The 120,695-nt window shown below is 39.4% G+C and overlaps 4 protein-coding genes across 7 annotated transcripts; 1 reads left to right on the top strand and 3 right to left on the bottom strand.

Moving 5' to 3' along the window:
• Positions 1 to 1,793: 1,793 nt before the first annotated feature.
• Positions 1,794 to 38,690, bottom strand: LOC135462644 (cholinesterase 2-like). Of its 4 annotated transcripts, none has more exons than XM_064739867.1 (6): positions 38,493 to 38,690; positions 15,557 to 15,665; positions 15,234 to 15,432; positions 7,820 to 9,031; positions 6,639 to 6,805; positions 1,794 to 4,669 (listed from the first exon to the last, which is right to left on the bottom strand). In XM_064739867.1, the coding sequence occupies exons 2-6, from the start codon at positions 15,657 to 15,659 to the stop codon at positions 4,557 to 4,559; spliced, it is 1,794 nt and encodes a 597-aa protein (XP_064595937.1). In that variant the 5' UTR covers positions 15,660 to 15,665; positions 38,493 to 38,690; the 3' UTR covers positions 1,794 to 4,556. The 4 variants fall into 4 exon arrangements, with proteins under 4 accessions (XP_064595937.1, XP_064595938.1, XP_064595940.1 ...); XM_064739868.1 differs by lacking the exon at positions 38,493 to 38,690 and adding an exon at positions 34,898 to 35,043; XM_064739870.1 differs by lacking the exon at positions 38,493 to 38,690 and adding an exon at positions 34,940 to 35,036.
• Positions 38,691 to 53,014: 14,324 nt separating this feature from the next.
• LOC135463041 (glutamyl aminopeptidase-like) lies at positions 53,015 to 88,164 on the bottom strand. The gene is given in 19 exon segments (XM_064740361.1): positions 53,015 to 54,442; positions 56,177 to 56,258; positions 57,227 to 57,367; positions 59,156 to 59,323; positions 59,760 to 59,864; positions 61,089 to 61,162; positions 64,075 to 64,222; positions 66,190 to 66,245; positions 66,879 to 67,006; positions 68,953 to 69,035; positions 69,867 to 70,020; positions 71,821 to 71,965; positions 73,156 to 73,290; positions 73,884 to 73,997; positions 74,327 to 74,481; positions 75,501 to 75,621; positions 77,239 to 77,518; positions 78,815 to 79,469; positions 88,080 to 88,164. Coding segments are annotated over 19 exon segments (2,958 nt in total). The 5' UTR covers positions 88,144 to 88,164; the 3' UTR covers positions 53,015 to 54,292.
• Positions 88,165 to 90,952: 2,788 nt separating this feature from the next.
• Positions 90,953 to 97,388, bottom strand: LOC135462889 (biogenesis of lysosome-related organelles complex 1 subunit 6-like). Its single transcript, XM_064740186.1, has 6 exons — positions 97,334 to 97,388; positions 96,874 to 97,074; positions 96,226 to 96,322; positions 94,106 to 94,193; positions 93,800 to 93,886; positions 90,953 to 92,519 (listed from the first exon to the last, which is right to left on the bottom strand). The coding sequence occupies exons 1-6, from the start codon at positions 97,344 to 97,346 to the stop codon at positions 92,352 to 92,354; spliced, it is 654 nt and encodes a 217-aa protein (XP_064596256.1). The 5' UTR covers positions 97,347 to 97,388; the 3' UTR covers positions 90,953 to 92,351.
• An 848-nt stretch (positions 97,389 to 98,236) lies between these two features.
• Positions 98,237 to 113,217, top strand: LOC135462884 (proteasome subunit beta type-4-like). Its single transcript, XM_064740180.1, has 7 exons — positions 98,237 to 98,367; positions 100,960 to 101,166; positions 101,872 to 102,018; positions 104,146 to 104,227; positions 106,008 to 106,124; positions 109,587 to 109,675; positions 112,972 to 113,217. The coding sequence occupies exons 1-7, from the start codon at positions 98,249 to 98,251 to the stop codon at positions 112,982 to 112,984; spliced, it is 774 nt and encodes a 257-aa protein (XP_064596250.1). The 5' UTR covers positions 98,237 to 98,248; the 3' UTR covers positions 112,985 to 113,217.
• Positions 113,218 to 120,695: the final 7,478 nt, after the last annotated feature.

Raw genomic sequence — 120,695 nt, 5'->3', positions numbered from 1 at the left:
AACTGATCGAAAAAATAACTTACGCCGCTTATACACCGAAATTGTAAGCTGGTTGCAGTTTTTTTTAGAGTTACGATCGTACGCCAATTTTCACTTGTATATAATAGCAATGTGTACAAATGGGAAATATACCAGTCAATAATTTTTTTTGCCTTCATTTTCAGAAGAGTTCTACTTCGTAATGATTAAGCCAATAGATTGATTATTGGATGTATTATGTTAAACCTTCTGTTTGCGCGCATGTCATTTTACTACTTTATAACCATTTACATGAACAAATAGAATAAAACCTTAACTGAAGTAAATTGACTGGAGGCCGTATTTCACTCGTTACGTGTTACCATTTGCCAGTTTTCAAACTGTCGTCGCTGCTCTGGTTTTATTTTCTGTGCTATGAGTCTTCTACTGTACTCTATCTGTTTTGAACGAGAATCCAAAAAGTTTGATGGAATTCTATCTTCGGTTCTTATAATCTCACTGGGCAAGTTGAATTGACTAAGCATCCCCGAGACCTGGTCCCTTTGTATTGTTTTAATGTAATTGTATGTTAAATGTGATGACAGCCTAGCATTTTGAGTGATTCTAGACCAGTCACGTCAAATAAACTGCAATTAACAATACCCACATTTTGCTACTATTTATGGATTCACATGAACAGTGAGAATAAAACCCTGACTGAGGTAACCTGACAAGAAGCCGTATTTCACCAGTTACGTGTGACCATTTGCCAGTTATCACGCTGTCGTTGCTGCTCTGGTTTTACTCGCTATGTTGTACGTCTTTAATTCTATTGTATGTCTCTTTTGTCCAGATCTCCTAATATAAAATATCGTCCGTCTGAAAAAGCCTCCAGATCTTTCGGCGAAAACATTGAGTTAGCTTTGTCATAGTACCGTTGTTTACAATAGCATATAACATTTCTTCTATTTTTAAAGATATTCATCCCAAGACTGTACTGTTTAAGCCTCCTAATTATGCAACTGTCTGTGTTAAGGGTGTATCATGTAAGTCACGTGGTCATGAAGCTGTTCGTCTCAAGGGTCTGTCGTGTTAGTCACCTGGTCATGAAGCTGTTCATGTCAAGGGTCTGTCGTGTTAGTCACCTGGTCATGAGGCTGTTCATGTCAAGGGTGTATCGTGTTAGTCACCTGGTAATGAAGCTGTTCATCTCAAGGGTTTATCGTGTTAGTCACCTGGTCATGAAGCTGTTCATCTCAAGGGTCTATCGTGTTAGTCACCTTGTCATGAGGCTGTTCATGTCAAGGGTATATCGTGTTAGTCACCTTGTCATGAAGCTCTTCATCTCAGGGGTTTATCGTGTTAGTTACCTGGTCATGAAGCTGTTCATCTCAAGGGTTTATCGTGTTAGTCACCTAGTAATGAAGCTGTCCATCTTAACGTGAACATAAGTGCCACTCTATATACATAGAAAAAGGATATAGGACACAGTTTTAACAGAAAAATATGTATAGAAATTGTACATTGTCTTTATATTTCTTTTTTTTATGTTTTCTCCACCTTTGATACCGACGGTACGGGAGAGTTCCTAAGTTTTGTGACGTTAGCCTAGATAGCTATAACATGGCAAAATGGCGTCACCAAATGAATGGCTAAGTACTGACGATCATTTGCTATTTATTTGGTTGATAAGTGATGTAGAATTTTTAAAAATATTTTTAGATCATTTCTTGACATGACTTTAAGTTCACTTTTAGGGTGTATCGTATAAATCAAAGGTATAAAGCTGATCACCTCAATGGTACATAGTATAAGCTACCTAGTTATGAAGCATTGATTGCTTAGTTGTTGGTGAAGCGCTATCTTCAAAGATTTTTCGCTTAATCCCTGGCGGATAAACCACCGACGTTTGGATAGTTATTGATCAACTTTTCCGCATGTGACGTACATATATGCTCCTAATATTGAAGGTAAGTGGTCTGCACTTAGCGTCTTGTGGAAAAAGTGGATGGGATGTTTGGTATGTGGGCTCAAATGCGATTATGATTGTTACAAATAGAACACAAGAACGGTTTATTTCAATGATTTTTATTAAAAACGTCTGAATATTTTAATATGTAAATATTTGGCACTTTTATCAATGTATCATTCACAGGAAATAACATATCTCTATAGAATTCATATAACATAATATGCGAAACATATTTTGGGGAATAATCTTCTGTACAGTGATAGATTATCTTAACTACAAAGTTACATCTAAAACACCGCATTCATTTTCGATTTGCAAATATCTTTCGACCAAAGATCTACTAAGTAAGATGAAATCACTTGTAACACGCAGGGAATAAACTCCGTATATTATATAGCGATATAACACCAACAAATGACTGGCACTATAACTGTCCACAGAATTACCAGGAAGACATATCTACATTAAGATGTGAAGAGCAATAAAACTCGGTCGGTGTAATCTACTTGGCCGCATACTGAACAGTTATCCACCATACTACATGAACTGTCAACTTAAGATGTTCGTGTTACACTTTTATCTTAATAGAAACTAAGATGACCTTACTTATTTCGGAAGACGAATGAAAACAGACCTAAATAACCACGGCCATTTTGCTCGGACGTCGATAAATCAACTTTTCATGTAGTTAAAAGGCGGAAACAGTGCTCGTGTGTGACAAAGGCGGTAAAAAGAGGCTTCTCGGGTTATAGAAATAACTCGCGCCTGATAGGTAAAAATCAGATGGCAGCGGTTTCCGCAATGTGCGTGATGTTGCTTACGTCGATATCTTTGACACCGTATCGTTGCCAATTGGTTATTGTGTGCTAAGCAAACCTAGGTTGGGCTCGATGGCAGGGGCTGTTCAATTATTTGGTGTTCACTCAAGTGTAACCACTGTCATGCCGTTTTACCCATTAAATCCTATCTGTAGTGTCGGCCAATGAACTGCGAGTCGGTATACCGGCGGTACATGGTCACGTTTAGTTACCTTTATTAAGTTGGAGCTCATGCGCAGTAAAACGTCACTAATGGGCTGAAAATGATAACGTTCAATTGTAATGGTGCTAGTTAGGGTGATAAAGTGTCCATATACAGGGGCCAGTTGGACAAAGCTGTTGCAACGCTGTAAAAAGCGAATTTAACATGATGGCGTATATATCTTCAATAAGTGTTGTGATGGAAGTTAGGCCAGACGCATTTTGCGCATGTTTCGTAAAAAATGTAACCGATTCGTTGAGACTTGAACGTTTGTTTTCACAGAGATCGTATCGCTGTCACACGTTGGTATTCATTTGCATTCCGCAATTTTTTATTCCGCAATTTTGCCATAATTAACGTTATTTCCAGAGTTACCGTAACATGCAAATGAAATAAATTTGGAAAACAAAGACAAAAATAAAAATATTACTTAATAGCACCAGAAATTCGCTGTCCCTTCAAGTATGTCACGATCACCTAGGTGCATGCGTTACAGTATTAAACGGATATAAATATACTCTTCTTTCAGAGGCATTTAAGAATTGGGATGGTATAGATTGACAGAGGCATTACTTGTGGATAATTCAAGTATGTCACAATAAATCCAGGAGTTGTTATCCATAAGTAATGCCTCTGTCAAGGATATAAAGGTATATGTTTATTTATTTATTTCATTGATGTTTTACGTCGTATTGAATAATATTTCACTTGCACGACGGCGTATATAAGTATATAGATTCACAAAATATTTCTTACGTCAGGCGATCGGGATATTTGATTGCATAAGTCACGAGATTACACATATATGTATGTATATTATAGTCTAAAATGATAAAAGATCTGGATATGTACCACTGGATTAACGGAGTATTTTATCAAAACCAAATCACTTGCTATCTATCATTATAAGCTAAGTGTCATCATTAGCAAAACTTAAATCCCTGAAGCTGTAACCGGATTGTGATCAGATTTATTTATTTATTTGAGTCATGGTTTACGCCGTACTCAAGAATATTTCACTTATGCGACGACGGCATTATCGTGGGAAGAACCTAACAGAGCACGAATTAAACCCACGACCATCCACAGGATGCTGCCAAATCTCTGCACGTACGGCTTGTAGAGGAAGCCAGCATAAGCTGGACTCACAGCGAAAGCTTTGGTGAGATGCCCCTCGGTCGTTGTGTCTTCCACCCATATTACTCCATAGTGTAAATGAAAAAAAAACTTCAGTATGACCTTAAACAAAAATAAAAACAAAAGCCTTGAAGTTTTCGCGTGATAAAGATTCGAACGATAAAGAGGTCTCAAACGCGCCGCACAACAATGTTGTCGATGAAAACAGACTTTGAATCCTTTGTGGCAAAGTCTTGTACATCTTTCACATTGTCTGTTTTGGTTTGTATCCAGTTTTACATATATTTTAAAAACAACAACAACAAGGGCAATGTCCAATGAGGCGAATTTTTAACAGGTTAAAAAGATGGAAGTTAAAGGATGGGAAAAAGATGGAAGTTAAAGGATGGGAAAAAGATGGAAGTTAAAGGAAGTTAAAGGATGGGAAAAAGATGGAAGTTAAAGGAAGTTAAAGGATGGGAAGCCTTTTCTATTCATGTTTTGATGCTATCAAAACAGAAAATGCTGCTAATATCATAACACTGAGAAAAGTCGCTCCATCCCGACTTCCGGTACACCGTGCGATAGCCAGAGCCGTTGATTCTGAAACCGTAAACAAACCATTCGTGTAAAACTAAGGCCCATTTCATTCTTTAATCAATTACAATGTAACGCACATGCAATATAATTAAAGACGTACAGCATAGAGGGGGAAAACCAGTGCACTGACGACAGTGTGCTAGCCGGCAAATGATCACACATAACCCTTGAAATGTGGCCTCTCGTCTATTTACCTCAGACAGGGTTTTATTATATCTGTTGATGTAAGTGCATAAACAGAAACAATTTACACCTAGCACCATAAATTAGGTAAAAAAATGAAATAATATTAATTGTAACGTATTAGACGTCACTGATCTAGAATGGCTCAAAATGCCTCGTTGTCATCACATTTAACATGCAATAACATTGAAACGAAACTGAATGGTTTAAAATGAACTGTTTGTGCAATGTTTTCCCTCAGACATTCGCTACATATTCTCTATTGTATTATAATGATATCATGATATGGGACAACCAACGTGAGCATTATTACAACCAATGGTGCAGAACAGATAAAGTTTTAACTACGAGTTGGTTCACTTCAAACTTTTTTCCTGAAGGCGCGTAAGTTACTACTATATTTACGCAAGTAGATGAACACTTAACAGAACCCTAGCTGAGATAAATTGTCAAGAGGCCGTATCTCACCATGTTCCTGTGACCATTTGCCGGCTATCACACTGTCGGCAGTGCTCTGGGTTTACTCTCTGTGCTGTAGCCGTATTTCACCGGTTACGTGTGACCATTTGCCAGCTATCACACTGTCGGCACTGCTCTGGGTTTACTCTCTGTGCTGTAGCCGTATTTCACCGGTTACGTGTGACCATTTGCCGGTTATCACACTGTGGGCAGTGCTCTGGTTTTACTGTCTGTGCTGTAGCCGTATTTCAACGGTTACGTGTGACCATTTGCCGGCTATCACACTGTCGGCACTGCTCTGGTTTTACTCCCTGTGCTGTAACCGTATTTCACCGGTTACGTGTGACCATTTGCCGGTTATCACACTGTCGGCAGTGCTCTGGTTTTACTGTCTGTGCTGTAGCCGTATTTCACCGGTTACGTGTGACTATTTGCCAGCTATCACACTGTCGGCACTGCTCTGGGTTTACTCCCTGTGCTGTAACCGTATTTCTCCGGTTACGTGCGACCATTTGCTGGTTATCACACTGTCGGCAGTGCTCTGGTTTTACTCTCAGTGTTGTAAAGATTTTATTATAGTTTATCAACTGTCCAAACCTATATCTGTCGATGAGTGTTTTCAACAAGAACGGTAACTCGTCTTGTATATATAACATAAATTCAGACTCACGTCTTGCCTAAAAGTATTGGGATATAACAGCAGCATCGGCCCTCCTGGAGCGCATTAAGGCCAGTTAAGTCGAGCTAATGGTACATTACATAAAGTTAGTTTTGTGGTTAGATAACCCTCCCTACCGACGCAATACATGTTATCGATAATGCTTTTAGTAACACGGTTATATAGAAACGCAATGGAATACCAGGGTGCAGCGCCAAATGTAGGAAGCCATCTTAGCGCTACAAACACGGAGTTATGACGGCAATCAACATTGACTATGTTTGGCGCAGTAGACTATTTTAAAGTTAAGAATAAGTTTGACTTGAGCCTAAGGCTCGTTCATGAACGTTTAGAAGTACATTGTAATAAAAGGCTTACAGTATAGAGAGTAATTCCAAAGCACAGACAACAGTGTGCTAGTTGGCAAATGGCCACACGTAACCGGTGAGATACGGTCTCTTGTCAATTTACCTCAGTTAGGGTTTTATTCTAACTGTTCGTGTAAATGCTTACTAAGTAGCAAATTGCACGTCCCCCACCCTCACCCCGCCCCCGCCCATAACACCATGGCTTAAATTACAACATCTTCGTAAAAGCCAAAGGTCGATTCAGACCACTACATATCACGGATAGCAGACCACGATACATCAGTCTTCTTAACCACTGACTCACCAGACTGCTTCTCTAAGACAGGTAAGAAGTCCTCCCAAAACGAACACTGCGCATATCTGGGGTACTGTTTTGTTTCTAACAAACCAGATTGAATGATTTTGTAACTCTCGTCAGATTCTGTAAAATTCGGCCACATTCTTTCTCCGAAGGTCTGACTGTTCGGGTTCCTGTGAGCAAAAATAAAAATTAACAGTTTGATATGTTTATATATTTATTTATTTATTTATTTGATTGGCGTTTCACTTATTTGACGGCAATCAGGTTTATGGGTGGAGGAAATCAAAGTTCACATAGAAAACCTTCGGCCTCCGTCAGGTACCTAACAAACCTTTTCACTTAAAGCCGCAGTGGAAACAGCGATAGCAGAATTCGAAGTCGCGACCTCACTGTTCGCATTCAGCCATCTGACCCAGCGAGTTCCCAGTGCCTGTCAGTACGGCATAACTGTAGCAAACTGTATACACCAAGAAAATTTATTCCCGAAAGGGTAAGAAGAACCGATGTCGTTTTCGCACTTTGACGTAAGCAATAAAACACATTTACACCAGCCCCTAAAGGCCCATTCCCAAAGCTTTCAGCGCAGAAAGCAATTTTTGTTTTTAGTGACTTTTCACAAATTTCACACGACTTTCGCTGCGTACAAACGGAAATACTGTTTCGAGAAAATATACGTATTTATTTATTTACTTCATTGTTGATTAACGCCATACTCAAAATTTTTCATACTATCGAGGGGCTGTTTTATGGGTAGAGAAATCCGGAATGTCCGGTGTAAACCACCGACCTTTTGCAACTTACAGACGAACTTTTGATGTAAGACAATTGATGTAAGACAAGTAGTCAACGAACATTTGACCGCAAAATCGGACACAATAGTGTCGTCGATCGCTTATTGTCACCAAGGATTTTAAAGCTGTCAAACCCGGGTTGGATCATACCAACGACTTTAAAAATTGAACTTGTTGCTGTCTTGCTGAGCCACGAAACATGATTGATTGGTCCGATATCAGTATAATGTGGCTAGTGTCTTCGACATGATCCATAAGTGGCGGCAGCCCATTGGCGGAATAGATTCGCCCTGTCACAAGAAGACGTAGTATATTTACATATACCCAACGATCTTCTCATCCTCATATGACTGAAAAGTTGCACAACATAGAAAAACAAAAACAGTTACGTACCCAGTGGACGCAAAGGTCACCAAGTAGGACATGAGCACATCGCTGATCCGCTTGTCCTCCACAGAGTAACCGCCGCTTGCATTGTACGGCATTCCGAAGGCGAATTCGATTTCGTAACCATGGATCACCCCCATCCATTGTGGCCAGGGATTGTTAGGAGATCGGTGATGGAAATGGTATAAATACACACCTAGGTCTTCTGTGGCGTACGCTCTGGCGAATCGAATTACAGGGCATTTAAAATCGTGGTCACCAACGATATTGTCAACCACCTTGACGTTGGTGCCGCGTATCTTTTTTGGAACGCCGTTGACGTAAACTTGCAACAGATGTTCAAACGCTAGGCTTGTGTTGGGAAAAATCGGGGACGTAGAGAGTGTCACTCTGTTAATGATGTTTTTAATTTCTGGCAGAGTCACAGAAGGTTCTGCCGAATTTCTGTAGTCGAACTTTTTGCTGTCGAAAAGTTGCATGAAATACGTTTGTTCGTCCGTTGTGAAGCCCAACAGAATATTACAGCGCTTGAAATCTTTGTTCCTTATCAGCTCCTCCGGAGACTTGGTGATGAAGCTGCCGTCAACGGTGGGTTTAAAATGCCAAGGATTCATCTGAAAAGACGCTAGTTCATGTGCCGATTTTTTCCGCAGGCACTCGACCACTTCCTGTGCGTTATCCCTATCGCAACCGAGTTCCTTTGCGTACATATCAGAATACTTGACACTTTCCCTCGGCTTTTGGAACGCCCAATCACATAGCGCAGTAGAACTCATCATGATGGCGTTGGAAAAGTAGTCCCACGACGGCTGAGCCAGCAAATGGTAGCTCACGCTAGCGGATCCGGCACTTTCTCCAAATAGCGTTATTTTGTTACGGTCCCCCCCGAAAGCCTCGATATTTTGATAAGTCCATTTTAGAGCCAAAGACTGATCCATGAGACCTACGTTTCCGCTTGCCTCCGGAACCCCTAAATTGAGGAAACCAAAGGGACCTACACGATAGTTCATGGATACAATGATCGCGTTGTGAGTGGCCGCCATGAAGGATCCGTCGTACACCTGAAGATCTGACGACCCAGATATAAATCCCCCTCCGTATACCCATACCAGGGTGGTCAGCTTTCTCATGGGTCTCTGGATGTTTCTGGGGACCCAGATGTTCAGATACAGACAATCCTCGCTGACAGGAACCGTGGGGATCCACATGTCATCCCCTCTGAAATAGACGTCAAAAATCTTATTTATTACTTTATTGGTGTGTAGCGCTGAAGATAAGAAACCTTTAGTTATAGCACGGCGGCTTGGTTCATGGGTGGTGAAAAATGTGAGTCCTCAGTAAAACAATGCTGTAGCTAAGTGCCTTGATCAAGGATAACTCGATTGAAACGTGATCCTTGCTTTAGAGGATACATGAATCGTTTGGATTTTATTTCTTAATATGTAATTTATGATTTGTCCTACAATATTAAAGTTCAATAAAGCTTCTCCGCTTTACTTGGTGGGAGCTCGGGTGGGAGGTGGTTATGGATTCCTTTAAACCACAGTTTTCCTTAAGTCCCAGCATGTTTCATATTTTAAAATTTAAAGATGAAACATGTATAAAACGGAGTGTGTTATTTAAAGATATCAAATATGCCTCAGTTTTGATTTTTGGCATAACTTTCTACATTTCCCTTCATAGGTAATCTGCGTTTTATATTTTCTTTTCATGTACCCTTTAAACCAAAACAAAATTTGATTAATGTAATAAATCTGACATGACTTGAATATCGGTATCATGATATTCTGAGGAACAGACTGAAAACAAAATGTTTTGAAACATACAACAAAAACAAACAAGAAAGACTCACAGACAAAGGCAATACAATAATAGGATGTGGCTTCCGAACCTGTGCGCAGGACACGATCAGAGATTAATTCTGATAGTGTGAATGTTATGTGAGAATGTGTTACTCCTAACAGTACAACTGATCTATAACTACTGAAGTAACACCATACGTGAAACCATTCATGACATTGTAATTTGATTGCCTTTGACACCGTACTTCACATGCTCATCTTGCTTCCCCCATCAACAAATCCCAAAGAAAATTGATTGACAGAAATAAAGTATGTTCCAAGTCAAATAGCACAGTCCCGCATTTGCCTGGACAGCTGGGAGCTGGATTCTGTAAACCTTTTTCGGTTTATATTGAATTTTTCTCAATCCATGCTTAAAATATATTGAATCGTTAGCGCAGGAATCAGAACAAATCAGTCTGCATACATTAAAGAACATGAAGAGTTTCTACCACCATAGATGTTACCAAGTTGTAAAGAAAAAGAGAACAAACATAACGTTGTCTAAAAGTATGCGAAACTGCGCGCATTGCAATCAAATGATGAATGTATGCACCAGGTATACACCTTCTGCTTAGTTCTGAACTGAATTAACTGATTTAAAACAAAATCGTGCATAAAGTTAGCATGAAATTTGCAATCCCAAACAAAATATATCAATAGAAATAAACCACATTCAAATTCAAAGGGGCAGCCATAATATGGTTAGGTTATCGCCCATGGGCTCGAGATCTCCGGGTTGTATAGAAGAGTTAAGTCCTCATACTCAAAACAAGGAGATTGAAAGCGTACATATAGTAATTAATTAGTGCAACATAATTAATCAACTGGCATGTGGTCCTTTAGACGCCCTTGTCGAGTACATATATATATATATATATATATATATATATATATATATATATATATATATATATATATATGTGATCACTTTCATTTTTTTAAGGAAATCTAGTGATCTCTTCTGTAAAATTTTGAACACTCCGTATGTGATAAGAAGCATACAGAGTGTAAGTTTTGAATAACATTATATATAGGTATAACGAGTAATCCCCCTTTTTCCTGAAAGGATAGTTTCCGTTGGCTGATCAACGCCAACCCGCATATGTGGTATCACGCATTGTCTGATGAGGTGTACTAGTTAAAACTGTGATAATTTGATCAAACGAATCGACCCGGAGCACTTCGCGCCGTATGCACTAAATCAATCTGGCCATACAGACACAAATGTATGCTTGCAACATATATGTCCTCGCACAAGATAGCAAACTTTTCTCATTCTCTATTTGTCAAAGATAACCAGTAAAATATACCTAGAAATAGACAAAGGCCGGGAATGATTTCCACCCCTTAAGCCATGGCGCTTGAGGACGAGTAATTTACTACTATTACAGCATTGTCATTAACAGCTAAAATAAAATAAGATACATTGACCAGAGGCCAAAAATTTCACCGGTAATACGTGTGACCATTTGCCAGCTATCACACTGCCTTCGTTGCTCTTGTTTTGTTCTCTACACCATACGTCTTTTTATATTGTATTCCTGTATAAACCAAGATTCTGCTGTTGGACTAAGAATCCTCGAGGTCTGGTCCCTTTGTATTGTTGTCATGTAATTGTATATAACTTATTTATTAAATTCTATTAAAATATGATAATCAGTACAGATAATCAGTACTGAGTAACGCTCCTATCGTCAGTGTGAAGACATGCGTCATCCAAACGTGCTACAACAAGGCAAGCGTGAAATAAGAGTTAAAGAGCAAATCTGCGCCAAGTCAGGAACAGAACTGTAGGCATCGTGCATTGCATTTAGCACTAAGAGACGGATGCAAAATGTGAAAACCGTTGCAAATACTTACAAGTGTTTACAAAATCATGTGCAATAAGCCCATCTTCAGTAAGTAGACAACCCCCGTGATCATTTACAGGTCACCTGGAAAACGCCCTACAAATCCAACAACCGAGGACGCGGGGAAAACAAAACATCCGGGTTCTTACGTCTTGTTTTACACATGCTACCCACGGTTTGGGGAAAATAATACCAATATGGGCGTACAGCCATAATCATCCATCCATTCATTCATTCCTGTTTGCTGAACTGTTAAAGCGGGGTTCTTTGTATAACTATTTCATCTTCTTGAAGTAAGCTTCTTAAGAATTAACATCATTTAACAATCAAAGAACCACAGAAAGGAAGACCAGAAAACCCTAGTCATACAAACACATATGCTTATTTTCTCTCACCACAAATAAATATACTCGCATTGGCATCCCATCGTTTTTCATTACTATAATCAAAATTTAATTTCACATGCCTGAATATATGTAACTTGAATTACATCCATAATCATGTAGCCATGGGGTTATATTTATCTAAGTGAAAAAAGGAAGAGGTGCCATTGTGCTTTACACTACTAACATGGAGCATCAGATTCAACAAAAGACTGGCAAATCTGATTACATTTATGTGGTCCATTTAACAAAATGGGATAGAGGTGTTTTTCAGAGGTAATGTCTACTGATTTTGTCTGATTGTCTTGATTTTGTGCTGTCCTCTTTCTCTAAAGAATGTTGGGAGTGATACGAGAGTAATGCTGATTACGTTTGGAATTCAGACTGGTTTTTCTTTTTAATAGTAGATTCGACTTTAAAGTGAACACGTTGGACGAAAAGCATAAAAATCTGCAAACATTTCATTAGTGAATGTTATTATCACTAGAATTGTTTTAAAAGTATCTTGGAAGAGATTCAAATATAGATCTGGTAAGGCAGATTGTGGTGACTAAGTAACTGCATTTATAAGATTCATGATTCAGAACAGTATCCGGTAGACGGTATAGATCAATTAGATTATGCGTTTGTCAAATTACAAACGGAGTTTTTCTTGTACAGCAAGTTCACGTTATATTCATAGACTTTCCTGACTAAGCTATATATGTGTATTTCTTCCTACCTTATATAAACGATCCAATAATGTGCCGCTGTTTGGCAATACTTTTTCATCAACTCCTGGTGCATTGCAGTCGTGTTTGTTGTCTAAGAAGGATCAAGAAAAGAAACTATCCCACGCATGATCACGTCCGCGGATAAATGGGAGACGAAAATGGTTTTCAATAGGTCACAGTTAAATTACGGCTATAAGTTATTCAAAACGTTCAACCCTTTGCTAAAATTCCTCAGGGTAAAATATGGGACAGACAATTGAAAACTACATACTTTTCTCTTAACGAGAGAATTAACACTCCACACCTCTCAACCATCCATTAACCACTACGTTTCAACTACTGTAACAGTGCGGGGCTTTGACATCCACACTCCAAATGGCTTCTATATCAATGGACGGACATCGCACAAACGCATGCAGTTGTCTTTTCATTGGGTTTGGCAAATTTGATATAAGAGGTGTAAATAAATATAATAAAGGTGAAAAACACAGATGATGGTATTGGTTAGAGTGCATGTGCGGAGCTATTGACAGTCTGCGTATACTGCAGGATTATGATATGATTTTGCTCTAGCAAAATGTTAAAATGTGAACCGTCCAGATTTAATTTTCAGTATTGTGCAATGTGGTCAAATGAGAACGATCCATGGCAGCTAACAATAAGATCGTTTGTTACTGACCATCAGAGTGTTATATACATAAAATATATGTTTACATTAGATGGCTAGTTAAATACGTCACAGGGAAACAGTACGGCAATGTGACACTCTTACAGTCCATGTTTGGTGTAGTGATCTTCAGGGGAATTAAACATGGTTGTGCAGCTATTGTTTAACTACGACAAACACGTGACGGCATGCATCAGCCTAAGAACAACAGGTTGGGAAAAGATTATATATTGCAGAATGCATGCAAGTGAATACGTTTATATTTGTCATATTTTCGAATTCAAATGAAAATCGATTAAATTAAAGTCCTCAATTACATGTATGTTCTTTGATTGGTTTGGGTGTCAAATATTTGCAAAAATAACGATAACATGCCGCTACCTTTGTGTATTCGTGAATATCTATGGCAACAGACAGTCAAGCGGCCCTACCATGCCGTAAAGCGACGAGTTTTTGCTCTGGAACGTCACATTGTTGTCGTAATTACGTAACACGTTAACATCTTGTTCGCACTCAAAATGTCGGAAAGCGAAAGGAAACAAGAACAACAAACTGAACCTTACTTTTAACTAAAGTAGTAAAACAATACATACTGATATTTTGTAGGCAAAACTTTTAATGTATTATTCATACAATGCAACAAAACGTTATCTCTGGTCGATACAGCTTGGACCAGAGTGGATATAACGCTGGAATAGGTGCCTTATCAGCACGGCTTTCTTCCTGGCCAAGTAAGCTTGAGCGTTGCTTGACAGTTGCTATCATTGCTGTTGCCATTAGGTTTTTCACCTACTCTTTTAACCCAGCTTAGATTTACAAACGGCTTAGCTTGCTCACTGGTTTTGGGGAAAGAATACTTTGGTTTATTATATTCTATAAAGAATATATTTTATCAAAGAAAGAGCATGAATATGAAGAAAATGCCTGCTGTGTTAATCGATCTAGATGTGTGGATATACAATTGCGTATGGAAGTTAGTTACTATGGATGTATTGAATACAGTAAGTGAAACTTATCTGTCTCTCATTTTCTTTACAAAACATGGGTTCTTACATATCCAAAGACTGCTTTACAAGACAGACAAACAGATACTAACGGGTGTAACACAGAGAACAGAAGATATAAAACACAGATTGTAAATACACAAATATATAAAAAAAAGATTGTAATCATATCTCACTTCCAGGGAAAAGGAAAAACACTTTACTAAACATTTCACGTGAAGTAATTTCCCTTAAAACAAAACAGAAAATATCTTTTTGTTCATCTTTGATTTAAACTACTGAAGATGTGAGACATATGAAGGTATGCATACATCAATCCAGAATCCGGCTCTGCATTATCTAAAAGGAAAAAAATATCATGGAGAAATTTTCTCCACGTTTATCACTTTGGGAATAAAGCTGGATTGGCTAACTACGATCAGATGAATTATTATTATTATTATTATTATTAAGGTAACAGATAAATGCTGTTTTGTTATCAGATTCCATAGCAAAAAATAATCAGTTAAATGTAAAAGAAAGTTTACTGTTTGACTCATGGTATTCTGTTATTGCTGCAATTCACTCTATTAAATGTAGCACAGATATTTTAAATGGTATATTTCGAGTTGAATATGACACAGTATTACATTATAATGGTAGAATACATTCTAGCATCACTCGGACAACAGACTCTCTCTTAACATTAATAAATTACTTTTGGAGTGTGGTAAATAAGCTGTCGAAATGGGCGTCAGTTTTGAGGCTATTTTTTACGGCTTGGCAAAATTGTGTTCATTTACCAAAGGAAAAACTATCTGTATCTGTGTTTTATTCAAATATTTTTTCAAGGGTTTTTTTTAGCAGGAAAATACACGGGTGTCTTTTGATTTTTACGCTGTAAAGTGTGAGCTGCAAGTCATTGTGTTATGATGTGTTGTAATGTGTTATGCAGCATTCCAAGAACTCTAAGGACTCACCTGAAGCCGGTGTACTTAAAGGTTTGGAAACAAGCTGATGAATATTGGGTGGCGTCTCTGATATTGGTCCAAGGCTGGGCCTCCAGGGGTCGCCTGAATCGGCCCTGTCCCACTGGAGGTTGGGCGTACGGGATCCCCAGGAACCTGTCCACAGGGATCTGCTGATTTGTAATGAAGGTTCTGGAACCCTGCACTTCACCTATGGGTATGGAAAAAATTATACCTCAGTAATCTATGTGAGACTGGGTTACAATGTGAAATAAAACAGAATGAGAAAATAAGATAATTGAACAAACTAACTAAAACTTATGTAATAAACCGACCTTTAGATGTTCTGATCACTGGACGAAGGGTGTCTTCCTGGGTCAAGGTCATACTTATAAATCCAGACAAGAGAAGAAAGGTCAAGGTCGTCGGCCAGTACATGGTGACCTGTGTAGGTAAAACATAGAGATTTGATGTAATGTGTAAAGTATACATAGTGGAAACGCGTTCAAATCTGTCTATTTATGCCGCGATTGTATGTGAGATAAAGGGTTAAAGTTTTATATTAATAGCTCTACGTTGGTGATGTGCTTTTGACAAAAGTAACACTTTACTATAAATTTAAAAACAATACTTCATTGATCACCCAATAAACATACTTACGGTAAACAATCTTAGTGCACTGGGAATATCAGTTAAACACCGTGATGGCAGCTCTAAACCTTGCCTACTGATGGATTTAGGCAAACACAAAAACGAACCAAATGAAAGAGTTTTATTATTCGGAAACGTGTTGTGGAACATTTTCTATACTCTGTCTTATCCAATTATACAAACACAGAGTAGAAAACCTTTGTGTTGCAGGCATTTGGTATAAAACGTGGATTAGATAAATTCAATTTGGAAATGTTGGCGAGTAAAGTGTAAACTGCTTTTGGTGGTAAGAAATTTACTTCCTGAGTGAAGAGTGAAGGAGCACTGACTGGATAATACTGCCAAAGAGGCATTTTAGGTTGTTGATAAATTCCGGTATAAATTCCTGCACTGTTCTTTTATATCTAGTTAAAATTTATCACAATTTTGTTTGTTTTGGATAGAACTGAAAACTTTTTGACCACTGTTATTACTTCACTCGCTGGGAGTTAGCAAGGTAACAAAATGTCATGACTTCGCATCCAGCAACAACAGCTCAAAAATGGTGGTCATGCCACGTTAATTTTCTGATGTGTTGTAAAGAGACGTGCAAAATATATGTGGAGGTATGGCATTGTACTACACAAAATTTACAGTATGTATATTTTATAGGTTGAGGTTGACAAATTTACTACCTAAACAGTAAGGAAAATAAATGCGTTCGTGTCGCCTTAATCTTGACGTGTGTTTAAACCGTCGGATTTTCCCTTCATAGTAGCAGACTTCTGATCGCAAGAGCAATAACCCAGTCTGACTCTCGCATATCGCTCATGATGCAGCTAAGAGCGTTGTCCGTATTTTTATGCAGGGCGACTAGCCTGGTTCCCCATAATCTCGGTTATCTAAACACAGCCTGCAAGCGAACACGACAGGCAGATGTCTTTGTAATTGAGCATGTAGAGCTACAGGCAACAAGGGTAATCCACACGGTAATGGGAACCACAAGTGAGAAGGCTTCACTTTTATTTCTTCAGCTCAGTGTTTATTTACACTGTAGATGAGATTATTTGGAGAGGCACCCATTTCGGCGTCCATGGCCTCTCGTTTTAAGGCTATATCTGTTTCCGTGGATTTACGGATCTGCGAGATAAAAGCCGTGCTAGCAAATCAAAATGGTGTTGAGTAAAGACTGTGTTACCTGGGAAAATCCAAACGCGGATTACTCTGAAGGCGAATGATGAGTAGAAATGAGATACTTATCTCAATTTTTGATACCTATAATAAGACGGACAAAGGTTCAGCAGAACATGACCTTCTCTTACGCTAAGTGTGAACAAATGTTTGCTAACACGACAATCAAGGAGGGCACAGGCTCAAATCTCCAGCTCCCACTGCTGTTGCAAAGTAGAGTGAGTGAGTGCTTGGGGTTCACCGTCGTAAATGGGGTTTTATCTAGTGCTGCTTCACTGAGACGACTCACCGAAGGCAAGTAAGCCGCCCCGCCTAAGCCATATTACGGGTTAACCAGTCGTTGCACTATCCCCTTCATGCAGAGCGCCAAGCGTTTTAAAGTCTTAGGTGTGACTTAGGAGCGGGTAGACCCAGGCTCCCGAATCGGACGCTCTACCAACTGTGCTATCCGGGCGGGTTTGAAGCGTAGTAGAAGCGCTGCGAGTAAAAGAGGAATTTGCAGCATATCTACACTAGATGTGTTATGCTGTTTGTGGTTTTATGTTGTTTGTTGCGACATATATATATACCTTAAGGATATTTAGCATCTATGCGTGTACGATTACGTTTACTGTTAAAGTATACGTGAAAAGGCACATTATAAAGACGATTATATGGTTATGGTTCCTTCCAGTTCTTTAACTTTTATTTTTATATTTATAATATAATAAAAAAACAAACTTACCGAAATCCCAGTAAACTTTACTAGTGTATAATCTTGCACATTGAATGAGACGGTCTAACACGTATAAACAGCAGTGGAGAGATTGAAGCTCTCATGATGTCATCTACACTATCAAAATGGTCCATAAACCCAACCGTGGAATTCGAACAATTCCCTTCCACATTTAAGTCAATGAGTATAGATACAGCTTTGGTGGTTTTAACCATTAACGTCTTCTTAAAAATAAAATAAAAAATACGGATTGCTAAAGGGGTGTTTCACTCATAATGCATTGTGTATGCGGTTGAAAAGTTTTCACACATATATATTGTTCGCTGAAGTTAGGTCATTTCTGGGCGAGCCGGTATTGTTTCCGTACAATGGAGCCCCTGTGGATTATAGAGATGTGCATCATATCTGCCTATGGCGGCCGGAAGTTTTGCGCAACTGAATGATCAACCCTTGTGTAAACTCAGGGATGAGGTACAAAAACAACGCGCAGCGCCGGAAGGTTGGTGAACCATATTACCACCAGGTTGGAACATCCGCTTGAAGGAAAGTACCTCGATAAGCACACAGCAGGACGTGAGATCGCGATGATGGACTGATGGATTAAGCCATTTCTGTAAAATAGGTGAATTTTTTTCTATTGTTTCTTCGCTTTTGTATTATTGCAAAGAAGCCACATAAATGATTGGCGGACAGGCTGACTGTTCTATAAGTGCATAAATCGAATATAGTTTTTTTTTCTTTAAGCGAGTCGCCTATATTCAGCTGTCTTCGAAATCAGTCATACATGCTAACAAAATTACCTTTGGTAAGTGACACGTAACAATACAAGGTCTGTATGTGGATATGTTAAAAGTTCATATTCTTGCAAGGAAAGTAAAGTTAGAGCACTTTTTAAAAATCATAATGTTAAAGTCCATAAGCTGAGTTTCGGTGGCAAATATCCATTACTCAAAGTATTCAGAAGCCAGTAGCATGCTGGATATTGGGCGGACTTCGACATGCTTTTGCGGAGGACGACACCAGTTACCTAAACTTCTATCGACTTAACTGTAAACCTTGCTACTGACACTGCCATATTTGAAATTTTTTACTATAATATAACCTTAATAAATGAATTGTATTTTATCTGTTGTAGTGAATGACCTCACTGCAGCATAGATTCAGTGATAGGTGTTAAGAAATTAAAGTGATGTAGCCTATTCGCAGAGACAGTAGTGTAGGCCGTGTTACTGCGCGGAGTTTCTTCCAACCGCTTGTTGGTGCAGGCATTGTAAAACAACTTACGCTCCACACCCATTCTCCAGCACGCAACTTGCGTTTGAATAATTATGACGTCGCCCGATTCAGTGAGTTCTTGTTGTCGAAACTAAGCTTATGGAGTTTAACATTATGAATTAGAAAAGTATTTTAGCCGCATTTTCTTTGTAATAATAAGGATGTTCAACATGCGAATGTGTAGAGCTTGTGTGGTTATGTGCCGCTGGTTAAATGCAATTTTTGTAGCGAGTATGACCATAGTTCCTTGGGGCTGGGTACAACTGTTTCTCGTTTTTTTATTTGTTGCTTTTTTCATTAGAAGAAATGTACTTTTTCTTGTAATATTTTAAGGTACAGAGGGTTTACAGACTATGCCATATTCGCAAACGACATGTCTAGCGAGAGTGTGACAGTTGGAAAATGGTCGCACGTAACCGGTGAAATCCCGCCTCTTGTCAGTTTACGTCAGCATGGGTTTTATTCTAACTGTTCGTGCAAATGCTTAAGTATTGACAAATTACACGCTCTCTAGCAGCGTGACTTAAGCAGAATTTGATATAACAGTACAGTGTCAATTGTAATATTACAGTGAGTGAGTGAATGCGTGGGGTTTAACGTCGTACTTAACAATTTTATAGTCATATGACGACGGTAATATTACAGAGGTTATCGGTCTAGAGCCGGTCCCGGTAGCACGTGGTAGAGCGTAGATCCAGGGTCAACACCTAAGACCTTAAAAACAGAGGAAGTTGTAACCTCGCTTGGCATTCAGCATTAAGGGAACCGTATTAGTATAATGACTCGGGCGCGGCGCCTTACTTGACTTCAGTAAGCCGTCTCGGTGAAGCAGCACTAGATGAAAGAGCGGTGGAAATCGTCCTGCAACAAGGAGGCACATTACATACACTCTAAGGACTCCTTCGTCGTATGACTGAAATATTGTTAAGTACGACGTTAAACCCAAAGCACTCACTCACTGGTCTAGAATGATGTACTGTGATCGCATTTATTAAACAAGAGAATACGGGTAGCTCGCCCGATTGAGCAGTTTGTAAAAAATGTTCAAGTCATGTGAGGCCTTCAGATATTGAATTCTAAACCAAAATCAAGTAGAATGATTGCGACCGTCATACAGGATATTATCCTGTAATTACATAGTGCTGAGATCTTGCCATTAAACCAGCAAAAAAGACCAAAATTATTGTTCTGTCACAACAATGACTGTTTCTTGTATGCGTAAGCATTGCGAAGCTGTGACTTTATATGTACTGGAGCTGTAAATCATTGCGATGCCAGAAGACACTGTGGAGAGTGCACAACTTTACCACAGAGGTGTTTGATTTGCAACTCGTGAACAGCATTTTGAAATCTATGTGCCATGAGAGGCAATTGCAACTGTGAATAGCTGAGCCAAATGGTGAGCTATGAGGTAAGATCTCCTTGGTCTTTGATATGCAAATTCCCACCGATTGTTAGCTAAATGTGTAATATGTAATATCGATATTACACATATGTAATATCGATGGCCTTATGCAACCTTATGACTGGACAAAATCTTTAACCAAACTCGACACCGACACCACCACCGACCGCACGTGATCCACCCTCTAACAATACCTCTCCTTACTTTGTAAGGCGAGCTAACAATAACATGACAAGACATAAGAAAGACGAGGCCCAAAGACAAAGCACCAAAGAAGATAGGACACTAAAACAAAACACCCATGGGGAGCAACGACCTAGGACAAAGCACCCATTGCAGATATGATTTGTATGGCAAATACCAGAGACATAAATACCAACATATATTACACTACTTACTTAAATAGTAAATTCAAAATCGTGCTTGTTTAATAATAATATTGTTGTTTCATTTTCCAGGAAAAACATATGGACTGTAATATCTCTAAACGTTAGGTGTTATACCCGTGTTATTTTATGTCTCAAAGTTTCGTGCCTTTTGTCTCTGGTGTCTCTCGCTGGTGTTCCTAACCAGTCAGACTTTCTGCGTTACCATATACCGATTTAAAACCGTACATACATTCTCACAGTGACATTAGCCCAGTCACCAACCGACACACCCAGTCTCTACAGCCAAAAGTAGGACAATTGAAGAAAACAATGCCCCAGAACATTTCCTGTGAAAACAAACGGCTTCCCGGAGCGACCTTTTTCACTTTACACAGCGCAACTTCCGTATTATTCCGGAAACTTCCGTACGAAAACGGAAACACCCAAGCGTTCAGAAATTCGGCCATTTTCCCCCCTCCATATGTTGTTTATGAGACAACAGCGAGTGAATCTATTTTGTGAGGTATAGGTGCGTGACTTTTATTGAAGTCAACCTTTTGTTGAATGCACACGACTTCACTGTTTACTTAGTGGAAATGTCAAGCTCAGCTATTGAAATTTACAATGTTTTTGCTGGAAACTGCGATTTTGAATTTGGCAGGCAGCTAATAATTTTGACGACGTGGAGTAAACTTTCGAAGTTGCTTTTCGTTATGTTTAATACGGGAGTTAGCGGAAATACAGGAATCACGTGATGATGCAATCTAGTGCGATTCAGATCATCTACATGTATTATACTTCTATTGTGTTAACAGTTACGAGTCTGAAACAAGAGCAGTATTTAGGCTGAAAATGGAGGCGTTTGGTAGAAGTTACAAAAACTGCCAGATAACAATAGAAATTCAAACTTTTATTTTTTCCTGACATTAATTTTTTTCTCTAGGACATTTTAAGAGTTCTTCCTCTCCCCACTTTCGCTTCCCATGGAAGTGTATTATTCTTAAATAGTCAGTAGTTAGTTGCTATATTAATGATACTAATGCTGATACCTGTGTATGACAGAATGTATACAGTTACAAACAAATTAACCTGATCTTTGCCTACTTTGTTATTTACAACTTATCATTAGTTTATTTTCATTTTCAACTTAACAGGAGTTATTTCCATTTCCAATTTCAACTTAACAGGAGTTATTTCCATTCTCAACTTATCAGGAGTTCATTTCCAATTTCAACTTATCAGGAGTTCATTTTCATTTTCAACTTAACAGGAGCTCATTTCCATTTTCAACTTAACAGGAGCTCATTTCCATTTTCAACTTATCAGGAGTTCATTTCCAATTTTCACTTATCAGGAGTTCATTTCCATTCTCAACTTAACAGGAGTTATTTCCATTTCCAATTTCAACTTAACAGGAGTTCATTTCCATTCTCAACTTAACAGGAGCTCATTTCCATTCTCATCTTATCAGGAGCTCATTTCCATTCTCAACTTAACAGGAGCTCATTTCCATTCTCATCTTATCAGGAGCTCATTTCCATTCTCAACTTATCAGGAGTTCATTTCCATTCTCAACTTATCAGGAGTTCATTTCCATTCTCAACTTAACAGGAGCTCATTTCCATTCTCATCTTATCAGGAGCTCATTTCCATTCTCAACTTAACAGGAGTTCATTTCCATTCTCAACTTAACAGGAGCTCATTTCCATTCTCATCTTATCAGGAGCTCATGTCCATTCTCAACTTAACAGGAGTTCATTTCCATTCTCAACTTATCAGGAGTTCATTTCCATTCTCAACTTATCAGGAGTTCATTTCCAATTTCAACTTAACAGGAGCTCATTTCCATTCTCAACTTATCAGGAGTTCATTTCCATTCTCAACTTAACAGGAGCTCATTTCCATTCTCATCTTATCAGGAGCTCATTTCCATTCTCAACTTATCAGGAGTTCATTTCCATTCTCAACTTATCAGGAGCTCATTTCCATTCTCATCTTATCAGGAGCTCATTTCCAATTTCAACTTATCAGGAGTTCATTTCCATTCTCAACTTATCAGGAGTTCATTTCCATTCTCAACTTAACAGGAGCTCATTTCCATTCTCAACTTATCAGGAGTTCATTTCCATTCTCAACTTAACAGGAGTTCATTTCCATTCTCAACTTAACAGGAGTTCATTTCCAATTTCAACTTATCAGGAGTTCATTTCCATTCTCAACTTAACAGGAGTTCATTTCCAATTTCAACTTAACAGGAGTTCATTTCCATTCTCAACTTATCAGGAGTTCATTTCCATTCTCAACTTAACAGGAGCTCATTTCCAATTTCAACTTAACAGGAGCTCATTTCCATTCTCAACATAACAGGAGTTCATTTTCAATTTCAACTTAACAGGAGTTCATTTCCATAAAGCTCTCCTGAAGGAGTCATGGAGATAATTATATGAGCAGCAAGCAGTAGCGGTGATAGTTTAGTTTGTTGTAACGCGATCTTTCATATGGAAATTCGCATACATTCAAGCGCATTTTGGAGTACATAGCAACTTCGTTAACGTAGTCATCGCGTCGTTTGTTCACTGATCATTTCCTTTTTATCGCTGTCGTGACAAATCCCATACAAGCTTCTAATCAGAAGATGGATCCAGGTTCTTGTGTGAAGTAAACATGGCGGATTTCTTCGCCCAAGACTGAAGGTTTGAATCATTTCAGGTAAACCTATGTAAGTTTTGGAAATGTTCTCGCAAGACACTTACGAGTAGATTATCAAAGAGCATATACATGTATATGTTTACACATTTCCTCCTGTATATGGAGTTTTCTTTTATATGTACAATTTTTTTTTATCTTCAAATTGTTGGGTGCTTAGAAACGTATGAATGGGAACTTTTATCCGACGTCAAATAATACCTTTTTAGAGTGAGCGGTCGCAAAAATATATGCGTGTTCAGTTGTTTTATACGCACGATACACCTTTCCATGGCTCCATTGTTGCGTGGGGTCAGTGAATGAGGATGTCTATAGATAGAGTACGTGGGTCTGTAGAACATATCGAAGCTAAGAAGCATAAATCCTCAACCTGCCAAAACAGCACCGACATGTGGCGTATACATAACGGGTAATAATCTGCATCTGCTATGTATACAGCTGTACGTGTGCGTAACCGAAATGTTTGCACAGGTGGTGCTTTATTAGCCAACATTTTCCGCCCGTTAGCTTCTACACCGTAAAAAAAATATGTAATCTTAATTTTAGAGGGGCTCACGCTGGTTTCGTCTACTGGGGCTTGGTTTCGCCGGCTTCCATTTTTTCGTAGCGTCAGTCAACTAAAAAAATAAGTAAGCAAGTATTTGTCACATATATGCACACTTGGTTCATAGCTACCCAATAATGACACGTGAGAATTGTTTTGTGTTTAATTTTTTCATATCATTATAGTGTTAACATTATCTTGCTCAACTTAATGCCTGCCCAAGCTGAACGGTTTGACATCTATATCTTTCCATCGGTTTTCAAGTTGTATAGTTTTATACGGAAGAATAAAAAAAAAAACCATGGCAGTTAGTAGGATTGCATATTTGCGATGTGTGTCAAAAATGTGAACCACGGTTCAAATGGTCAGCTTAGAATGAAAAGAAACAGGCAGCTGAAAAAACAAGATATTTGCCATCTGGAATATATCTATGTGGCGAAGAAGCCTCGGCTGTTACATATGTAATGTGCACCATACTTAGTGTTGATGGATTAGATGCTCCAGGATTCCTAACGAGACCCATCCGACCCGAGTTCCCCAGCTGCCTAAGTTCAGAAGTCGACAAAAACGAAGTCTAACGTTTTTATGGTCACCTCCCCCACTGCCTAAATTTAGAAATCTCCAAAAACGAAGTCTGACGTTTTTATGGTCACCTCCCCAACTGCCTAAGTTTAGAATTCACTAAAACGAATTTAAACGTTTTTATGGTCATCTCGTTTTTTCCGAATTATAGAACAAAACGATCCTACATATGATTGGCGTATTGCAGACTTATATAAAGACAGCTTAACCAGTCAAATGATTGTCCCATTTCTTTTCTATCATTGTGGGTTTCTCTAATAATGAACAATTTCTCTAGTTTTCTCTAGTTAAAGACAAAAACATGTATGTGAACACGTTGCCGCGAATTCTGATTTACCTGTATTGACTCAAGGGCTTGATAGTTCTCAGCACCAAAAATGTGTGGTTCTTTCTCTGTTTTTTCTACTTGTTGGTACGCCAGTGTGACCGCTTGCGCAGTCGCGCACAGTCTTCCAATACGGCGTGCAATTGTGTACACCACACATCCAGATCTGGTATTTTTCTTTTTTGACCACGTAATGTTAATTGGTTATTTATCAAGTGCGTTTTTAATGGTGCTTGTTCGGGCGTTAATGGACCAATTCCTGATATAACGTTGATAACTTTTCAATACACAGAAGTCTTTTCTATGAATACACATACACAGAATAAAATTTATCTGACTGATGTTTTACGCCGTACTCAAGAATACACTTATACAACGGCGGCCAGCATTATTGTGGGAGAAAACCGGGCAGAGCCCGGGAAATCACATGACCTTCCCACGCACGGACAGGGAGGAAGTCAGTATGAGCTGGACTTGAACTCACAGTGACCGCATTGGTGAGAGGCTCCTGGATTACCGTTAACCGTTAACCGTTAACCACCCCGGCCTCGGAGAAATCCTGCGGTAAACTGACAAAAGGCCGTAATTCACCGGTTACGTGTGACCATTTTTCCAAGTATTACACCGCCCTCACTGTTTTGGTTTTACTCTGTATGCTGTACGCCCATAATACAGTTGTCACTGTTCTGGTTTTTACTCTCTCTGCTGTATGTCTATCACACTGTTGTTGCTGTTCTGGCTTTACTCTCCATGCAGTACTTCTAACATACTGTCATCACTGTTCTGGTTTGACTCTCTATGCCGTACGTCTATTACGCTCTCGTCGCTGCTCTGGTTTTACTCGCTATGCTGTATGTCTATTACACTGTTGTCTTTCTGATTTTACTCTGTATACTGTGCATCTATCACACTGTCGTCACTGTTCTGGTTTTACTCTCTATGCTGTATGTCTATCACACTGTCGTCGCTGCTCTAGTTTTACTCTCTATGCTGTACGTCTATCACACAGTTGCCACTACTTTCTATGCTGTACGTCTACCACACTGTTGTCGTTCTGGTTTTACCCTCTATGCCCCACGTCCATCACACTGTCGCTACTGTTCTGGTCTTACTTTCAATGATGTACGTCTATCACACTGTCGCTACTGTTCTGGTCTTACTTTCAATGCTGTATGTCCATCACACTGTTGTCACTGTTCTGGTTTTACTCTATATGCTGCAAGTCTTTCACATGTTTCTCTTCTAACTACAGTTTACACAATTTCCTCCAAGCACTACGGTATTCTGTCCACCCACAAACCGGACCGCCCATGGACACTGAAAATATCTTCAGTATAAACACTAATGAAATACATGAATAAGTAACCAAGAACACAAGGTGGCTATTATCATCATCAGTCAGCTTATGGTTTAGCACCTGCTTAGTATTAGCTGACAACAAGCTGTTAGTAATAAGGGGTGTGTCTTCAAAGGCGGGTAGTCGAACATCAGACGTGCCTAGTTAACGATCCCGACTTGCGTCATCTTACAGTCAAATTATCGCGTTAAGCTCAGCTGAGAAAATGTTTCCAACATTGCGCAGGATGCGTGATCATTTTAGTCCGCCCTTTCTACTTCCCTCGAAACTGTGTGTGCTGATAATGAAAAATATCAGTAACTGGTGTACTGAACTAATTCAAACCCAGGCCTTCGTATTAACTGATTGGCACTTGACCATTGAGGTCGCGTAAAATGTCTCTTCCAGTTTGCGCTCCATCCGATGGGGTAGTATCAGGTGAAAGGGAATGGTTTTCCCCATAATTATGATAGGTAATAAAATAAGAATATTTCTGATTATTGCTTTCAATAAGTAAATAAATTGATTAATTTATAAATTATTTATTTATTTATTTGAATAGTGTTTTACGCCGTACTCAAGAATATTTCACTTATACGAAGGCGGCTAGCATTATAGTGGGAGGAAACGGGGCAGAGCTCGGGAAAAAACCACGACCATCTCTAGGTTGCTGACAGACCTTCCCACTTACGGCTGGAGAGGAAGCCAGCATGAGCTGGACGAACTCACAACAACCGCATTGGTGAGAGGCTCCTGGATCATTACGGTGCGCTATATATTTAATATATAAATATTTTATTTATTTCTCGTTGGCGTTTTACGGCATACTTTATCACTATGTCACTTATACGACGGCGGCCAAAATTATGGTGTGACGAAACCATCCACTGGTTGCTGAAAGACCTTTCCACGTATGACCGAAGAGGAAACTAGGATGGGGTGGAGTTGCACTAGCACGCTATCCAATATGCCACGAAGGTACCCAAATAAACAAGTGCGTATACAGAGCAGCGACATCTGTGTTCTTATAAACGAAGAAGCCCGCTAATTTCTTGCCGCCAAACTGGCTGTACGTTGGTAAATTATCTAAGTAGTGGAATACGCTTTAAGATGGTTTGTGTAACGCATATACTGACAACGAAGTAAAAGTCGTCATTTTGTGTTTTAAAACATACGTGTTTTTATGTGTACTACGACAATTGTGCAAATGCTCATTTATCAATGTCTGATTACCCCAAGCTTAAGAACTATTAATCAAAATCAAAAAATGTGTCACTTTTCACCGAGCACGTGTTTGCGTGGGCGTATGAATGTACACTACGCAGCTGCGAGGCTTCTCAGCGACGAAATACAATGGCATATACGTTGGTGGGCACACAACCCAGACACGCCCACTTCACAGTCAACTTTCTCGACTTCCCGCCGTGTAAAGGAGATATACCATTCTACAAGAGCTGCCAGATAACTCAACATTTTCTTTGATTGTTTTCTGATTTCCCGGTTACAATTACACCATATATACCACTCGGTGACGTCTTGAACCGACGCATACTTAGAATCAGCACTTGGCGCGTGATAACCTAGACTTTGATGTCTTTATCGGTGGGGAATATCACGTGGTGCTCGAGAGGAAGCCAAAGATGGAATGTGTTTCTAGTTTCGGAATTGTGATAAATGCTTGTCAGAACTAGACGATAAAAAGATTTATAAATCCACATATGAGAAAGATCTGTACATGTATACGACATTGCCTACAAGAAGTAAAACCAAATTCATGACTCCGTTTGCTTGGTGTTCAGGCACTGATATTTACGTATGCCTATTGTGACAATGACTTTTAAGATAGAAAGTTATTAATTTAAGGTGTCGGCCTCCGTTTCATTACCAGCCAAACTGTACAAACATATATTTATTTAATCAGTATTTTACTATGGTGGGAGGAAAATAGGGAGACCCCTCGGGAAACCTCCGATCATGCGCAGGTTGCTACAGACCACATACGTACAAATATATAGATAACTGTCGTTTTTCCGTTTAGTATATATGAAAGAAAGTCACAGCAAAACGAAATATGTGACCATGAGTAGAAATCCTATAACAATAGAAAATACAACAGAGCACATAAAATTAGGGAATACCAAACATGAGCCAAATTTACATATCTGTAAACACATTTAGATGTGTATATATTTTTTCTACTATGCATAGAGAAAATTAAGGACCATAAATAAGCATTAATGCATCGTACCTTGTAGTAAAGTGATACATATTTTCGTTCCAATTTATCAATTGTGACATTTCTTCGTGGCTCAGCAAATATAGCGTTTTCCTGATTTAACACATTTTGCAACATGAAGCATTCCCCAGAATAACTCACTGTTGATATTCATCTAAGATAGGTAGTTGTTGATAAGTAAATCAGGGAAACTGTCCAAACAGTTTTACAGCGTAGGGATTTCATCATTCATCGGGCCGTACAAATATGGCAGAAACGGAAGTAAGAAATATTAGCTATATCTAAAGATTCTATCAACTGTTTTTCAGAGAGCGTTCATTGCTGTTATATACTAAACCGTTCTACTGAGAAATTTGGAAATGTATTTTTATTTAATGCACCAAATTATACCTACTTTACTTATAATCCCATGAAAACTAAGCGCTGGAATCACAGCGGATGCAAACAAAGGCCAATCTTCTATTTTCAGTTCTAGGTGAAAGGCTCGCCGATAAATTAAATATGGATACCAATTTTATGTTACACATGCTACCACCAAAACATTATCTTTTTAAAAATCACGGTAAAATAATGTAACCATGTATATCGAGAACTGCCTACATAAATAAACCTAACAAGCAAAATGTGTCATGAATATTTGTCTGTAAGTCCGTGACCAGAATGGAGATACTGGAAGTCAGTATAATAATTTTGCATAATGTAGATTTTCAGTTTCTTTAAGGTTTCATATTTGGATGTTTCAGTCTCACACGTCGATCCTTACTAAAGTATATGTTTGTGATAACACAGAGATATATAGCCCATACTCATCCACTCATTCATTCATTCATTCATATAAACTATGACTGGAAATGGTGGCTGACTCTTTAAATGTTGGACGGAGAATAACAATCATTGTCATTCGAACTATAAAAATTCGACAGTGCGCCAAAAGAGTTTGAACTGAAATGAACCCATTACAGTGATTCAATGCATACTTTAACCATCAGATTAACAGCTTCAGTGTCACAGTAGGCCTACACTAATATGACATGTCCCTTTCCCACTGTAATCAGCATAGTTCACATTAGAAAGTGTTCTTCTCATACAGAATATAAGCACTAACCAAATCGTTATTCTTGAGTACGGCATAAAACACCAATCAAATAAACACATACAGAGATAGAGATAAAATGTCTTTCTGGGCGGCTGACTGCTTGATCCACAAATATATACGTGTCATAAAGATACCCGAATACGTTTTTATAAGTTCAAACTTCTAATGAGATTACATGTTTATACACGTCTCGTCTAACGAATGTTTTGAAAAAAAATAGCGTGGAAATTGTTTGGTGAGTCTGACATTTTGTTTCAGGGTTATGGATTTTAGTAATGCTATTAAGTAAAGTTCTATACACCTTCAATACTAAGGTATAGATCATGGGTTAGACAGTTGTTTCATAATTAGAATTTCGAAAATTTGAATCCTTTGGCTGCACTCAAAAAAATTAATCTGTTAATATTAAGAGAGAGTCTGTTGTATGAGTGATGCTAGAATGTATTCAGTTATTATAACATAATACTGTGCCATATCAAACATAATATTCTGTTAATCTAATAGAATCTTTATGTTGATTAATAGAATATGTGTGTTATGTTAAACAGAATAATCTGTTCCAACAGAAGAATACAATCTTGTATCACTCAGACAACGGACTTTCTGTTATAATTAACAAATTAATTTTGAGCGTAATGTTTGTCATATTCAAAGAATTACATCATGGGCACTCACTGGCAGATATTGGGGATAGGATCTCCTAAGTTAAAGCCTCCCGTCCTTGTCACAATTGAATAAATCTGCCACATATCTAAAATTCAGCTTATTCTAGCAGGCATAGTCTGCATTTGTCTATCTATTACACTATCAAATCAGCCACGATTCTGTATCCCTGAAAATATTAGAAGAACTAGGTCAACAGTCAGCGCTATCTCTCCTCATTCCAGAGAGAACCGATACAGGAACCAGAAGAAACGGTTGGGTGTATTTTCTGGAATGTCAAAAGTTCCGAAGACGGAAATATCACCGTGTCATAACAGAGGAAGCGTCCATGGGTGATAAACTCGACATCTGGCCGCCATCTTGACCATTTTTTAGCACAGTGCTCAGCGAGCCTGGCTAATATAGTCATTCAATGCTTTTTACAAGGTCAGACACTCGCCATATCGCATAAACAACGGTCAGCGCACATTCGACACGAAAACGAGGCCGACCTCAAAACGAGGATATATAGCCTCGAAATTCCGCGCGTTTTCGACATAGCACGCGCGATGGGAGTTATAACTAGCTTTCTGATGGAGAGTGTGACTGCAAAGAAATGCACCTAGTTTCTGGCAAAACAACTTATCATTTGACATCTTCGCGTAGAGACTGCGGTTAGAGATGTTTTTCACCTGGCTATGTACGTGAGCGGATGAAAAAAATAGAAACATAACAAGATAGAAATCAGGAGTTTGCGTGCATATTTTAACAGTCATGCGGGTAAATCTCCTCAGACATGGGAAGATAGTTGATATGCATATACAAGATGACCTACTAATGTAACATTTTTCTTTGAAGTTCAGGAAACTCGAGTTCGCCGATGTACAACGAAGCTGAGGTAAAACCACCAGCGTCTCAGCTGCTACTTTAGAAGAGTGTTCACGTGGTTATGTACATTCATAAACTTAATTTTAAAGCAGATCTTCACATCACAATTGTGAAAAACCGTACTGAAAGTTAATATAAAAATGATTTCTTAGAGATCACAAGACCTGTGTATACAAAAAATAACAAAAAGTATTAAAATCAGATCAGCAAATCTACTTACTCAATCTTGTAGGCCGCCATTACAGTCAAAGTTAAAGAACACAACAGAATTCTGCGATAACCTGTTGAAAGCTACTGTAGAAATGATGTCTGAGATCATAATTATATGCATAAAGCCCGTGTGTATCCTAAGAAAAGAATATTGAAATCAGATCACTTAAGTACACTTAGAAAACAATGTTACTTTTAACAGAAAGATTGTGATGCTGGAATGTATTCTGCTATTAACCGTAACATAATACTCTGCCACATTCAATATGATATCCTATCAGCTAAATACAGCCTTTGTGTTGAATATGGCATTGAGATAGGCTCTTAATCCCAGACTGAATAGAATTTGTGGGCTATATTTAACAGAATAATTTTTTGCAATAACAGAATACATTCTGGGATCATCCAATGGAATTTCTGTTAAATTTAACAGGTTATTGTTTTTAGAGTAGGCCACCATTATAGATCCAAAATGATGACGTCATGCTGTCACTTCGTGCTTCTTTCAAATGTCCAAATGTTGTGTGGCCACTGTTCACAAAGAACTGTTTTGTCTGATGAAACGTTTATTAATTTTACCTCCAGCGTTTGAACACTGTCAACTTAGCACTCAGACATTTTTTCAAGCACTCCTAGCTATAAGTTTTGCAGGGTATCATTATGTCTGCATCTTGTCAATAATGTTGATCAGCTATATATTGTCTGTCAGCAACCTGCTGAAATAAAAATACTGTTTTAGAAAAATCAGAAAAAGATAATTCTTTACAACGGACTAAAACTAATGTCCAGAAAAGGTTTGATTTTAAAACATATGATTAAGTCCGTGGGACTACAGACGCTCATGTTGAATATTTAGTGGAGCAAAGACAAAAAACCTCGAACTCCTGTTTGGATGCAGTAGATTTTTGAAAAACATCGTGGCCGTTTAAAATAGGATTGGGAAATAAATTCCTCAGTTAGTTTTCCTTTACTATAGTTTAGTTTCGTATATGACTGTGCTATGGTAAGCCATTCTGCAGAGGGAACCGGGCCAATGTTAACTGTAGGAAAGTTTTACTTCTACGCCACATGCCTTGTACATCTCTTAGAGTTACACATACGTTACTGAATCATCATGCGTTAACATCTCTTTGAAGTGCTTGGATAGAAACAGAAGCATAAAACATGTGTGTATGGGTACATACCAGTGGGTTTTGGTTCGCGCTCGTTGAGCGTCGGAAGCACAAGCGTGTTGGAGTATGTGGTTGAAAGGTTCTAGTGGGAGACAGGAGGGGCGGACTGAGCGATCCCAGGCGCCTTAAACGTCAACCAAATATAACAAAATACGTATTTTGGCATCGAGAAACGTTGTTTTAAAAGCAGTCGTCAGTAACAAAGGATTTCATCGGTTACGTGGGACCTTTTGTTAACTATGTCATGCTGTCGCTGTTGTGGTTTTACTCTTAGCCTAAATGTCAATCAAATATATTCACTTTATACCGGTTACATGTGACCATTTGCCAACTGCCACATGTAGTCGCTGTTCTTCTTTCACTCTTTAACCTCAATCAAATATCCCCACTTGAACATGCAAGCATTCCATGTTCTACACACACATTTATTTTGGTATCTAGAAACGTTTTCTAAACATTCGTCAGTAACAAACAGTACCAAACGTTTACACGGTCATATCCGTACTTTTAGACCGGATTTCACCGGTTATGCGTGACTATTTGCCAACTGTCACATTTTGTGACTGTTCTGGTTTTACTCTTAAATATCATTCAAAGTACCATCTCCGTCTCTTACAAGTGTATTACGCTTCATACAAAATATTTTGGCATGTAGCAACGTCTTTTTAAAGCATTCGTTTGACCGAACGGTACTAAAAGCGTTCAGATTGTTAATGATTAGGCTGAATTTGACCGGTTACATGTGAACATTTCCCAACTATATCGCACTGTCGTCACTGCTTTTAGCTGGTAGAGCGTCCACTTCGGGGACGGTAGATCCAGGGTCAATCCTGTGTCGGGTCACACCTAAGACCTTAAAAGAGGAAGTTGTTAGCTTGGCGTTAAGAGTTACGGGGATAGTGCAACGACTAGCTGTCCCGTATCAGGTGGAGTGGCTTACTTGCCTTCCGTAAGTCGTCTGAGTGAAGCAGCACTAGATAAACGAGCGGTGGAAATCCGTCCTGCAACAAGGACCGTCCTGCACTCTAAGGTCTCCCTTGTCATCATATGAATAAAAAATTGTTAAGTGCGACGTTAAACCCCAAGCACTTAGTCACTCGTCACTGCTTTTGTATTACCGACAGGAAATGCTCAGCAGAGTTACCATTTAATCGAGAAAAATGTTGATACGATTAGAGTAATTGCTCTTGTATTTGACAGGTCAACACCCTGTTGAATGAACGTCACATATTAGCTTGTGGCATGTGTGTATGTGTATACGGCTAAAAGCGTATGATACAACAGACTACAGCATGGAAAGTAAAACTAGGGCAGCGACGATCAGTGAGTGAACACGATGTCAGTATATTGAGCATTCACTGGATAAACGTTTTCAGCGTAATAAAGGTTTGAGCATGAAATTAAGTACCTAACAGTGTCTCTTGTAGAGACTTAGATAATAGGGCATAACCGGGGTCATTGTATGTGGCATTTAGTTAAACACGATGTACGAGGAGTGCTTATCTAGGATTGCCCCGGGGGTTCTTGTTTGGGATATTCAGTAAACATCACCTCTCGTTTGAAGTGCGCGGGTCAGGAATGCTGAATGCTCTGGGGGAGAGGGTGTAGAAGTGGGGTAAGTGATGTCAAACACAATGCCACTTAAATACTTGCACAGAATCGCCGAGATATAAGCAAGTTAAAGTTATGCTTAGACTAAACTGAAGATTAGGGATACAACATTCGATCAAGCGTTACGAAAGTTAAAGGACTTAACCTAGGAAATCCTATATCACCACAGGCCGCCTATCAGTGACTATTCTCTAGACTCTTAATCGACAAAACGGTTTATCTGTAACCGCTATGCACTCTTTCCCCTTCTTTCTGTGCAGTGTAGCTTATTTCGGGGTGTTCTTTTTCACAAAGCGCATCTGTTCTATAAGTGGAAAGTTTGAAGTACTGTGGTGAGAGTGCAGAATGTAATAAACCAAGAATGATGTGTTTATTTTGATGTCAAGGAGATCGCATTCAAATGCTACTTTCAACGGCAGTTCACACTAAGCTGTAAACATTTATGTATATATTTATGTTCACATGCAAACAAACTAAAGATGCAAAGGAATAAATTTTGATTTAAGAGGTGGAATAAATGGTTAGCCATGAACAAAAAATTATAAAACATCTTAAGAAAACAGATTAAAATCTTAGTTTTTCGGCTTGCGCAGGGCCAATCCTGCGAGAGCTGTGGTCAACAAAGCACAACTTTACGAAGGAATGCTTGAACACTTTGAATTGGCATTATTTTAATAGAAACCCATTTGCACAATCTGTCTATCGATTAAGCCAATTTGTTTTCCACCGCGATGGTGTGCTTACTTGCACGTCACAAGTATGTGGGAAAGTTCGTCAGTAACTTGCCAATGGTCTGTGGTTGATATCTGCAACTCCGGTTTCTCCAATCCATAAGACAGATCGCCATCGTAAAAAGTCAAAGTTAAAAAATTCTTGGGTATTGAGTATCTTGATTCCTAAACAATGTTCAAAGAAAATAAATAAATTTTGACAGGCTGTACTACATCGTAAAAGCGGTTCTTAGAGGTTCATAAAGGTGGTTCTTACAGGTTCATAAAGGTGGTTCTTAGAGGTTCTTAAAGGTGGATCTTACAGGCTCATAAATGTGGTTCTTAGAGGTTCATAAAGGTGGTTCTTACAGGTTCATAAAGGTGGTTCTTAGAGGTTCTTAAAGGTGGATCTTACAGGTTCATAAATGTGGTTCTTAGAGGTTCATAACGGTGGTTCTTAGAGGTTCATAAATGTGGTTCTTAGAGGTTCTTAAAGGTGGGTCTTACATGTTCATAAATGTGGTTCTTAGAGGTTCATAAAGGTGGTTCTTAGAAAACACGCTAAAGTTTTATTACGTATCCCAGATCATGTATTCAGATTAAAATGAACCGCCAACTTCCGAGTCAGCGAATGGACAAACACTGGTGGAATGATTTCTTTTTACAGCCTACCAAGTTTACACCTGCTCGTATCTGGTTGTATTTGTTTACCCCTGTTTACATCTGTTTACACCTGTTTACCCACCTTTATCACCTGCGCGTGCTAGCAATAGACGCGTCGGGCATGCTTCCAAAGAAAAGTTCATTTCTCAAGACTGAGGAAAAAACTTCCCTAAGAACAAGAAACACTGCTTAATTCTTGAAATATTGCCAGGCGGAACTGTAATTTCTGATTATATAAAGCCTGATACAGACACGTTTACCAAGTTCTGAGGCGTGGCCATTTACAACTGAGTGTGAAAATGTTTACGATTTACGATTATTATCTGCAACTCTGCCCATTCGTAGTTTTGGTATTGGTAGATATTTCGGTGATTCTTCAACCCATTCGTGAATGAATTTACCCAGACATGTATTCCATTTGATGCAGCAACAAAGATACTTCAGTATAGAAAGTTCTCAAATGTGTTCTCTAATTTAGCACGTAGACAATTTACCATTGTTATGACAACGTCACACGCTCTGGTATATGATATAACATGCAAAGCAACGGGAGGGCATAGGGAGGAAAATGAAAGCGCAGCGTCACACACCTATGTTTACAATTGTACAAGGGTTCTCAGGGTCATAAGGTCACCTGTTTAGGTTTCTCAGGGTCATATAGTCACCTGTTCAGATTTCTCAGGGTCAAAAGGTCACCTGTTCAGGTTTCTCAGGGTCAAAAGGTCACCTGTTCAGGTTTCTCAGCGGCTTCAATATAAAATGATATTGACCTATGTATGTAACGTATATACTACCTGAGAAAGGAAAAATTATCCCCTTAATTATGGACGTCTACTGTTTTCACGCTTTTCCTTTATAAGTGCGAAAGGACCTAGCTGCTCCTATTGAAAAATCTTTTTGGAAACGAGCATAATCTATCAAACCGTTTGCTCATAAGAGACGAATACAGTTAGAAGTGGAGTAATACATGTAAGTAACTTTTTTCGGCTGTCAAACTTACCTGAGGCGACTTCTAATGTGTCCCCGATTTTTGCCGTTTATGTCATCGACGTCATCGCACCACACAACAGGTGAGTCAGAAAAAAAAAAACATTCGGTCGTCAAATTTACCCTGGAAACTTGTGTGTCGGTAGACTTTAAACCCGAGTATATGCAGAGTGCAGAGATTTGTCGAGGAGATACAGAGGCTATATTTGAATAGTAAGTGTCTATAGAAAACTTGTACGAGATCCCCTAGATAGATGGCACAGATTTGGTCTGTTTATGTATTTTAGTCCTTACTTTTGAGATTGTACATGCTTACAGTGTGAAGTGTTTATTGAACAGAGGCATCCAAATGCAACGCAAACGAAATGAGGTGTGCCAGTGTGAGGAGCAAAAAGACATGTTCAGAAATACACTCAAGAGAGTATCCATCCAAAGAGTGGAGGTCATAATTTGGGACGTGAGAGTATCATGGCATTGACATACATTTAGCAGGTCGTTTGAACAAATGAAAAGACTTTTCAACTGAAAACTGCTGTTTGACGATCTATCCGATTTCAACTCAAAGCTGTTTTGTCAGGGAGTAATCTTCTAATCCCCTTAATCCTACGGATCTGGGGACTCCGTGGCCGAGATGACTGGAGTGCCAGCTCGGCGCAATGACCTATGAACCTCTGGCCAATGCGTCCATCTTGTGTTGGCTTCCTGTCTGGCCGTAATTTTCCAAATGAAAACCACTTGCAGCAACCTGCGGATGGTCATGGGTTTTCCCTCAACTCTGCCCGGTTTCCTCCCACTTTTATGCTGGTTACTGTCATGTAAGTGAAATATTCTTGTGTACTCCTAGTAAATAAATCTATAAATTCGTTAGGTGGGAATATATTAAGATATATATGGATCATTCAGCCATCTACGCCCACAACGACAGACAACATCTGTTTTGATCTGTCTGTAGCAGCATAACAAATTGGTGTAATATTATATATTTGTTTTAAAATTTTATTAATAACAGGCAATGGACCTTGCTAGGGGCAATGCAACAACGGAAACCCTATTATCTGCGGTTTATACGTTTAAAAAACAAAAAGTATATTTTGAGCTTAAATATTTGATTTGAAATTCTTAAGAATGATAAAGTATTTCCAAATGTAACTTTCTCTACAATGTCGACACAGTGAAATGCAAAAATTGTAGACTTTATTATATAAGCTTTCTGGTATAACGATTGTAAGTTTAAAAATGTTATAACGTATAAACGCCCAAAACATACTCCTCCTCCAGGCCAATGGTAAAACAAAGGAACGTGTCGCCTTTAATGACGTCAGATGTACTGGTAGTAATGGATCCAGTCGAATGAGAAAACACAGCGTTTCAAGGGTAGGCTTTAGCCTAGAATTTACGCATCGCCGCGTTTATTATCTGAGTGAAGACGCTGTATTGTAACTGTTTTGATTTGTATGAAAGCACGTTGTCTCATTAATAGCACGAGCTCTTACATAAATGGGGATATTCGTATTCCATGCTTCAGTGAACAGTTACCTCAGGTGATAGCGCAGGATTAGGTGGAAAAAGAATAACATCGTACAATGTCTTGTTTAAGTCACGTAACTTACGTTCTTCAAACATTTACAGATTTGATTATGCCACAAATCTACTGTGCGTCAGATTTTCGTAAGTCCATTATCATTGGCTATTCTGGAAATACTTTCATTCCGAGTAAAATAATTACTACATTTATTAATTACTTGAGACTGAGGCACACAGAACTTTCGCCGAAGACTTCACTGACTGGACGTATTTTTAAACAACTGCAGTAGTTAAACAAATGCACGTGGGACTCCATGCTCATCTCTTTTTCCGACTCTAAGTCATTTTTGTTAATGCTTAAAACACAAACATTATGCTACCATGTGACCATACACTTATTTTCGACCGAATGGCATAACTACTAATTTTTTTAAAAAAGTTAAAAACACGCTTACCTGTGTGATGGGAACTTCCACGACGTTTAAAAATGCCTGTAAAACCGACTATTTTCCCGGGTAGACTTTTTTGTATGGTATTTGTTTACTGACTTAAATTTCTAACTCGTCCCTGGAGTAGCTGTCAGGGTTAACCGACAACCTAGAATCCGGGGGCCTCACTTGACTGTGTTACTAAAGTAACACTGCTGTGGTCTACGGACACAGGTTCATTTCGCTGCGGTGCTTCACCCCAAACTCCTAACAGAGACGGCTTTCATCCGTCTTTTAGCTAGCTTTAACCCTGCCGCTATTCAAAATTGAGAGTGTTGATAATTACAGCTGACTGAGCGGATGCATAAGCCAACGTTGCTCAGGGTGAAGGACGTCAGCGTCAGAGGCTACAGAACTAACAGTACTACTAGCACTCTCTGTGCAGAATTTCCAGCAGGGTTATGGCAGGCGTACTGGTACATGTCACTTAGAAAATGATGTTAAGTCACATTGTTATACTTATTACGAGGTCCCTGGTTCGACGGTAGGAGTGGCCTCAGTCAACCTTCAGGACTAGTACCTGAGTTATTCTGTCAAGGTGTTTTCGCCCTAATGACGACAACAGTATTAGGGAAAGAAAGCCGTATTTGTTCATCATCTCATGTTAACCAGATTTAATCAGTTGTTTTCAATTTTCATACAACGTTAAACCCCAAGCACTCACTCACTAACTCAATTTTCATATGCAAGTTGACAATTTCTAAGCTTTCGGCACCCACCCACCCCCCTTCAAGAGTAATCCCAGTAAGATTTGTCTCAGTTTACCTATATCTGATTTTGGCCTTATCTCTTTCATGTTAATGAATTCGAGATAATATGTTTGATGAAACAGCCAATTTATCGTGAACATAAATTTTGAACTTTTTGTACCAGAGCCATGAGTGCGTGACTCATTGCATTATATATACGGGTTCTAGGCAATGCAGTACAGTATGTAAGTAATCTGCGTACGTATTACGTCTCTGTGAAACTCAGTCTGAAATAATTGACAGGAAAACGGATGTTTGAACAAATTATTCACTGACTGGTTTATTATGGAGATGTGTTAAACTGTTAAACTTCCCGTCCTGTATGACAAATGATTGACGGGAATGTTGGTCAGGTAAGATCTTGGCTGTGTACTTACCAAATTGAAGAAGAGCGGTCATGACAGTTGCTGTTATGTCGTATGTGGTAATATGAGGTATTCAGTCAGAGAAACAGGATACTTACAGGCAGAACAGTGCATCTTTTGTACTTTCTCTCCATTCTGTTTTTTATTTATTTGTTTGATTGGTGTTTTACGCCGTACTCAAGAATATTTCACTTATGCGACGGCGGCCATCATTATGGTGTGAGAAAACCGGACAGAGCCCGGGGGAAATCCACGACCATCCTCAGGTTGCTGGCAGACCTTCCCACTTACGGCCGTAGAGGAAGCCAGCATGAGCTGGACTTGAACTCACAGCGACCACATTGGTGAGAGGCTCCTGGGTCATTACGCTGCGCTGGCGCGCTAACCAACTGGGCCACGGAGGCCTCCCTCTCTATTCTATGTGACACATCAAATGTTAAAGTTGATCAACATGTCACTGAATTTTATTTAGAGACGGAAACTAAATATTTTGTGCGTAGTCTTCCCTCTTAGATTCCCCGTCTAATTACATGTCACCTGTTAACGATTTAAGAAATCTGAAGTGAATGTATCAAGTTAGAGAATCCTTTAAAATCATATTTTAAATATATTATATTTTTGTATTTAAGAAGGCATGTTATTGCACATGTAAAGAAAATGTTTAAAGCAAAAAGCCAAAAAAATGAGACATTCGTTTATTTTTAGAGATACGCAGAAGTTTTTAATGCAGCGCATGTTAGTTTTCAAGCAAGGGATTTTGGGCCTATCTCACATACGACAAAGCTGAGTATGGAGTAACGCACTAATCAAGTACATGTACGAAAAAGTTGGAGGGTTATTTTGTGGTGCAGTATAACAAACATAAAGTGATAACGCATGCACCCAGAAATGTACGTCATTAGTGCTCAGAGCAACACTGCATGTTCTTGGCGGCTAAGTCTCACCGTAAATTCTGATACGTTACAGTAAGTTCGAATATCATGCACCGTCTCCAGCAAATTGGGGCGGGGGTGGGGGTGGGGGGGACGGGCAATGTCACGAGCCTTAACTATCAGCACCTAATGCGCACATGTAAGCAGTTTGCACGCTCACCCGCTGACGTGTAGCTGTTTAGCAGATGCTAGGTGGTGATTTGAATGTAGAGAACTTGTTCTCGGCTTGAATCCTGGCCTGTAAGAAAGCAACACCCAGGAAGATTTCCCATTACTCAGCCTCACCCCCACACCGCCGTGTCTAGCTGACACAGTTTGACTTCTGTTCTGAGTCAGTTCTCTGGGGTACATGAGATTGACAATACCGAAACATAGCTGGATCTTTCATCTACTACACACGAAAAGCATGGCCAAGTTTGTTATTACTACAGATAATTAATATTATAGCTTTTGGTTGCCATGGTAACAAAATTTTCATGTTTTCAGTGAGCATGATGACTATATATGAGGTAGCAGTGTTTGGAATAGGCTACTTAGAATAGCTCACATTATTACCTTTCACAGAATATCACCTTCGTTTTTGCATGCGTTATTGTTCAAAATCGGTAATATAAGGCGTAAAATATTTAATTTTTTATTTATTAATTTGGTTTTCAAATTTTTGTAATGATTTTAACACCATAAATAATGCAGGTGCACGGGTCTGTTATTTTTTTAAAAGCATTCATTTGAACTATTAAGCCGATTTTTTTTTGGAGAAATTTTCTGTGCATATGGACATTTGGCCAAAATCTCCAGCATTGTTCCTTTAAAGGAAATCTGAAATAAGCATTGGTAGAAATACTATTAAAACTGTGTCTAAAAATATCTTCGTAGTTATACGGTTTTTCCCAAAATTAAATCCAGTTAAATTAATGTTTGACTACATTGATAATACGTATCGCCAATGACCCCAAAACTGATTCTTTAATCTGACATTTCATTTTATTGCACAGGAACATATAGCATAGTCATTTTTTTACCTAAATCTGCCTAAAGGAAAAGAAAACATAAAAACATAAAAAACTTATTTTCCTATTTTTTCTTTATTATTTTTTTTATCAAGAGAAAAGTGTATTTAAAAATATTTTTGTATGGTGGGTATTTTGGACCAACGTTTGGTATTTATCATTATTGCATAATAATGTTCTAAATAAGGATGTGATGCTTGTCAGATAAATTTATTTGATTGTAGATTTGTTGTTTATATCGAAACATATGCATTTAATCTAAATTATGATAATATTTATGAACATATTAAAAATATAAATATGATCCAAACTGAGGTTTAATAGAGATGAAAGAACCAATTCTAGTGCAAAAATATTTATTAAACCAACACCCTCATTTATGACATTATTAAACAAAGACTATAAATAACAAAAAGGTGGTCCCAAATTCCCACCATACAAAATTATTCTCAAGTGTCTTTTTCTTTTACGGAAAAATCGGAAAAAATATTTAGGAATAACTGTTCGCAATCTTTCATCTGAACTTTATGCCATTTTTATGTTTTATCCACCTTTAAGCCATGATGTTACAGGGCTTGTAATTAGCTTCTACTGACGCATTTACCCATCTGCAGGTTTCTGGCAGACCTTCCCACGTACGGCCGGAGAGGAAGCCAACCTGAGCTGGACTTGAACTCACATCGACGGCATTGGTGAGAGGCTTCTGGGTCATTGTGCCGCAGAGGCATGCTAACCATCTCGACCACGGAGGCCCTCTCAAACTAGAAAAAGTAAACTAATTGTAGTTTGAAGTTCAAGGTTAGAAGTTATAATTTTCAACTTCTAACTAAAGGTCTCTATAAAAGGGTACCTGAAGGGTACGTGTATAGCGGAGTCTGGCCGTGAATGGACAGGAGTCTTCATGGGGCCGGGGGGGGGGGGGTAGGGGAGCCCAGGATGACAACAGCTTTTCAAGGCGAAGAAGAAGACCCCATTAAGCATTTCAACAAGTGGTTCTCCTTTTATTGACAGAATGTGGAGGTTTTATGTCAGATTTTTATGATTTTGTCCTGGCAGGGACTTGTTAAAGTCTTTATCACTAAAATACTGAGAAGGATATATGAAGAGGTGGACATAATGCGTCTGAAGTAAACTATTTTAATTATGTAATGAAAAATCGATTAACATTTCTTTATTTATTTATTTGAGTGGCGTTTTACACCGTACTCAAGAGTACTTCACTCGGGCGGCCAGCGTTATGATAGGAGGAAACCGGGCAGAAAACCCATGACCATCCGGAAGTGGAAGCCAGCATGAACTAGACTTGAACTCACAGCGACTGCACTGGTGAGAGGCTCCGGAAGTGGAAGCCATCCGGATTCGAGTACAGTGTTCTATACACCAAATGTAGTAAGAACTTCTCACGTTTTTTAATCACCTTATCATTATAAATACTAGCACAATATTCATTTATTTATTTTTCCTCTCCGGCCGTAAGTGGGAAGGTCTTCTAGCAACCTGGGGATGGTCGTTGGTTTCCCCCGGCCTTAGCCCGGTTTCCTCCCACCATAATGCTGGCCGCGGTCATGTAAGTGAAATATTCTTGAGTACGGCGTAAAACACCAATCAAATAAATAAATAAATAAATAAATAAAAATATAAATAAATAAATAAATAAATAAATAAATTAAGAAATAAATAAATAAATAAATATTTATTTATTTATTTGATTGGTGTTTTACGCCGTTTATCTCCAACTTCTTTGCAATTTGTAGAAAAGAATGAAGATTTCATTTATCCTGCATTTATTGACGTAAATACAAATATGTTGAGCTTTGTGACATTGTTAATTATCGCCTTGAAATGGCTGCTAGCCCACGTTTATGTTTTCATTTGCTCTTGTTTCTGCATTTCAAAGATCAATTGGCAGTGCTTTTCTACTCCTGTATCCACCACACATAAAAGTAATCGACTTCGTGTAAGGTAAAGAAAGTTGCGGATGGTCGTGTGTTTCTCTTGGACCCTGTCATGCTTCCTCGCACCATAAATTTAGTGAAATATGTAGCGTATGGCGTATAACAACATAGGGAGGCATACTGGCTCAGAAGAATAAATGACCGGCCTGATATCAGTACGTTGACTAATGCAGTAATGTGTTCAAACGCATGCACATCTCGGGGTTTGAGTCAAGAGGTGTGTCAAACACATTACCAAGGGCGGGGTTTTATTCCTCCGTCTCTAATCTGGTCGCCTTATGAAAAGGGCAGATATTCCTGAATACGGCCTTAAAATCAAATCAGATAAATAAATAACTTCACTTTTATTCACACGCGAAACAAGAGAAATACTCTTGTATAAACAGAAGCAGCGATAAGAAGTGTTACTGTCGTCTTCAGATAGATTTGTAATAAAGGTGCAAATGCTCTCAAATCTAGACAAACAATCCAGCACATCAAGAAGAGAATTGTGAGCTAAAGAATGCAGAAGAATGTGTTGGTCAGGCAATACGGTTGAAGGGTACTTCTGGTGCTTGAAGCTTGTGAACCATAAAACAAGAGGGCAGCACGGAGATGAAGAAGAGACCCGCGCTTGTGCAGGCGACAGGAAATGCCCAGCTCAGCTTCGCTGATAGTACGAACCCGAACAGCTGAAGATCTGAAGTTACCACATTACTCGCCATCAAGCCCAGACAGATAACATTGCCAATGACTGCAAAGAAAAATAAAATGAAATTATATCATTAGAAACATGTAGGGTATATTCAAGTTCGAGTAGATATTTCTGGAAAATACACGTGAAACAATAAGGGTGTTCACGATGAGTTGTCATAATCGTCAGAACACATCAATACTACGCATGCGCTTTGCATGATACGCACGTTGAAAGAAAAGACAACGGATAATTTAACCTTAGTTATTTTGGAAGAGCGGTGGAAAAAGAACTTTGTTCTGACTTAGTAACTCTGCAAATGAACTTTTGATCTGGAATTCTTCCAAAGTACATGGAAGGCACTATGTTAGAGAAACCGCAAATACATGTATCATGTCGCGTCACCCGGTACCCCAGGTCCATATGACTAAAATGTAACACAGGATTCGGGTGACGTCAGCAGGAACAAGTACATTGTCGGGCAATAGTAATATCTCTCGCCTGATTCGTTAAAAGTGATAACATGCCGGCGTTATCCAGTTTCTCAATGTGCACAATTTTGCTCACTTTGAACTGCGATATCTCGGTTATGCAACATCACAAAATTATAGAAGGTTTTCCTTATTAAATATGACGTGTGGTACTTTGTGGTACTCCATATGTATGTATGGTCTAGCACAGTCTTTTCTTTTAATCTGGGATACATTTCGAAATTTGTATTTAAACTCATTTTGCATATATTTCACTTATTAAATACCGACTAAGACCTGGTCATATATTATTTCCTTCATTATAAGTCTCAATGTTGTTGATGAGCTATTTAACTAATTAAATATATCGATTATCAAGAGTGATAGGTAATTCATACAGAATGTACTTTAGGAGTGTTCTGTTGGTATAATGGGTCTATAAAACAAAGCATATTCATCTAGAATGAATATTGAATATCATAGATGCCGCTTATTTATATAGAATATGCTTTACGTTTTTGGAATAGTAGGCTTGTAAAATAAATATATTCATTCACCTGGAGGCATATTATTATACTTATTTATGTATTTAATTGGTGTTTTACGCCGTACTCAAGAATATTTCACTTATACGACGGCGGCCACCATTATGGTGGGTGGAAACCGGACAGAGCCCGGGGGAAACCCACAACCATCCGCAAGTTGCTGGCAGACCTTCCCACGTACTCCCGGAGAGTAAGCCAGCATGAGCTGGACTTGAACTGGCAGCGACCGCATTGGTGAGAGACTCCTGGGCCATTACGCTGCGCCAGCGCGCTAACCAACTGAGCCACGGAGGCCCCGTATATTATCATAGTATTATTTGCCCGTGTCATTCAGAAAATGTGGCTACACAAGTCTGACTTATCCTCTCATCTTTGGGGAACGTAAAATCGTTCCAAGTATAGATAAAGTCATATAAATTCAGTCTGAACTATCAACTGTCTTACAGGCTCCTGTACAAGACACTGTGAGCAGAGTGGTTGTTCTTTTCGTCCTGTACGCCTTGGATGCTATGAACGCAGAGATGACTAACAGCCCCGTGAAAGCTAGGGCATTGCTGGTTGCCATGACACCTTGAGCTCCGCCCATGAAAGCACCTGCAATATGAAATTCCAATATCCTATCATATAAAAATAACAAGGTATATGGTTTCCCCACCCATTAAAGTTACCTCCGTCTCATAAGTTAAAAGTCCTTGTGTATATTGGGTTCAACAAAGCAATCAACAATCAAATATAATTGAAAACGTATAGCTTAGAGAGGAAAACCAGAGCAGCGACGACAGTGTAATAGGTAACAAGTAGATTCCCACACTCAGGAAACACGTAGAGTCACACATTCATGTAACACGTGGATTCACACACTCAGGCAATACGTACGTTCCCACATTCAGGCTACACGTACGTTCAACACACTCAGGTAACACATAAATTCCCACAGCCAGGTAGCACACAGATTCACACACTCAGGTAACACGTAGAGTCACACACTCAGGTAACACACAGATTCACACACTCAAGTAACACATAAATTCACACACTCAGGTAACACGTAGGTTCACACACTCAGCTAACATACAGATTCACACACTCAAATAGCAAATAGGTTCTCACATACTCAGGTAACACGTAGGTTCACACACTCAGCTAACATACAGATTCACACACTCAAATAGCAAATAGGTTCTCACATACTCAGGTAACACACAGATTCACACACAGAGGTAACACGTGGATTTGCACACTCAGGTAACACACATATTCACACACTCAAGTAACACATAGGTCCACACATTCAGGTAACACACAGATTCACACACTCAAGTAACACATAGATTCACACACTCAGGTAACACGTACGTTCACACACTCAGGTAACATATAGATTCACATTTAGGTAACACGCAGATTCACACACTCAGATAGCAAATAGGTTCTCACATACTGAGATAACACCTAGATTCACACACTCAGGTAACACGTAGATTCACACACTCAGGTAACACACAGATTCACACACTCAAGAAACACACAGATTCATTTTAATCATTTACTTGAACAGTCAGAATAAAACCTGGCTGAAGTAACACATAGATTCTCACACACTCAGGTAACAGGTAGATTCCCACACTCAGGTAACACATAGATTCCCACACTCAGGTAACACATAGATTCCCAAACTCAGATAATGCGTAGACACACACACTCACGTTACACGTAGATTCTCACACACTCAGGTAACACGTATTTTTCAACACCCAGGTAACACATAGGTCCACACACTCAGGAAACACGTAAATTCCCACACTCAGGCAACATTTACGTTCCCACACACTGGTAACACGTAGATTTTCACACTCAGGTAACGCATAAATGGAAACAACTAAGGTTGTTCTACTTAAGCCCTGGTGTTAGGAGCGTGTAATTTTAAGCGTATACCTGATCAGTCAGAATAAAAACCTAGCTGAGGTAAAGTGACAAGAGGCGGTACTCCAAGGGCTACAAGTGATCATTTACCAACTGACAGATTGTTTTTGCTCAAGTAAGACATAGATTCCCACACACTCAGGTAACAGGTAGATTCCCACACTCAGGTAACACACAGATTCAAAACACCCAGGTAACACACAGATTCCCACACTCAGGTCACACATAGATTCACACACTCAGGTACACATAGATTCACACACACTCAGGTAAGACGTATGTTCCCACACCCTGGTAAGACGTAGATTCACACACTCAGGTAACACATAGATTCCCACACTCAGGTAACATATAGATGCCAACAACTAAGGTTGTTCCACTTAAGCCAAGGATTAGGAGCGTGTATTCTAAGCATTTACCTGAACAGTCAGAAAAAAAATCTGGCTGAGGTAAAGTGACAAGAGGCCGTACTCCACTGGCTACAAGTGATCATTTATCAACTGTCAGACTGTTTTCGCTGCTCTGCGTTTACTCTCCCTGCTTTGACAATGGTTGATTCCGGTCTCACCCCCATTCTCCACCCATAAATCTAACCGACGACTTATTCAAGGGGAAAAAATCTTCAGTACGGCGCCAGTCAATGATAAAACAATAATAAAAAAAGGTTAAGGGATTAGTGTCTTACCTGCGCCGCTTGGAATGCCTACACATGTGTTAATGTCTACATCATTAATAGAGGGTGTAAAGCACACGCGCCATAGACCCATAACCATGGTCATGTTGAAACCCTCCATAGTCATCATTACGTCCATCCAGCTTACGCTTACTAAGGAAGTCAGATTCAGGGTCAGGCCTGCGAGGAGAATAGCCCAGATGAAAAACGACAGCTTGGGAGCCCCAGCGATTTCTTTGAAGATCGACATTGATGAGAAATTGTGTTTTTTTTTGTTGCCGAGAATAAGTGACACAAATTGGAATCTGAATGTCTGAAAAAATGAGCACTGTGAAGGTGTGAAGAAATGTGTGGTGTATATATATATATATATATATATATATATATATATATATATATATATATATATATATATATAAACTTAAGAAAGCAAGTTTAGGTATATTTAGACTAACGTCCGAGACCACTGCTAAAGTCCAACACCAATGCTAAAGTCTGACACGAATGGACTACATCTTTAGACTCCTACACTTCAGATGTCGTCAAGCACTTCAGGGGTGATCAAAGTCTACCGCGTGCATGCGGTGATATGTACACAATGCGTGACGTGGAGACTTTCTCCAATTTTGCATCTGGACCCTTCTTACCTGCCCTGATCCGATAGTTATATATTGGGTCCACACCAATCATCTTAACCCCCTTGTTCTACAGCCACCTTTTCATCGAGTGGGGTATTCTAAAAAACAGAGGCCCCAGCGAACTCCTCACAGCGCATGTGTCGCTCTGTACACTCGATTTAAATGAGTGCCGCGACAAGAAAAGCTTGACCTTTGTAGCACGTGCAATGCACGTAGTCTTGTTCAGGCTTAGCCTCACCAATGATGTCCTGGCACGGAACTATGAAATAACCATTCAGCTGTAAAATCGTTGTATGTGTTGGTTAGAATCATGTTGTACACACTTTCGATGGAGAGTATGGATGAGTATCAAGTACAAACAGAAAGACTGTTTTTGTGTGCCTCGTCACCATGACTTTAGTGACCTTGACGTTGTTCAATATTTGTGTACAAATTTTGCTAGTGGTGGCAGTGATGTAAGGCGAACGGCGACGCCTGTACTGTTAGGAGTATTAAGGTCCCTGTGCAAAGCTGTGCTCTGCTAAGGACGAGCGAATACTCCTGTCAGAAAAAAATAGCAATAGTATTATGCTTGGAGACCTATGCTTGGAGGGTGTGACTCGCTTTCGCAAGGTGGGAAATGTTTTCTGTTTGGTTAGTTTCTTAATTTATACGTGCATGCATTCCGAAGATACAGACAGATCTAGAGTGGTTCCTTATACCGTTCATGTACAAATACCTGGTATGACTGCGAAAGATAGATTTATTGTCGGCTTTTTAATACAGCAGCTAGAATGCCTGTGCGGCACAATGATCCAGAGCCTCTCATCAATGCGGTCGTTGTGAGTTCAAGTCCAGATCCTGCTGCCTTCCTCTCCGGTCGTACGTGAGAAGGTCTGTTATCAACTTGCAGATGGTCGCGAGTATCATCCCGGGCTGTGTTTGGTTTCCTCCTACCATAATGCTGGCCGGCGTCGTATAAATAAAATATTCTTAAGTACGGCTTAAAATACTAAAGAAATAAGCAAGTCTCGGCCTCAGTACGCCGTAATGGGGGTAATTTAGACTGGACCCTTTGTGATAACCGGGTGAAGCATCTGAACTAACGGTAGCGCTACCTTTGCTGATGTTGGCATGGGAATGTAAATCATTCCTTATAAGTAGAGTTATACTTCTGCTGTCAAAGAGAGGTATCCATTATAATGAGGTTCAGGGTTCATTGGGACAAATCTGGAGAACAAAAATGTTTTTACTTAAACAACGAATTACAACATATGTGTGTATGTATGAATGTATGTATGTATGTATGTATGTGTGTATATATGAATCTATGAATGTATATATGTGTGTACGGGCTTATTGTTTGACAAAGTTTTCTTCTTTTTTCTCATTGGCTATTCACTACGTGCAGGTTGATGAAGGAATCTGTATATTACCCCAGGTCTCAGAGCTCGGGGTCGCTTTGTTGACAGTAAGCCGTCGACGATGAGCCTATGACCGATTTAAGTGTTGTTTATGATCAAAATGGTGTGCTTATCTATACGTCACACAACATAACAACGCAAACAGCGCTTTCGACTGCGCATGACAGACTGCGCATGACAGCTCCGGGTCTGAGAGGGTATAAACAACTTCGCCGTTTCCTACGTTTAAGCATTTTAACCTTCTACGGTCACACTATTCACTATGTACGGCTGTATTCCTAAGGTTTTACGTCGTAGTTCGTAATTTTTCGGTCATTTGATTGAGTCATTAGATGTTTGCGCAAGCATGTCTTCTTGTGGCAGGGTGAGTCCATGCCGCCAAAGTGCTGCCGCCACTGAAGTACCATGCCAAAGACAACCACCATGACACCTGGCTCATTATACTGACAATGAGCTAACACGTCCTATTTCCTTGATTGAGGTTTTACGTCGCACTTCGCAATTTTTCGGGACGAGGACGAGGCGTCATTAGATGTTTGTAGGGGGTTACGGTGGCAGTAAGTGGTTGACAGCGCTCCCTGGCATAGTGTTTTAAGTTCGCAGAAGACCAATTGCTTTCCACCAATAACGCATATGTTTCACACGGGAAAGTTTACCAGTAATTTGCCAAAGATTGTTCGTTTTCACCGGTCAGTCCGCCTGCCATGGAACCGATAGAACCTTTAGAACTAAGAGCAACCTTATAAGAGGAAAAAATATGAATATTGGGTTAATCAATATAGATATCAAATAAATATACTAGAAACCACACCATGAACGCAAAACTCACAGCCGCAGGTACCAATTCTCGCAGTACAGCGCTCCCGCCGTCGCCCTCTTGATGCGTTCCAACACAGAAATAATATTCTGCTAGGCACTATTACAAGCTAAAGGAATTATGGTAATATCGACAAATTTGTTAAATATCCCTGGATCCAGTGTTTATCCTGATCCCTGCCACCAAAATTTAATTGATTGGTACTCGTGTCAAGGTCGACAAGTTTCAAACGTTGTAGATTGGTGCTTGTGCCAACCCCAGGCTGTGCACACATTTTCATTACATTTGGTAGATGTCTTTTCCACATCTGCAAATGGCGAAGAGTCGTTTTTTTATTTTTAAACTTTATCTTTACAAACTTATAAATTTTATATAAGTTTTAAACAAACTTTTACTTAAATTTTAAAAATAAGCGTGTGCGTAAATTTTTAAAATAAACTTGTACTTAAATTTTAAATACATTTTTATTTCAATATGAATAAATTTTTATTTCAATTTCAAATGAATTTTTGGATCCGAATCCAGATCGACATCACGACTATAATGTAGTGCGCCTTGCTTCTATCAGCGCCAAGCGATACAGAAAATTCAGTTGTAACTACATCGTGCGACGGGCTATAGAAGGACTCAGCAGCCTCACGCCAGTCGAGTTAAATTATCAGTGGAACACTGACTAACTATAGAAGTCAGTACATTTTTGTATTTCAGCCTGTCAAACATAAAATACTTTCTCTGAAAATAACCGCTGATGAACAGTCACATAACCTCAGTTAACCGCCACGTAACTGCCTATGTGCAAATAACGGCTAATGCCTGATGTAGGGTCACATAAGCCCTGTTGTTCAGTGACTAAGGGCTGATGTGCTGTCACATAACCATTGATGTGCGATCACAATACCGCTGATCTAAGATCACATAACCCCTGATGTGAGATCACAGAACCACTGATGTAAGATCACATAACCGCTGATGTAAGATCACATAACCGCTGATATGCGATCCTTATTAGCACTTGTGTAAGGACACATAATAGCTAATGTGCGATCTCATTAGCCCTGATTTAGGGTCACATGTAAGATCACATAACGGCTGATGTAAGATAACTTGACATCTTCACCCTTGCCATGGGTTTAATCTCACTGCTCATAAAATTTCTGAACTTCCGATATTTCGTTCTTTGACCAGTATGGTAATCTAACCCTTACATTACATAATACTTATCTATTTATTTGATATGTTTAACGCCACATGCAAGACCTATTATTAAGTTATATTACGGCGGGATGAAGCAATTCTGTTGTTCACTAATTTGTTCACGAAGCCGTTAGGTAAGGCACGTTTATAGGATGATGAAGTAATATAGCCTAGATTCTATAGTTCTCTATTTTGCTGATGAAGTTGATTGTAACATTGTATAACATTTGTAATAAGGAAACTATAGATTCTACATTATGTAGCTATTGTGGCTAAGAAAACGCGATTCTGGATTCTGCAGGTAACTATTGTGCTGACGATTTTGCAGTCCATTGATAACTGTTGTAATGATGGAACTGTTGGTTCTAGATTCTGTTGTTTGTTTAGCTGATAGAACTGTTGGTTCTAGATTCGAATACTTCGCAAATGAAGCTATTAGTTCTAGGTTCTGTTGACTGTTTTGTATATGAAGTAGTTGGTTCTAGATTCTACTGTTTTACTGATGAAGGTGCAAACTTTATATTCTGTTGATTGATTGCAGATGAAGCAGTTGGTTCTTCATTCGACTGTTTTACAGATGAAGCAGTTGGTTCTAGATTATGTTGACTGTTTTACAGATGAAGCAGTTGGCTCTATATTCGACTGTTTAGCTGATGAAGCTGTCATTCCTAGATTCTGTTGATTGTTATGTAGATGAAGCAAATGGCTCTATATTCTGTTGACTGTTTTACAGATGAAGCAGTTGGCTCCATATTCCGTAGACTGTTTTACAGATGAAGCAGTTGGCTCCATATTCCGTAGACTGTTTTACAGATGAAGCAGTTGGCTCTATATTCGACTGTTTATCTGATGGTGTCCGCATCCAGGAACATGTGCAAGCAGCTGGACTTGGACTGGATACTATCACCCCCATACGCATCCAGGAAGATCCACCGTGGTTATGTCCTGAGCCTCAGGTTGATACCTCGCTCTCCTCCCTGAAGAAATGTTCCACCAACCCTTTAGTATACCAGCAGGAGTTTAGTAATATGTGTTCAAAGTATCACCGCATATTCACTGACGGTTCCAAGAATGATGATGGCGTGGCCTCTGCCGCTGTCCTTGGACCCAGAACCGTTTCAACTCGGTTTCCAAATTCCTGTTCTGTATTTACTGCGGAAGCCAAGGCAATTTTGTGCGCACTTCGGTCCATTCCAGAGCTAGGAGGTAGCAGATTTCTCATCTGCTCTGACTCCCTTTCCTGCCTCCAGGCAATTCGGGCTAGTTCGCCTGTACATCCAGACATTCTGTCTATCAGGGAGATGTTTAAACGACTTAATGAAGATTTTATCATTGTCTTTTGTTGGGTGCCCGGGCATATGGGTATCCCTGGGAATACTGCTGCAGATGAAGCCGCGAAGGCGGCTTTGCATTCCGTTACTACCCAAACTGACGTTCCATATTCGGACATGCGTTCACATATTTGCTCCTATATCAAGCGCTTGTTTCAGGCTCAATGGGATGGCCAGACAACCAACAAACTGCATGATATTCGTCAGTTTGTTGGTCCAGCGCCTTCCCTTTCACGGCATCGTCTCCGCTTGCATTTTGAGGAGGTGTCGTATCGGTCACACACGTGCTACGCATGGGTATTTGTTAAAAGGAGAAGATGCTCCTCATTGCTTTGCTTGTGATCAACGGTTCACAGTCAAGCACATATTGCTTGACTGTGGCGACTTTGCTCCTGTACGAGATTCCTTTTATCACGTGAGCTCTCTTTCAGAACTTTTCAATACTGTAGAAAGTGATACTATTTTTGACTTTCTCTCTGCCATTGGTATGGCAGGAAAGCTGTAATTTTAAACTACCGTCTGTGTTTGTTATGTGACTTCTGGTGCCCTTTTTGACTGAATAGTAAATGAATTATCCGTAGTAGATCGACTATTTGAGGTTTTATTGTCGCGATAAAACTGAAATATTGTTGAAAGCGACGTTAAAACTTTCACTCACTCACTCACTCCTGTTTATCTGATGAAGCTGTCGTCTCTAGATTCTGTTGATTGTTATGTAGATGGAGCAAATGGCTCTATATTCTGTTGACTGTTTTACAGATGAAGCAGTTAGCTCTAGATTCTGTTGACTGTTTTACAGTTGAAGCAGTTGGCTCCATATTCCGTAGACTGTTTTACAGATGAAGCAGTTGGCTGTATATTCCGTAGACTGTTTTACAGATGAAGCAGTTGGGTCTATATTCGACTGTTTAGCTGATGAAGCTGCCGTTTCTAGATTCTGTTGATTGTTATGTAGATGAAGCAATTGGCTATATATTCTGTTGACTGTTTTACAGATGAAGCAGTTGACTCTATATTCCGTAGACTGTTTTATAGATGAAGCAGTTGGCTCTATATTTGTTGTGTTCTTGAAGATAAAGACTCTTGTATCTACGGTTGACTGCTATTCTTATGAAGCCACTCTGAGACAGTTTTCTCGTGAGACTCCAGCCACTCCATGTTCATCTTGATCCTCTCCAGCGCCTGTTTGACGGCTCTCGTACCTGACCCCACATCACGGTCAGCGAAAAATGCCTCTACCTAGGAATAGAAAACACGATATATGATGTTGTGATTATTAATGTTTGGTACTCTCTCCTGCAATCAAACTGCCAGGGACGTATTTTATCCTAGTCAAACTGTCAGGGACTTACATTATAATTAAAGACGTACAACACAGAACGTAAGACCAGAGCACCGACTACAGTTTGATAGTTGGCAAATGGTCACATACAACCGGTGAAATACAGCTTCTTGCCAATTTACCTCAGTCAGGGTTTTATTCTAACTGTTCATGTAATGTATAAGTCGCAGCGATTTACACGCCTCCTAAAACCATGACTTAAGTCATGCACTTCATTATAATTCAACCTCTCAGGGACTTACGACATCATGATCAAACTCCCTAGAATCTACCTCATTATAGTAAAGCTCTGCGGAAGTTATTTCATGATGATCAAACTCCCTGGGAATTACATCATCATAATCAAACTCCCCAGGATCTACTTCATCATCGTAAAGCTCTCTGGAAGTTATTTCATGATGATCAAACTCTCTGGGACTTACATCATTATAATCAAACTCCACAGGATCTACCTCATTATAACAAAGCTCTCCGGAAGTTATTTCATGATGATCAAACTCCCTGGGACTTACATCATCATAATCAAACTCCCCAGGATCTACCTCATCATAGCAAAGCTCTGCAGAAGTTATTTCATGATGATCAAACTCCCTGGGACTTACATCATCATAATCAAACTCCCCAGGATCTACCTCATTATAGTAAAGCTCTCCGGAAGTTCTTTCACGTTGATCAAACTCTCCCAGGATTTAACGTCATCATAATCAAACTCCCCAGGATCTACCTCATTATAGTAAAGCTCTCCGGAAGTTATTTCATGATAATCAAACTCCCTGGGACTTACATCATCATAATCAAACTCCCGAGGATCTACCTCATTATAGTAAAGCTTTCCGGAAGTTATTTCATGATCATCAAACTCTCTGGGACTTACATCATAATCAAACTCCCCAAGATCTACCTCATCATAGTAAAGCTCTCCGGAAGTTATTTCATGATGACCAAACTCCCTGGGACTTACATCATCATAATCAAACTCCCCAGGATCTACCTCATCATAGTAAGGCTCTCCGAGGGTTTTTTTCATGTTGATCAAACTCTCCCAGGACTTAACGTTATCACAATCAAACTCCCCAGGATTTACCTCATTATAGTAAAGCTCTGCGGAAGTTATTTCATGATGATCAAACTCCCTGGGACTTACATCATCATAATCAAACTCCCCAGGATCTACTTCATCATAGTAAGGCTCTCCGGAAGTTATTTCATGTTGATCAAACTCTCCCAGGACTTAACGTTATCACAATCAAACTCCCCAGGATTTACCTCATTATAGTAAAACTCTGCGGAAGTTATTTCATGATGATCAAACTCCCTGGGACTTACATCATCATAATCAAACTCCCCAGGATCTACCTCATCATAGTAAAGCTCTCCAGAAGTTATTTCATAGTCAAACTCCCACACGGCTTACTTCACCATAATCAAAGCGTCATTGACATAATCAAGGTGCCCGGGACGTATTTCTCCATAAACAGCTCTGGCCTTACCTTATGATAATAAACTGTCCTGCACTGACCTTACAGTTAACCTCACTCGAGACAAAGTCACCTCGCATATGATCCAATAAACTTAAAAAAATACCTAACTTTGCAGAACCCGCCGTACAATAATCAAACGGTCTGACTTACCTCATCATAATCAAACTGGGTGGAGAATGTGGACAGTGTCTTCTTTATCAGCCTGCTGATTGAGAACGCCCCGTATCCTATCCTGAAGTACAAGGTGAAAAGTACAAAGAGGTTTATATACAAATAAGTCTTCGATAAACAAATTGTTTTGACTGTTATTTAAGCCAAACGATTCATTAAAAGATGGTTTCGTTGCCTCTGACCACTGAGTTTGCAGTTTCAAACCTAGCTCTGATTGTTGTTTGGCTGTACAGTTCATTTTTATTTGACTTGGTATAAAACACCGTACGCATCAAATTTTCACTTAGTGACAGAGGACAGATTTCTGGGTGAAGGAGAGAGTGTGGTAAGTAAACCACCGACCATCGACCATCGACAGGTACCTGACGAGGCTATTGACCTAAAGCCATAGTCGCCGCAACGAGGTACCTGACGAAGCTATTGATCTAAAGCCATAGTCGCCGCAACGAGTTACCTGACGAAGCTATTGATCTAAAGCCATAGTCGTCGCAACCAGGTACCTATTGCAGCTATTGACCTAAAGTAATAGTCGCCGCAACGAGTTACCTGACGAAGCTATTGACCTAAGACGATAGTCGTCGCAACGAGTTACCTGACGAGGCTATTGACCTAAAGTCATAGTCGCCGCAACGAGGTACCTGATGAAGCCATTGACCTAAAGTAATAGTCGCCGCAACGAGTTACCTGACGAAGCTATTGACCTAAAGCCATAGTCGCCGCAAAGAGTAACTTATTCTTGGTAAATAAATACAAAAAACTGAATACGCAAGTAAGCATGATTGATTGGTTGGTATTCGGTTCAGTGAAATTTTTTGTCAAAAAAAAACAAAGAAAACCCAATACAATCTTCAATGACCAATGAATTATTCTGGAAGGAAGAGGGTCTAAACGAGACTGTTTTATTTCTAACAGATATTAAGAGACGATAACGTATCTGTTTATAGATCTGACCTAAGTGAGACTGTCATTCTCTACGACAAATCAGTAGCAGCGACTTCTAGACCTGACTTACGTGACATTTACACGCACCTGTCACGGACCTGGGCCCAGTTCTGCCGCACGAACCTCCAGGCCAGTAGCCTGCCCGCCGGGTTCTCCGCCACGCCCCCTATGCTGTTCACGCTGTCCTGAGCACGGATCTTATCCGGGTCCAACGAGTAGTGGAGAAAACTGCAGTTAGAAACGTGACAATGAACAAAACATTTATTTATTTATTTATTTGATTGGTGTTTTACGCGTACTCAAGAATATTTCACTTATACGACGGTGGCCAGCATTATGGTGTGAGGAAACCAGGCAGAGCCCCACGAAAACATGATAATACGGACGGATGTGGATGAAGTTTGCGGGTAAATAATGATGAGCAAAAGAAACAATACACGTTGAAAGGCTACAACATACAGTGCTAAAGCAGAGCAGTAACAACATGTTAGATGCGATCAACTAATCATGTATTGGGCATGCGTCACTTGAATTGGAAGTATTACACTAAATCATAAATAGCAAATAAACACGATTATTTTTCCCACAAAAAGCCTGTATAGTTAGAGAAACATTGTCATGTCATTGAGCATGAAGTATATACTCAGTATAGGAAAATAAAACTCAAGTAATATATTTCTTTTGCTCTGTCGTTTGTCATGTGGTAATCTTTACTGACATCAGTGAATTTCTCTGAGTATTCATATGTTTCTCTTAATTTCCAATAGGTTGGGTCTAGCAATTGCATAAGGGTATAACGCTACACTGGATAAGACGGTATTTATTTATTGACTTATTTGTTTGTTTACTTATTTATTTATTTAATTGGTATTTAACACTGTACTGAAGAATTTTTTTCTTAAAAGACGGCAATCAAGTTTACGGTGAAGGAGATCGTAGAGCCCGGGTTAAACCACCACCCTTTGTCAGGTCCCCAAGAAACTTGCTGCCGCAGCCGAAGAAAACAAATACGTTGAAGAGTTGGATGAGTGAGTCTAGACACACGCACATGCACACGAACACCCACGCACGCACGCACGCAAGCACGCACACACACACACACACACACACACACACACACATATATATATATATATATAGTTATTTTTATGTCTATGCTATGTCTATAATAATGTCTATTACTCATATATATATATATATATATATATATATATATATATATATATATATATATATATATATATATATGAGTAATAGACATTATAGACATAGCATAGACATTAAAATATATATATATATATATATATATATATATATATATATATATATATATATAATATATATATATATATATATATATATATATATATATATATATATATATATATATATATATATATATATGAGTAATAGACATTATAGACATAGCATAGACATTAAAATAACTGGTGGGGACTCTGATATTCTTGCCCTGTATTATTCATTACTCAGTATCAATTAACAGTTTCTAACAATTATTTTCAGACAGTGGCATCAACGGCTACTCTGGACATTTTTGCCATGACCTTTTTTATGAAAGTAATGATTATGGCTTAAAATCACGTCAGCAATATTTCAGCCATATTGCTTCTTTGGCTAAACCCCGCGACTTGTGTCCTCATACAGAACTACTTAATCAGCATTTATCAATAAGATTGTTTTGGTTAGAATCATGTTCTACATTCTCTAGATAAAGGGAATGCATGTGTATAAAGTATTATTACAAACAAAGGTTGAGACTGGTTGCGTCTAGATAAAGGGAATGCATGTGTATAAAGTATTATTACAAACAAAGGTTGAGACTCGTTGCGCTTTCTGACATCACTTCCTACCTCATCGCCGTGACACCAGGACCTCGGCGTTGTTCAAGATTTCTGTAAAATTTTGTAGTTGTGGCATTCATGCGCTGTGAGGAGTATGAGTGTAGATCCTCGTTTTATGACTGGTGATTGTCGCGCGCGTTAACGTCAACCTTACCGTGTTAGCAGCTGTGTATCTCGAGTTTTCCTAAGAGCTATCAACAAAAGTTTCCGTTCAGATGCAATGTTCGTTTCCAGATATCGCCTCCAGCAGAATTCCCATTCTCTCTCCCCTCCATATTGAATGCCAGCTTTGTACACTATGTCCTTCAGGTCTGCGTCTAAACTGAAGGAAATGTAGAGAGATAACGATAGAATGAATTCTTGGTTTCCCTTCCTCAACAGACAGTTACGGGGTATTCTGAAAAGCGGTAATCTATCCAAGCAAACCAACATCGCGCTAAGTGTTATATTCAATCTGTAAGGTCTGAAACGTAGTTTTCGTTTTTATATTAAAATTTTTTAGTACATTTAAGCAAAAAAGGCTCTCCACCAGTGAACGTCACTTGCCTCTAGCTGACAATTCCTGATGTCACCTAGGTCCCGCAAGCAATGAAAAAAAAAACAAAACAGAACAACTACAACCGTGTGATAGTTGACAAATGGTCACGCGTAACCGGTGAAATACAGCCTCTTGTAAATTTACCTCATTTAGGATTTTATTCTATTTTATTTTTAAACGCTTAAATGCAATTATTTATTTGATTGTCTGAGTTACCTACCTTTGATTTCCACTCATCCACGCGGCGAATCTTGTCTTAGCCTCTAAGATTGTACTCTCGTCACCGAGGTTAATAGCTTCTTTGAATACAATGTTGCGTAGAAACCTGTTTAAAAATAATAAGCGAAATAATAGTGAAGGCACATTACCTCTTGAGCATGCTATATTTACACAATCATTGTGTCAGTATAAATTTAAACACTCAGACAAATCATACTAGTTTAGATTACTGAACAAAGGAGGCTTAATGGTTTAAGAAAATATTCCCTTGTTCAAAAGTAACAAGTAAAGCGAACAAAGCGTTGCCACATTTAAGCCTATGCAATGAGTGAAAAGGGGCAAAGATTTCCAACTTCGTATCCAGTTCAAATTGGACACGTATAAATTTACAATACATAACACAACAAAAGACATAAGGGTGGAGAAAAGATCAAAAATTATGTAAAGAACAAGAGTTCAGGTGAACACAAAATAGGCCATAACAAATGCATTTCTTTGAAATGTATAAAGAATGCCAGCAGCACTGTGGTGAGTATAACTCTTGAGGGGAATCTTCATGGGTGTTGATGATAAGCATGTGGTTACCATGACAACCGCTGAAGTGGCAAAATGTTTCCACAACACATGAAAACTTTATGCGGAAAACAGTTGGAGTTGTAGCCCGGGCACGAAATCATATCTATTTACATAGTATATGTACGGAAAATGGCAACCTGGTTACCATGACAACTGCGGAAATGGACAAATGTGAGTCGAGGCACATCATCATTTGCGTATTTATGAATCCGCCAAAAATGAAAACTCTACGCGGAAAACACTTGGAGTTATAGCCCGGACACGAAATCTTATCTATTTATATAGTATATATGGGGAAATTGGCGATCTGATAACCACGGCAACAAAGGAAATGGACAAATGTGACTCGTAACACATCGTCATCTGTGTAGGTATCCACCAAAAATTAAAACTCTATGTGGAAAACTGTTGGAGTTATAGCTCGGACACGAATAAGGACGCACAAACGGGCAAAATCTCTATAATATAATACTTTCCGTCTAATTGTGGGGCGTATAAAACAAAATACAACATATTGAAGACCACATTTACAACTAACTTTTCATATACTTTCATCTGATTTTGGCATCATTTTTATGTTCTCCTCTCCCTTAAAACCGCTGTTTGCTAGAGCTTGGACTCGAACCGGAGACCACCCGATTTTAAGCCCAACAAGTTAATTACAGCTAAAGCAAAGCTTTAACTGAAGGATCCAGCGAGGGCAACCGAAGATGGCCATGGCGGTGAATGGTCGGGGTGGAATTTGGTCACTTACTTGTCCAAATGAGAAATCGTGTTGTTCCAGCTGAGACTACCTAGCACAGGCCGCACTAAATGTAGGTAGTATTTCTGAAAGTGAAAGTAATATGCACAGTCTGTTGATGACTATACAATTATAAACTGTACTGGCATTTCGTCAATCAATTTGGCACATGACTTATGATATGGCCTAGCTTTTCGTTAACCTAAATCCTCACAGGCGTCATGGGCATGAACTACTGTCTGTTCTTGTAAAACTGCTAACAGAGCAAAAGCATAACTGAGTTTTCAGTGGACGATTTTTGAGGATTTAACTGACATATTTTTCAATGACATTCCTGGAAATCACATATTAAACATATCGGCAAGCACAATAATATCGCGATGAGGCTGAGTTAAACGACAAGGCTTCCTCGCATTCAAAAATTTGTAAAACTGAAGCTGGACAGAGATCTGTGGCCGACTGTGTAACAGGGGCCTACGTGGTCTAACGTTACCGTTCTAGCGCAGGACAAAGACCAGGGGCCTGTCACCAATACGGTAGCTGTGAGTTCAAGTCCAGCTCATGCTGGTTTCCTCTCTGGTCGTACGTTGGATGGTTGTAAGTATACACTGTTAGTGTTGTTGAATAAGGCAAAGTCTTCCAGGTTTCCTCCCCCCATAGCGCTGGCCATCGTCGTATATTTATTTATTTATTTATTTATTTTTTATTTATTTCATTGGTCTTTTACGCCGTAATCAAGAATATTTCACTTGCAACACGGAGGCCAGCATTATGGTCGGAGGAAACCAAGCAAAGCTCGGAGAAAAACCAACCACCATCCGCAGGTTGCTGCAGAGCATCCCATGTCCGGCCGGAGAGGAAGCCTGCATGAGCTGGACTTGAACTCACAGCAACCGCATATGTGAACGTCATCGTCGTAGAAGTGAAATATTTTTCAGCAACTTGTAAAATGCCAATCAAATATATAATTAAATATATCTTATTCTGATACAACAGCAGCTGGATTTTGATCTGGACTTAAGTTACCACTAATGTAAGATGCACGTTCAATGCAGGCCTGGGATGTGTGATTTTGGTGGAATTCCAAGATTCCAGTGTTGAACGGACCTTGGTGATAATAAGCGGATGACAACATCTAACAGTTACCGCAGTCTAACGTTCGTTAGACCAGTTGTATTCCACTAATACGATGTGCAAGCATGTACCTCTCACGTGTGAAAATTCTTTAGCAAGTTGCCAAAATTCGGTGGTTTACCTCTTTGTCTCCGGTTTCTTCCACAAAGACCGTCATCGTATAAGAAAAAAAATTTTGTGTCTGTCGTTAAACAACAATAAATAAATAAATAACAATATATAATTAAAGCTTTTACTTTCCTTACAGCGATACCAGTGGCCAAGCATCCAGGCCCATTTGAATTTCAAATAAAAAAAACACTATGAAAGTAATGCACTGAACTAATTTGTCATCATCGCAAAAATTAAGCTTTGGAAAACATCTGTTTACGAAGAGATGCTAACACACATAACGACGAGTAGCTATATTCAACTTCCGAAGTTCACAGACAATGGAGAATTCAACACAAGAATGTACATTTCAGGTTGGTCGACACATGGTGTGTAATCACCCCATTCTAGTATCCGATCTGGTTTGCCAGGGCTCAGTTCAGTTTTGAGAGAGTGCGAGGACAGAGTAGCATGTAGGTGACAGGAAATCTTAGGAGACTATAAAAATATGAAATTTTAGTGTAAATAGTTAGAGGGAATAAGCGGTGTTGTGTGTTGTTTTCTTTAAAAAAGATCCTCAGTCCAAAGCCATGACGTAAGTTTTCGTGGTTACTTTTGTATCCGGCTTCCTAAGACCAGTCTCTTCCTTACGGGCATGTAAGGTCTAGACCTGAATAGAAGCTGGAAACCCCGATATTTCTTTAAGGGTTGAATTTGGCCTAATAAGAGTAAAATGCTTCGGGCTCGTCACGGGGTACAGGTGTGGATAGACACTTTTCGTATATTTGGCCACGGCTTTGGACTTATATTCCTGATTGCACGGGAATATGGGGGAATGACGTCGGGATTGTTGAGAATTACCCATGATGCATTGCGAACAGGGCTGGCTTTACCTGTAAACATTGAAAACTGTCCGTTCATAGCTATGGGGAGGAGGGAGAGTTGTTCATTTCTCGGAATGAGTGGCAGACGGCCGATCAATTGGGCATGTTACCCGCAGCACAGGTATAGTAATACACAGTCACCTTCAAAGTCTATGTTAAATGCACAGGCTTACATTTCTATTTCTGAACTAGAGATGTTATACAAATACTTCCAGCGAGAAAACTATAGATCGTAGCTCAAATCCGTTGACAGGTACCTGAAATTACATGTCTTGGTGTACTATCTGGTACAAGTCTCAGATTCGTGGCCTTCGTAGTTCTCGACTAACAGGCCATGGAAATTACGTGACTGAAAAAAGTTTTTGACCATATCCCAAAAAAGTTATGAAGATAGGCAAAATGCGAAAACACATTCGGAAGCAGCGTTGCCAAATGAACCAGAATAAATGAAAACATGACCAAACTTAAGACACTTTTTATGACGTCATAAGATCGACCAATGTCGAGCTTCCAAAGTTTTCAAGGTTTTTCAAAGTTCTAACTGGGATCACTCTACAAGTATATCAACTTCCAAAAGAATCCATTCGTTGGTTCTTGAATAGAAAAGTTGTCACTAGATGCCCGCCATGTCAGGTGACCAAAGTTAACAAAAAACAGCCAAAACTGCCTCGTAACGTTGTGTCTAAAATCACCAATTCTCAACAAGATCCAATAAAAACTTTATCCAGCTCTTAAAGCTTTCAAAAAGCAACAAAAAACAAAGAGAAATGATAAAAACTCGAATGATTTCAAGAGGTGTTCCAGCACAGAGTGCAGGACCACCTAAATACTGCTAATACACCCAAGAAATGCGCCCTAGAAAACCATGAATTTGCCTTTGGTACATTCACCTTGAAGTGAGCATGCGCTGGTCTGTCCTGCAGGCGATGTCTTATGTAGCTGAGATGACCGATCGCCTTTATCCAGGGCGTATAATCTCTCTCGCGTAGCAAGTAGGGGCTGAGGTTCAAGGCTACGGAGAGGTTGAGAAGGCCAGCACTAAAAAAAAAAAACAGAGAAATAATGTACAATGTATAAGAATAAGGTATGATGAGGGAAACCAGAGCAGCGACGACAGTGTGATAGTTGGTACGGATATACGTTTGCTGTGTCCATCAGTGCGCATGCACAGAACGGTTCATATTGGTGGTAAAAAAAAAAAGTACGTTTCGGTTTACGCTTATATTGAGGGAAAAACAAAAAGTGGTGTCAGTGTTAAGACCAGTGGATTTGACTATATCTATATCTACAATATTTATGTATATGATTCTTGTTTTACGCCGTACTCAAGAATATTTTGCTTATACGACGGCGGCCAGCGTTATGGGAGGAAACCGGGCAGAGCCCAGGGGAAATCCACAGCAGTCCATAGGCTGCTGACAGACCTTCCACGAAGAGGAGAGGAAGATAGCATGAGCTGGACTTGAACTCAAGGCGACAGCATTTTGATGAGAGGCTCAAGGGGTACTGCGCCGCGCTCGTATGCTAGCCACCTCGGCAACAGAGGCCCCTTTTTGTACAGTAGCTAACAGCGTAAATTAAATATATAGCAAATAAATTGGCATAACTCAGCACTTTATATATTGTGTAAGATGGTTTGCGGGTTTTTACTCACTAGATGTGATGTCAGTATACTAAAGAAGATATAGAGAAATCACCAGGCGTAACACCAATGCTGTTGTTGCAACACAGAAGTCACTGGATGTGACATCAAAGCCAAATGGGGACCTCAGCAAATTCAACACCAATGTTTAGATGGCAACAGTGAACTCACCAGATGCAATACCAATGCTAACAATTGGCGGGAAGCTCACCACATGCCATGTTAATACTAATGTGTTAATGAGGAATGTACCGGTAAATGCTACTTTTGCTAATTTTACTATTTTTCTACTTGTTTGTAACTGGCAAGGGAAAACTCAGTAGATGCGATATATATGCTAAAGTAACAATGATCTCACCATATGTTAGGCCTATATCATTGCTAAAGTAATAATGAACTCGTGAGATACGATACCAATGCTAAAGCGGCAACGGAGGATTCACCAAAAGTGATGTCAATACCAAAATGAGCGCGTAGAACTTACGAGTGGGATAATAATGCTAAACTGGTGACGTAGGACTAAACTGAACCGACACCAATGCATAGAGACTATCATGGCAGTGCGTGATGCCCGATGCAGTATCAACATCGAGTTATTAAAGTCGAGCTGTCCTTCCAGGCGAGGCTGATAAAACAGCCCGACTTCAGATAACGGGATGTTGATACAACTTCTCGGAACACGCACAGTCTTGATGATCTGTTTATCATATACCTCTTTATTCATCGAACTCAACGAGAATAATTTGGCAAATTTACAAATTCAACCATGTATGGCGCCGAAGTGCCTGATCACGTGACTCGCACACCCGCAAAGTTCAGAATAATTATTAAATTGCTCAACCGAAAGTGAATGCAGATATTATAACTGATTGGAACTTATAATTTTCCAGTTAATGATGCCTGGCGAATAACCATAGTTTTAAACAATACGACCTAATTTTCATTCGGTAACTCTACGCCCCAGGAAGAGTGTTGACGTTACCGTGGAGGTAACGTCAAAATGTTACAACAACAACACAAACAACTCAAATATCAAAATGGAACATAAGTGAACTAACTTGAAAAAACTTTTTATTGCAGTGTCAGCCTTAAAAGAATTCACAGGATCGCCGATGACACTGCTTGTATGTTTGTCAGCGTTGTACATCTCAAATATAGTTCAGGTTTTTCCCGCTAGAGTGCGTGGGCAAGGTTAAGGAGTTCAAAGTAGCCCCCAAAAGAGTGCTGACGTCATCATCTGATACAAAACTTTGTATCACATGGGTTGTATCGGATGCAGTAGAAGGATAGGTATATGATAAACAGTGACAACAAAAACTTATAAGATGTGATACCAATACTAAAATGTCAGCCGAAAACTCACCGAGACAACGTAAACGCATCGTCTATCAACCCGGCTCTGTCGCTTGGAGACAAGATCTGAAGGAAAGAAGAGATAGACTCACATCCCAAATGAATACGGAGGGACTCCGTGGCGAAAGTGATTAGCGTGTCAGCGCGTCGCAAGAGACTCACACCAGTAGCCTCACACCAATGCGGTCGATGTGAGTTCGCTTCCTCTCCGGAAGTTTCTCCCAGGCTTCGCCCGGTTTCCTCCCACTATAAAGCTGGTCTCCGTCGTAAAAAATATTCTCAAATCAAATGAATATGAATGTTTGTCGTCCTCATACCTTTTAAGTCTGAGCGACATGCGCGCAATTGGCAATAAAGACACAAGTCTACGGAAAAGTCCACTGTGAAGATTAGCATAGCTATAATTGAAATCGGGCGTTACGCTAATATATGGCTTCCGTAAACAAAGCTTTCGCCGGAGAATTACTGGCCCTGAGCCTTGAGAATGCTGGTTCAAATCCTGCCCTGGCTGGGACATTAGCCACTTTTATGTCTGGAGATCTGTCGGGTTGATTACCTGGAGAAAGCTGATGGTGTACTCCCTGTGCTTTGGCTTTCTTCCTCTATAAACCTCATCGGAGCCATTTATGCGAAAATTCTTCAAAACGGCGTTTAAAAAATAAATGAATACAGTAGCAGAGATAAAAGCAGACTACTAACCGTATGGTTTATCAGCATTAAATCTGTGAGTTGCTTCCACATTGATTTCTCGTAGTTCACACGGTATAGACCGTACGTACCAGCATTTGCTTTGATCCACGTTGTTTGTGGAGAAACATCAAATGTAACTGTAGTTAAAAAACGAGACGTCAGAATTTGTTTATAAACTGCTAAGAATCTACGGTAGACATGATTTCTAGTCATGGTGGGGTAAGGGGAAAGTTGTAAATGGTGCATATAGAAAAGCTCATGGTATTGTCCTGTTCTGAGCCATCTACGGTGCCTCTTTGTCCTGGTGGTCAGCGTTCTAGTGCAGCACAGTGACCGAGGAGACCTCTCATAAATGCGCTCGCTGTGAGTTCACGTCCAGCTCATGTTGGCTTCCACTCCGGTAGAAGATCTGTCAGAAACATACGGATGGCCTTTGGTTTCCTCTCTCTATTATGCTGACAGCCCTCGAATAAGTTAAATATTCTTGAGTACGGCGTTAAACACCAATCAAATAAATAACCAAGCTCAACCCACATGTCTTTACAAAGTCTAAACACTTGATCTCAACATTGATGACATATACATGTATAGTCTTAAAGGGCAAAAATACTACCAAAAATATGTGGTGAAATAAAAACAAACTGAACAAAACAAAAACTGACAAGTTCTACAGGCAAATGACAGTTTAGCAATGGTAACTGAATAAAGCCCCGGCTGTACGTGGGAAGGTATTGCAGCAACCTGCAGATGGCCGTGGGTTTCCCCCCGGGCTCTGCCTTGTTTCCTTCCACCATAATGCTGGCCGCCGTGGTATAAGTGAAATACTCTTGAGTACGGCGTAAAACGCCAATCAAATTAATAAATGAATAAAGCCCTTTTGTAGGTGTCAATGTCTATTGCAATTGCAACGTCAACGATGCTTCCCAGTTGTAACAAATAAAACAGTAATCAACAAGACAACATATAAAGCTGGACATTAAAATATGAAGGAATTTTAAGCCGAACTGAATTATTTCTGTACAGCAGAATTTGAAATTTGACTCGGTATTCAGGTGAGCCAATGAACATAACCAATCCCATGATTGTCATACTCAGTAACCACACACACATAACCAAGGACCACGATGTACATGAATTTCGACGATCAGACTGCAGGAGAATTCTCACATTCCGATTGCACATGGATTCACACACACAATTAACACGTAAATTCACACACTCAGGAAAAACGTACATTCCCATATTCAGGTAACACGTAGATTCACACCCTGAGGTAGCACGTATATTCCAACAACTTAAGTAGCACATAAATTCTCACACTGAAGTGACTCGTAGATTCACTCATTTAGGTAACACGTAACTTCCCAAATCCACGTAACTGATAGACTCTCTCACTCAAGTAACACATAGATTCATATACTCAGGCAACTCATAGACTCTCTCATTCAGATAACACATAGATTAACAGACTCAGGTAACACATGGATTCACACACAGAGGTAACACATGAATTCACACACTCAGGTTACACATAGATTCACACATAGAGGTAACAGATAGATTTTCTCACTCACGTAACACGTAGATTCACACACTCAGGTAACACATGGATTCACATACAGAGGTAACAGATAGATTTTCTCACTCACGTAACACATAGATTCACACACTGAGATAACACATAGATTCACACACTCAGGTAATACATAGATTCACACACAGAGGTAACAGATAGATTTTCTCACTCACGTAACACGTAGATTCACACACTCAGGTAACAGATGGATTCACACACTCAGGTAATACATGGATTCACACACTCAGGTAACACATAGATTCACACACTCAGGTAACAGATAGATTTTCTTACTCAGGTGACACATAGATTCACACACTCAGGTAACATATGGATTCACACACAGAGGTAACACATAGATTCACACACTCAGGAAACACATGGATTCATTTTACAGAGGTAACAGAAAGATTTTCTCACTCAGGTAACACGTAAATGCCCACAGCCAGATCACACACTCAGGTTTGTATGGATTCACACGGAGAGAAGACGGTACGGACAACTAACCTGATGACAAGTTCATCATTGCTTCACTCGAGATGTTCATCGTCTGCGAGGATACATACTTAAGGGGAATGCACCATTTGTATCTGCGAAAAGTGTGTAACATAAGATAGGTATAACAGTTAGAGAGTTTTTCCAATTCCCAAATACGTAACGGATTAAAAGTGTCAACATAACCTGGAGAGCTAAAAACCAGTGAACAAGTTCTTGTTTTTCACGACTTTGACTCTTTACAATATCGAACCCCAAAAAAAAAAAATATTTACTAGATGAACAATTCTAGAATATGGCATTAATCAACAATCAAATAAATAAATAAATGAATAAATAAATAAATAAATAAAACAGGCACCGCAATCAATGCTGGGAATTTTGGATAACTCCCAAATCAAGTCAGTAGACTGCCTAGCTGTACAAGAGCAAATCAGATTGCGAGGTTATATTGCTGATCTAAATGACTACAGCGTTGTGAGTAAAATCAGAGCGTTGATGACCTTGCGATAGGTGACAGATGGTCACGCGCATTACTGATGAAATGCAGTCTCTCACAAGAAAACATGCGCGTAAAGTGTCACGTGTCATAGTGAAGGAAAAAGGGTAGAAAGTTTGGAAGTGTTAGTTTTGTGTTTAAGCAGGAAGATCTCCCCATTCAAAATAGTACATTTTTATTATTATGTATAAAGTATGACCTGACGGCCTCCCACAAATGCGGTCGCCGTTAGTTCAAGTCCAGCTCAAGCTAGCTTCCTCTCAGGACGTACGTGGGAAGGTCTGTCAGCAGCGTGCGGATGGTTGTGGGTTTCCCTGGGCTCTGCCCGGTTTCCTCCCACGATATTGCTGGTCGCGGTCTTAGAAGTGAAATATTTTTGACTACGGCATCAAACACCAGTCAAATAAATAAATAAAGTCTCACCCACCCAAACTGAGTTTGAGTTTCATTGGTAGTCTCCCCTGAGTTGAGCAAGAACCTCTCCTGTGTTGCCTCTATGGTATTATCAGTCCTGGAAAGCGTCACGACGGGGTAACCCATCTGTCCAATCCACGTGTCCATCATCGCCTTGACATCGACATCTTTGGAGAACTGTATAAGAATCACGCGATCATTTTCATACACAAGTTAGCACAAACATTATATCGTAGGAAATTGTTTACTCTTAGATCCTAATGGGAACCTTTTTCGCTTAATGCAATTTTGGCCTACAATATGGGCTAAACAGTGTTCATTGCTGCCTATTTTGTGAAGGTTTGTGAGCAAAATGGTAAGATTTTATTCATTCATTTCGGGAAAACAATGGTCAATTCAAATGTATTAATGGCTTTGATTTCAAACTCTTTTATCGATAAAGATAAAAAAAGTCCCACTGTATCACGTTACGTGTCAGAAGTGTTTAATATATATTAAATGGATGTCTGAAAAAAAGTTCGACAAAAGCAATCCAGAGCAAACGAACGATGGAGAAACTTGTGAACTTGGTGGGTCATTTGTGTTTCTGGAAGACGGTCAGACAGGTCATTGGTAAATTAATGTCAACAAAGATTGCCAAATATATGTCACGAGGCACAGTACACGGTAGGATTGTTCACACGTTTTCTGACAAAAGACTCTACTGACGTTTAAACGCTGTAAGCAAGACGTTTTCATCTACATGACGGTGGGTCAGCTTTTGTGTGATGGAAACCGAAATTAAGCAGAGTACAGCACCGACCTTTGCCAGGCTCGTAGCAATATCTGGACTTGAAGGAGAAGAAAACGTAAAATGATTGCAAAATCAGATGAAAGAGCGTGAAATATTATTTGCAGAAATGATCTTTTATATTTTTTTTCAACTTTTTTCTTTCAGAAGAAAATGATTACATGCATGTCATTGTATATGAACAACAAGTTTACATTCTAATAAATGCTTTAGCCATGGATCACATCCTTGTTCAGAACACTATTTTGCAAAGACGACATAAACCAAATTGTGGTCCAAAAAAAACCGACCATGCAAAATTATTTTCAAGCGTCTATTTCTTTTCAAAGAAAAATCGAAAAAAATGTAGAAAACCACCTTGGAAATAGCTTTTCGCGCTTAACCATCTGAACATGTATTTTTCAAGTTTTCTCCACCTTTAAAGTTCCATGCAGTTGAAGTCTCGAAAGCTGGATCCGAATACCTGACGTCATTGGTCAGTAGTCTCAGTAGTCTCACGGTCTCAAGACTTCCAAGAGTGCCTCGACTGTCAAAATAGGCGTCTTGACCGTCCGCTTGAACATTTGCGTAGGAAAATGTACACCCATCGTAATAACATTTGTGACAGCTGGTATAATAGTAAGACAGCCATCCAACTAGTGTTGTATCAAGCTGCTTTAAATATTCAGTTCATGTTACAAACCCTTGACCAATGCGTTCAGGCGTTCAAAACACCTCCTGTAGGCTTGACTGTGGTTTTTACATCAGGAGGTTTGTCACTTGGCAACTTTCGGTGATTGTCTTTCAGATCTAGTTTGTTTTTCTCAAAAACAAACCGGACCATTCTGATACATGTAAACCATCCAAGACTCAGGTGGAAAAAACAATTTAAGTCAATGTGAAAGTAGCTGAGGTCTAAGCTGAATCTTTTGTCGTTAGAATAACAGAATTATTGTATTCAGAATTCAGTTTGTATGTAGACAAATGCATTGTATAGCATCTAACACGCTCTAGTGGCGAAGTGGTTTAGAGACTTCGCCTTCATTCACAAGGCTAGGGCGTGTTTGACGAATCCCAACCTCGGATGAAGAATTCCCCAGATTACTCCTGGATCATACTGTCGACCGTTCTAGTGAGCATGGTGTAGCATCAAATGCCAATCAAAGACATCAGTAATGAAAACAGACGTAACAGAGACTTTATTTTCTCACCTCTGACAAGGAGTCCCAGAGATTAGCCGTTTCCGAGTTACTAAACATGTATTTCTTCAGGTATGCTTGCAAGCCTTTCTTAAAATTGTCCTCACCAAGGAAATTTTGCAACATCCTTATAAGACTGGAACCCTGAGAACGGTAAGGTAACACTTTACAACCATGTATGATAAAAGAAAAACCAAACAGTCAAGCTATTAGTAGATTATTAGATAATGTTGTAGTCACATGGAAAAGACATGGCAAGCAATGGTATATTAAACGTCCTGTATAACACCCAGGAACCAACGCCCTCCATATAGCTCATTTATTGATTAATTGATGAACTGACTGATTTATTTGATTGTTGCATGCCTAACGTCAATAATTTGTCATTTATACGATGTCGTAAGTTGGTTTTGTCGGAAGAGAAAGTCAGTGCCTGGTGTAAACAAGCTAACTTTGGCAAGATATTAAGGACCTTTCCTAGGTAGGCACACCACATTTGTGGAAGATCAGTGGTTTTGAACCAACGTTAGACTTGCGCAGACGGCAACATGACCGTCGCCAACCGCTTATTATCGTCAAAGCCACAAAAGCAGTAAGAGCGCGGCAATGCACAAATCCCCATGTACTGGAAAAACTGTACACGTCAAAATTTATGCCAACATGTGACACACGTAAACTATTCAGGGAAGCCCTATTCTATATGTATTTGCATCAGTCCCTCCGCAAATAGAGGATATACATTGAAGAATAAACCACTGATTAGTTTGTGCGTTAGAAATTAGTCAATTAAAAAGCATCACAAATGTGAAAAATATACAACACTGAACATATATTTTCCTCTGTATACATACCTATTAAAATATTTACAGACTGTTCATCAGTAACAAGCTAAAGTTTAATGGTTTAGCTCGGAAAAACATTGACCGCCATCGTATAAGTGATAAATTCTTGAGTATGACGTTAAACAACTATTTGACAAATAAATAAATAAGTTAACTTAATTTCAATTTTGGTTAAATAAGTGCTACCTGAAGTTATCTAAAACAAATGACTACATTGTGATGGGTAAAACCAGAACAGTAAATAGACTGACATAGTTGTTAAATTATCACAAGTAACCTGTGAAATACAGCCTCATGTCACCTCAGTTAGTGTCTTATTCTAACCGTTCACGAAAATGGGCAGAAAACAACAATTCATCTAACCTGATTTGTGACACGCTCAACCCAAGAAGGGTCCATGTTCAACCCAAAGGTTCACAGAAAAGCAGATTTTTGCAAATGTGGTCCACAACGTATTCTATAAGTGTATACCTAATCCATATTAAGACTTACCTTGTAATAAGAAATGGAATCGAATATCTCGTTGATCTGGTTCGGGTTCTCTACGGGGATCTGAATCGCGTGGGAAGTGGCTAGAGCATCGAGACTCAGGGCGTCCTCAAAGTCTTCAGTGATAAACTGCTCCAGCTGAGAGTAAAAACACAAGGTTTATAAGACTTACAACACAGCGAGTAAAACCAGAGCGGCGACGCCAGTGTGATAATTGGCAAATGGTGAAATAAGGCCTCTTGTCAATTTACCTGACATAGGCTTTCTTTCTAACTGTTCATGTAAATGGATAACACTGTAATGTTTCACTTATATTACAGCGGCCCGGTTTATGATTAGAAGATCCGGTTTTATGGTTGGAAGGTCCGATTTATGATTGGAAGATCCGGTTTATGATTGGAAGGTCCGGTTTATGCGTGGAGAAGACCAAGACCAAAGTAAACCACTGATTTTAGCTTTTGACACCAAAAGTGGTTCAAAAAGCTCACAAGAGAATCAAAAACTAAAACTGAATTTGATTCAGTAAAAAATAGCAGTTTCAGATCTTTGTGGTTTCCAGTGGTTCATCCGCTTAATCTTACTTTATTTTTATCATTCATTTTAACAAAAAGCGCTACCTGAAACTAAATGATATTAGAAGTCGACAGCCATGCACTGCATCACTAACACCTATACCGAGCAGATGCACAGCACCTCTACATATCTTGGTTGGATTCACCGTTCAAACTTACCATTTTCCACTGAGGCTTCACAACATTTGTCCCTATGTACTCCATGTAGCTGGCAAAGCCCTCATTCAACCAGAGGTCGTCCCACCATTTCATGGTGACCAGATTTCCAAACCACTGCCAAAAAGAAAGATGGAAACAAACCGTCAGACATTCATTGTAGATTTTGCATGTACAATCCTATACCTGTTCGGAGACTGAAGGGTTATATAAAGAATTCTGCGCACTGGTTATTAGATTATTTGGAAGAAAATAACAATCAAAAGGCGATTATAGCATGATTATGGATTAATTTTGGGGGATAAGAGCAGACACTGAATATATCACTGCACTGCACGTACTCTTATTTTAAGAGGTGTTTATGCGAAAAGTTGAGAGTGTGAAAATGTCGTAATTGTGCTCTTGTTAGCAACATACAGCGATGTGAGTAAAGTAGCACTGTTTACCTGGTGGGCGAGCTCGTGAGCCACAGTGCTGGCCACGTACTGCTGTGATGTGAATGGCGTAGCTTCCGGGTCGTACAGGATTGACGTCGTCCTGTAAGTTATCAGGCCCCAGTTTTCCATAGCACCGGAGTTAAAATCGGGAATGGCGATTAAGTCTGGAAACGCCAAAGAAAATCAAAAAGACATTCACTGTAAGCATTGTAATGATATAAGAAGTTTATTTTGTACATGAAGGACAATCAACACTTCCTTTGGCCAGTTGCTGACTTTAGAACAATTCCTCTGATTGGCTTCTTCAAACACTTTCACCACACGTGCTGACTAGTCAACCAGCAAGGACAGTGGTCACGTGAACAAGGATTCTGGCCAATGAGTGTGAAGAATGACCCTAATGACTGCATGACCAGGCCAACTGATCTTACTAGAGTAGGCCAAGGTTCACGCCATGGTACATCCATAGCGACTGTCGCCATGGTATATTCATAGCGACTGTCGCCATGGTATATTCATAGCAACTGTCGCCATGGTATATTCACAGCAACTGTCGCCATGGTATATTCATAAGCAACTGTCGCCATGGTATATTCATAGCAACTGTCGCACGATCTCTCTGAACTCTTACGTATGCTTTGCGTCTTTGCGTCGCTCTTAACAATTGTTCAAACATATGACGACGAGGAGTCATTATTGCGTCATTAGGTGGCAGGGCAAGTCCATGTGCCCCAAGTGCTGTCGCAATTTAAGTATCACGCCGAAGACACCAGACATGACACGGCCTCAGCCAGTCAAATTATACTGAAACCTGGCTAACCAGTCCTTGCAAATGCACGCAAATTCTCAACGAATCTTGTATTGGCGTTTACTTATTTGATTCATGGTTGTCGCCGGAATCAAAATTGTTTTTTTTTCTTCTACTGATGGCAGTCAGATTTATCGATGGAAGAAGCCCAAATAAACAGCTGCCGTCCCTTGCCTGACATAACTTCTGACTTAACGCAGCAGTCGAAAGAGCGAGAACTAGATTCGTACATCTCATAAATGTAGGCATTTGACAGTCGCAGCGAGCCAGCGATTGAACCGCCTGAGCCAGCGAAGCGCGGTCTTATACATATATAATACACGGAGAGAAAGAAAGGATGAAATCTGCAGTGTTCGCTTAACAACGAAATTCTACCTTGTTTGGGTAATGGGTACGGGATTCCGAAGAACTCTTCGTAGAAAGGTAAAACTTTGACGGCTACATCCAGAGCGAATTGCCCTTCATGAATATTGTCGGGTGGGGCAAAAACACGGACCTGGAAATAGGAGCATTACGGATGTGTTTTAATTCACAAATAACAACATGTAACATGCAAATATATTTATAAATGAATAAATGTATTAAGACATGCATTTGTAGAAAATATGTAGATCAGTGGTAAGAATCTGATAGTTCAGTCCTGGTCTAATATTCTTGAGTAGGGTGTAAATCAATCAATCAATCAATCAATCAATCGATCGATCGATCGATCGATCGATCGATCGATCAATCAATCAATCAATCAATCAATCAATCAATCAATCAATCAATCAATCAATCAATCAATCAATCAATCAATCAATCAATCAATCAATCAATCAATCAATCAATCAATCAATCAATCAATCAATCAATCAATCAATCAATCAATCAATCAATCAATCAATCAATCAATCAATCAATCAATCAATCAATCAATCAATCAATCAATCAATCAATCAATCAATCAATCAATCAATCAATCAATCAATCAATCAATCAATCAATCAATCAATCAATCAATCAATCAATCAATCAATCAATCAATCAATCAATCAATCAATCAATCAATCAATCAATCAATCAATCAATCAATCAATCAATCAATCAATCAATCAATCAATCAATCAATCAATCAATCAATCAATCAATCAATCAATCAATCAATCAATCAATCAATCAATCAATCAATAAACCCCGGCCTTGAACAGGGGATATCTGGACTCACCTACTTTCACTATTCGTGTATGCGAATTGTGAGGGGGGATACGGGTTGTTCTACCCTCGTTAATGACCACGTGTTACAATGATTACGGCGTACAAATCTGTACGCATCACGCGGGAGGATGCGTTAGTAATTTGCCAAAGATCAGTGGTTTACTCCGGGTACTGCGGTTTCTTGCACTATACAACAGACCGCTATCGCACATGCCAGGTGGAAATTTGTGAGTATGACATTAAATATCTATTACATAGATTGATTAAACCATACAGCAGATTTCTGATAAGCGTGCATTGGTACACTCAAAAAATCTGATAATTTTAACACAAAGCTTGTTGTATGAGTGATGCTAGAATGTGTTCTGTTATTGTTATTCTGTTAATTCACAATAAAGATTCTATGAGACTAGGTTGAATATAACAGAATATTGTATTATAATAACAGAATACATTCTTGCATCACTCAGACAACAGACTTTCTGTTAAAATTATCTGATTAGTTTTTTGAGTGTAGACCCTGCCTTTTCTTCCATCAGGTATTTTTTTGTTCATGACCATGGTCTTACGGCAATCGTCCACTCTGTTGAACTTACAAAATTGTTAGCATGCACAGAACATTGCTAAAATATTTTGTATAATGTCCTGTAAGTTATTTTTACACTAACGGTATCTCGTTTCATGTTTTCCAATGATCTTACATTGAAACTCTTGCATAGATTTTGTCCTGAGTAGACCTACGTTATATATGAATGTGAATAGACATTGTCAAATTAAAAAGCAAACTGATATGGTTAAATGAATAAGTGACTCCATACTAGCTACTGATGTAGGCCTATTCTTTTTTTCTGGTTAACAAAAACGGCATGTTGCAACTAGAACCTGCAAACCATATCCCAACCACCACGTAACTCACCATTACACCTGAGTTTGTGTGACTCGTCAGATTGGCGAAGTCACAGACCACAAATGCCACCAAATAAGTACTCATTTTCACGCTGGCCTCAAACGTGTCTTCCACTAGTAGTGAGTTCCCTTGGTAGGGGGCGCTGCTCGCCAGAGGCATGTTGAACAGGGAGATGTGGTGTGTGTCCCTCACCATGGACAAACTGAAATTGGCTTTAATGTCAGGCTCATCAAAACACGGAAAGGCCGTCCTGGCGTCCGTCGGCTCGAAATCCGTCGTAGCTATTTCTCTGAGGAAAATAAAAGGGAGTGGGAATTATTTGTTTGGTGGGATTATATTACAATTCTTGTCAAATCAAATCAGGCAAGAAATTGGCTAATCGCTTGCTGAAGCCACTATGTGTAGGTCTACAACCAGTATACGGACTATAATCTCACCTAACCGTCCTATCTTCTTCCAAAATATATTTGAAGACAAATGGAGTAGCAGCTACAAATTACTCAATGAACTGCCAAATGTATTACAATACGAGTGGAAGTGGGGAGGGGTGGGTGGGTGGTGGTGGGGGTATGAAAGTGTGGGTGGTGGTGGGGGTATGAAAGTGTGGCTGTTTCATATAGATGTTAATGTTCTGATTGGTGGGGGAAATTCTTCTTATCTAGTGTATAAGATGGTGGATTGTCAGTGAAATACTTTTTTTAACCACTTGTCAAAATATCCGTAACATATTAAAGTTGTTTGCTGGTAGATTTTTCTTTCCTGGAAGCTTCAATATTATACAACACTTTTGAAGGGAGATTTCACGAATTCATAAAAAAAACCTGTTTTAGGAAGTTGAAGACAGAGAGAAATCAACAGTAACAGAAATCAACATGGCGTATATTTGTTTTTTATCATACGGAGTTTGTCAATTTGAACCTGACCAATGAAATGCGTGCTTTTCCAAGTTGGATTTGAAAGTGCTGCAGCATGTGATATGGTTCTTCACCGAAACTACATATTCGGAAAAAAACTTACCAATATAAAATATTAGAGACGCTGGTTTTGCCTTTTATGCTTTTATATTAATATTTAAACCCAGTATATTAACTTCATTAAAGTCACATTTTGTATGTATTAGAAGCAGACCAGTATTGACACTTATGACTTTCAATACAGTTTGAACAAACGTGCCGTGAATTGTATACATGTGCCTATGGGCCTATATAGGTTGCGCCGGTTACATGAAACCATTTGCTACGAATCACACTGTCGTCGCTGTTCTAGTTTTACTCTCTATGCTGTACGTCTTTAACAATGTATTCTGCTGGTGGGCTAAGTGGATAAGCATTCTCGAGGCATTGTCATCATGTTATTGTCTCTTTGCATGTGATGACAATACAGCAATTCCCCGTAAGCCATGGCGCTTTGTACGTGGGGTGTAAATGGCTAGTATGTATGCATTTACATGGACGGAGGTAAATTGGCAAGAGGCCGTACTCACAGGTTACATGTGACCATCAGGCAGCAATCACACTGTGGTCACTGCTCTGGTTTTACTCTCTGTGTTGTAAGTCTTTTATATTGTACAGTACATTCTACTCACCTTGTCTCGTTTGCCTTTGTTTTGTAACTACTCTTGTAGAAGCCAGTCAACTTCCGCACTAGGGCGCCCTTGAATTCCAAGGTCAACATAACCCTGTCATTTTTGAGCAACGTACGATTTAGTTTCAGATAGTACTGCTCAAACGGTTTATACTCCATTGCTTCCACAATATCAACTTTCCTTTTTCCCGGACTGTCGTATATCAAAACGTGACTAGTGATGTTAATATTTTTGGCGTGGAATATGATACAGTTCGTCTCCTTCTCCACCCGCAGGTGAATTTCAACCGTGCCCCTGAACCAAGACTCTGTTATATTAGGATGCATGTGAATGTGATATGAGTCCGGTAAGATATCTCGTGGTAATCGAATGTCTTTCCAAGGATAAGGCTTCCCACTGGAAGACGGTTCTTGAGTTGTAGTTTCCGATGCTGGGGAGAAAGTCGTTGATTGACTCGTGGACGGGAAATTATCCGGACATGATGGGAGTACTACTGGACGTAAGATTACACCAATCAGAGCCGAGATAACAACGATGACTAATGTCAAAAGGCAACCAGTGAGCCTTTTCTGTCCACATCGTCCACAATGGTATGCGCCTAACACAGGTGGCTCATACCCTGTCTTCTTGTGAGAGCTTGGGCTGTTGTCTGAAACTGCACAAAATATTTATTTTTTAAAATCCTTGACAAGTTTTCTTTACGTTACGAAACACACAGTAGCCAGTAACTACTAAAATTCGTTTTCACATCGCTACATGCTTTGTAATATTTCAATATTTATGACTTTTGGTAAACTTTTGTCTGTAACTGGATCAACTGATATTTGTAATATATTTCCGTCTATATATACAAGTGTTTTTGAGGAAAAGTAGGTACACGAATGGCATTGTGTGCGCGAGCAGCGTGAGACTGGACTTGTTCAACTTGGGAGGTGTGTCAGGAAACGCTGACATAAAACCCCAAGTCGGAAGTGCATTGACAATGCCAGAGTAGTTAAGACAAGAGGTGTGGGTTCAAGTCTGGCCCTGAACAGGAAATTTCTGAACTTTTGTAACCATAAGTACTCGAATGAATGAATGAATGCTTCAGGTTTAACGTCGCACTTAATAACAATAAGTGCACGATGACGCTATTGTGCAGCCATTTGCGCAATATATACCCTCGTTGAAGACTAATTGTTTCCACCGATACGGTGGCCATATCCCCCCATAATCCATATCCACCCATAATCCGTATCACCCATAATCCATATCCACTTATAATCCGTATCACCCATTATCTCATAATCCATATCCACCCAATATCCATATCCACACATAATCCATATCAACCCATAATCCATACCCCCCATAATCCATACCCATCCATAATCCGTATCACCCATAATCCGTATCAACCCATAATCCATATCCCCCATAATCCATATCCACCCATAATCCATATTACCTATAATACATGTCAACCCATAATCCATATCCACTCATAATCCATATCCCCCATAATCCATATCCACCCACAATCCATATCACCCATAATCCATATTACCCATAATACATGTCAACTCATAATCCATATCGCCCATAATCCATATCCACTCATAATCCATATCACCCATAATCCATATTACCCATAATCCATGTTACCCATAATCCATATCACCCATAATCCATATTACCCATAATCCATATCCACCCATTATCCATATCCACTCATAATTCATATCACCCATAATCCATATTACCCATAATCCATATTACCCATAATCCATACTACCCATAATCTATATCAACCCATAATCCATATCACCCATAATCCATATCCACTCATAATCCATATCACCCATAATCCATGTTACCCATAATCCGTATCCACCCATAATCCATATTACCCATAATCCATATTACCCATAATCCATATCACCCATAATCCATATCACCCATAATCCATATTACCCATAATCTATATTACCCATAATCCATATCCACTCACAATCCATATCAACCCATAATCCATATTACCCATTATCCATATCACCCATAATCCATACTACCCATAATCTATATCAACCCATAATCCATATCACCCATAATCCATATTACCCATAATCCATATCCACTCATAATCCATATCACCCATAATCCATATTACCCATAATCCATATCACCCATAATCCATATTACCCATAATCCATATTACCCATAATCTATATTACCCATAATCCATATCCACTCACAATCCATATCACCCATAATCCCTATTACCCATAATCCATATTATCCATAATCCATATCCACTCATAATCCATATCACCCATAATCCATATTACCCATAATCCATATCACCCATAATCCATATTACCCATAATCCATATCCACTCACAATCCATATCACCCATAATCCATATTACCCATAATCCATATCCACTCACAATCCATATCACCCATAATCCATATTACCCATAATCCATATCACCCATAATCCATATTACCCATAATCCATATTACCCATAATCTATATTACCCATAATCCATATCCACTCACAATCCATATCACCCATAATCCCTATTACCCATAATCCATATTATCCATAATCCATATTACCCATAATCCATATCAACCCATAATCCATATTACCTATAATCCATATTACCCATAATCCATATCCACATAATCCATATCACCCATAATCCATATTACCCATAATCCATATCCACCCATATTCCATATCCACTCACAATCGATATCACCCATAATCCATATTACCCATAATCCATATTACCCATAATCCATATCAACCCATAATCCATATTACCCATAATCCATATTACCCATAATCCATATCACCCATAATCCATATTACCCATAATCCATATCAACCCATAATCCATATCAACCCATAATCCATATTAACCCATAATCCATATCCACTCATAATCCATATCACCCATAATCCATATTACCTATAATCCATATCAACCCATAATCCATATTACCTATTATCCATATCAAGCCATAATCCATATTACCTATAATCCATATCAACCCATAATCCATATTACCTATAATCCATATCACCCATAATCCATATTACCTATAATCTATATCACCCATAATCCATATTACCTATAATCGATATCACCCATAATCCATATTACCTATAATCCATATCACCCATAATCCATATCACCCTTAATCCATATTACCTATAATCCATATCACTCATAATCCATATTACCTTTAATCCATATCACCTATAATCCATATTACCTATAATCCATATCACCCATAATCCATATTACCTATAATCCATATCAACCCATAATCCATATTACCTATAATCCATATCAACCCATAATCCATATCGACCCATAATCCATGTTAACCCATAATCCATATTCACTCATAATCCATATCACCCATAATCCATATTACCTATAATCCATATCAACCCATAATCTATATTACCTATAATCCATATCAACCCATAATCCATATTACCTATAATCCATATCACCCATAATCCATATCACCCATAATCCATATCACCCATAATCCATATTACCCATAATCTATATTACCCATAGTCCATATCCACTCACAATCCATATCAACCCATAATCCATATTACCCATTATCTATATCACCAATAATCCATACTACCAATAATCTATATCAATCCATAATCCATATCACCCATAATCCATATTACCCATAATCCATATCCACTCATAATCCATATCACCCATAATCCATATTACCCATAATCCATATCCACCCATATTCCATATCCACTCACAATCGATATCACCCTTAATCCATATTACCCATAATCCATATCCACATAATCCATATCAAGACATAATCCATATTACCTATAATCCATATCAACCCATAATCCATATTACTTATAATCCATATCACCCATAATCCATATTACCTATAATCTATATCACCTATAATCCATATTACCTATAATCCATATAACCCATAATCCATATTACCTATAATCCATATCAACCCATAATCCATATTACCTATAATCCATATCACCCATAATCCATATTACCTATAATCCATATCACCCATAATCCATATTACCTATAATCCATATCAACCCATAATCCATATTACCTATAATCCATATCAACCCATAATCCATATTACCTATAATCCATATCAACCCATAATCCATATTACCTATAATCCATATCACCCATAATCCATATTACCTATAATCTATATCACCTATAATCCATATTACCTATAATCCATATCACCCATAATCCATATTACCTATAATCCATATCAACCCATAATCCATATTACCTATAATCCATATCACCCATAATCCATATCACCCATAATCCATATCACCCATAATCCATATTACCCATAATCTATATTACCCATAATCCATATCCACTCACAATCCATATCAACCCATAATCCATATTACCCATTATCTATATCACCAATAATCCATACTACCAATAATCTATATCAATCCATAATCCATATCACCCATAATCCATATTACCCATAATCCATATCCACTCATAATCCATATCACCCATAACCCATATTACCCATAATCCATATCACCCATAATCCATATTACCCATAATCCATATCACCCATAATCCATATTACCCATAATCCATATCCACATAATCCATATCACCCATAATCCATATTACCCATAATCCATATCCACCCATATTCCATATCCACTGACAATCGATATCACCCATAATCCATATTACCCATAATCCATATCCACATAATCCATATCAAGACATAATCCATATTACCTATAATCCATATCAACCCATAATCCATATTACCTATAATCCATATCACCCATAATCCATATTACCTATAATCTATATCACCTATAATCCATATTACCTATAATCCATATCACCCATAATCCATATTACCTATAATCCATATCAACCCATAATCCATATTACCTATAATCCATATCACCCATAATCCATATTACCTATAATCCATATCACCCATAATCCATATTACCTATAATCCATATCAACCCATAATCCATATTACCTATAATCCATATCAACCCATAATCCATATTACCTATAATCCATATCACCCATAATCCATATTACCTATAATCCATATCAACCCATAATCCATATTACCTATAATCCATATCACCCATAATCCATATTACCTATAATCTATATCACCTATAATCCATATTACCTATAATCCATATCACCCATAATCCATATTACCTATAATCCATATCAACCCATAATCCATATTACCTATAATCCATATCAACCCATAATCCATATTACCTATAATCCATATCACCCATAATCCATATTACCTATAATCCATATCAACCCATAATGCATATTACCTATAATCCATATCAACCCATAATCCATATTACCTATAATCCATATCACCCATAATCCATATTACCTATAATCCATATTACCCATAATCCATATTACCTATAATCCATATCACCCATAATCCACATTACCTATAATCCATATCAACCCATAATCCATATTACCTATAATCCATATCAACCCATAATCTATATTACCTATAATCCATATCACCCATAATCCATATTACCTATAATCCATATTATCCATAATCCATATTACCTATAATCCATATCATCCATAATCCATATTACCTATAATCTATATCACCTATAATCCATATTACCTATAATCCATATCACCCATAATCCATATTACCTATAATCCATATCAACCCATAATCCATATTACCTATAATCCATATCACCCATAATCCATATCAACCCATAATCCATATTACCTATAATCCATATCACCCATAATCCATATCACCCTTAATCCATATCATATCACCCATAATCCATATTACCTATAATCCATATCAACCCATAATCCATATTACCTATAATCCATATCACCCATAATCCATATTACCTATAATCCATATCAACCCATAATCCACATTACCTATAATCCATATCAACCCATAATCCATATTACCTATAATCCATATCAACCCATAATCTATATTACCTATAATCCATATCACCCATAATCCATATTACCTATAATCCATATTACCCATAATCCATATTACCTATAATCCATATCATCCATAATCCATATTACCTATAATCTATATCACCTATAATCCATATTACCTATAATCCATATCACCCATAATCCATATTACCTATAATCCATATCAACCCATAATCCATATTACCTATAATCCATATCACCCATAATCCATATCAACCCATAATCCATATTACCTATAATCCATATCACCCATAATCCATATCACCCTTAATCCATATCATATCACCCATAATCCATATTACCTATAATCCATATCAACCCATAATCCATATTACCTATAATCCATATCCACCCATAATCCATATTACCTATAATCCATATCACCCATAATCCATATTACCTATAATCCATATTACCCATAATCCATATTACCTATAATCCATATCACCCATAATCCATATTACCTATAATCTATATCACCTATAATCCATATTACCTATAATCCATATCACCCATAATCCATATTACCTATAATCCATATCAACCCATAATCCATATTACCTATAATCCATATCAACCCATAATCCATATTACCTATAATCGATATCACCCATAATCCATATTACCTATAATCCATATCACCCATAATCCATATCACCCTTAATCCATATTACCTATAATCCATATCACCCATAATCCATATTACCTATAATCTATATCACGTATAATCCATATTACCTATAATCCATATCAACCCATAATCCATATTACCTATAATCCATATCACCCATAATCCATATTACCTTTAATCCATATCACCCATAATCCATATTATCTATAATCCATGTCACCCATAATCCATATTACCTATAATCCATATCCACTCATAATCCATATCCCCCATAATCCATATTACCTATAATCCATATCACCCATAATCCATATTACCTATAATCCATATCAACCCATAATCCATATTACCTATAATTCATATCCACCCATATTCCATATCTACCCACAATCCTTATTCACGCATAAAGCTGACCATCATTGTATAAGTGAAAAATTCTTGAGAATCGCGTTCAAAAACAATCAATTAAATGAACACAACGTTGTAGATGTTTCAGAAATAATCCAGAATTTTTTTTTTATTTGGTGGATTGCGTTTTATCGCCGTTCTCAACAGTATTTCGGGGCCTCCGTGGCTCAGTCGGTTAAAGCGCTAGCGCAGCGTAATGACCCAGGAGTCTCTCACCAATGCGGTCGCTGTGAGTTCAAGTCCAGCTCAAGTCCAGTACGGCGTAAAACACCAATCAAAAAAAAATAAAAATAAACAGTATTTCGCTTATATAACGGCGATGAAGGTTTTTGATCACCAAACCCGAGTGCTTCTAGTTAACCACCAGCTTTTGCTTAGAACTCACGAACATTCCCTCAGACAGCTTCGTTGACCTATCGGTTAAGGCATTCTCCTCGAAGTCGGGAAATCTGGGAGCTAACCCGGGTGGGTTCATACAATCAAAAGACTTTAAAAATGGTACTTGTCGCTTGAAGCTCAACACTGATAGGTAAGATCAAGAAAGCAGGTATATTGTGGCGACCTCCCCATATATGAAGTGCAAGAGTATGTCACATGATTACGATAAATATGTAATAAATTGCTTCTCAGACCACCGGAACGGCGATGGTTGTCGACCCCGTATTACCATCTGGGGGTGGAAAGAGTGGGGGTGGGAAAATCTTGAGGCTGGGATTGTACCACCACCTCCCATCCTAACGACTGAAGTGCAAACTGAAAATCTTTTCGGTTGCAACACACCACGTCGCGAGAACAGAGCTTTTGCAAGATCAGGAACTTCCGTGATGTTAAAAATTGTAAGTTACAGAGCTCATGTAATTTAACAATTTAACTAATAATAGAAAATCACAAATTCTGATTTCAGTGTATATTGGTTTGTATTTATATGATGGCTACATATCATTTTGAGAAATTTTAAACCCGTGACTTCTCACAAACTGCTGTTAACATAGCTAAACCATGGTGTTAGGAGTAGGGTCAAAGTTGTTACTATTTATTCATTTACATGAATAAACTGGCGGTACGTGGGAAGGCCTTCCGCAACTTGCGGATTGCGGTTGGGGGAGAGGGAGGGGGGGGGGGGGGGCGGGATATGCCCGGTTCCTCCCGCCATAACAGCAATCAAATAAATAAATACATGTACATGTACGTGAATAAAACCCTATAACTGAGGTAAACTGACAAGAAGCCATATTTCACCTATTTTGCGTAAGCATTTGCCCAGTGGATCACACTGTCGTCGCTGCTCTGGTTTTACTTTCTATGCTTTAATCTGTTTATTTATTCATTTATTTATCTATTTGATTTGTGTTTTACGTCATATTCAAGGATATGTTTCACTTATGGCCAGCATTATGGCGGGAAGAAAGCGGGCAGAGCCCGGGTGGGCATCCACGGCCATTCGCAGGTTGCTGCAGTCCTTCCCACGTTCGGCCTGAGAGGAAAGTCAGCATGAGTTTGACTCGAACTCAGCGCAACTGCATTAGTGAGAGGCTCCTGGGTCATTGCGCCGCGCAGCCAGGCTAGGCCTCAGTAATTTGTCGCATTATTTGATGAAAGGCTAAAATTATGTATTCCCCCTATATGTACCTGTTTGCAATAGTTTCTCACTTTGTGCAGGGCGTGACGAATTCGTGAAACATCGTACCTTACAGTTTAAAGATAAATTTAACTTGATCGTCACGCTCGGCTAAGCATGTATATTGTCGGAGATGTCCCACTGCACTCGCTTAAACATTACGTATAAATGTACACTTCTACTTCACTATGCAACAGCGTGGGCCGCCCTTTTTACATTGTAGTCTCAGCACACAAGGCTGAAGCTATAGAAATCTGTTTCCTTCACCCCGGCGGCTATAGTCCAACATGACAGAGCTAATGAACGAAAAAGACTTACATAAGGTACTCATACAGTACTCTTAGCAAACAGATACAATGAGAAACACACCAGACATTACTGTATATTGCACCAGGAAGTACAGGCATATCTCTGCACCGTGTCAAATGTTGACAACACCTTGCCACTACACCCTCTTCTCATAGTGTGCCGACATAAGCGTTACAACGAAGGTGTGTTGACACACGGTATCGTACTATCACAGATAACCTTACCCAGTAAGAACGCGGAATCTTCATCGTCTGCCGGTACCATCTCAATCGATCCCATGTTTGTCATCACAGCCAGCCGAACTGGGATGTACACCACTCTACGTAGACGTCACACAGTACATGTGCACATTAGCATGACGGAAGTGTTTTGGTTTTTTTTATTTTTACCTTGGTGAGGTGTATTTATTTGCATATAGTACTGTTACGCAGGTGGCCTTGATAATGAAAGCATGGAGGGTAGATTTAGAGGGTAGAGATAAGTTCCGAGCATTTATCAGAATGTCAAAGAACTTTGTACGCCTACATAGGCTGCCTGTTTAACGTTTTAATTTCTTCACAATAAAGCGGAGCAAGATTTTAATTTGTTATTGACGCATGATAACATCGCAAAATATTTGCCAGTAGCTGAATGGTGAATGGACACCAAATAGTGGGAAGCACTACGCAGTGTAGTCTCTCCAAACCAGACCGTCCTAGATTACCGGTTGAGTAGACTTACGGCTACTGTCAACTGCATAAGGAGAGTGTACGCAGCGGTGAGAGTCAGTGAAATGGTAATGGAAGTCCCGGAAATGTAATAAATGGAATTGATCCGGCTGCCCGAATCCTGCATGTATAGTGCTGTGGCTACAGATTTGACCAAGAAAACATTACTACAAATGCTGACAAGGATCGAAAAGGGTATATTTACTGTCTGAACAATCAACTATTTTAGCTTTCCGATTTCAGAGGAAGTTAAAAATATTTTCACCTACGCTGTGTGCCCCACCTGCGCTGTCTTTTCTTGTATGAACTTAACAGAAATCTGTTTCACGTGATCCATTTCATGACGACACGCGTTCGGACTCTTCCGCCAACAAAGTTGTTTTGACAGTTATGACCACAGATGTCACCACTGCAGGCTTCCAAATTTCTAAATGACCACAGGGGCCATTCTACGCCTCAAAAAGTTTTTTTTTTTTGTAATTCATATGTTAGGACACATCCTATAAAGTGAATAATAAAAGTGGAGAAAACATTAAAATTACACGAAGTTCAGACGAAGGAATGTCAAAAGTATTAAAAAAAATATTAAGAGAATAGACACTTGAAAATAATTTTCCTATGGTAGTTATTTTTGGACCACTTTTTAATACGTCGTGTTCGTGTAAAAATGTCATAAAAAGGACGTAATGAGGATGTTTAATAATATATTTGCACTGGAAGTTGAGTTTTTCAGGTAACAAATGTATTTTTGAAAACCTGGAATTTGATCATATTTATATTTTTCATGTATTCAGAAATTTTTATCTTAATTCAGATTAAATGCATGTGTTTGGATATAAACAACAAATTTACGTTAAAATGAATTTATTAGACATTTGTCACATCCTTATTTAAATTAAATTATGCAATGACGGTAAATACCAAAAGGTGGTCCCACATACCCGCCATACAAAAATATTTTCAAATACCGTTGTTTTCCTAAAAAAACAAAAAGGGAAAAAAATATTAAAGGCCATATTTGCAAATAAGTTTAGACGCTCTTTCATTTGATTTTGGCACAATTTTTATGTTTTCTTCTCATTTAAGAAATAAAAACAAATCTTTTCATGTATCTTAAGAGATATGTCACGTATATGGCCGTCTTCAGACAGGTCCCTCAATGGGTGGTAGGCTGCTCAAACGGATGAGGACATGGGAGCGCCCTCAACGAGTGGTAGGCCGCTCAAAGGGAGGAGGAAATGGGAGCGCCCTCAATGGGTGGTGGGCCGCTCAAAGAGAGAAGGAAATGGGAGCGCCCTCAATGGGTGGTGGGCCGCTCAAAGGGAGAAAGAAATGGGAGCGCCCTCCTTGGGTGGTAGGCCACTCAAAGGGAGGAGGAAATCGGAGCGCCCTCAATGCGTGTTATGTCGCTCAAAGGGTGGAGAAAATCGGAGTGCCCTCAATGGGTGGTAGGTCGCTCAAAGGGAGGAGGAAATCAGAGCGCCCTCAGTGGGTGGTAGGCCGCTCAAAGGGAGGAAATGGGAGCGCCCTCAATGGGTGGTAGGCCGCTCAAAGGGAGGAGGAAATCGGAGCTGCCCCCAATGCGTGGTATGCCGCTCAAAGGGAGGAGGAAATCGCAGCGCCCTCCATGGGTGGTATGCCGCCCAAAGGGAGGATATCGGAGCGCCCCCAATGCCTGGTATGCCGCTCAAAGGGAGGAGGAAATCGGAGCGTCCTCAATTTGTGGTGGGCTGCTCAAAGGGAGGAAATCGGAGTGCCCCCAATGCGTAATATGTCGTTCAAAGGGAGGAGGAAATCGGAGCGCCCTCAATGGGTGGTAGGCCGCTCAAAGGGAGGAGGAAATCGGAGCTGCCCCCAATGCGTGGTATGCCGCTCAAAGGGAGGAGGAAATCGGAGCGCCCTCCATGGGTGGTATGCCGCTGAAAGGGAGGAAATCAGAGCGCCCCCAATGCGTGGTATGCCGCTCAAAGGGAGGAGGAAATCAGAGCGTCCTCAACGGGTGGTAGGCCGCTCAAAGGGAGGAGGAAATCGGAGCACCCTCAATGGGTGGTGGGCCGCTCAAAGGGAGGAGGAAATGGGAGCATCCTCAATGGGTGGTATGCCGCTCAAAGGGAGGAGGAAATGGGAGCGCCCTCAATGCGTGGTATGCCGATTAAAGGGAGGAGGAAATCGGAGCGCCCCCAATGCGTGGTATGCCGATTAAAGGGAGGAGGAAATCGGAGCTGCCCCCAATGCGTAATATGTCGTTCAAAGGGAGGGGGAAATCAGAGCGCCCTAAAAGGGTGGTAGGCCACTCAAAGGGAGGAGGAAATCGGAGCGCCTAGAATTACGCAGTCCTGCAACTCACAGGTCCTTTTGAACTCACAAACCCCAACCACTGACTCTTGAATTAGCTCACCAACGTATTTATTTATTTGCTTTACGCCGTACTGAAGAAATTTCACCCACGGGTATAAGACGGCGGCAAATCTCTTGATATCACGCTGCAGCCAAAGACAGCGGAAGCTGGATCGAAACACGAGACCTCATTTGCCAAAAGTTGCAGCAAGCCTGGGCAATTTGGGGCAAAAATCGTTGTGCTCAAGTCCAATTAAATTTTTGCTTTTAGCCCAAATAATTACCATTCACAAAGTATCAGCAGCTTCTCTGCAAGTGCTACCGTTCTAAATGGGTGATTAAATTACGATCTTAAAATGTGTAAAGCTGGCCGCATTATAACTTTTTCACACTTTAGAAACATTTTAACGCTATAAATAATACATGTATTAGTTGTATTTACTGAAAAGCAATAATTTAGCATAATCTTGGTAAATACAGAAAATGTTGTACGATTACCGCATATAGATTTTTCTTTCTCCAAAAATCTCTGGTACTGTTGGCTGTAACCACGTATCAGCGGTTTAACACAGTGATCGCTGATCAGGACACAAGGGAGACAACTGTTACAACACTGATCGTCACAAATGTATGTTCTTCTATATACACATACTGTCACAGTTTATTTATAGCAATTACAGTGAAATAATTTGTGCAAAAAAAAAAACAAAAAAAATCACATGATTAACCGAAGCAAGAGGGGATAACCATGGCAAATGTGAATAACTATAAGTTCAGTCCAAATGGCAGATGAAGGACCACAGGATAACATATGCTCTGTTGTCAAGTTAGCAAAAATCATCATAAAATCATCATATCCCTCCAATGAATGGTCTGTGTTAAGAGTAAGGATGTCAACAAATACACTGATTGATCGATCAACCCACAAACACACTAAGAGACAGACAGAGTGATGTTAAAGCTGGGGCCACATTTACCCCATGTGCCAGAATCTATGTAACTTTCTTCATAAATGACATAATCCAATCTGTAGCACCTTAACGTGACAAAATTCAAAAGGAGAGTTATAAAAAAGAGACGTAGAAAATTGTGTGAAAGTGCAGCCATCTTAAAATTGTTAATAATTTTGTCCGCAAAAAATGCACCACTGTTGTTTAACGTTTCTCACAGTTTAGTACCCAATATCCCAAATCCAGTTTCCAATATTTGTCCCATCAACAGATTTACACACAGACGGTGACTTTTGAGTCGAGGCCACTTTCACTGTGCATGTCTGAATTTCTGTACCTTTTTTAAACGACTTCATCCACATGACTAAATTTTCACGAAAAGTGTTTGACAAAATGATGTACACAATTTTGTGAGAGTGGGCCTTGCATGCTGCAGTTAAAAGCAGTTACCAATTTTGTTTCCAAAATTTCCCCATTTTTGAGTAATTTCTGTCACAGAGGTTTAGCTAGGCTCCGCCGTGGTTGGACTGTCAGTGTTGGCAGGTGTGACTTGTTTCTGGGGGGCAGGTTTAGCTACTAACATCCTCTCACGCTCAGCCAATTTATCTCGCTGGTGGGCACGCTGTAGTTCCATTTTCTGTTTCTGTTGCTGAAGTTTAACGGATCTTTTCTAAAAAAAAAACAAAAACACAGAACTTTGGTTTGAAAATGCACTTTCAGAAGCACATATAGGCATTCATACTTTTGATGCCAATGCTAAGGTTTTTCTGACAAAATATAAATAAACCCCATGAAAAAGTCTTAAGTGTCCCTATAATGTGGATGATTCAGTCAGGGTCAAACAATACATGTCACGTGAAAAATGCTAAACTTCAGGTGAAGTATAAAACTACCTTAAGGCTTGCATGAAGTCCATAAAATACATGCTGAGGACTGTAGATACCGTGAAGTCCAGAAAATCACAACTGGTTGATTGATCTATTTGTTAAATGACATCCAGGTTTATTGGTTTAGGAAACCGCAGCTGCCAGAGTAAATGACTACTCTTCATCAGATACCTGACAAAGATCCTGACTTGAGGAAACCGCAGTTGCCAGAATAAATGACTACTCTTCATCAGGTACCTGACAAAGATCCTGACTTGAGGAAACCGCAGCTGCCAGAGTAAATGACTACTCTTCATCAGGTACCTGACAAAGATCCTGACTTGAGGAAACTGCAGTTGCCAGAGTAAATGACTACTCTTCATCAGGTACCTGACAAAGATCCTGACTTGAGGAAACTGCAGTTGCCAGAGTAAATGACTACTCTTCATCAGGTACCTGACAAAGATTCTGACTTGATGCTGCATCTTTGCCACAATCAGTGGGCGATGGGCCTCGGACTGGAACAACATCTGTGTAGGCTATGAAGTTAGGATTGCCCTGTAATGTTCCCTACCACTGTAAGTGAGTGAATGAGTGCTTAGGGTTTAATCATGCTGAGCAATTTTTCAGTCATATGAAGACAAAGAAGAAGTTTTTGTGCATCTAATGTGCCTCCTTGTTTCAGGACAGATTTCCTCCACTCTTTCATCTAGTGCTGCTTTGCCGAGACCACTTACTGAAGGTAAGTAAGCTGCCCGCCCGAGCCATTAACTTGATACCAGTCAACCAGTCGTTGTACGTTCCCCTTAATAAATGCTGATAGCCTAGCCAGGAAGCTACGACTTCCTCTTTTAAGGTCTTCGGCCCAGGTTGACCCTGAATCTACGGCCCTTGAACCACTGTAGATCTAAGTGCCATGGTCTTGCATACTCAATTTCTGATGACAGCTTCTTCACTCATTCGGGCTGTTCCATCATAACTTTGGTTGCCGTCGTATATTAAAGTGAAATTTACTTAAGTACGGCATAAACCACCAATCACACAAATGAACAAATTCGCGTACATGAGTATTTGAGCAACTTACCTTAAGACGTGCTGATTTTTCGTGTAAACTGTTCATTTCTTTCTTTATTGATAACAACTTTCCATGGTAAAGCCTGGCTTGTTTCATCTGAAAGCACACAAGGAATCAAAGCCACAATTGTATGTGTATCAACTAGATATAGCCCAAAAAAAAAAAAAAAAAAAAAAAGAAAACAAAAATGCAATACCCTATAAAATGTTGTTTGCATGCTTTTTATCCATTTATATACAGTATAAGCTTAAAATAAACGTATATTTGGAAAATAAATTCTGACAGTCATGCCATGTTAATTCAATCCAAACTCACAGTTTCTTCTAAATCTCTGAAGGACTGACACTCATCAAACTTTGAGTTTTCTTGTTGAACTGTGTCTAGTAGAACTCTTTGATTTCTCCTGCCAAACAGAAAAAGTTCACCACATTTATAAGGGAAAACCCTGAAGAATGAGAAATGACAAAACTCCATTTTCTTTAATGATCTGTATTTCTCCAATCATATGTGGGAAGATCTGCCCGCAAACCGCAGATATTCACGAGTTTCTTCACCGTGCTCTGCTTGTTTTTCTCCTACGTCAATGCTGGCCGCAGACGTATAAGTGCAATCTTCTTCAGAACATACCCTAATTAGCATACAAAAGAGCAACTTTCAGCGCACCTATTTAAACTTTACATTGAAGACAAAACTACATTGGTTTGTTTGGTTAATTTCAGAGCTTCACAAAAAATATAATTTTATCGATCTACATAGGATAATATTTTCAGAATACGCTTTAGTATAAACCTTGCAAATCATACCAAAAGGCTGAAGAATTACAGTAAAGTATTAGTCGTGTAGATATACATGTACATGTATAATTCTGTCATCACTGATAGAATGCATTATGCACTGTGCAACTGTTTACATGATGCTGTGTAAACATGTAGCTCATAACTGCACAGCACACAGCACCTGTCACAAACTATTAAATGGAATTCCCGCACAATACTAGTGAGTGAATGAGTGCTTGGGTAAGTGAGTAAGTACTTGGGGTTCAATGTCATACTTAACAATTTTTCAGCTATATGATGACAAAGGAATCCTTAGAATGCAGGTAATGCGCCTCCTTGTTGAAGGACGGATTTGCACCACAGTTTTATCTAGCGCTGCTTTAAATAAACGACTTACCAAAGGCAAGTCAGGCCACCCCACCCTAGCTATTATACTGATATGGGTCAACCAGTCAAGTGAGGAAGGTACAACGTCCTCTTTTAAGATCTTAGGTGTGACTGATCCTGGATCTACCGCCCCCGGAAGTGGACACTTTACCAAATGAGCCACTGGGGCCGGTTCCCTCACAGCACTAAGCAGGCTTAAACACAGTACTACACAGTTTTGTGACAGTTTTTCAAGTCAGCAAGTACTGAATCATCAATGAGTCTCGTGGGGTTCCATGTGGCCTAGTGGTTAGTGTTCTAGCGTGGTGCCAATGACTCAAGAGCCTCTCACCAATGCAGTCGTTTGAGTTCAAGTCCATGCTGGCTTCCTCTCTGGTCAAACACGAGAAGGTCTGCCAACAACCTACGGAATGGTGCAGGGTTTCCTTGTACCAAAACGCAGGCCATTATTCAAGTAAATAAATAAATGTGTCTATTGCCAAAGTCTGTCACTTTAACAACCTCTACTTTTGTTTCTAACTTTAGGAGGGGTTGGTGACACGCCAATTTTTCCCGTCTGAGCATGACATGGAAATATGTGGTCAAAACTGTACAATTTAGCACGGAAATAATCAAGATACCATGTAACGCTACTGAAAAACTGGTGAGCTGCACAAAGCTACAAAAATACTAAACCATATTAAAAAAAACATGAGGCTCATCTGCCTGGTCCTGACCATGGACCATCTATTACATGTAGGTAGATTTGTAATCTTGTGATCCGGTCGTGTGTGGAAAGGTTTGCCAAGAGCCGTTCGGATGGTCATGAGTTTCACCTGCGTTCTACAGGTTTCCTCTCACCAGGATGGTGGCCGGTGTCATAAAAGTGAAATATTCTTGATTATGGCGTGATAACATCAATCAAATATATAAATGAATAAATCTATAAATGTGCTTTGCCCAGGAGCCTCTCACCAATGCGGTCGCTGTGAGTTCAAGTCCAGCTCATGTTGGCTTCCTCTCCGGCCATAAGTGGGAAGGTCTGACAGCAACCTGCCATGGTCGTGGGTTTCCCCCGGGCTGTGCCCCGTTTCCACCCACCATAATGCTGGCCGCCATCCATAATAAGTGAAATATTCTTGAGTACGGCGTAAAACACCAATGAAATAAATAAATAAAATGATTTAAATAAATGTGCTTTGAGAATATTTACTGTCAGATCAGGGGAGATAACTCTGAACCTGACTGCATCCCTTGTCCTATCAAAATATCTTAGCCCCCTGTAATACTCACATGAGCTCATCCAGCATGGCTTTAGAGTCCTGAAGATCAGGCATAAATTTTGCGAGGAACCCTTGAGTCATTGACTCTATCAGTGCTGAGTCAACCACTGAAAAGCAATGAATTATCCATGTCATCAATTATTGGTGGGATCAGCTATAAATGTGACTATGATCCAGGAGCCTCTCACCAGTGCGGTCGCCTTGAGTTGAAATCCATCTTGTGCTGGTTTTCTCTCCAGTTTCAAGAGGGAATATCTACCAGCAACCTGCAGATGGGCATGGGTTTCTTTCTGGCTCTGCCCAGTTACCCTCCACAATAAAATGAGCTGCTGTTGTAGAAGTGAAATATTCTTGTGTAAAACACCAATCAAATTGCTAAATAAACCAATACCACATAATCTGGTGAAACTTATGTCTTGCATTTACAGTCTGGATTTTTGGCAGAGGAAAAACCTGAGCGCTCAAAACCACTGCTCTTTGCCATGTACATTACAAACCTTCTGACATAAATTTGGCACTAAACCCGATAGAACTTGATTCGATCCAACAACTTCATGAGCCCAATGCTCTGACAATAAACTGCGACAGTAGCTGAATAAGCCACTACGGGCTCCCATGGAGGCATTGTCAATGTCAGCCACACTACTGTAATTCTTACCAGGCTGTTGTGGTATTTCTTCTACAGAATTGTCTCTGTCATGCTCCCTTGTATCATGGTCCTTCTCTGTCATGTCAGCTCCATCAATGGGAACAGGAAAGCTCTCCAGTTCTGGGTTCGGGCCTGCAACACTGTCCTCTGTATTCTCATGCTGTGTGTCCCTATCTACTGTTTCACTCATCTCTGTGTGAAAATTAGCAGCTGAAAAATTATGTTTGCATACTTGAAATAAACTCTTTAGTACATAAATTTATTTATTTTGATTGGTGTTTTTTTTTTTTTTTTTTTTTGGCCATACTCAAGCATCCTTCACTTACAGGACATTGCTCGATTTCAGAGTTATGTTCTGCAACTAACTAAAACATTGCCAGAGTGGCAAACATTGTCAGCACAGAAACAACAATCTATTGGTCATTTGTTCAGGCTATTTGATATCACTGTCATATTGTATAAGACTTACCACTCACTAGCATGAAAGGCGGTACAACTGTGCTGTCAGTGCTGAGGACGAAGCAAATAAATGTCAAAATTGTTTACCATGAAGTCAGAATGGAATTTAGTTGACAGAACTGTGTACATTCATGACATATACCTGTACAAACTTACACCTTCATAATGCATAATTAAATGTAGGCCTAGGCCTACATCAAGGGCACGTAATTTAACAGTTTAGCCTAGCCTTCACCAACCTGTGAGCTTCTAACGGTCAAATGATTACACTATTATGCAGTTTTCATTCATGAACCCATCTCTGCTTTCAAAGCAATCAGAGATCAAGCCCTGCACCTAGCTATGGTAGGACTGTACTAGAATACGTAATCACAGCCCTAAAGAGCTTCATGTACGTGTACTTTGCATCCTGACGTCTGATATGTTGGGTGATCGCCTGACAACTTAGTGTGTGTGTTACATCTGTCACACCATGCAGATGGCGCAGATAGCGCAGACAGTTAAACACATGTACACATTACAAACAACTTCACTGACCTTTAACTCATTGAGACCTAACAGCTTAGGTCTGGCACTGGACAAATCTAAGAAATGGTGAATCTTGGTCGAGAATTTTTGACGCTTTAGACACGAAGTACCGCAGACGTCTAAATCAAAACAATCAGGCACATGACCTGGAGAGAGACGTACAAAACCTCAACCCAAACTCAGACACGAAAAGCAATACCTCAAAAATATCTATATCTCTTCAATTATTTGTGTTTTATGTACTATCGAGTTTTAAAAAATTGACCAGACCATTTATGTCTTAATTAGGTAGATTTTGATGGTTGACTAGGAAAACCACCGTCATTTCTCATTATTATTGTTTCGGTTGAACAACCTGTCACATTTTTAAAATCCTAGTCTTAAACAGCAGAAGAAAATGGCGACGAATGGCATGATTCAGGATAGTTTCTGGAGTTGTGGCCCGAAACCAGGGGCCTTCTACAGTTGTCCAGGGTCTACAACGGCTCCAAAGCATGAGGCAAGGAAAAGGACACTGTGAGTATAGTATTTCGATGAAGAGTTTTCTGTTTGATTGTCTTATGTACGCACAGGAACAATGCTGTGTCATTGTCAATATCACCAGCATTGTTGTGGGCTCAGTTATCGTCACCTCTGAGTCTCTGTTCAGAATAACAAACTTCACTTTAACTCTGTGGGCGTGTAGAATTCAAATCAAAATGTGATATGAAAATTACAACCATAATTCAGCGTAAAAAAGCGAACTCTTCAACATTTTATTGGATTGAGTTACATTATGAATTTTAGAGGATACATGAAACGCTTTGATTCTGTTTTTTTTTTTAATGTGCAGATTATCATGTGTTATAATATATCACAGTACAAATAAATTTTTGAACTTTCACTTTGGGGGAGGGCGGGGGGTAAAAATGGTTTCAAAGTACAGTTTTCTTAAAAGAAAAGAACACATTTATACAGACTATACTTTAAATGAAAGCCATACAAACAGTGTGGAATTGTACTATTTTTAAGATTTTTTAAAGTTTTCATAAGAGAGAAAAACGGTTTTAAACATTTTCATTTTCTACAAAATCCACCGATTTGAGACACATCGAAAGTCCTGCCATGTTTTAGGCTTGTCCAATGAAAAGCCTCCTGTCTTCCTCTTGAATATTCATTGTGACGCCAAGGTGCTTAAGGTTTTGCTCTTACCATGTAATTAACATGCATTTCCAGTCTCAGCTAAATATGTAAGTATATCCTGGCGATTATGGATTTGAAAGCCAACTCTGAAAAGGACAAGTTTGGGATATACTAGAGGACCACATCATGCCTACATTTGTAGCTGTTGCCTGCCAAAAATGTGTCTGAAATGCCATGTTCAGAAGAGCCACTAAGGACAATGACATATGTAATCTGTTCAAATGGCAGTGTAAAGGAGACTTCTAAGCCTTCGGTGTTTAACTATTAAATACTCAAATAACAAGCCCCGCTGACAGAAAGTTTAGATATTTTATTTAACCTTAAGTATAGACCTTTCAATTAAGGTATAAATTGTATAAATGTGTTCTTTTCTTTTAATGCCCCAGAGGTCAATCCGGAAATTAAATAGCTTTGCAGCGGTGATGTTAACGATGGTCCCTGTTTAAAAAGAACTCTGTGGAGGATAGACCAACTGGGTCTGGTGGAATGGGGGCGATGGTGTGGGGAACAGACCAAATGGGGGTGTGGGTCTAGGGAACAGACCGAATGGGGGCAGGTATAGGGGGCGTGGAGGAGGCGATGAGCTGACCTAAAGAAGCTATGCAGTATCTGTGTACATGTCACCTTGCCCACACTGTAGTGACACGGTTCACCATGTTCGGGGCACTTTTTGGGTTTCTGAGCAAGATCAACGATGACGTAATTTCCAAAAAAAATCTGACTCTACGGAAAATATGCATAATACAGAGGGGTAATCAACAGGAATAAAAATACCACCAGAATGAAATCTTTTGACAAAAATTCTGGTGCAAAAATTTCTTCATTTGGTATAGAAACATTATCTTTGTTTTATACTTTCTTTTCATGTATCCTTTAAAACCGACAGATGGTCTGTCAGCAACCTGCAGATGGTCATGGTTTTCCCCCGGGCTCTGCCCAGTTTCTTTTCTCCATAACGCTGGCTGCCATCGTATAATTGAAATATTCTTTAGTACAGCATAAAACACCAATCAAACAAATAAATAAATAAATTAAAACCAACATGAATCAACTAATGTTCCAAGGGTCCAAGGTAACTTCAGACCATAGTCCGCTCCATACTGACTGCAGTTTACACACTTCTGTAATGGAGAAATGGAAATCTATCTTTTTGGACATCAGATTTGTATTTCTGTTCAGTTGTCAGGAATTTTTCATTTGTCACAGCGACTTATGGGTATGGAAACTTGAGAAGGCTTAGTTGCCAAAACGTAACCCTGAAATTGAGCAGCAGGAAATGCTGTGAGAGTTACAGGGGATTTACTGCTTCTAATGCGTCCGATCGACGGTAAGCCACATTTACTCCATCCTCACACTCACATTAAAACTTTCCTGGGGGCCTTCGTGGCTCAGTTGTTTAGCGCGCTAGTGCAGCATAATGACCCAGGAGTCTCTCACCAATGCGGTCGCTGTGAGTTCAAGTCCAGTTCATGCTGGCTTCCTCTCTGGTCGTATGTGGGAAGGTCTGCCAGCAGCCTGCGGATGGTCTTGGGTTTCCACTCACCATAATGCTGTCTGCCGTCGTATATGTGAATTATTCTTGAGTACAGCATGAAACACCAATCAATTAAAATAATAAAACTTTCCTAGAATAAATCTATGTCACCCGAATAGTCCAGATAATCAACTAACTTCTTCTGAGTCTCGCTCGGGAAGTTTTAATGCGCTTGTGAAGATGCGTTAAATGTGGCTTGATGTTGATCTGACAGATTTAGAAGCAGAGTTCCATTTCAGAGTCACATTCCACAACTAGAGTAGGCCAGAACGGGTGGACTGGTACTCATGTTATGAGATATAGTATTCAAACTATATCACCAATTGAATTTGGTCCAAATCAAATACTAGTTGCAATACCAACCATTGTTATGAATTTTCCTTGCCTTTCAGATATCCCAGCGTGACAGGTACCTCTGTCCTAGGTATAACATTTAAGGGTGGAGTCATGATCGCTGCAGATATGCTGGGGTCATACGGCTCGCTGGCACGGTACAGAGACTGTTCCCGAGTCATGAAAGTCAACGACACTACGGTCCTCGGGGCAGGTGGTGACTATGCTGATTATCAGTACATCAAGAGTGTCATAGAACAGAGAGTGTAAGTGTATTATGTGTGTGGTCGCACAAAGTGGTAAATTTTCATCAGGAATTTTGATGTCACAGTGACACAGAGGTTCTCGGTTGATTGCCAGTCCCAGTCCAAGACATACCACCTCAGTTGTTAACCAGTACCAACTACCCTAATTCCTCAAGCTTTCTACACATGACACAGCTCAAGTTAAAGGATGCACTAGTAACATGAGTTGAACTGAACTGGAAGGCACACTTGGTCCTGAATTTATGTCCGGATGACTGTGGAAGGAAGTCTGGCAGAAACAAAATTGACCATATGCGTTTCAGGACTGATATCTTTTAGAATGTGCTGCCGCAGTAAAAAAAATTGTTGAGCACGTTAAATACTAAAAAAATCATTCAGTTAATCAAGTCTTTTAATCATTAAGACACAAAAATGTTTTCAGGATTGACGAGCAATGTCTGGATAATTCAAGTGCTTCACTCAGTTACTCTCCAGCATTTAGAGGTCATTTTATTTCTACGTGTTGATGTGGGACAACATGCCGGGCCTGAATTTCGACGCGAATCTGCGAATCAGTTTGCCTAAAAGTTAGTGCCACTATCCATTTACAAGAATCTAACCTGATTCTCTTGTGTAGGTATTGGAAATCTTGTAAATTCCCAACTCATTTTCTGAGCTTCAGTCAGTCAATCAACAAGTCACTCAATCAGTGTTTTTTGTTTTTAGTATAGACGAGGAATGTTTGGATGATGGTTTCACTTACACCCCAGCCACGCTCTTCTCCTGGTTAACCAGGGTCATGTACTCCAGGAGATCAAACTTCAACCCTCTCTGGAATTCCCTGGTGGTTGCTGGTCTAGAGGATAAAAAACCGTGAGTTGCATATGTCAACAGGCTTTTCTAAGTTATCACAACCCATCTTCCATTGTATTATGGTCGTCTTATTTAAATGACATCAGTTGTCAGCCAATTAAATTTCTTGATTGATTTGTGCACATTTACAGGCTCTCTAAGTTTAAGCATTGTCACAGCTCATCTTTCCATGCACATGGTGATGGCAGCAAGTTGAGGGGCCAAACAATGCTTAGTCTTAATCGAAAAAATGAAGGTGAAGAAATACAGTATTTCAGTTTTGTAAAAAAACACTTTCAGAAGCACATGAAAGACTTAAAATGATACATTTGATTTTTGAAATATCCGCCCTGCCCCTGTAAAGAGACATAAATATCTGCCCTGCCGCTGGAGGGAAGAGCTGATGGCCCTGTAAAGCGAGACCGTAGTAAACCTATCTGCCTGTTGTCAACTGTACCTGGTACTGAAAATCTGCTGTCATAACATTTGTTTGTAATTTAGCGCCAGTTCAGTTTACTAACTGCATGTGTGTTTTAAGCTCATCCAGGGATGTAGTTTACTACATGCTTTAGGGCGTCACAGCTAATTTTCTCCCTTGGGGCCACCATAAGTTTATTATCAAATCAATTCATGCTTGGCGGTTAGGTGTCAAAGGTATCCACCATAGTTGTTTGATAGATATAATGAGAAAGACAGTGCTCATTGGACAATCGTCTGGATTGTACCAATGGGTAAACCTATCATAAATGCATCCATCACAGCCTCATTTTCATTACTTTCATTTTGTCGGCACGGTTTGTGGAGTCCTTCAAATTGATCCGGTTAGATAATAAAACAGTCATAGGCTCATTGTTTGTTTAAAATTATAACTAGAACAGACCTCAGATTACCAGAAATGATTAAGATTAGGCAGTTTAGAGTATTTTTGATTTGTGGAGTTGTTTGAGCCCAGCTGATTTACAGCTGAAGAACCGACTGCACCCAGTTGGGCCAGCGCCAGTTTTTCTTGTTTTGATTCACTTTTTCATTGTGACAACACTCATACTTATAAATTATTGTGTTTTCAAGTAAAAGACCTGATAAGAACATAATACCGGAATATGCAATGTTGTGAAACGGAATTTTACTCCAGTGGGTCGTGTTTTCATTTCCTTCCATATGATTTCTTTTTTGCAAGAGTCAGGCATTCTGTCATGGATTCGAATGGGTAAAAAGCATTTTTTAGTAAATGTTTCCCACTGTTGTACAGTGTCTGCAAAAAAAAAAAAATTCTAAAGATTGAAGTGCCCTCTTGAATAATAAAAGAGTTGCCTTTGCTTTTATAACAAATCCTCAAGTTTGTGTGGAGTATAAATGTACAGAAACATACAGCAAACAGGCGGAATATTTTATTGACTATTTCAAGACGCAAGCGCAGCGTAATGACCCAGGAGCCTCTCGCAAATGCGGTCGCTGTAAGTTCAAGTCCAGCTCATGCTGGCTTCCTCTCCGGCCGTATGTGGGAAGGTCTGCCAGCAGCCTACGGATGGTAGTGGGTTTCCCCTGGGCTCTGCCCAGTTTCCACACCCATAATGCTGGCCACAGTCATATAAGTGAAATATTCTTGAGTACGGCGTAAAACACCAATCAAAAAAAAAAAAAAAAAATATTTCAAGACAAAGTTGTTTTATTTAGTCACATACCACAACTAGAATCTGTAACCAGTGTCTGTAATTCAACATCAGAAGTGAAACTCTTTTTATTAGTTTTTTTTCTGGGCTCTGGGTTCTGGGCTCTGGTACCCAGAGCCTGTGCTTTACTCCAACCACTTTGATTTCCACCACCTTTAAATCAGGAGTTGTGAAGACAAGGTTGATGCCTTTGTTGGTCGCCGACCCACTTCTCAGACGTTAACTGTGAAAATTAGATTCTTCTGTGAATTGATGTGACTCTGCCACATGACTCTACCTGATGACTCCTCTAAAACATGACTCTACCACATGATGCAGATGGAGTCCTTAGATTAGCCTATAAATCGTCAACCTAGTGAAAAATTCTTGGGTACAATGTTAAACACAGATTTAATAAATAAATATTTTTTCTTAAAAAAAACAAAACAGTTTGCTTCATTGTTTCCCATTTATGTTTTTTTTTTTTGTTTCCTTCCAGTTTTCTAGGCTACATTGATAAAATCGGCACAGCTTACGAGGCAGACACAGTGGCCACAGGTTATGGAGCCTACATAGCCCAGGTGAGGGATTGACATTGGTAGTCAAAATGATACCTCCGCAAAAGGCAATGCTCACAGAAATGCTCTGTATGTGAGGCATGTAAATTTCACCCGTCACTAAGTTGTTCACTTAGCTGATTTCTGACAGTTCCTTTGATCTTAGAAGAAAGGGCTTTTGAGAGGTGTGTGTGTGTGTGTGGTAGGTGCTAAGGTTGATATCCTAATGGAGAAATCCAAGTTTCAGAACCAAAAGCAATATTTTATGAGCTTTATTTACCTGTAAACATGAACATTTTTGGTGCCAAATTTGAGCTTAAATGTATATATAGTAATTACAAAGACTAGGGCATTGTAAATCTGAGTAAATTCAGAATATGAACAGAACCGAATCATTCCAAAACCATGATTCATCACTTGCTTAGTCATTTAAGGTGTGTGAAATTCTGCCCTCACAAATGAGCGCTTATTCACTCACAATATGTTCCTAGAGTATATACAAGTTCACACGTGTTAATGAACAAACAGTTGTATATCCAATGGGCCGTATCTAGAAAAGCATTAAAGATTCCAATTCCAAACTTTAATCATGACATTGTGACTGTGCATAAAAATATTTAAAAAATGCAACTCAATATGACGCTTTCTAAGAGCTTTCAAGTCTGCGAGTGAAAGAAATTTATGTGAAAACTTAACTTTTTATTGGCAAACCATCATATTTTTGTTTAATTTAATTCTTAGTTTTAATGCAGCTTGTTTAGTTTGAGCTTCCAGCAGTTTGGGAGTCCAACCTCTTTCTAGAACAACCAGCCCGGATAGCCCAGTTGGTAGAGCGTCCGCTTCGTGAGTAGTAGATCCAGGGTCAATCCTGGGTTGAGTCACATCTAAGACTTGAAAAGAGGAAGTTGTAAACCAGATAGTGCAACGACTGGTTGACCCGTATCAGTATAATGGCTTAGGTGGGGCGGCTTACTTGCCTTCAGTAATTCGTCTCAGTGATGCAGCAAGGAGGCACATTACATGTACATACACCCGAAGGATTCCTTCGTCCTCATGTGACTGAAAAATAGTTGAGTACGAGGTTAAACCCAAAGCACTCACTCACTGACTCACTCTTTTTAGAACCAAAGTGACTCTAGATATGGCCCTTATCCATAAGCACCACCTCACCAACTTCTACATGCCACTGACGACAGTTGTGCAGTGGTTGGAAAGTTAGTTTATTAATTGCCAAAGGTCACAGGTTTATACTCCTGTCTCACAGGTGTACTCAAACCATAAAACTGATTTCAGTCTTATAAGTCAAAGATTTTTGACTTTGACATTAAACCCTAATAATGGGGGCCTCTGTGGCTCAGTTGGTTAGCGCCCTGGCGCAGTGTAATGACCCAGGAGCCTCTCACCAATGCGGTTGCTGTGAGCTCAAGTCCAGCTCATGCTGGCTTCCTCTCCGGTCATACTTGGGAAGGTCTTGCAGCAACCTGCGTATGGTCGTGGGTTTCCCCTGGGCTCTGCCCGGTTTCCACCCACCATAATGCTGGCCGCCGTCGTGTAAGTGAAATATTCTTGAGTACGGCGTAAAACACCAATCAAATAAAATAAATAAATAAACCCTAATAATGAAATGAATTATTGTTTAACACTAAATGAATAAATAAAGGCATAGATCATTGAAGTAATGTTAAGCACTAAGCAATTGAATAATTTTGGGAGTCAGATTATCCCAGCAATGATAGTTAATATTCACATTTAAAGGAAGAGTTACAGTTTAAGTATTGTATGTTTTGTTTTTTGTATTTTACAGCCGTTGTTACGAGAAGCCCAAAGTAAGACGCCTCAGATGACACAGGATCAAGCATCTCAACTCCTTGACAGATGCCTGAAAGTTTTATACTACAGGGATGCAAGGTCCTTAAATAAGGTATGGTTCAGTCTTATACTTCGGTTAGGAGGTGGGTCATTTTGGGTTTTAGATCATTCCGAGTACATACGTCTACCTTTTAGTTGCAAAGACAAACCAGGTTCAGAATTTCACCCAATACGAAATTCCTCATTATTTCCAGATTCTGGGAGTTCTGTTGATTTTGGAATGGTGCTCTGACTTTTCTTTGGGAGTTAGAATGATCTCCCACTGGGAAAATCTTTCTTCTTAATATATTTTGTGACATTTATTTCCCACCAAAAATGCACTGTTGGTGGCAGTATTGTATTCATAAATTTATTTAGTTATTCAGTTGATTGGTGTTGTATGCTGTACTGATAGGTTGTGGAATGAATGCCAGCTGATGTAGACTTGTTCTATTGTTGCATGGTGGAAGCTACATGTAGTTCCCGCGTCAGCGCCACATCCGTCCATATTCATTCAATGACCTATTTATTACACACCAAACATTAATCATTTCACTAGGTAGCAAAATTTAGTTGCCGAAAATGAAAATTTGACACAAAAATGTAAGACACTGAGGCTTGTATTAATTTTATGAATGGCACAAGAATTTGTACAAGGGGAGAAGAAATGGTGGCAATGAATGACGTAATGTCACGCTACTAATGCTGTTGTGCAATATGAACATGGGTAATGTTGATATGCAATATGAACGTGGCTAATCTTGATGTGCAATATGAACTTTGCTAATGCCAATGTGCAATATGAAGGTTACTAATGCCGATGTGCAATATAAACGTTGCCAATGCCGATGTGCTATATGAACGTGGCTAATGCTGATGTGCACTACAAACGTTGCTAATGCTGATGTGCTATATGAACATTGCTAATGCTGATGTGCAATGTGAAGGTTGCTAATGCTGATGTGCAATACAAACATTGCTAATGTTGATGTGCTATATGAAGGTTGCTAATTCCTTTGTACAATATGAACATGGCTAATGTTGATGTGCAATATGAACATGGCTAATGTTGATGTGCAATATGAACGTGGCTAATGCCGATGTACAATATGAACGTGGCTAATGCCGATGTGGCATATGAACATTGCTAATGCTCATGTGCAATATGAAGGTTGCTAATGCTGATGTGCAATATGAACGTGGCTAATGCTGATGTGCAATATGAACGTGGCTAATGCCGATGTACAATATGAACGTGGCTAACGCTGATGTGCAATATGAACGTGGCTAATGCCGATGTACAATATGAACGTGGCTAATGCCGTTGTGCAATATGAACGTGGCTAACGCTGATGTGCAATATGAACGTGGCTAATGCTGATGTGCAATATGAACATGGCTAATGCCGATGTGCAATATGAACATGGCTAATGCCGATGTGCAATATGAACGTGGCTAACGCAGATGTGCAATACAAACGTGGCTAATGCCGATGTGCAATATGAACGTGGCTAACGCTGATGTGCAATATGAACGTGGCTAATGCCGATGTACAATATGAACGTGGCTAATGCCGATGTACAATATGAACGTGGCTAACGCTGATGTGCAATATGAACGTGGCTAATGCCGATGTGCAATATGAACGTGGCTAATGCCGATGTGCAATATGAACGTGGCTAATGCCGATGTGCAATATGAACGTGGCTAATGCCGATGTGCAATATGAACGTGGCTAATGCCGATGTGCAATATGAACGTGGCTAATGCCGTTGTGCAGTATGAACGTGGCTAACGCTGATGTGCAATATGAACGTGGCTAATGCTGATGTGCAATATGAACATGGCTAATGCCGATGTGCAATATGAACGTGGCTAACGCTGATGTGCAATATGAACGTGGCTAATGCCGATGTGCAATATGAACGTGGCTAATGCCGATGTACAATATGAACGTGGCTAATGCCGATGTGCAATATGAACGTGGCTAATGTTGATGTGCAATATGAACATTGCTAATGCTGATGTGCAATATGAACGTGGCTAATGCCGATGTGCAATACAAACGTGGCTAATGCTGATGTGCTATATGAAGGTTGCTAATGCCGATGTGCAATACAAACGTGGCTAATGCCGATGTGCAATATGAACGTGGCTAACGCTGATGTGCAATACAAACGTGGCTAATGCCGATGTGCAATATAAACGTGGCTAATGCCGATGTGCAATACAAACGTTGCTAATGCTGATGTGCTATATGAAGGTTGCTAATGCTGATGTGCAATACAAACGTGGCTAATGCCGATGTGCAATATGAACGTGGCTAATGCCGATGTGCAATATGAACATTGCTAATGCTGATGTGCAATATGAACGTGGCTAATGCCGATGTGCAATACAAACGTTGCTAATGCTGATGTGCTATATGAAGGTTGCTAATGCCGATGTGCAATACAAACGTTGCTAATGCTGATGTGTAATGCAAGCACTGCTAATGCCAATGTGCAATACAAACGTTGCTGATGCCGATGTGCAACGCAAACGTTAATGCAGATGTGCAATTTGAAGGTTGCTAATGCTGATGTGCAATATGAACATTGCTAATGCTGATGTGCAATATGGAAGTTGCTAATGCCGATGTTCCATATGAAGGTTGTTGATGTGATGTGCAATGTGAATGTTGCTAATGCCGATGTGCAATACAAACGTTGCTAATGCCGATATGCAATACAAACATGGCTAATGCCGATGTGCAATATGGAAAATACAGTGTATGCGACATGATCATTACAACGTTAAAAGATTTATTTATTTATTTATTTGATAGGTGTTTTACGCCGTACTCAAGAGTATTTCACTTATACAACGTCGGCCAGCATTATGGTGGGTGGAAACCGGGCAGAGCCTGGGGGAAACCCACGAACATCCGCAGGTTGCTGGCAGACCTTCCCACTTACGGCCGGAGAGGAAGCCAGCATGGACTTGAACTGACAGCGACCGCATTGGTGAGAGGCTCCTGGGTCATTACGCTGCGCTAGCGTGCTAACCGACTGAGCCACGGAGGCCCCCGTTAAAAGATAGGCAACTGTGGAACATGTGTAATAATCAAGAACATTTCACATTTGTGATGATGGCCGGTATCACAGTGGGAGTAGTCAGTAGTTCATTTAGGTTATGTCATCAGAGGTACGACATATAGATTTACGACTTGGTGTCGAAAGGCTTTAAATAGTATTATGCAGAGCTGAATACTTATAAAAATGACTAAATAGCAGGAGAAACACAGACAAAAAAAGGCAAACATAAACTGATGATGTGACTTGATGTGATAGCCGCAATTGTGCTATAGTCACGGAAGAGTGATCTCCCTTGCTGTGATCTGCTTATACATTGTGAACATATCACCCACATGTACCAGGCCTCAATGCTATTAAAGTGTTCTTACGATAGGACTTTAAAGCCTTAAGCCTTGCTTTTGAGGTTCAAACCATTATCATTCATTCATTCATTCATTCATTCATTCCTTTTGTTACAGTATCAAGTAGCCATAGTGACAAAGGATGGTGTGGAGATCAAAGGGCCACTGTCATCTGATGCCAACTGGGAAATAGCTCACCTGGTCAGGTAAGATAATCAAAAGGAACTGAAAATACCTCTCTATAAATAAGATACATGTAATGAAGTTGTTCTAAAACTCTTTGTGTTAGTTCAGATTTCATGGTTACAGGTTCAAACCCAGCTCTGGCTCGATTGGCTGCGGCTGTAAATCTAGGACTTGGTCAACTACATGTATGTAAACACCAGTGGTTTACTCTGGGCTCATATATTTCAAGGAACTTAAGACTTAAATCAGAATTTATAAGTGCTTTAAAATTTACTTATTGGTTTCATTGGTGTTTCATGCGGTACTCAAGAATATTTCACTTACACAACGGAAGCTAGCAATATGGTGGGAGGAAACCGGGCACAACCAAGGAGAAACGTACGACCATCCACAGGTTGCTGACAGATCTTCCCAAGTAAGGCGGGAGATGAAGCCAACATGAGCTGGATTTGGGTTCATAGCAACTGCCTAACTCAGAACAGGAAAGAACTAAAGTTGTGGTTATTACATTGTTCTGCAGGAAAGAGCCAGTGTACAAATTTTCAACATTCTAGAAATTTGAATTATAGTTGTACTTAAATTTTGTTAAATTTAGGACATTTGATAAATATAGGCACTGGGCTTTCAGGTTTTATCCACCCATAAAGCTGACTGCTGTTATAAAATTGAAAAAAAAGTTAAATATGGAAAGAAGCAGAAATGAAATCAATAAATAAATCAGATCAATGTTTGTTGTATTCAAACTGTTTATTAACTGCTTTATACAGCTGTATGTGGATAAGGAGTCTGACTTTACCTTTTCACTGGAACAGTTATGGCCATTCTTCAACAGGAGATAGATCAACAGTTCTAGCATCAGTTTGAATCAGACAAACTGTGACTTTAAATGTATTTAAAGACACTTAAAGGGGAAGAAAATTAAAATATCAAACATATACCATTGAAAAGAGTATGCATTTCCTCGCATAAAATGCCGAACAGTACAGTTCGTTTTCCGCATGATGATCCGATAACCGGAATGTTGGATGAAGGTTTCGAGTTTACACAAACAAGCCGGCAGTTTTAATGACTCTCATTGGCTGAGAGGCAACACACCCCAGCATAAATTACAGGGTGTTAAATATGGAGGACACCGTGAACTAATCGATTTATGCCAGCTTTGCCGTTTGTAGAGTTTACGTGTATGGCAAGGGAAAATCGCAAAATTATGCAGCAGGCACCACCAGATAGAAAAAAATGTGCCCTTTTCAGCCTATGGCTTCATTGTTTTAAGTTTTCTTCTCCTTTAAAGAACAAATTCTTACGCCTGAGCTAATGGCTAGCATGATGGCACAGCACAGTGATCCAGGAGCCCAGGAGCCCCACTCCAATGCCGTTTCCTCTCCAATTGATCTGCAAGCAATCCAAGCAACCTAGGAATAGTTGTGGCTATCACTCAGGCTCTGCTCAGTTTCCTCCAGGCTCTGCTCAGTTTCCTACAGGCTCTGCCCTGTTTCCTCCAGGCTCTGCTAAGTTTCACCAAGGTTCTGCTCAGTTTCACCCAGGCTCTGCTCAGTTTCCTCCAGGCTCTGCTCGGTTTTTTCCAGGCTCTGCTCAGTTTCATCCAGGCTCTTCTCAGTTTCCTCCAGGCCCTTCCCCATTTCCCTCGGCTCTGCTAAGTTTCACCAAGGTTCTGCTCAGTTTCACCCAGGCTCTGCTCAGTTTCCTCCAGGCTCTGCACGGTTTCCTCCAGGCTCTGCTCGGTTTCCTCCAGGCTCTGCTCAGTTTCCTCCAGGCTCTTCTAAGTTTCATCCAGGCTCTTCTCAGTTTCACACAGGCTCTTCTCAGTTTCATACAGGCTCTTCTCAGTTTCAACCAGGCTCTTCTCAGTTTCACCCTGGCTCCGCTCAGTTTCACCCAGCTTCTGCTCTGTTTCCTGCAGCCATAATGCTGACCACCATAGTATAAGTGAAATAGTCTTGTGTATGGCATAGAACATCAACCGAATAACTAACTAACAGAAACTTACATTATCCATGCATGAAATGCTGTCAGTTCATTAGACGTTCGTCAATAGATAAAATGCTGAATTTTTTCAACAAAAACCATTGGCATATTATGATGTGCTGTTTGTGATTAATTGTTACCAGTGATGAGATACCCTAGACTCGCATGTATCTGGTCCATTTATGTGGTTTGTACTCAGCATTTTTCATTCTTCAGGGGTGTGGTTTCCCCAATATCCTCTATTCCCTTAGTTTAGTGTGTAGATCTTATTTTCCCCCACAATTATGTTATGTTTTTTTTTTTTTTGGTCATATAAAATAAGTCAATGATTTTGGTACTTCACCTTGATTCAGGTCGAAAATAACACCAGATAATTGTTCAAAGAAGACCATTCATAGATGGAATAATTTACCCCTGTTAACCTGACTATTGTTGCTGCGTGTGTGAAAAAATTATTCAGTGTGGCTTTTAACAACGTTTAAGTAATTAAACAAATACAAATAATTCTTGAAGTATTGGAAAAATCACCCTTTTCTCTTAAAAAATCGAATGACTGGGGTGCTACTGCTATGAAATTTAAAGATTTTAACTCCCATATGAAATGTGTAGGTACTTGGCAGCAGGGATTTTCTTGGGAATCTCCTTTCCGCATTTCCAGAGTTATGTAGAAGGAGGTGTTGAGTCCTGGTTCTTTGTAAAGTAGTTTCATGTAGAGAATTTAATACATTTTAGTTTTTATTGTTTTTGGTTTTTGTCTTTGTGGCATTTTATTTTGGGAAAACAAATAATTATTGGTTACTTGGTAGAAAAAAGTGTTAATTGTGCATGTTTTGGGGGAAACAACTAATTATTGGTTACTTTGTAAAATGAAGTGTTGATTTCCCTGCGTAGGTGGGAAGGTCTGTCAGCAGCTTGCGGATGGTCATGGGTTTCCGCCAGGCTCTACCCAGTTTCCTCCCCCCAATAATGCTGGCTGTGGTCGTATAAGTGAAATATGCTTGGGTATAATAAATGAGTAAATAAATAAATTTTCCTGCAGACCAGCTTTACAGTTAAGCTCGTGTGCAACGTAACTGAACCAGTTCCAGTGACCTGCCATGTATGTTTTCCAATTATCAAGCTTGCAACATGCAAGCCAGTAAGTTAGCATTGATACTCATAAATTCTGATGAAAACCATCCTTGAGTTGTGACAGAATGGGTGCCATTCTTCAGTTCATCATGTTCTTTGTGTATGGCCAAGTACAGAGTTAAACACTAATCGAAGAATCGACTAATTATTCACTTTATTTCGTGCTAAATTGACCTCTTTGTATTCCTGTTTGTTTCAGTGGTTTTGAGTGAAGTCATTGGGATCTAACAGAACAGCAATCATCATTGTTTTAGCCACCCGGAAATTCTTCATGGCTGTCAAGAAAGGATGTTTCATTTGTTGGTATGATCGGACCAGTATAGCTGCAAGGCATGGTTGGTGTCTTGGAGTCTTTGTTGACAGCTCTAACTTATGTCATACATGTATGACCATACTCGTTCTGCTTTCCTACTCGCCATTGATAAAGAATAAAACACATCTTAATCTTTTGATGAACTTCGCCTCTGTTGTTGTTGACTTGTGTTTCGGCTTCGTTGTGCAAATATACTCTGATGTCAATTTTCAGGTTCTTTTTCAATTTCAGTTTTTTCGTCTTCCTGATTTTAAGTAAAATTCAGGTTTTTGTGCCCAGAATAAATTAAGCGAAAATAAGACTATTGAAAGCAGGTTACCGGGTTGATAATTATGTAAGTGGATAATTCTCCACCGTCGTATAAGTGAAATATTCTTGAGCGCGGCGTAAAACACCAATCAAATAAATAGGAAATTCATTTTTTTAATCCATAGGCCATATAATTTTTATGTCGGTACATAAAGAACAGCCAATACTTACTGTAAAGAGAGGTAAGAACACACTATTATGTGGGGTGGGGGAAGGGGTCATGATAGCAAGGTTGAATTCGTTGTTTTCCAGTTACTTTGACTCGACTTATTGTATGCGTTGGGTGCAAACCTAATACAAGGAACAACCGCTTTGGTGGCCTTATGGTTTATAGAGCGTCTGCCTGGCTGTTGGGAGACCTGGGATGAAACCAGGGTCCGAAAGGCTTGAAAAATGCTACTTGTTGCTGCCTTGCATGACGCTCAGGCACAGAGAGGTTATAACAAGAAAAAAGGACTGGTTGGCCTGGTGTCAGTATAATATCACTTGATTGGGTGTTATGTCTGACGTCTTCGGCATATACTTCAGTGGCGGCAGCAACTTCCCTTATTGACTCACCCTACCTCTAGAAGATACAGTATGTGTACACACATCTGATAACTACTCGGCGTCACATGACTGAGGCTTTTGTCAAGTAGGACGTAAAACCCAACCGTACATGTGAACATACATACATATATAGGGAATTTCAGGATACTCCTACGTTGTTTGTTACTGAGGGCGTGGTGACCATCTTCCATAAAATTTACTGAAGATCACTTGTACCCGAAAAATGATATGTTACTTTTAACAGAACGTCTTTTGTCAGAGTGATGCAAGAATGTTCTATGTTATTATAACGTAATACTTTGTCATATTGAACTCTAATACAATCTCTATGTTGAATTAATAGAATATGTGTGTTATGTGAATTAATAGAATATGTGTGTTATGTGAATTAATAGAATATGTGCGTTATGTGAATTAATAGAAAATGTGTGTTATTGTTAATAAAATAATCTGCTGCAATAACAGGATACGTTTGTCAGAGAAGCATGTGTATACTTTAGAATAATATACTTCAGGAAGTGCGTGTGTATATAGTTGACCAATTATTAGAAATTAAGATTGACACAGAGTTTTTGTGTTTTCTGAAATCACTCCCTGCCTCATCACCCCTGGCCAGTGAGTTTGGCGTTGTTCAAAATTTCCGTATAAAATGTACTAGTCTTGGCAGCGATGTAGAGCCAACGTAGAGAGCGGCACATGCGCTGTAAGGAATATGGCTGTCTAACACTGGCGTTAGGCAAGTAAATGATGCACTTCCCAGCTGTTACACTGGATTTATTTATCCGGAGAGGAAGCTAGCTTACGCGACCACATTGATGAGAGGCTTCTGGGGCAATTGTGCCAGGCTGGCGCGCTAACCACCTCGGTCACGTAGGCCTCAGCAGTCGCATTGGATCCATCAGGTATACTCATTGACAATGTATCATACAACGATGCACATCTTATCTTAGACTGAAGTAGCATAATTAAGGTTGAAAGAGACATCTATTTGATACGGTCGGTTACCAAGGCCACTGCCTGACATCTCTGCATCGTATGCCCTGGTTAATTAATGGAAAACTTCTCTAGTGTTATTATTAAAGGAAACAGCATAATCCTCAAAATAATTTTTTACTCATTTTAAAACCATAATCAGAGCTGCCATGTATTAGGGAAAGTTGGGACTAATACAACATTTATATTAGTCTCACGTGCAAAGAAATTCATTTTAACGGAGTGAGTGAGTGCTTGAGGTTTGACGTCGTACTTTTAACAATTTTTCAGTCGTATGACGACGACGGAGTCCTTAGAATGCAGATAACGTTTAATCACTTCAACCGTGATTAAACCGATGAGACTAAGCGTAAACAGGCGTAGGTGCGTCGCACGGGCATCAACCGTCAAGCTTTAATAGTGGCAGTGATGTAAGGCCAGTGTAGAAAGCGGCACGTGCTGTAAGGAGTATGTTAAATGGCAGGCCGTCGGCTTTTCTCCACTTCAGAAACCGACCGCCGTCACATCAGCGAAAAACACGAATCGTTGATGGTAATTGCCTGGTAGACCCGGTTCATCCCCAAGACTATCAGTTATAAAACTGATAACAATGCTAGTATCTTCCTAGATGCTCATTATGTGAACAGGTGAGTGGGGTACACATGTACTGGACTGTGTGATCCACATGTTGTCAGTGCACGGGAAGTGCTTGGGCGCAAAAGCCTTTGAAACATAATATATCTGGATTTATTTGTACGACTGGTGTTTTATACGGTTTCTTTTTTTTCAAGAATTATATACAGGGATGGACAAAAAACCACATCCAGTCTCCATACAGGATAGGCATTGTCGTTCAGTGAAACACAAAAACACCACAGTCCTCCCACCATAGGGCCTATGACGCTGGCCCCCGTCGTATGAGCGTAAAACCCCAATCAGGTGTATGAATCAAACAAGCAGAAGACTACAACATAAAGAGTAAAACTAGTGCAGCGAGCACAGTGTGATTACTGGCATATGGACCCACTTATTGGCGGTGAAATACGAGCTTTTGCCAATTCATAGTTTCGCAGTAACGTCATAGCGGCTCTTAACCAATCATCAGCACACTCTTTGGTCACGTGAGGTGAAAACAAAGCGAATTTAACCCAGTTTGAGCTAGGCGTTGAGGAAGTTTTGGCATCCAAAAAAGAAAATTATAGGGAAGAAATTCTTTCTCAAAGGGTAATGAGAATGTGTCTAGCCTTCAAATATGATAGTTTCAGTGTTTTTGTGATACAATGAACTTCAGGAATCAACAAAAATCACCTTTTTACCCATTTAGCTCCATGTTATTTATCACCTCCTGCTCCTTATGAGGATCCTGGGTGCTCGAACTATAAATTTACCTCAGTTAGGGTATTATTGACAGCACATGTAAGGCTCAAACAGAAGTAGGTAAAAAAAAAAAAATAATGCAATGATGTTGGCTTCAGACGTCAGACTATCAGAAGTTACTGGTCTGGAATTACCCAAAATGTCGTGTTGTCACGATTAACAAACATTTACAAAAAAAAACAAGCCAAAAAAAAAAGAGAAGGAAAAACAAACAAACAAGAAAACAAACAAACAAACAAACAGCACCAAGGAGCGACGACACGGAGACTCGAAATCCGTCCCATCTTTACATCCATACAACGTATCAAAAAGCCGCCTCTTATTAAAAGACAAAGAAAACACTAAAAAAAGTGTACATCATAGAAGAGGCATTCAAATACAGTCCAGGAAATAGTTCAATTCAACTGTTTTTATTTTATTTTTCATCAGAACAAAATGCTTTGAAACCATTCGATTTTATGGTAACATATACTTCGCGTTAGTGTTTTCTTCCTTTGCCTGTAAATTTAGATATAATGTATGCACAATACGTGGTTGCTTTGTCGTCAAGTTTGCCAAAATTTTGTTCGGCCAAGGATGCACACCAATCAAAGTCAGAATACGCTCCATTTACTGTCGGAACAACCTCGAACTCTGTCGACTAGAACATATCTTGCCCCTTTCCAACATCATTGAAAACTGTTGACTGCTTCTCTTTGCACGATTCCAACGCATTATCGTACTTTATATACTTTCCTATTTTTTCGGTGCTTTGTGTTATACGTCGTTTTGGGAATTGACCTTGGGATTATTGGCCTGCAACGTCCTTATTGGTAGACGGCTGGTATACGAATGTCTGTTTCGACGCCTAGATCCACTACTTTCACGGACATGTCGCTTAAATACTGAATGTACTGAAGTGCCTCAGTAAGTTGCTAAAGGTCGGTGGTTTTCCGCGTGCACTCTGGTTGATGTCAGCCATAAAAAGGACCGATATTGTATATGTTAAAAATTGTCGAGAACGGCATTGAATAGCAATCAAATATATCGTGGATATAAGACCAAACGAATTATGTTTTTTACATATAGACTTTATTTACAGTTCTCATCATTGCAATAATATAATAATTGTGAGTTGTTTTCTTTTCACATGGTTTGACCGCATCCATCAGTGTTACTACAGGGTACACGATTATTACGTAGAGTGTGAAATACTGCTTTATCTGCTTCGATGAATGCCGTTAGCTGGTATACGATTATAATATATTGGGTGTAAAATAACGCGTTGGGTGCTTCCATGAGTGTTACTACAGGGTACACGATTATTACATAGTGGGTGTGAAATGACGCGTTGGGCGCTTCCATCAATGTTACTACAGGGTACACGGTTATTATATATTGGGTGTGAACTAACGAGCTGAGTGCTTCCATCAGTGTTACTACAGGGAACACGATTATTACATATTGAGCGTGAAATGACGTGTTGAGTGCTTCCATCAGTGTTACTACAGGGTACACGATTATTACATATTGAGCGTGAAATGACGTGTTGAGTGGTTCCATCAGTGTTACTATAGGGTACACGATTATTACACAGTGGGTGTAAAATAACGCTTTGGGTGCTTCCATCAGTGTTACTACAGGGAACACGATTATTACATATTGGGCCTGAAATGACGCGTTGAGTTCTTCCATCAGTGTCACTACAGGGTACACGATTATTGCTTTAGGTGTGAAATACTGCGCTGACGGTTTCCATGAGTACATGGTGTGGGAAATGTGGCGTTCATTGCAGCCCGTTGGTATTGTTGCGGAGATTACACATAGAATACATGGTGGAATATATGATGTGTTGCGCTGGGGACTGTACACATGTTACAATGGATGGGAACATATGGTTGGGTTGTGAAGGACGGATGTATGATGTGGAATAGCTGGCCGGTAATGCACTAGGCGCGAAAATATAGTGTTCAAAATGGTTTACAAAATAAAAACATAGTTGGCGGGGTTAGAAGTGGGGATGACTGTTTGATGGAAGATGGTGCAAAATGTACACATAATGGACAGGGTGGGAAATGTGGGGACGACTGTTTGTTGGAAGATGGTGCAAAATATACACAGAATGGACAGGGTGGGAAATGTGGGGATGAGGTGTTTGATGGAAGATGGTGAAAAATGCACACATAATGGACAGGGTGGGAAATGTGTGAATGAGTATTAGATGGAAGATGGTGAAAATTGTACACATAATGGACAGGGTGGGAAATGTGTGAATGAGTATTAGATGGAAGATGGTGAAAATTGTACACATAATGGACAGGGTGGGAAATGTGGGAATGGCTGTTTGTTGGAAGATGGTGCAAAATATAAACATAATGGACAGGGTGTTAAATGTGGGGATGAGTGTTTGATGGAAGATTGTGAAAAATATACACATAATGGACATGGTGGGAAATGTGGGGAGGACTGTTTGATGGAAGATGGTGAAAAATGTACACATAATGGACAGGGTGGGAAATGTGGGGATGACTGTTTGATGGAAGATGGTGCAAAATATAAACATAATGGACAGGGTGGGAAATGAGGGGAGGACTGTTTGATGGAAGATGGTGAAAAATATACACAGAATAGACAGGGTAGGAAATGTGGGAATGGCTGTTTGATGGCAGCTCTTGAAAAGTGTACACAGAGTGGACAGGTTGGGAAATGTGGGGATAACTGATGGAAGATGGCGACAAGTATACACAAAATGGACAGGGTGGGAAACGTGGTGATGACAATTTGATAGAAGATGGTGAAAAATATACGCATAATGGACACGTTAAAAGTGTTAACATGACTGTTTGATGGGTGATAGTAAAAAAATACACACAATGGAAAGCTGCATGCCAAAGCGGAGAGAGGGTATAAGTCTGGCGTGGTCTGGCGGGTTTTGTTAGACAAACATAGAGACATCTGATAGCTCGACACAAATACTGTTACTCAGACCTTCTGAAACACTCAAGAACAAAACCAAGTGCCTGTACAGCAAAGTGGTCAAAGTGACATAAATTTCAAAGCCGTGTCCAAAAATATACAAATAAACAGCTTAATGCCCCATTCAAAATATTATAGCGTTTATATACTAAATATAAATAAAATGATATAAAACTTTAAAGGAAAATATACAGGCTATACATCACACAAAATAACCATTGAGAAAATTGTAGATCTGAGTATTGTAATTACTCAGTCATCTACTCACAACTTCTATCGGTGACCTGACGTCATATCAGTGACCTGACGTCATATCATATCAGTGACCTGACGTCATATCAGTGACCTGACGTCATATCAGTGACCTGACGTCATATCAGTGACCTGACGTCATATCGGTGACCTGACGTCATATCAGTGACCTGACGTCATATCATATCAGTGACCTGACGTCGTATCATATCAGTGACCTGACGTCATATCATATCTGTGACCTGACGTCATATCAGTGACCTGACGTCATATCAGTGACCTAACTTTAATACCCTTCATACTGTGTTTTGGTTTCGTCAGTATAAATTGTCATACTGACGTTTCCATTATACATTCAGCTACACTGGAGCGATTATTATGCTAATAGACGATATTGACCATTAACTTTTTTTTATGTTAAACCACCCGCTATTAAATGTCATTAACACCTATACCACGGGTGATATTACGGTTTGGGGTATATTTTAGTATAAATATTGTGCTTCCTCGTTTGAGTGAATTTTATTGATCCAATATCAATGATCAAGATCTTTGATAAGCATTAGCACTACGGTAGATTACGAGGGTACGTCGGTCCCAAAGGCTGTTAGTGCTTACCACACCTGTTAATGACCAGTGATGAAATGATAATTAAAATAGGCGATTTCAAGGCAACAAAAACGACTATTCTCACCATTATCATTCCCTTCCTATCCACTGTGATAAGTAGGAAAGATTGCAGGTCTATTTTAGCAACTCCTTTGCAAAGAGAACAACGTGTGACAACTTTGTTGCCAGGGTGTACTCTGTCCAAACTCCTCACAGCGTATGTGCCACATGTATGGTATTATACAGGTGCAGCCCTGTGATATTTTCACATTAGGTAAAGACACCTGTTAAGGAAACCCTGATATTTCCACACTGAATGAGGAATATGTACTCAGTGAGGCGAATCGTTAAGTGGCTTAACGCTTTTGCATACCCAGAGATTATATATTTTAGACAAATTTCACTTTGCATGTTGTATTATCTAAAGGCAAACGAAACACAAATATAAAGTTCAAATAAAAGACAGTGTAATACTGACTAGGAATATAGTTCGACTTGTTTTCTTTTTTAAAGAATGTTTTCAACCGAGTAAAACGATTTTCAAACATTTTATTCTACGGTGCCTTTTCTGATAATATGGCGACTAG

This window comes from Liolophura sinensis, chromosome 2, assembly GCF_032854445.1.
Source record: "Liolophura sinensis isolate JHLJ2023 chromosome 2, CUHK_Ljap_v2, whole genome shotgun sequence".
In the NCBI taxonomy this organism is placed as follows: domain Eukaryota; kingdom Metazoa; phylum Mollusca; class Polyplacophora; order Chitonida; family Chitonidae; genus Liolophura; species Liolophura sinensis.
The sequence above is the reverse complement of the archived record's forward strand: the minus strand, read 5'-3'. Positions and strand labels throughout refer to the sequence as shown.

Coding starts and splice junctions, on each gene's coding strand:
- LOC135462644 (XM_064739867.1), bottom strand. CDS start 15,659: ATGTACTGGCCGACGACCTTGACCTTTCTTCTCTTGTCTGGATTTATA. Junction 15,433..15,556: donor AGTGATCAGAACATCTAAAG/GTCGGTTTATTA, acceptor CCATACCCATAG/GTGAAGTGCAGGGTTCCAGA. Junction 9,032..15,233: donor TTTAAGTACACCGGCTTCAG/GTGAGTCCTTAG, acceptor CGTCTATTTCAG/AGGGGATGACATGTGGATCC.
- LOC135462889 (XM_064740186.1), bottom strand. Junction 93,887..94,105: donor TCAGAGATTTAGAAGAAACT/GTGAGTTTGGAT, acceptor GTGTGCTTTCAG/ATGAAACAAGCCAGGCTTTA. Junction 92,520..93,799: donor AAAAATCAGCACGTCTTAAG/GTAAGTTGCTCA, acceptor TTTTTTTTTTAG/AAAAGATCCGTTAAACTTCA.
- LOC135462884 (XM_064740180.1), top strand. CDS start 98,249: ATGGCGACGAATGGCATGATTCAGGATAGTTTCTGGAGTTGTGGCCCG. Junction 98,368..100,959: donor GAGGCAAGGAAAAGGACACT/GTGAGTATAGTA, acceptor CTTGCCTTTCAG/ATATCCCAGCGTGACAGGTA. Junction 106,125..109,586: donor ATGCAAGGTCCTTAAATAAG/GTATGGTTCAGT, acceptor CTTTTGTTACAG/TATCAAGTAGCCATAGTGAC.